The sequence below is a fragment of the Hippoglossus stenolepis genome, chromosome 1, assembly GCF_022539355.2.
Source record: "Hippoglossus stenolepis isolate QCI-W04-F060 chromosome 1, HSTE1.2, whole genome shotgun sequence".
Lineage (NCBI taxonomy): Eukaryota > Metazoa > Chordata > Actinopteri > Pleuronectiformes > Pleuronectidae > Hippoglossus > Hippoglossus stenolepis.
The window spans coordinates 23,234,160-23,378,338 of record NC_061483.1 but is presented as its reverse complement, the minus strand read 5'-3'; the positions used below and the strand labels follow the sequence as shown (position 1 = coordinate 23,378,338).

The window sequence follows — 144,179 nt, the reverse complement described above, 5'->3', positions numbered from 1 at the left end:
GAATCCTAGTGGCAGCCTGTGTTCCACTAGAGAACAGAGTCATGTTGAGTAGCTTGATGCATTCAAAGCAGCTGGTTTCCTGCATGTCGATGCTGCTACACAACTAAAAATAATTACAATCAAAGTCAGACATATTGAATTCCTATTCAGGTATGCATTTGATGTTCTGTACTATGTCGATTATAATTTGGAAATAAGAATCATATATTGTGGTGGCTCAATCTTTATATTACGACGACAGAGGGAACTACTTACTGTAAGAGGACACGTTACCAAGTCAAAAGCAATTTGCCATTTACTGTTATCGATCAATATTTATTAATTTTAGTCGTCTAACTGCCTTGCTGGAGGTTTGGGTTCAATACAACGCTGGGTCAATACTGGTGCACAGCAGCCACCTATTAACTCCATGAGTGAGCCCATTGTCGAGTGTTAAATAAACTGTGTTGTAAGCAAGTTAATAATTAATGATCAAATGTGCTTCATTTTTTAAATAAGAGGAGTAAAAATGTTAAGGTGGATTTAATGACCCCTGATCATTCAAATGTTGTATTTGCAGCAGCAGGAGGACAGTTTGTTTCCTGTGGGGAGCACAGCTCAATTCATGTCTGCCACAGTGGAACAAAATATTCCTCTCACTGCACCATTCAACACTACAGCTCTATCAGCACATTACCATTCTCTCAAGTCTAACAAAATAGTTAATGTACCTGTCAAACGCATATTAAAGGCAATGTCTGTAGCAGCCTGGAAGAAAGAGTAGAAGTCGATACGTAGAAACACAGGAAACAAAATTGAAGAAAGGAAAATATTAGAGAAGCTTGACAAGGGATGACATTTCTCCAGCTGATGTTAAGATCAGCAACACTAACAACTGGATACCTGCAAATACAAATCCCCTTTTCCAATTGTCAGAAAACCCACTTACCCCCACTAGCTTCTGGCTTTTGTCTGCGATGGGAATGGATACAGTAGACACAGGTTTTAATCGGCTCTGGCTCCAATCGGCGGTGATAGAAACATGACACCCAGGTAAATGTGTTAATTGGGCAAGACAGCGAGGTAAAAACGTGCCTCAGTTGTCGGTCCATTTGTATCATAGAGGCAAACTCCATTAGTGGCGACGGGAAACAATTCAATCGTCCTTCTATGGGGTTTAACCGTGATTAAAAAACATGCGCATACCCGCTAATTTTGACATAAAAGACGTACAACAGAATGTATGGGAGCCAAACAAAAGCAGTGCGTGCAGGCTCCATGACGTAATGTTTTAAATATACGGAGCCATAAAGCTAATTATGTGAGTCAAATTAATTAGTGTAGCTGCTTGTTAAGGCACTCTTTAAATAAGGGGAGGGGGTGGGGCAGGGCCTCTGGCACACAAAGGAGGGGGAATGAACCCAAACACTTTCAGCCACGCTCCGACCTAGTACTCGACCCATCAATAGAAACGACAGATGGCCGGCAGAGAGTGCAGTAGATTAATTACTGTACGTGGATTTGTGCGTATAAAGCATTTGTGTTTATCTACATACAGTATGAGTAGACGCTCATGTTTCTGTATGTGTGATTAATTGTGGGGAGAACACAAGCTTCCACCACAGTGTTTGCAGGGGTTCATGCTTCACACCCACATCTAGTCACAGCCTTTTTGCTGCGGGCTTTATCCAGTTTTCTATATTCATTCTCAACGCACGGCATGTACACGTGTTCACTTATTGTTTTCAAAAGACAAACTTTACTTTGCCAAACTGGAAATTAACGGCTGTCTCCCTTCAGAAAGACAGTCCAAATAAAAAGAGACACGGATGTGACAAGTTTGCAAGGTGACATGCTGAAAGTATTGTTATTGTTATTGTTTGAGGTATTATTTTCTGGCAGAGACTTCCATTTCTTCTCGTGGGTGTCAGGTGATTGACAGTAAGTACAGCATAAAATAATGTGCCCACTGAGATGAAAACCCCAAACTCAGCCACAGAGAAAAGACAACAAAACAAGATGCTTAAAAAAAAACAGACGTTTAAAGCAAATTAAGGCATCACATTCACTGTGATAAATTGTCGGTCCTGGGCTGCTTCCCAGCCTGTGGAAGTTTGTTTTCTCAGCAGAAAAAAATAAATGGCATCAAATGAGACATTTTATGCAGTAACACAGCTTAGACTAATGTGAAGACCAACGTTTTTTATATCCCATTTCATTGACTTGTAGTTCTTCTATTTATTGTACCTTTATAACTTTTAAAATCTATTTCATGGAATGTCATTGTCAGCATTTCTTCGTTTTTATTCCCATGCTCGCGCTATGGTCCATAACGTTTTTACCGTCTGCTGCAGTTGGAGCATCAATGCATTCACACGAGAACATATCTTATATTGTACACTTATTGTTCCACTCTGAATCTGTTGCGTGTGAGAGTCACCTTCGTGCACATGCACGTGCACCCCCGTTACCTCCATAGGTTGAATTAATTCTGTGTGAAACGCCGATTGACTGATTGACACTAACTTACAAAAACACTGCATTACCCCTGGGATGTTAGACTATATTTTTTGGACTACAGAGGGACGACCTTTACAGTAATGACTGAGACGTGCACCACGAGATGGACAAGGATTCTTTAGGGATGATCGGAATCAGAAGAAGAAGAAGAGGAGGAGGAGGCAGGAACATTACTTGTCAGTCATGTGACAGAGCCTCATTACACTCACACATCACCAAACCAGAGACTCTCTCAAGTGTTTATTACACTGGGCTTCAGGGAGAGATCGATCAAAAATGACAGCTGTTAGCTCCGTGCCTGCCGAGAGCCGAGTTGACACGAGCACAGTGGACGCTCCTACACGTCTACCTTAACTCATTGTGTTCCTCAGTGTGATTCTATCGTAAGGCTTTGTTATCTGGTGACATTAGGCCTTCTGCCGATTGCATTTTTTTTTTTTTACAAGAGAAGAGAAGATAGAGTCGAGAGGAGGATTTAAAACGATTGAACGTGCAGAGCTGCAGAAAGAAAGAAAGAGATCTCTAGCGCACTGTTTGATTTGCTATATATCGTGCAGTATTTCTCACTTTTACTCTATTTCTCATTTCTTTGTGCAGACATTACAAAAATAATTAAAAAGATACCCATGTAATTCAATGAAGTTATCTGATAAGAATTGGTTGCTGACAGGAAATAAGATACTGGATTTCAGAATACTATAAAGCCTCAGGAAAAAGAACACAGTACAATAAATATGACTATTCTGTAAATAAATATCTTTAAAAATGGTAACATTTTCACTTACTAACAGATATAGCTCATAGCATGACAACTGTTCTCTCCCCTCTTCATTCAGGACCCTGCACTAAACTGCCCGTTGCAAGAAAGTAGAGGATTGAGGTTTAAAACAATGGCACATACAGAGCTGCAAAATAAAGAAGAAAGAAAGAAAGAAAGATCTAAAGCTTATGCATAGTGTTTGTTTTGTTCTAAATTGTGCTGTATTTCTCAGATCTATTCATGTATAAATATAAAAAAGAGACATATACGTAAATGTAAGAGGAAAAGGGAAAGAAACAGTAACACAGACTCTCAGCAGTTATCAGTTACTGACAGGAAAGACAGATACTCAAATTCAGAACACGATAAAGCCACTGAAAACAATTATCAGTCATTATAATCGATATTCTATTCTATAAGCAAATTAAACGGGGTAATAATTGAATTTGCTAACAGATATATAACCCATGACATGACAACTGAAGTCGCCCCTCTTCATTCACAACACTATATATTGCAAGTCTCAGTGTGCCGCACCTCCCAGTTGGTTAAAGAAATGAACAACTGCAACACTTCCTAGTATGTTCTTGTGTTGTCGGTCTGTGGGGAACTCGCAGCATAGCACAGCTGTTAAGTACTTTTAGCAGCGCCATTGTTCAGTGAAACAAAACAGTGCATTCAGCTTGGCTGGTTTCCAGAGCGCTCCTATAGCGGCCAAATGTTTATCATTGTTTTGACACTGCATAGGACAGGTCAGCATGGGGTATGGCTATACATAGAGGTGCCGGGTTTGTGAGCTGGTGAGAGAGAAAGCGGTTGTAAAAAAAAAATTAGTTCTACAATGTAACAGGCTATTTAGCATACTCTCTCTCTCTCTCTGTCTGACAATACAGGCTGGTTTTTTCACTGTAATTCCTCTTGGGGCTGGAGAAGCGCAGCAGCAGCTCAGTGATCGTGCAGTAAAATAAGGTCTTTTAAAACCTCAGGTGTCTTTGTGTTCTAAGTGCTAACAAAAACACCTTTTTATTAGTGTCCGTTTCTATAAAGCAATCATCCCCCCGCTGCCTCGGACTGGCATTTCCCTCTGCCCTTGAAGCTCCAAGAATCCAGTTCCGTCTTTGGCGAAGCAGTATAGGGACAGAAAATGAAAGGTTTCACATTATCTGTTTTGACTGCAGTCCGATAGCTGCTGCTGCACTAATTGTGCCTTCCCCTCTCTCCTTACCCATTTAATCTCTTCATTCTGGCAGTGTGCACAGCCAGGACAGTTCTGCTTTATTCTAATTGCATACTTTCGATTAAAAAAGCTTGTTTTCCTTGATTACTTTGATGTTGAAATGGGAGCAGGGGAGCAATTCGCATTCATTCGGCAGTATGTTTTTCCCCTCCGCTCTTTTGTGCTAACAGCAGAATTCCTATTTATATATTGGCAGTGGAACTAAATTACTGCAAACATCCCTATGGGCCAGCCAGGCATAACAGATTGGGAGGGTCCTGTATTATGTCAGTGCCCCCTACTGGCCGCCTTCGGAAGCACACCATTGTTGATGCAATGCACGTATGGCATCAGGGGCTGTTAGAAACACATGAGGAATGGGCTCCTAGATTCTTTACTGGTATACTGGAATATTTGCTTGACGAATCCCTCATGACTGGGATTCCTCTGCCAGGAATGAATCCAATTTACCTCCACATTTTAGGCAGTTAGCCTTCAAAATCTTTTCTCAGGGACCTCACTGCCAGTCCAGGAGGCTTTATTGTCAACATCAATGATGCATTCATTTGCAAACATGAAGTGCATTTTTTTTTTTTTGCAAGGCCTATAAGTGCTGTAGTATTCTAGTGACTACAGAGATCATACAGATTGGGACAGAGACATCAGACCAGATAGACGTGGAAGATATTGTTGTGATATGAATCAAAGGGGGAGGGAGTGACATCTTTAAAGAGATGACAATTTAAAGAAAGGAGTTCCCAAAGGGATATAATAGTGCAAGATAGGAGCGAGGATTACTTATCTGTGGCTAAATGCTACATGTGACGAGGTTTACTGAGGAGCTCAGGGCTCGACTGTCCGTACAGCAGAAAACCCGATCAGCCGTGTATCATTCATGCCCTTCATAGATGTTAACTCACCAGAACACAGGGGCAGGTTTGCAACTAAAGGCGTGGGTTGACTTCCCTGCTGGGATGAGAGCGTCTCTCCCTTGAGCCCCCACCCCACACTGCCACAGCACTCGCAAAACATCAAGGGGCTTTTGCTCCTTTCATATTTCAGTCTCTCTCCTCTCACAACAGTGGGGATGCAAGTTGCGCAATTGTGCACAAAATGCAACAAACATAGTGCCATTGGGCTATTAGCGCTCAACTACAGGTCAATCAGGAGTGTTTCAACCGCTGCGAGCTCAGCTGGAGCAAATAGCTTGGAGATTAAAACATATCTGTTTCTCCCCAAAGACAAATAGATACTGACAGACGGAAAAAAAAATCAAGAAGGTGAAAGCTCTGCAAGCACCGAGCTGTAATTACTGGAGGAGTAGATAAGATCAGCAGGATGGTGGAGCAAACAGGTTATGCTATGCACTATAAAAATGTTCCTCGCATCAATTTAGAATTAGCATGATTTTTTGGAAGCATTCTCATTTCTAAGACCTAAAAAAATTGCACTGTTATCAGCACAAGTGAGACAATTTAAGGCTTTTCTCTAGAAAGCAAATGCCAACCACTGAAATGTCAAAAGAAGTTCATAATAGCCTGAAAACTGAATAACTGCTCTTCACTTCACACTCTAATTACTGAGTATATGACAGGATTTTAAATACTTTTAGAAGCATTTGTAATTATTATTTTTTATTATTATAGCTTTTTTTCTTCTCAACAAAAACAAGGCAGCTCAGTTGATTTGAATGGGTCTGTAGACGAGCACCTTCCCATCATGTCAGAGCCTATGCCAGCTGCAACTTGGGACGAGGTTGTTTGTCTTCATTAGCATCCAGCGTTTCTTCACTGGTTTTCATTTGCAAGGTCCCCTCCTGTATTTGTCAACCGCGGCGAAAGGGCAGAGACAACAGAATCTGGGTCACGCTATAATCGTTTTCATGCTATCTCTACCACTCTGCGAGGTGTTTGTCGTCTATTAGCTGAGGAGGAGACTTTCCCACACAGGTTTTTTTTTTCCCTCAAGCAGCTGGTACGGCCCCGGCCCTGCCAGTCTGGAGAATGGAGGGAATCTGCAGGTTTTGTTCCCAAGCATTCCTTGATTCCCACCTGCGTATGACCACAGCATAATGGCTTTCCTTGAAAACAGGCTGCAATGAGATCCAGATGAGGTGAGTTTTGCTCAGTTCTGCAGAGTCAGGTGTCTTGCACAAACACACACACACTTAAAAACACACACACACTGTACACATGGAACTTTCACAAAAGCAGCTCTCAATAATAATAATAAAAGTGTCATATATTTTAAGGGGCAGTTCTAGGAATAATATTAAATCTCTCAGATCTAAAATGTTTCATGTGATTTCATTGTAACTGTATATTTTGTTTCATTGTAAACATGTCACATATAATATTCTTTTTGTTTTTATAGCATTACAGTGGAGCCGGGTACGTGCTGCTAGTTAACTTTTTTCCCCAAGTCTGGTGGCAACACTCTCTACGGTTCTGGCAGCATGTAACGTTAGCTACCTCAAACTCGAGTTGACACGACAACAAAATACCAGAAAGCTAAATGGTCTGAAGTGTGGCTGTATTTCACGTGAAAGGGCCCCAACACCGGGACGTGCAGCAAATGTTTGAAAACTATTCCGTGTAAGGAACGGGAACACGACAAACTTAATGAAGCACCTGGTGACGCATGGACACGTTGGAAAGCAGAGGGATGCAACGTGTTTGACTGCTTGTGAGACATCCTGATAAACATGAGCCGGCGGTGTGGGCGTGCCTGACTCCGGCTGTGGGGAGATTAATGACGAGTTTGGAACTGGAGTGTATTTCTGTATTAAACACTGAAACTGTTATTGAGTGTTAGATTTTAATTGAGTTTTATTTATGATGTGAAAATTTAGCACTTATTTATATAAGCCCTATGAGACAAATTGTGATTTGTGAATATGTGCTATACCAATTATATTTGATTGATTGATTATTAATATTTGGTTATTTAAGAATACTGTTAAAAGTAAATGTGTTAAATTTTAACTTCCAATTTGCCTTAGCAATAAAAAAAAGCCTTTTGTTTCAATTTGTGGACCATCACTTTGTGTTTTTCTAAAGGCAGCGTTTAGGCATCCGAACGCCCCAAAAGTATCAATTTAGCACTGGTATCGGAAAAAAACGAAATAATACCCAACCCATCCTCATGCACATGAACCATTTGGCCATCAGGTCGCCCCAACAGGCTGAGTTTAGGAACGGTAGTAAGATTATTGCATTTGTATGAACCTCTATAATGGTTAAATCCATTACACACGTAGGAGATCTGCCTAATCGTGCACATACACTGTCGTCAATCTGCTCAGCACAACAGCACCGGTGCATAATCATCACATATTGTGACCTCTAATTAAACTATGAAGAGTAACTTTGTGGAGGAACCGTCTCCCTCATTTCATTTGCGTGTATGTTTGCCAGCTACAGAGAGAGAGAGACGGCACCGTCAGCAGTTTAATGAGCCTCTCACCTATTGTTTCCAGAGCTGTTTCTGTGCAACCGCATCTCCATTCCTCGCTCACAACGGAAAAATGACTGCAGATACTGCTCTCGGTGTGTAAATTGCCGTGATTAGCAGCTGTGATTTAAGCTCTTTCTTAATTAACCTTGTTCTTTAATTCCCTCCCCCACTAATTTCCAGGAGAGACAATGGAGACGCAGCGCCGACTGCTCGTGGGACTGAACCTGTTCTGACGACAGGGTGATAGAGATATGGTGTATCTGACTTTTGAGCACATTAACCAAGTCGATGAGAGAGAGGGAGGAGATCATCTTAAATCCTTAATTTGGTTCCATCTATTGGTTCTCTACAGTTTAATGGGTAGGTGGGTTTTCTGTATATGGTGGTTTCATTCCTATAGGGCAGCTATCAGCGACATGAGCTGTGTTTACATGTGCACACGACTGCAATTACAGTGTATAGCAGAGACTGTTAATCAGTATGAAGCCATAGAATCTAAGGGATATCTCTATGTGGGTCTGTGTGTTTAAATCCTTTTTTTCCCTTAGTCAATCATTGATTTTTACTTTAGTATTATAGTAATCTCTGCTTAATATACACTAATTTACAGTCTCGCTGCAGAAAGAATCTGCTTGGCAGTAGGTTGAGAAGAAGGAAAATAGAGGGGGAGTGTCAAGATAAATACCAGGAGCATGTAGTAGCTGTCGGTTCATGAGAGGAGCTGTGTGCTCAACAATTCTGGGTTGAATAGCTGGAGGCAGGGCATCAGAATCAGGTCAGTCTGTTTACTGATCAGCCCTGAGCCTCCAGAGAGCCACTGGGCTAACAGTGCTGTGCAGCAGAGTGGGGAGAAGGTACCCAGCGCCCTGGGCCAAACTCAGCAGCAGCATAATTTCTAAATGCAATGACCATAAGTCAGGAAACTTGATATTTGTGGCTTAAAGTGGCAATGCTGTAAGTATTCATGATGTGCATTACAGGAGTGGTGCTCAGGTTTAATGTATCAGAGCTTCAGGGTAGTTCACATCCATCATAACATACAGGCTCAGGCCGACTGTAAACTGTGCATAATAAAATAACATCTAAACAACGTTAACGCCTTGTTTCCACAAAGCTCTGGGTCCATATGTGAGTCAACTCTGATATTCTTCTGTCCAGAACTTGCCTCCATGTACGTAAAAAAAAAGCACTTTACGACAAACCGTATGTGACAGGAAGTTAGCCTAAAGAACGAATTGGCTACACGGCCTTCTCATTCAATTGTTTCACGTTGTTGATAGTAAACGGTGTAATTGTTAAATTAAATATAAACACGTCCAGTTAAAGTTAAAGATATAATATTTAACAATTCTTCATTTAACGATTTTCATTTGCAATGGTGGTGAAGACAACAACTCCCATGAATCCACGTTGCTTCCCAACATCATCAAACTAAGTTTTTTGTTGATGTCTTGATTGAGACTCGTAGCTGCTAAAGTTACATATTGTGTTCAAATAATTGTGGGAGAGTTCATCGTTATATACATGAATTTCTTTGTATATATCAATACATATATTGATAATAATATAATCAATATAAACAATGTGCTTTTACCACCAATCTTAAAGCAATCTTAAATATTGATCCGGCTTTTGACTTGATATTATCCATGTATTATTTTTCCATTCCTTTAAACTAGGCAACTAAAAACCACATATTGGGTGAAGTATTCAAGTCACAGAGAAATGAAACACATTTTTCTAATTTTCAAGTTCTAATCCTATGTCTGTGTTAATTATTCACTCATCTCTTGTTACATGCCATATATGTATAAAGAGTTGTTTTCATATCAATGCGCCTCTGTCTCTTCCTTCTTTAAAACAGAAAAATATTTGTGATGACACATCTTGCTCTCAGGGTTGGTTTTATACATGTATCCAGACTAATGTGATGTTTGTGTTTTCAGGTGACCAGCTAACTTCACCATTCTTATTCCAAAAAACAAACAAGGCAACCAACTGCATTCACCAAAACACCATTATTATATAATTCATTACCAGCAAGAGTTCTCCTTGAATGGGCTTCAGAGAAAATGATTTGACTTTGTACAGGGAGAGAGTGATGGCACAAAGCCGACCAGGAAAGACATGTAAGTGTTCAAACCACCGCATTCCTTCACCACAACAGTCAAAGGAAGGAATTCTGCACACCTGACCGAGAACGTTCAATAAAATTCACTCAATGATCAAAACATCTCTCTACACGCACGCGCGCACACGCACACACACACACACACACACACACACACACACACACACACACACACACAGATCACAGAGTCAAATGTTCTAGCAAAAAAGAGTCTAGCTCCACATCACAAGTTAAGGTAGGTTCCAGACATTAGCAGAGAAAGGTGGAAGAATCAGAATCACAGCGTCTGCAATTTTTACAAGATGTTCATTTTCCACCCTTCTTGTTCACACCACCAACCAGACATGTGCGTGGAAAGATGGGGGTTTGCTGTTTCCTGGGATGTAGCCCCAACTAGTGGCCAGTGGGTGGGTCACGTCTTATGCCAGGTTCACATTATATAATTTCTAACCCAATTTGCCACTTGCCGTCAAATTTTAGAACTCACTGACGAGCCCCAGATCTTTGCCAAATCTGCGTTCAAACAGAAGTCTGCAATCGCTGTGTGTGAACTCAACAACGATGCGATTTGAGAGGCTCCCTGAAACGTTGGGTCCTCTGACTACATTAATAGCTGGCTACATTTGCAGACAATTGGTGACAACTAATGCCAACAGTTTAAAGACCAGACATACACAGTTTCTCTTGAAAGGTCATTTAGTGTGTGACCCCCCTGCTGCCAGTCTATTGTGTAAAATGAGCTCATAATGACTAACAACCACAGGACATAAAGTCATGGAGTGTGAACTGCACAGAGAGCCAAACATTAAAAAAGTTGTATAGTCTGAACTTGGATGCAACAGTTAACCGCTGTTGTACATCTATAGAACATTAATAACTGGTTTAAAGGACAATAATTTCAGGTGCTGCCTGGCAAAGATGGACATTTTTAACAGTTTAGTTGATTTATAGTTCACATCTCATGAAATAACATGACGTCGTGCTAGTAGAGATATTTTCAGTCTCTGTGGTCAGGAGGAACGAACAGAAACCAATAACTGCTTCAGTGTACAGGTGGATATGTAACTATTGTGTTAACCACTCCCTTAACATGTTAATGGTGTAATGTAATATTTCAGTGCTTATGGGTTTACTATGGAATTGCTCTCACACCTGCTGCGTCATATCAATAATCTAGGCAACAAGAGTCTCCACAGTCCTAATTCACTCGTTTAGGTTCGAGGAGCAGTGACTCATTTTCCAGATAAAGATTTAAAATGATACATTTTGCTTCAGCTCCACTTAGGGATTAATTCATTCTATGGCCATGAAACAGTTCGTATCTACTGATCGCCCGAAAGTATGGATGTGTGTCTGTGCAAGAAGGTGCTGATTATTCCTATTAGAATGGTGTTGTGTTTCAGGCACAGTAACAGCAGTGTCATCTGCCAATGTTATTTCATGCTCAGTTGGGTGTGAATCAATTTCATTCCGGGGAACAATTACTGAAGATTGCAGATTTTTTTTCCCCCCCTTTCCTTCCAATCATAACATTTGAATCAAATCATTGTGCGCTGCTCAACATACAGTGCCAGAATCAAAACACATCAGCCGCTCGCTGCTGTGATCATGTGACGTCTGAGGCGGCTTGGCTGTTTGCAAACTGCCACGTTTGTTTCTGTCCTCCTCAATTTAAAACCATAGGAAAATATTCCCCAAAGTTTTTTATCCTCTCTTTTTCTCTGGGTCAGTAAATACCACACGTGACCCCGGTGAACTCTGACTCAGAGCGTTTACATTGTTGGGGCAGGGTTGTCAAACAATACGCGGGATGGATGGGAGATAAAGCCTCACACGTTCTCCCATTACTCACATAAAGAATGTCCACCCTTCAGCGATGGACAGGGAGTCTGGATCTCCGAAGCCTAGTTGGGCCAACTCTGACAGTTATTTCTGGCCCCGGACTTGGAATGAGGCAGGCCGGAGGATGGGGAGGGATGGCGGGGAAGAGGAGCCATGCTTCAACAGTTAAAGAGGCTGATCAGTTTGAGGTTGTGCAGCTTTCACGAACGTGGAAGTGTCATTCAAGCCCGGCTACCTCTAACTGGAGTAAAGGGTCCATCCATGGATCACTAAACAACACAGACAGGCCCTCTCCAATTAGACCTGGCTGCAATGTATCCACTCCGTCTTCCACTGGTTTTTAGTTAGACATGGGCGGGAGTACGTCAGGGTTAAGATCATGGCCAATATACTTACACTGGAAACACTTAAAGGACACCACCAAAGTGTTTAAAGTCGGTGGTTGAATTTAGTTGTAAATGATATTAAATAAAATGTCCACCTACCTGCTAACAGGGAGAAATTAAAGTAACGTGGTGCACTAGATAAATGCTTTGTTGGTAAAACTTTGATCAAATGGATTATTTACATTTCAGGTATTTTTATTGTGCTACAATACGACGGAGCTGAAATATTACGAGAAATAAGTCCCTAATTAATGAGAACCAACTTGTGATGTGACAAGAATAAAGTAGAAATCAGAAAAAAGTCATACATCTATGAATATAAAGCTGTATAATTATGAGGAGTCAAAATATAGATAGAAAGTTGTAAATTTTCTAGAATAAAGTTATAAGGAATAAGGAATGTGGAGCAATTCGTTACGTTAAACTTTAGGTTTCACAAATAACAACATATTTAACCTCTCGCTAATCAGACTTTTATTTAGAAGAGTAAATGTTTGGCAGTGGTCGACTGTGTCGTTGGTTGTATCTGCATGGTATTCAAATGGACTTTGTTGTTTTCCAAGAAACAATTAGATTGGAACTGAAGAACTGAAGAACGACAGTGTTGACAGACAAACATCTGTGTGTGGGCGGGGCCTCACATACACCATCACACGTCATCTGCCTTAAAGGCGTGAATAGAGATCTCTTCACGAGAGGGCGTGATATCTCATACATTATGTGTTGTAGTCATAACGTTTCGTTCTTCTTTCTGCTTATTTGAAGAAGAATGTTTGATTTATTTATTCTCGTAATATTGTGACATTCCACTATTACGACATTATTCTCGAAATCTCATCATTTTTAACCTTATATTCCCATAATACTCTGTAGTACTGAATAATAGAGTTCAGTGAGATAGTGTTCAATTTTATAGCTGAGAGATTAAATGTCTGCAATGAAATATTTTCTGAAACTGAGTGACGAATCCAATAATTGTCATAGTACCTGGCAGAAAGATTATCTGATTTAGCATCGTGTCTTTCCTTTGTCACAAAGAAACACCTGGGAGAGAGTGTGTGCACACAGCATACACAGATTTCCTTCTTTCATGCCTTGTGAACTACTCATCCCTTTCCTGTCCATATCACACAGATACCCGACCACTTTCAACAGGGCTGCAATCATCAAACCCTGATTTTCCACTCAGGTCTCCAAAATATCCAATTGAAAAAAGAAGAAGCTATTTCTGAAAGAGGCACAAGAGCATAAAAAGCACACAAATAACACAACAACAAGGATCGATAGAGATTCTGTTTTTGCAACATTGGGGTTGTGCGATGTGTATTGTACGGTACATCAACCTTCCACCCACACTTTGCAGATCTGAACAGACACTAGGCTTGTTGTTCATCGTGTTGCCACAGCAATATTTCTATTTATCCTGTGAGACAGCTATACAAATAGATGAAGTGCAACAGCATGACATTTTCTGTACTTCAATTACTTTGCGGGGCTGGGCCACGTGGGTTAAAAGCCAACAAACCATAACTTTCCCTGACATTTCCTCCCCCCACAGTGATGGTTGATGGATTCTCCCTGACAAAGCATTCATTATCGCGGAGAACAGAGAGTGCACTAAAAATCTCTTCTCTTTTCTTCTCCCCTCCATCCTCTGCCTCCCTGTCCAAATCGAGATGAACTCAGCTGCAGGAGCAGAATGGACTCCGCGCACACCATCAGAAAGGGGGAGAAGAAAAATTTTAAACCGCTGCAGGATATTCACTGGGAATCAGAAAGTATATCCTTATTGACGGGCAGCCATGATGGTGCAGTGGGCAGAGGGGCATATCAAATGGAAACAACTGTTCATTGCCAGCTCGGATTTGATCCTGCTACAATGAGAGAGGGGCTGCTATGGAAATGAGCTATGATGGGATGCCATTGAAGATTAGCTTTTATCATTTATCTCAGAGTTGAATGCAGAGAGGCTCAGTAGCACAAGATGCATCGAGACTCCGTACGTGGCAGTGCCCCAACCCAACCCATCCCATAAAAGCCCCCTGGAAGAAAATAACTATAAAATCTAACGTTAATCATGATCATTGAAAAAGATGGGTAAAGGTGGAAAATTTGCAGTTTTTTCAGTTATGGGACTATTTTACAATCAAGAATGCATAATGCAATATCTTTACATGCCAGAATTGAGTCTTAATCATATGTTATATGGATCCAAATACACAATAAACATAATTTGTGAGGCCATCGTTGACCCACTAAAATTGAACCAGTTAATCCTTTACTCCAAGTGAACGTTTATGCCAAATATGAAAGTATTCCCTCAGGGTGTTCTTAAGATATCGTGTTCAGAAGGCAAAAAATATGCTTTGTGAGGCCACTGTGACCTTGACCTTTGACCACCAAAATCGAATCAGTTAATTAATGAGCCCATGTGAATATTTGTACCCTGCTTGAAGACATTCCCTCAAGGTGTTCGAGAGATATTGCGTTCACAAGAATAGGACGGACAGACAGACAACCCGAATACATAATGCCTCCAGACACTGGCTGTCGTTGGCGCGGCGTTATAAAAACACACACATGCAAACACACAAACATCTTCTCCACACACAGGCAAGGGGGCGACTGATTGTCTTATAGAGTTAACATTCCTGTCCAACGCTGATAGAAGCAACACAGGAATCAGGCTCACTTCAAGAGGTTCACATCACAGACAGAAACTCATCCATTCACCCCGGACAGGCTAATAAATAAAAGAGAAACCCTGTGGCAGTAACAAGCCTATAAAGTATAGCTATGTTTTACAAGTGAACGAGATGGACGGCCAAGAAAGATGGTTACCTTGCGAGGGCTGAACACTTTACAAGGCTGAGAGAGGAGCGTGTGCAGCTCTATCCAATACTACACACCCTGCTGTAGACTGACTCTGCTTCATCATGATATGAAAAGAGTGTCACGGCATGAATTATCATGTTTACACCACAGAGAGGATATATATTGTACATCTCTTCAGCTGATGTGCATTTCTGTGAGATATGAATTGGAGTAAAAATACACTGCGGTTTGAAAAACGCATTCAGATGTTTTCATCCATCAGTTGCCCCCCTCACAATTGCATGAAGGATGTACCTGAGTGTATGATACAAGTTTCCCTTTCATACAGAGATCCTGATATGCTGTTTGTTGAGAAGACTCCTCTCAAACCACCTTTGTTTTGTTTACACTGAACCAAACAAGCCAGCATATTGCTGCCTCAGTGTGTGATTTTTAGATAGCATGCCGGAGGTCAGGAATCAGAGGCGTGACATGTAGCACAACAGCGGCCTGTCCCGCCATGCCTGTTCTCCGTTCTATACACAGACGTGGATTTGGCTCTGTGACTATCTCCGCTGTCGGCACAAGGGCAGGACAACAAAGCCCTCAATTCTGTTTTTATTTCTTTTGTATGGAACTGCGAGGTGAAATAAAGGCGCAACATTCCAGGCTGTGTAACAAAGGGGCCATTGGTTTTGTAGTAAAATATATTTATATTGTATGATTCATCAACAAAAATGTCAACAAATGTCCATCATAATTTCCCAAACCTCAACCTGACATATGTAAGTTGCTTGTTTTATTGAACCAAAACACTCAAACCCACAGATGTTTAGTTTACTATCGCAGCAGTGTAAAGCTGCACAGACACTGTGCATACCCAGCCCAGTTTTAGCCCCAGACCAATTTTAACAATGGGGACAAATTTCTGCATGATCAGTTGTCCTTTGACACACATTGTTAGGGGAGTCATAACGTCTGATTAATTGCCTGAATGATCAGCAATTTAGCTTTGGGATGATGAGGAGCAATCCTGGCAGAAATGTTTGCTGGCTGAAGTCCCACAGTCCGATTTCCCACATGGCTGCTGTAAAACATCCATCATAAACATAGTGAGCTTGTTTTAATAAAGTTCAGCTTTACGTGCGTATAAAACTGTAGTCTTTTTTATATGCAGGCTAAAGTCTTGAGACAGCTGTGACAGAAAACTGAACTGCACAATGTAGCCCACACCTGCAAAACATCTGTAACCCCACTTTTTTCAGCTATCTTATTTTCATAAATCTTTAATGGAATTTTCACTGTGAATACAAAAAAGCTTCAGTGTTTATGTTGAGTCAATTTCATCCGTACAGTGAAATACCTGAAAGCTGATCAGGTTCTGGTTGTGCAGGAAGATTTAAACATGTAGTGAGTTTACACAATGGACAAAATCAGTAAAAAGACACTGTATTTTGCACTTCTGTATAAATAATGACTAATCAGTTGTTAAAACTGCTTTCATTAAATTGTCTGGCATTTGACTAATTGATTTACCATCTAATCATTTCAGCTCTACCGATAACAATAGACCATGTGTCCAGCACTTCACTTTCCTCATACTGTCCTTTGCTGCAAGTTTTCTTTTCAGCTTCTGTCTAGAACGCTCAGATTTCCTGTCTCTTTAAGGCCCCCCTCCTGATACAGCCCAGTGAGATCTGATTGGCCAGCTGACCCACTCTGCTGTGATTGGCCAACCTTTTTAACTTTGCAGACATTTTACATACACAAAAAACTATGTGACACAAAGAAAAACAGAAGGTCTCCTTTAACAACTACTTCCTATAAAAGGTTTCAACCAAACTGAAATTTTGTTGTGATAAAGTATTAGTTGATTTTTTCATGAATAATATACTCAATATAATGCAACCCAGATCCAAACTGTTTGTTGCCTCACTAAGCACAACTATACCCAGAAAATAACTAAACCAGAAGTGGATAAGAAATTGCTCTGAGGCTCCTGTCTGGCTGTCATACCACATCCAAGCCTGGTGGACACATCAGCACTGAATGAAATGACTCCATGTCGGCTCCAACATATGCACGTCAAATACTAGATCGGAAAGGCATCTGGTGGACACAGGCCCTTATATTTACACACCGTCTGTTTTTACAAGAAGAACCAAAAGCCAACCAATTAGAGCAAGCTAACTCAGCGGCCTCCATTACAGGGAGTGTCTGAGCAGCCAAAACAGTGGCCTCATCATGTCAGCGTTAGCCCTACGCCCGTCCACTGAGACTGCAATCAGCAAGCAACATCACAAATGTAAACACATTAGCTTTAATCAGATTGTGGCCAGCACTTTGACTCCATCAAATCTAATACATAATATGCTGGATGTAATCCAGCTGGTTGCTATGGTATTTTTGCCTCCACAGAGGAGCTGGGCCAGGAGAATTTGTGCTGCTGGAGAAACGGTGATTGGGAATTGGGAGCATGCGAGTCTCTGCTCTGTGTGAGTGTGTGTGCATGTGTAGGTTGGTAGTAGTAGTTTTAATGTTGGTGTGCGCATATGCAAGTGTGTGTCTTAGTGGTTATTTTCAGGTGGTTTAGTGTGTGCGTATGACTGTATGTGTGTGTGTGTGGTTGAGGAGATAGGGGGTTGCTGTTTGTATGCATGGTTACGCACATGTGTGTCAGTGCAACCATGTGTCACATCCAACATATGCTCCCCTGCAGCTCTCCCTTTGGAGGGAGGCTGAACTTTGGCACACAGCATGACACTCCCTGAGATGATCAAGGGGGACAACATGGAGCATGGTCCCTGGGGCCACAGGGCTCTGCCTTGAGAGAGCTGGAGGTCTGTTTGTGTCCTTATTGTCACTGTGTTGTCTGCTCAGTGCTTGTGTGAGCAGGGAGATGGTCAAGGCCGCTCAGTGGTCCAGATGTGCCCCACATATAGGGACACATGCAATCACAATAACAACATAATGTGATTTTTCATATGGGTAAAAATGTGAATCTGTTGACCCTCCTCATGTTTATCATGGCTCCAGCTCCATTTGGCAGTGCAAACTGTAAACACACCCGTCCTCTGCCCACCATGGGGATTTCAAACCAGACACCCTGCTACACATTGTATGTCTGTGGAGAACAGACAGGACAGCAAGGCAGTGCCTAGGAGGCTATGCATGCTAACCAGCTACTATCCACAATGCATGGCTACAGAGTGTGCTGCTCTCAGGGCTGAGTGAGTGCAACCTCAAAGTTCTAAAACAGATGTTTAGCAAACAAAACATCTCACACAGAAGCTCAGACACTGACAGGAAAACCAACCTGGGGATGACCAATGCATTTCACCAGTCTGCATTTCTTTGCTTAGCTCCAACTTTACTCAGCTGTTCTTCTAGCAACAATGAAATCAAATGTATGAATAACAATGAAAACAAAAAATCTTAGAAATTTGAAAAATATTCACTGATAGTTTAAAAGAGACCAAAATTACACTCTCAAATGTTTTGTCCAATCCACAGCTAAAAACCTGAAGACACTATGTTTACAATATATATATATACACCGGTGGTTGGTGCAGATCCAAATAAATATTTGTAGTGAAAACGTAGGGCCTTGGCAGAGGTATGCACTCTGGGTTCCATATTAGTTTTCTGTTGATTAATTAAGCAGATTGTATATATTGAATTGCATATTGATCGTCTTCTTTCAATTTCAACACATTACTTATCTCAGCATAGCAGCAGTGAGCTATTAAACAGTGACACCTCCATCAGTGATGACTCAGCTCATTGATGATAAACACCTATAAACATGTCCTACATTTACCTCTGTTAACTTTACACAACAGGGAGTTGCGGAGCTGCTCCTGCTGATACAGACCAGCTCTCCAGCCCCTCTAAGAGAAGAAGAGCCCTACAGACATCTCAGGTCTCTCTGTCTACAATTTATGAAGACACCTCAGGATGGCCAGTCCTATAGCTCCGCTCATCCTTCTTATCCATTAGGACTTGAGGGGAAAACTTGTGTCAGGTTTAAAGCTCCCAGTCTGTCTGTATTAAAATTCCCTCAGAGTTACCACAGTTCTGATGTTGCTTATGATTTAATGCAATGAACCATCACTTATTCTCCCACATAGACATGTTGTGTATGTTCAGTCTCTATTATACAGAGAGTTGTGCTGCCCACTTGTATTATAAATTCTGAATGTGACATTTTGTTGTTTGTTAAAATTCTTACATTTACCACATCAGCTGCTATTATCTGAACAGGGAGAAGAGGTGAAGACAGTCATGAATAAAATTGAATATTTTAAAAAGGAAAAACTTTCATTTGATGGGTTTAATTATTTATCTTTGACAGAAACAGAGTGCGCTGGTGGCGTGGTCAGCAGACTGGTTGAGCCAGGAGGTATAGGGATGATGTGGGATGGGGACCTTTGAGCCTTAAGCTGTATGAGAGAATGGTTGACATGTTGTCTGTGGGCAGGCCTTCACTTTTCCTTTCTGTCACCATTTTGTGCCTAGAGCCCAAGTAACAGGGTGAGAGAAGGAAAACAATGGACGGTATTACAGGAACAGGAAGAAAGTGAAACTCGTTGTTTGAGGAACTGGATTTAATGGGTCAATCAAGAGAGATGTTGGGGCCAGATGAAGTTAAGATGTAAATATGTTTATAAACATATGTTCCCATACATGCACATCAGCAACAACTATTCATTATCATCTCATTACCAGGATCCAGATGATTCTCAGTTTCTTATTAGAATTTAACTTAAAATTACTAAATAAAACAATCCAGCTGCACTGAAAGCAGTTTCAACAAAGATAAAAAAAACTTTTTGGGCAGGGAGGGGAAAGACTTTCAATCTTAGGATAATCAGTTTTTAGCTTAATGAATCCTAAAGGAGAGAACCCTCAAATGTCACAGCCTCAGCCTCAGAAGATCTCTGGCCAATGAACACAATGGGTGACGTAGAGTAAGGCTGGGCTGAAAAACTAACTTGAAACAGGATGACAGTCAATGTTATGCTTTGAGCATTTTTACTTGACATGTGTACATATAACAGCCTAAGCCACAGAAGAAACAACCTGACTACAACCTGTCCGTCCGCAGGTTGTAGTCACGCAGGTTGTAGTCACGTATAAGTACATGCACATTTCATACCACAAAGCACTGTTTGAACTAATGGTGAAGACATTTCTGGAAATGAGATTTAAAACAAGAGTGGAATTGGTGAGGGGCACGAAAGCAACTGTGAAAATGAGCTTGTGTTATCTTCCAAAGCTGAGAAAGTTGTGGACAAAAAAGGTAACAATTATATCAAAGTGGTTTGGATCTGTTAAAAGCAACAAAGCGCAGATTAACTACGTTCCAATTGTAAGTGAAATTGGAGCCTAAGCAAAAACCATCAGGCCTGTATCCACATGGTCAATAAGGACAATATCAAAGCTCTGTCATTTAAGTTCAGACTCATTTGCAGTGTTTTGGTTTCTGGCTTCAGCTAACCACTGGCCAGTTAATCAACAGATCTGAGACAATGTTATTGTGTCAGCTCTAAATATATTACACAGTGAGGATTTACTATTCCGGCCCCACCAGACCAATTTGCAATGGGTCTGAAACCTAGACTATACATGAACATGGACAATATGCCTGCTCCCCAATAGTGAAGGGCCAATGGATGAAATAGGATTGGGCCTTAGAATCAGACAGTGGACGGACTAATCTTTCTTTCTAACCAGTTACAGATGATGAGCATTACTTGAAAGACGTAGCATAATGATTTGATAACAGGGTTTACATATCACCCGTTTAACTGTAAAATCTATTGAGACCTGAAAGGCTTTGCCGGGTTCAGTTTTTATCTCTGTGATCCACTGGATAGTCATTACAGCTTTTAATTTGATATAGTAGATATATGTATTGTTTGATTAAACACAGAGTATGCAACTTCGACCGCTATGAGTCTCTCAACTGAAACAATAACAAAAGACCTATTGATGGTGTTCAAGAAGATTTGACACAATGAAAAGGCGACCAAAATGAAATGTCCCATTGAGTAATTTGGGGATTTCTCCGGGTTTGAAAATTGTAACATTTTGAATAGTGCAAGTACACTATTGAATCATTATCAACTATACTGGCAGCATCATCAAATTATATCATGGATTATTTTACTCATCAAACAATACTGAAAGTATCATAATCATATTTTTGCCATATCACCAAAGGGCTTTTGCTGCTGTAATGTGTAAATATCACTGTTTGAGCTTGCATGGCTTTAACCTACTCGAGTCTCTGTGTCTCTCCAAACTTGGAGCAGCAACCAAAGCTGTGTGCAGTTACACGTCTCTAATCCTGTAATTACTGGCCCATCAGCGCCTAGTAAAACCATAATTGGAACCAGCTGTCTATTTGTTTTGTCTTTTTTCCTCTCCAAATCTGCACCATGACCAATTTGACATTTCAAAATGCATCTCTGGACCTCCAATAGAGCCTGTTTTTTTAACAAGTGGCGACGAGTTTGGTCCAAATTACATTTGTCCAGAACCATGAGCCAAAGAAAGGGGAGGGGCAACCTCGTCTCAGAAAGCCCATGATTCCGTGGGGCATTGCTTTCTGGCTAGGTGTGAGTCAGACATGGGGTCCAGCTCTACAGCAAACTAAACCTGGCAACCTGGCTAAGAAATCAAAATAGAACAGCAAATCAATGATCAGACAAACTTACAAGACACATGAACGTGCTTAAAGGCAGATATAAAGATTACTACAAACCAAACTGACAGAAAAGAATAAGACAGGAAAGTGAATTAGTGGTCTGGCAGAGAGAGAGTTTGGAGTTTCTTTATACACAGAAGATTCCCAGAGCCAGCTGCTGTCTGAGCCAAAAGAGGCAAATTGTTCACTCGCTGATTTTATCTACTCTGTATTTAATTTATATAATACATGCCTGCATACTGTCAACTATTAGAACCACCAATACATCTTTGTAGATTCATTCAGTTTTACTTTAGCCATGTAATCAGTCATTTTTCACAAACTGAGATCATTCACTGGGTCGTAAATGGCTGTGTCCCTCTTCAAATGTCTTGAAATTAGTTTTTGTCCAGTACATTTTATGCATGGCTTTGTTTGTATTATTATACTTTTGTCCTTTAAATATGCAAATATATTATTGCATTTTTTTTTTTATTATTATGTTTTGTTTCTTTTATTACGTCAATATACACAATTGTGTCACTTGGGGGCAGCAAAAACAAGCTGTCAACACAGAACATAACTTGTTAGCTAATGGCTGCCTATTTATTCAACAGATAAAGGGCAGAATGAGGATTTATTTGGAGTCATGTGTCGAACCCACCTGACAAATGTGAGGAAAGTCCAGAATTCACCTCTGTTCACCAGGTAGTTTCTACCTTTTGTTACTTCCAGAAACAAGTGAGGACCCAATGCAGATGCCAAGGAACGATCCAATGTCTTTATTTTGACTGAAAGTTGGTTGAACAGGTAGAATCACAAACTCAAAAGGCTGAAGATAAGGTCAAAACAGTTGGTCAAACACTTGAAAACAGTCAAGAGGAAGTGACCCTGCCGCACAGACCACTACACACAGTTAACCAGACACAGGTGAAGCTGGTGAAGGTGATCACCAAAGGGAAACCAGACAAAGAAAGGAAGTAAAGTGAGAGGTTTCAAAACAAAACAGGAAACAATGAACTCAAACTGCAAAGACATAAATGCAGAAACCAAACAGTCCATAATCAATTGGAATCCAAAAAGAGATCCAAAAAGAAATCTCACCAGAAAAAGTTCCCAACACAACAGAAGTCCAAACACAGATCAAAAGTGTGTTACTGTGCAGGCAGCACAGAGAGAGAAGTTTTTATCGAGAACATCCACCTGCTGCTGAGAACAGTGACGAGCAGAGCAATGAGAGTTAACCAGCACAATGAGCTGAAAGACCCTAAAACACTGGGCTGATGGTTAGTACAGGATTGGATATTTCTATGGGTTCATGTGAACCCTTGGACATTATGCTGTGATCCATTATTAAAATTACGGATGATAGCTGCTTTAAATAAGAACTGTACATGTCAGTTCTTCACATTGTGAAGCTTGTATTCAAATGTTTTCAGAGAAGTGTTGACTCAAGTTCAGTTTTGATGGAGTAGTCCGTGGTAGTGTGGTTTTGGTTTGACTTTATACTGAGACTTTCCCTTATTATTCTCACCCACTCAAACAGTGTAAACTTGGCAATGGAATAAATGTGGACACGCTAATAGAAACACCCACAGCTCTAAATATTAGACAGTGGTGATTAGGGAAAGATGAGTGACCGGTTCAGAAACCTCGGCTAAAACAGTTTTACCAGTTGTTTTGATAGAGTTTTACCAGCTTTATTTACACAGAAGTTTAACATTTCATTAAGCTAATAACAGTCTCTTCAATCATGAATCTTATTTCAAGATAAATTGAAGAATTCTTTTGGCTCACAAATAGTTTGACTCATATTGTGTGATATTTTGGTTTTCATTCCCCAGGCATAGATAAGTGTTGATGTTCCACACAGTCACGCCAACCTTCATTCTGATTCTGTTCTCCTAGTGAAGGTCATTGTTTGCTTTCCTCTCTCTGTGTACATTACATTTCACAGTCTATTGCTTCTTTCTCTTCTAATGACTCACAGGCTCCTCTGTCTGATTTGCTAGAAATGAGAGCAGACATGGCAGACTAAATTACTTCAGTTCTACTCTGGGAGCAGACAAACACACAAACACACACACGATAAATAAGAAACAGAGAAGCAGGCAAAAGTATAAAAAAAAAATCATGATGCAATAAAGCTGCACAACAACAGAAAAGTCATGATTCAAGTTTATGGTATCAAAAGAAAAGCAGCCATTATTTAACATCTGCAAGAGGCAAAAACATTTTTGGGATCATGAAATGAAAACAAAAGTGAAACAGACTGTTAGTGTAACTGATGCTTTGTCCACCTTAATGAGGATATTTTGCAAAAAACGTTTTCCTCTGTGTTTGAGCCTCTCGTCCACATGCTTTTACAAATGTCTTCTGAAGTGCAGATTTTCAACAACTCTGGTTTCTGTTTCCATGCTTGTTGTTGAAGTTGTTTCTTTGTTCTCAATATGGGGAAATATATGTGATTTCTGTGGGTAATATGAGGGGAAAGTATCCTTTTGAAAAAATATCTGCAGTAGTGTAGACATATCATTAATTTCTTTAACAACTGAAAATGTTTAAAAATTTAAATGATTAGGAAATATATCATTTATTTGCATTTTAGAAACAACCTTATATACCTCTAACACAACAGATTCACAAATCCCAAGAACAAAAACTGCTTCTTCATTTCCTTCTCTTATCAAATTGTTATTTTAATTCTTATTTATGATTTTAAGGAGAATGAATTTGGCCATGAAGCATTTTCTCTGTAATAAAATATTGAAAAATTGTTTCAAGTTTGTACAAAATGCTGTTTTAACACACTATATAAACGTCCATGTGGGATAACAGTGTTACTTTATCTCATATTTAATAATAACATGTGATAGAGTTTTCAGACTTTCCTCAGTGTTTGATACCGTACCTTCAGCCATGCAGCGTTGCCTTGGGGCTCATATTTGAAATGCTACAAATACTGTAGCAACACAGGATAATTTAATAGGTTTCTGCCTGCCAATCCCCAGGAGCTAACATGAGACAGGGAGAGAGGCAGCTATTCCGATGTGCACTTGGCTCTCTTCCTTGACTCGGCTGCAACTAGCACTGATAGGAATGATGGTTTTTATATGTATCTCTTTCTGAGTGGCGGCAGATGTTCCGCATTCTCCAGCAGTGCTCTGTTCCAGGGGGAAATCAGGGAAAACTACGCACTATAAAATTAAACCACTGACACTTCACCGGCCCTGAAACCAAATAGCGCCCGCAGCATCAGCAAGCTGGAGCGAATCCATCATTTCTCATTTTTAGAGGGTTCCATCTGTGCTAACTTCCATTAACACTGGCTGTATCTGCAGTGAACTGCTTTGTAATAGATAAACACCACACTACTTATTCACCAGGGCCCATTGTGTTTGATATCACATTAAAAAACATCCAGAGTGTCCAGTAAGAGGAAAAATCCATATGGCTCAAATGCTAATGTAGTTTCATTATTTACAAAACAATAATTATGTACATCAGTATGTGCCACAGTTAAGATCTTTCTCAGTTCTTTCACCAAAGACACAAGTTTGTTTAAACTGTGAGCTTCACTTCATCAGATACCTCGGACTCTGACACAGAAAGACCAAATTAGCCAGATAACTCAGTAATACTCAGCCAACATACCTGATATTATTTGTTGCTCTTTTGGTATTATTAAAAAAATATATATTATATTATAATAATACTTTGTATTTTAGCTTCTATTTGGTTGAAGGAAATGTGTTAAAGTAAAGTAGAATTTGGTTGGAATGTTGTTACAGCCCCATTGTACAGACTTGGCTACAGAGCAAAATAAGTACGGCTGCATCTAAAATTAGTCTGGGACACACATCTAAAAGTGATGAAATGCTGATTATTACCCAGTTTATATTCATCTACATCAAAATACATCCAACTTAACAATGTTCATGATAAAAGCAAATGTATGTCTTTGTGAAATATTAAGCATTTGCAGTTTGTTGCACCACCAGGTTTGCCAATTAAAGGCAATAATATAGTATTGTTTGTTTCAGAGGTTGATATGTTTGGTTAGTCTAATATCCTTGATGAAGTCGTCTATATTTGGAAACTCCACAGCTGTGGAGGCTGTGCTGCCAGTGTTCCACTTCAGCCTCCTCAACCGTTTTCAAATATCTCTGGAACAATATTGGGACAATTAGCAAACACTTGTAGCCTGAAGTCGTCCATCTGCAGGAGGAGGCACCCAAACACAGCTGTGATGCTGTGACAATTTCTGTTGCCATTTCACTCAGTGCATTGTAGCAGGTTTTTCCACTCACCACTTACGATTGGATGATGACACATTTACTATTCAGGGATCAGCTCAGGGTGCAGAGTATTAAAATGAGGGAGCAATTCATGCTTTTTCACCCCCATGGACCTGGACCTGATACTGTATGAATAAAGAGGGTTTTTTCATTAAATGGATTAAATGGAAAACATAAGGAACTAAATAAAAAAGGAACCTAACCCCATAATAGAAATAGAAATGAAGTAGAACATATTCTGCTGTATTTGACCAGCTATTCACTGGGAATTGAATAAATGATTAATTGCATGATTTAGATTATGAAGAAATAACCCTGTAAAATCAATTTTACTGTATTTATTGTCCAGATGTACTAATTCTTTCTCGTTCTATAAAAATGCAAAACTGGAACTGTTTCAATTGAATTTTATGCCATTGGTCAATGCCTTTTCTTTATCTGAGTACATTAGATAATTTTGGTATCATGAATACTTTACTCTGTAAAGTGTTGGCTTTCAAAGATGCCCGACCAGTAGCTGCTGACACCCAGTTGAACCTGGATAAGGGGATTAGACCTCAGGCATTATGGAAATGGAAAAAGAACAGAAGAGGAGCAGGAACGGTCAGACCGCTCACACAGGTAGACTGGTGGAACAAAGCCTTTTTAATTACCCTTTTAATTGCCCCTTTAACAGTGTGAATTAGCATTTTAATGATGGGTATGTAATTAGGGTGGAAAAGACTGGGAGAGCTGCAGGCTGCTAATAATGCCTCTCAGCTCAGAGATCACAGCAACAGGAGACCAGAGCAGCTGCACCTGAGAGCCAGCACACAGTGCACCACTCAACCAACAAAGAACAGATGTTACATATACACACAGACACACAGAGAGCAGCCCACTGACCACACACACACACGCACAGGTACACCTATGGGTGCACACACACAAAGATTTTGCAGTCACTGGGTTGACCATTCGGTGGACATATAAGCAGAGAAAACACTGTGACAATAATCTGGAACATTTTCATACAAACACGATCACACAGAGGATCCATGATAAATCTTTCCAAAAGGCTGATTCAATTATTAAACTAATAATTAAAAGCATTAAGAGGTACAGTTATTATACAACCACTTACTGCTGTGTATTGGAATGACTTAATGTGGCCGAATGAGGACTGAAACAAAAAGCATGTTATCAAATGTGTAAGCACACACAGCTTCCGTAACCGCCCCCCCGTGTAAATAGATTTAGGTCTACACAACATGGCTAATACCTGGACCACACACACTCACAGGTTTGCACAAATGGAGCAACGCCTGCTGGTTGAGGCAGCCAACTCGAGCTCCGTACATCATGTGACATACCTCACTCTCCACAATCATCTATAATACCCACCCACCTTATTAGGTGGTCTATTTAAGCAGGGGAAATTTACCATCGTCCCCTTTGTTAGCCCCACTGCTGCCAGTTGCTTCAGCCCCTCCACCACCCCAGCATCCACCTGTCGGCTTCGAGGGGGGGGGATACATATTTTTGTAATCATATCTGTGGGAGTGATTAAGTCGGAGCCTAAACGCCAAACACTAACCTGTTCTACTGTTGCAATAAACGTTTGAACGTGAGTTGTCTGACTGATATCTCTAATCTTAACCATGACCAATTCATACCTAATCCAAACCTCAACATAACCATGGTTAACATCTTACTACTAACCTTAATACTTAACCTCATTAAGACTGAGCTTTGGTCCCCATGAAGTCCTGACAAGGTCAGTGTTGATACTGGAAAAGGTCCTAAAGATGCAACAAAACCAAAGTGTTTACACACACACACAGTAACACATTGGCACATGTTCACCCGGGCTCACATGCAAACAGACAGCTTATGCAAACACATGTACTCTCACTCTGCTCCAAACATACAGTCTCGCAGAGGAGAGCTTTGGGGACCTTGGCAATTACTGCATTTACACCAGGCTCCCCCAACAGCTCAGTGCAGAGACTGAAGGATGGTAAAGGGATGAGAGTAGTTTGGCGAAAGGCTTTCCAGCTAATTAAAAGACTAACGTAGCCTCCAAATGACCGTTAGGATTCATTTGGCTCGTATATGCAAGAAAAAAAAGGCAGAGATTTACAGTATATCTCATCGTGAAATGGGCGCATGATGAAAGCGAGCAACATCAAATATGCCATTTCTGTGTGCGTATCATTTTTCATAACAAACTGTATCTGTGTTTAGATGCAAAGCAAATTGTTCAATTGCACAGTCAATATCAAAAGGTGTTCTACTAGTAGTCATATCACAAGAAATGTGCAGTCTTTATGTCTCATCCCTTAAATAGGCCTATAGGAGACATTATATATGGAGTAATTATATGGTATAATCGCACTATATAATAACCCATCACTGGCACATATCCATTATAATCCAGTATTTCTATCAGCTGTATAATAAAAAGAAATCTCATGAAGCCATCTAGGAGCCCATCTATTGTGAATTCAAACCATTGCATTGTTTTGTACATGATCAAATGTACATTTTCTTTCTCTCTTTGATACTAGTTGTGTGCTTTATGGCAGCCATCCAGCAACTTTACATATTTATGATTGGATGCTCCTGCTTGCGTCGCTGCAACTCCAGAACATCTTTTAATGGTGTCTAGTTGAAGCCACGTTTCTTTTATCCAAGTTGTGGATGAGGTTGGTTGAAAGTGGAGGACAATGATCAACGACTTAAAATAACTGTGGGCCAGGGGTAAAGAGGGGGAGCCTATCCTACTTGCTATAGCCCTACCTCCAGCACCCTTGCTTAAACCACACACTCTTGAAAACGTAATTTTGATTCCAACATCACACCTGTAATATTTTGTGACTGTATCTTGGGCTGGTATCGTTGTGGAAAAAATAAATAAATGGCCTATTCGTAACATTCATCCTAACCTCAACCAAGAACGAACCTTACCCTAATCCCAAAACATGTCTTTACTTTAGAAATCAAATGACTTACGTTATGTCTTCCTTGTGTCCCCATATGGAAGACAAGTGTAGGTAAGGTCCACACAACATAAAGAAGTACAGTGAACCAGCCAAAAATGAGACAGTGATGATTTCATAGGTCAACATCATTCAATTAATTGGGGATTTGTGACAGGGTTGTTTTACAAAAATTCAAGCACATGAGCAAATGTTTTTTACGAGTGAATAGAAGCAGCCTGAGCAGGAAGAAACAGACTTGACCCATAGACTTTAATAAAGATGGATAATATGACAGCTCCCCAAAAGGGAAGCCAAACCTTCCTGTTTGCCCCCTAATGGTTGGTTGCGGTATAGGTTCTAAACCCTGCCCCCCTCCACCAAACTAAAAAGACAAAAAATATTAAATTCCATAGATGGTCATTGTGATTTTAGGTAGGTCTTCTCCCACTGTTATATGTTCAAGTGTTCATTTATCCTGTAAGTTTGGTTTTCATCAGCAGCACCTGTATCTATGAAAGAAGTAGGAATGTGTCGTCCATCTTTGTTTACAGTCCATGACATTTGAAAAGCAACACTATGTGTGACTGCAGCCGGTTTCAAGCAGGATTTCAAAACACAAATGTGCACATGAGCTGGGCCTGTTAGAGAAAGGAGGGGGAGCATGGTTTGGAGGTCAAACATCATCAAATTTCTACATGAAATGAGGAAATAGTGACTTAAACCATGATCCTGAATAATGATAGGAGGGAAACTCCACACACACACACATACGAGACACACGTTTACGAGCTGCAAAGAGATGGAACCTGACACGTAGCCTTTATTTCTGTGAAACCTGTAATCAGGTTTAACATTAAATCTGAATGCCGCCCATCTCCTGGCTAATCTAACTCTTAATTGCAGCTGCTCTTTTCCAGGCCACAAAACTTGGTTGCATTTAGCAGCCGCATTAAGAATATTAGCCTGAGCCCATACAGAAATATGACGGTGGAGAACAGAGGGCTGTCTTTGTGCTGCGATGCCTCCGGGAGAGACGGAGGGGGTTCTCAGTGTGCTCTGGGCTGCTGTCCTAATTATTTTTTCCCAGAGATGAGGTCACATTCCTCATGGCCCAATCATGGAGAGAGGAGAGTTTGTTATTACAAATCTGCAGACAAACAAACATGCTGGCCTAAAGGAATCCATTCAACATAAGCCCTTGAAGGTTGTTTTTTTTGCTCTTGTCGTAATGACCATTTAAAAAAATGTAGACACAGAGGACGGTAAACAAATAAAAAAAATCATATTTCAGCCATGAGATTTTCAACTTGGAACAATAGAACAGATTTTTCTCTTTTTCCCTTGAGCCCTGCAGGACTGTGGCATGATGACACAGCGGGCAATAACGCCATTAACAGACTATTACTGTTATTTGATGCGCGTTAAGCAACCTCTCTGCAGATGGTTTAGTAATGTTCGGGGGTATTAGGCCTGTTGTCATGGTGAACACTGCAGCAAACTGTCGGGGAAAATGATTGTGATAATAAGCCTTTCTTATCCTAATGGATTTGTTCCGTGCGATGTTAAATGTTGAATACACACCAACACACAAAGCAGAAAAACATGTGGTACACCAAACAAGCTCATCGGCTTTCTTTTCCCTGTCATAACTGTCACATATAAAATACATATGATTCCTTGTGTATCCTCACAAGGAAATGATCTTTTCTTCTTCTTCGTCTCTATCCAAAAAGGTTAGAAATCAGGGTTCAACTGTAAAACAAACAGTCCTTGAGCTGGTAAGAACTCGTGTATTGGATAAACAATTCCCAGTAGATGATGAAAAACATTAGAGCTTAAGCACACTATGTTTGAAGGATGATCTCAGGCCTCAAAAACAATCAACTGACCCTGTGTCAGACTCTTGCTAAACCCTGCTCCCCTCGGTTATGTTGCTACATCTGTCAGGCTTGATAACGGTGGCGTGTAATTCTTCACTGGGTCCTTGAATGCAGACAGAGGTGGACAAAAGCAATGCGTCTCGTTTCCAGCTGACAGCTGTGGATTCTGTTGCCTGAAATGACTGCCGCTAGCAGATTTTATAAGCTGCTGCTAGTTAGCTAATTAACAGCACTTTGATGAGTTGGCTGAAAATACTGTCTCCAGCGAACTTTATAATGTTTCCAGCAGACGCGTTTTTTAAATGAGAACCCGGTAAACGGTCCGTAAATACGCACTTGATGGCCAAATACATGTTATAACGCATCCAAGGCTGAGGTTAAAGCTACAAGTCCCAAGCAAAGAGTTGGCATCTTTAAAGCAACACTATGCAACTATTTTTACCTTAAAATAGCAGCTTCGCAATTATTTTAATGGTACACTGACTGGGAACGGGGAGAATGATGCCTCCTCCGCCTTTACTACGTGTTTGCGTATGTAGAACTACATACATTTATCTCACTGCACAACTTTAAGCAGCGAGCTAAACACACAGGAGCAAAGACAAATCTGTGTACAAATTAAATATGTGCATGCATAATGTACTATAAGCGTAACAAAATGAAACCAGGAGGTAAAATAAGTCTCAACAAGCCTCAGAAAACAGGCAATACGTTTTAATAATAGTGGCATCTGAAAAGTAAACAGAATATAAACAAATTACCTGACAGATTATGTTTCTCGATGAGCAAACCAAAGCAGATGGAGAAGGATTGTCACATAGCTTGTTTCCCCAGGTGGGATTAAAACAAGATGGCCTATTCGAAAAAAAATAACTTTATTAAGTTCCTGACCTGGAAGAACAAAGCCACTAGAGGGCGCTAAACTGCATTAATTGCACATGGTTCAATGCTGTATGAATAAGTCTATGTGTGTAGACTGTATGTAAAGATGGAAAACATGACTGCTCCCCAAAAGTGAAGCCAAAGCATTCCCCTGGTGGCTTGCTGCAGTTAGATTATAAATCCAGCATCCTCCATGTTAGTGGATGGGATATGAGCCAAACTGAAAAGTTAAAGTAAGCGCAAAATCAGTTATTTGATGATATAAAAATGACGTGAAACATCATGACTGACAGCTGAAAGGTGCAATCTGCAAGAAGCTGAAATGCAAGAATCAGGCCCAGCAAGTTCAAGAATAGAGCCTGACTGTAGATCAGTTAAAAGGTCATACAAACAAAAAAAAAATCTGCATTTACCTTTGATATTCAGCGAGGAGACTTTAAAATAAGAAGAATTCTGAACAGAGTTTGGTGTATTTGTGACAGCTGCAGCTCTTCTGGTTCAGGAAGCTGGGGATCATGGGTAATATGCACCGTTCAGTTGCGTTTCAGTTCAGTGAATAGGAATACACAGTCAGAGCTCCACTCAACAGATTGACAGGCTTTGTTTTTCTCTACATGAAAAACAATTAATTGCTAAACACGAAGCACAACAGAATTAATCACCACACATGGCTGCAGAGGGCGCTGTTGAAACAGTAAGCATAGTTAACCATAGTAAAAGTAAGCTGTTGAATCTTCAGAAGTTGTGCAAGTGTACATAGGTAACTAAATACCAAACCCTGATATCATGACCTGGATGACTGAGAACCTACACAGACTAAACTGTTGCAGAAAAGGAGCAGCACTGTTTTTGTATTGCATGAATTTGTTTGTCTTAGTATTATTAGAGAAAATATGATAAAAAATTGTATATTTTTCTAGCATAACCATATTAAAACATAGTTGAAAATGCAACACCTCAGTCAGATTTATTTACTTTGACAAGAGAAATGAATTTGAGGATGAGGACTGACGGCTTTAGGTAAACTAACTCTATCTCAGGGTGAGGCTCGGCTGGAGTGTTAACTTACCCAAACTAAATATAGACCAGAACAGAGTCACTTTAAACTATTACATAGTGATGTCTGTGTTTGTTTTAGATCAAAAGAGAACTTTCTCTCATAAACTGTGACCCATCAAACAACTGGGGGGCAGCAACACCTACATGTAAAACAGTATCCTCCCATAGAGATCACAGAGTCACGTCTGAAGCCAGTCTGGCCGTTCACTGGCCACGATCACATGTTTGCCTTCGACTTTTCTTCTTATCAAACTTGATATTTTACAGCGCCCACTCGTCCACGCTCACAATAGGAAGAGCTGATTCTGCTGAAGGTCACCCTGACACCTCAGCTGAATGAATGACATTTAGAGCACCATTTCCTATTTTTCACCAGTTTCTTTGAAAGGACTTACTGTCCATGAACTCACCATGCGCACATGCTCACGATAATGCACACAGCCATACAGAACTGCCCCTGAACATGTGTATGAGTTAAACATACTCTCATGATCTCTCACTGTGGAGCAAATCAGATGTAGACGCACTAAACTGGACTGACTCCTCAAACATGTATCTATAATTTAAAGATGGATACTGGTTACACATACAGTCTACACATGTGCTCACCCTTGAGGCACACGGTTGTAATTTAAACCTATGAATATAATAGCTAGAGCTATAATAGCTATAATAGCAAGAGCATGCATTAATGAACCGAAAAGCTGAAGCCTCTGTCTGTCGCCTCATCACTTTGTCACATGCGATGCAAAACGTAGTATCAACAGGAGGTGGCGTCAGGGGATTTCCCTTATCTGCCTGCAGGCGATTGTTGTTTGTATGAACGGTTTAAATCAATCTAAAGTAAGCTTCACTCTTTTTGCAGCAGAAAGTTTTTACCACATCACATTGTACGCTCGTGGTGACATTGACATCATTATGTTTCGTTACGTGTGGTGAAATCGGAGTTGATAATGCACGGTGGTGCCAGAGAGTGGTGAGGAGGAGCAGAGCAAAATGGGTGTATCTCAAAAATTGAAATTGTACATCGTTCAATCATCTTATGTTAAATGTACAATATGTAACTTTGGCCACTTGGGTTCTCTCAATAAAACAAAAACAAAAGACCTCGTTTGATGACGTCATGAAGCAGCGTGGGATCATGGGAGTTGATGTCTTCACCACCATTGCCGATGAGAATCTACCTGAAGTGACCATAGATGAGGTAATGTCTGAAAGAATGAAAGTGGCCAATACAAAGAGTAGAAGGGTACAGCTGACTGGCTAACTGGCAGTTTGTTTTATCTTCATCATACAATGTTTGCCCCAGAAGTTACAGCAGAGACGGACAAAACCACAGATAAAGTGGTTAAACGTCCCATTACCTTGAAATGGCATAATTCTGGGTTTGGGTATGAACATCGTAAGAAACATTTGACATCATGTAATTACACAACAAAATATATGAAATAAAAGTCCAGTCGTTTTTTAAATTATAATTACTTACATTACTTTTAAAGTTGTAAAGATTTTAGATATAAGTTTTTAAAGATACTCCAAGAAATGACAACACAGTAAAAAAAAAATACAAACATAGACACTGGTGGATTATTTCAATTGTGGAAAGGGCTGAAGGATTTTGTTATAAGTCTTTGGTCATCGCTCTGTCACACTTATATAATATGTAGGATTTCAAAAGATAAATATTCACTCCCGCAGTATAACATCTGGTGTACACCATCAGAATTCTTCAAGAATTAATTTACTGATATGAGATGAACATTTATAGTCTGCACTTTTGCTCCTGTTATTAAAGGATGGTATTTCTTGTAATCCTGTTGCAAAAGGACATGTCTCTTTGTGCTCCCATCCAGGATAATCAAGTCATCCTCGTCCACATGCCTCCCCGTATCTCTCCTCCAGCGCCCTGACCTTTATCTTCAGCTAAATCTTATTTGCCTTCAGGACTTTATAGGGTTTTCCACTCATTCATAATCTATTTGCAGTGTCCTACAGACTTTTCATTGCTATGACATTTGACAAAAAACTTAATGGTAAGATATTTCAGTCCCTGTATTCATTTGCGGTCGACTTGGAGTGAATCTTTTTGGAGGCAGTGGGGAGATAGATTGTGAGCAGCTTTGCTCCAGGGACATTTCCCCATAGTTCAAGGAGATTACCTTTTTGGATGTGTGCTCCATTAGGCAGCTCCTCACATCATACAAATACTCTCCAGCAGAGGATAACAAACTTTTTTGCATTTGCTATTGTTTAACTGTAACTATGGACAATATAACAAACGGATGAAGCACCTTCAGTGTTTCCAGTTGGACTTTTTCTCTTTAAGTGAGAAACCCAAAACACGAAATACAGAATCCAAATCATTTAGGATAAAATCAGGATGTTGATTGTATATTCACTAGCATGGACCAAACCACAATGATGCATCGTTTAAATCTTTTGATGCTCGGCTGAGACGTTTGGCTTTTGCCTGACTGAGGGATGGCTGGAAGATAATTGGCTTTGAACAGGTCATCTTCCGATGAGGTAAGCTGATCTGAAATCCGGGATCCATCATCATTTTTGGACTTTTAAGTGTGAAGCTCGGTCTGCCTGTCTTCGAGAGATCTGAGGCTAACGGGGCAGGATGGGTTGACCAGGTATAAGAAGGGTTGATTGGTAATTAGAGGAGTGGTTGAGGCGTGGTCCTGCTCCCGAAGCTAAATTTAATGAGTAACTTCATTCAAATTAAACTTGCTGCCCAGCTGATGTTTTGCATATGAGTTTTGCCACTGGCCCTTGGAGAGACTATCGTTTTAACATAATGCAGCGTTCCCCTTTTTGGTTTGATCATGTGGCCTCCACAGACTCCTGGTTTTAGCATCATGGAGTCAGTCAGGGATAACATGAGACATAAGACATTGACAGCAATATTCCGACTTTTTAATTTATTCTGAAAAAAACATTATTTTGTGAGAATATTCCATTCATAATCTTGTTTACATGTTATAGAGCACAGTCTGATTATGACTCATAACAACATTAAGTCCCACAAACCCAGGGCATGTGTCATTAAACTCTGGGTAACTGCTTTATGTTGATTTCTTATTGAAAACTCTAATAGGACATCAACATACAGCAGTAAAATGTGATCAAGACGTATACCAGTCAACATAATGCGACTTAGGTCAGAAAACTCCACATGTCTTCAATCATTGCTTATTCTGAATATTCTTATTTTGGTTAGTTAATCACAAAATGATGTTTACATGAAAGTGTCGTATTCAGACTGGTGTTAATATCTGATTATTGGTGTCAACATGTCTACTGAGACGGACTGAATCTACAGAATAACTGTTTCCAAGATGCTTGGAACAACCTACCTGCCTGTACTTGTTTGGTGCACTTTGTATGCAGTTAATTGATCAGTAAAATCTATGACACTTGGAGTATCTTAAATGTTTGCACAGTGCTGTATGTACACATTCTGATCAGTCAACAGATCTTTTATCACTGTAACGTGATCATTTTATCCCAATGCAGTGTGGGAGAACTGATCTAGATATATAAGTGCTTCATAAACAGCAGTCGATGTTTGTCAGAAAGTCTCTCATTGTCTTCTCACACCTTGTGCATGCTCAGACATGCAGTAATATACAGGTGCAAAGTGACCAGCAGCATGTAAACCAACACGCGACACATTCCCATTGTAGAATACAGCGAGAGCAGAGTCTGAGCATTTGCTTGCTGCTGAAGGTCAAAACGTTAACCCGCGATATTAGTGTAGTGATTATTACCATTTCATTTGATGTACCTGTGGCACTGACTTCACTAATGATTCTACAGGATCACAAGGTTGAGGCAAGTTCTTGTGAATACCTGCAGATTTTTGTTGCTCTACACAAAATAAAGAAACCCATACCCTTCAAAAAACAAAAAAAACAAAAACAAGCAGAGATGTGTTGCTGTACCGCAATGTGAATAATAGGACGGTCTGTGTAGCCTGCAGTTGTGGTGGAAAGAGGAGGGGGGGGTATGGTGGTTGGAATCAGTGACATTCTTCAAGGCCAGTGTAAGATTAAAGAGCGGGGCTGTCGTGCCTCTGATCATATATTCACAAAAGATACCCTGTGAAGAACACATCTTTAAAGGGAGGCTGGCAGAAAACAAGACCACTACTTGTGAATATTTGTGGCAGCCCCATTATACATGTCATATAAATGGTCCATTACTGAGTAAGGAGATTACACCCCCGGAGAGATTTTTTAGTTGCCCTTCTCATTTTCTGTTTGCCCTCTTTTTCTCTTTTTTGGTGGCACAGTCCCGAGAGCGGCTGCAGCCTCCAGTGTCACAAGTTTGTCCTCTGTGATGTTTTATGTTTGGAAAAGTCATGGAACCATCTTTTTTTTTGATCATACCGAATCTGTCCAATATTATTACACTGTGGTGTTGGGTTGGAAGAAAAAAAAAAGATTCAGCCTTGGGCTTAACTTCCAACAAGCAGCGTTTATGCACAAATGAAAAATGTCAATAGTTCTTCCTTCCATAATATTACCTATTTCACTGGCACACAATACTGGCCTGTGCCTCATGAACATAAATCCAGCACGCGGGCGCGCACACGCACACGCACACACACGCACACACACGGTACAGTAAACTGAATTATGATTAATATAACTTTCATCCTGGGTTTGCTTCACTTGCTGTGGCCTTGGGTCCTTTAATAGTCATGGCACAGTGGAAAAATTTAATAGCTTGCTGTTCTGCATGTCCTTCAAATAAAATGTTTCCATAACGAATTCTCATTGGTATATATATATGTGTGTGTGTGTGTGTACATACGCCGCACCATAAGCCTTGCCCTTTTTGTGTCCTGCACTAGAGAGTTGATAAAAAAAGAAATCTGCTACATCACATGATTACAGTCCCTGCAAATGGCCGAGCTGCTGACAAGTATTAATACAATAATCAAGTGTTTCATGTTGCTTTAATTCAATTGTCTCTCTTAACATTTTGCGGCTGTGTCAATCAATGTGGCTGCCTTGTCTTTAAAGCAACAGAGGAGTTATCCATTTGGCTACCATTAAAACATCAATGTCTCATTTCTGCTAAATGGCAGAGGAAAGATAATCGGCATGTGTGCATGCATATTAATTAAATGATAATGAGATGATAAGCCCCCTCCTCTTTCTCTCTCTCTCTCTGCAGGTGTGGAGCCACTGATCAATTGGCAGTGGAATGGGCTAAAAATGTGCTTCTTTTATCCCACTACTGAAATTAAAAACCTATTTAGTGCCACGTTTTCCAACAAAGTGCTTTTCATTTATCTTCTCTAGCACATTATTCAATCACACTTTCCATTTGTATAATGGTAATATTTTCATGTAATTTCCCGCTGCCTCTGAGATGGGTATTTTTGATATACTTTGTGAAATGGCTATTTCATTCCAGCTCCATTCATTGGCTGGTAATAAACTTACAACCTATATTTCAGATTAAATGTCTTCGGCAAATGGAGCCAGAGTCCTCAGATGTATCCTAGCAATGTGCTATAGATCACTTCTGCTCCCTGGTGGCAGCAGAGGGGACTGCATGCAGTTTGCCAATGCCTCCTGGTGGCGAAGACTGGAAAGTGTTGGAACAGTTTTTTTTAAATCCCTGGCAGCATGTCATGATTTTTCTGTATAAAGCACTCACTTGTCTCTGACTGTCCAAATGAACATCAGTAACAGTCTTGTGATATGCAGAGCAATGCGATCCAGCCGGGGAGCTGAAAGGTACCCGCAGCTGAAAACATAAGCTGACTATCTTCAAGGCTCGCTGCTGTAGCCTGCAGCAGAATTGGAAGCGTTTGAAAGAGTGTGTTGTAACTATCAGCCCTGACCAGAGGTGTGAGCGCTTCAGAGGAGGAGGAGGAGGAGAATGATCAGGGAGAAACAAACAAAAGGTGATTCAGAAGTGATGCTGCAGGGGGCTGGCTGAGGATCTAAATGAAGGCGACACAGGTTCACACAGGAGCACGACACAGTTTAAAATAGTATATTTATCATAAAATATGTTCTACAGTATAAACACTAGAGTTACATTTTTTGTTTTTGTGTGTGTAGCTGGCCCAGATGACACAGAGGTGGACGGACAGTGGTGCAGCTTCTTCATCGCCTCCTCCTCCTCCTCCTCCTGCTGACAGGCCCTCCTTCACCCCAGACAGGCCAATCTGTACACACTGCAACACAGACACACACAGCCCATTTCAGTCACCACGCAGCCCATTTGTCATGTCAGATAGCCTCAGAGAGACGGAGCGGTCAACTTATAGAGGTGATTGTATCAAAGTGACCCCAATGCGATGGCCATAAATTGCACACTTTATAGGGGAGGTGCTGTATCCTCGTTTCATAGATGGAACTGAAAACAGAATGAGGGGAGCATAGTCAACAGACTGGAGTTTGAAAACTATCAAAGTTATTTTTCATATAGAAAAATCACCTTTGCACAGTCAGCGTGTTCTCATCGAGCAGCACATACCTGGAACACCACAGCTATAAACTCCTCCAATTCTATAAAACACTTATCAGTGACTTAAACATGTCGTCATCCCATCGTTGTATTTTATTCCATTTTTGTTTCGGTTAGTTTGCAAAATTCTATCTTCTTTATTTGTATTATTTTTCTCCTTCAAGGATTTTCCCAAAAAATTAAACAGAGACCTTTTAGCTTTTTTTTGGGATTGAAATTGCTTTTGGGATTTTAATAGATTCCTTTTGGCTTTGTCTTTTCTTAATGTTCCTGTACAGCACCTTCAGTCTACCTATATATGAAATATAACTGCCTTGCCTAATTGTGATTTTATTTAATCTCATTTATTTGGCCTGATAGGCCTGTCTTTATATTCCTATCTTTATATTATGCCTTTGTTTGTGTCTGTGCATGTACATCTGTATTCTTATACATATGTCTATTTGGCATTTGTATGATATTTTACCATCAGCTCACCAGGGGCCGCACATAAAAACTAGCCTGTGTGGCTAAATCTGAAACTTTTACATGTTGGACTCAAGAACACATGTTGATTAATGTGCATTGTCCCTTTCAGATAAATATACATTAACATTTCTTACTTTGAGTTTAGGATGAGATGTTGGTCACCTTCAGCTGGAACTCTGTTTTTTCATCTTTCTCTTTGTCTGCTGTTCCATTGGTTTCCTCCACGGACGCCTCCTTGGTGGACGTAGCTGTGTTCGGCCTCTCCTCTGGCTTTTCAGCAGGATCCACCACCACCTCCCCACGGCTTGTGTTGCAACCCATGATCAGGTAATTCCTCGGCTATATGAGCTGTGCAGCTGATGGGAGTCGGGAGGCGTTTAAAGCGTTAAAACACTGGTCCAAACCTTACAAACCCTGTTCGAGTGTTGTGGGCTCAGGTGCCTTTGTGCTCTATGGCAACCTTGAGACGTCCTTTTGAGGTTGGGCACCTGGCTGCCTGTTGGTTTTACTTTACGAGCCTTTGTCTCCCGGCCACATCACCTTGTGTAATTACCTCCTAAGCAACACGGGTTGAGAATTAACTCAGTAGAATGCCACAACATGGTTACTGATAAACACACCAGGGGATTGTGTGTCAATCACAGGGCAGCCATGGTTACCAAGTTTCTCACATTGGACGAGCAGGGAGTTCCTGCTCCTAGGAATTTATGAATTTGTATTTATTATTCAGGCAGCTCGAGTCAGAGCAGGTTCTGATTTACAGGCCTATATGTCACAACTGTTCAAGAGCATAGAAATGATATTGATATTAAAATTTACAGTCAAAACTATATCTCATGATGTTGTGTCCTTTGCTGATTGGTCCGTAGGTATTGCTGATCTACCAAGTAATAAACAAAGAAGTTCATATGAAGCTCATTAGCTTTTTAAAAAGAGAAGCCAGCAGAGTGAGGCTGAGTTTAAACCAGTTCCCCCAGAGAACTGTATGTAATATTAGGTTTCATAAAAAGTGGAATACAAGAAAATCCAAACCCTTTGTTGGAAACGTTTGTACGATCATTTTAATTTTATTAATTTTAAAAATTTGATAAAAACACTTCACAATTCTTACAGAATAAGACAAGACATATTCTCAAATAAATGTGTTTATATAATCCCTTTTCAATAACTTAACTTAAGTTTCACTATCGAGGACCACGCCCCAACAATATGTGATTAAAATGTTTGAATGGAAATTTGATATGTTGGATGTTGAGGAGAAATTTGGGGATGTTGAGTGAAGGGATGGAGGTGAAGATTTGTCTGATTGGCTGGTGTGGGAGGATGCACTGGTGACTGGGGTGAGGGAGAGAGGAAGAAGGGATGAGGGGAGGAAGATAGAGGTTTGAGGGTATGGATGAAGGGATGTGGGTAATGAAGAGATTAGGAAAGGGATGAGGGAAGGAGGATGAAGGAATGAATGAAGGAGGATGAAAGGATGAGGGAAGGAGGATGATGAGAGGAGGGTAGGGATGAGGGAAGAGGGAAGAGGGAGGAAGGGAAGAGCGATGATGGAAAGGAGGATGAGGGGAAAGGGTGGGTCAAAGAATCTGAGACAGAGTGTGATGGGTTGACTGGTATATGTAGACTTAACTAGGTAACTACACCTTAAACACACCTAGCTAACTAGCTAAGTTAACTAGTTGACCTAAGGTGACAGTTGGAGGAATGATATATATATTTAAAACTATATTTTCAGGAAACATCATTAGAAAATAAGAAAAAATGATTTTAAACGTTATTTGAGAGTTAACTACACTGAACACGGAGTCTTCATTTAATATTCAAGCAGGACACAGACACTGCTGAAACGTCATAAGTGAGGCAGACAAGCTTGTCCCACACTAACTGTGGCTTGAACTGCAAGTTCACACAACATGATGAGAGCAGATCAGTACCACCATCTTCCTCCACTGGCCAATGACAGCATGTTAAGTGCATTGGTCAAGGACACTTAAGTCGTTTTCAGACATGAACTCCGGAGAATGTCCGCTGCTCAATGGGGTCGGAACAGAGGCAGGAGATCATGTGTTTTTGTTTACAGCAAATCCACATCAGTGTTGGCTCCTATCACCAAAAGTACCTTGACACCTTCATCTGTGTCTTCTACGTGTTTGGCAACACTTGATCCTGAGATATTTGCATTATCCTTGTTTTTTGGCAGATTTTGGATCCAGCATGTTTTAGAAATATCATCAACGCTGCCACTCACTCGCGATGAATCCAACAGAGGATCTCCTGCTGTTTTTATTCCCACATGGGCTCATTTGGACATTCTCCTGAGTTTTTACTAGTGGCCTAGCAGGAGAAACTGCAGAGAAAGTCTGTCTCACTCGGACATTTGCGTTCTCACATACAACCCCTCCGGATAATTTCAGGAGATTATCTGGAGTTGAGTGCATGTCTGAAAGCAACAATAGGCAGCAATATTGGTGTCAAAAATATTGCAGAGAAACCAAATCTATGAGCTAACAAACTTTGCACAATGGTTTTCTTAACAGATCGGAAGACAATATTTGCTCTGTGCTTTCCCTCGGACACCTGATATTGTAGTTACAGTTTCAGAGATCGTGGCGCTGTGCTCCTCTTCCCTCTAGTGCAGGTTTGGCTTTGTAACCAGAGAAGGTCGGCCCAGTGTCCCTCTCGCGACACGAGCGTTCACCACGCTCCTCAGTCTCCTCTGCCAGGCTGACTGACCATCCAAACGGAGCCTTTTTGCCAAAGGGCTGTGGTCTCCTTCCTCCTCCTCCTCCAGCTTCACCGGATAGCGCCGCCTGGTGGGTGACCTGCCCATCTTGATCATGTTGTTGATCTCACGCAGACACTGTAAACAGGAAGGACATCCAAAGTCTAGATTGCACACATGCAGTTCAACTGATAACAACGACAAACAGCACATTGAACAGACCTCGGGGGGACTAGCGTTGAAGTAGTAGCACAGGCCGGTTGTACGAGGGGATGGGGTTTCAGGGTTGTATGGTGAAATGTAGACGGAGGGGCTGCTGAGCACCTGGTGTCTGCGAGGGGACGCTTTCCACGGTTGAGGATATGGAGACAGAGGAGGAGTGTCACCCTGCATAAAAGTTCCACAGCATGTGTTAAATCCAGTCTTGTAAGAGATGAGGTATTACAGTATATTAATACATTTGACATCTCCATGAATTTGCTTTTTGTGGCCTCGCTCTTTTACCTCCTCCAAAAGTGCAGACACTCGAAATGGTCCACTTACCCCAGAGGTCGGAGCAAACTGCTCGGCAAAGTGCTGCATGTTGGTCATGTAGACCTGGTTGTAAAAGTCGATAAGATTGCCCCTCCGCTCCTGAGAGGCTCCTGGATAATGTGTCGATGGCGTGTTAGGAGTCACCATTGTGTCATAATCCTCTTGTTTTCCTGTGGCTGGGAAAGAGGAAGTGCTTCATATGGACAAACAGATCATATTTATATCACTGCAACAGCTCCTCTGCAGTCTCTGTGCTCGGTTTATATTAAATGATCGTAATTTGATTATAATAATATATTGAAATCAATTAAAAATCCTTCAGTGACTAAAATGCTAAACAAACCACAATTCTATGTATAGTTTGTATATTATGTACGATAATCTAAATACTGCATGTTGACGTGTATTTGTGAGTCTGACAGCACTGTACCATACTGTGTGATTTATCACACATGACCACCTTGCAGATTTATATGTCTAATGAAGGGCACGCTGTTACTTCCTCATACAGATGAGTGGCATTTATATTTACTCAATGGTTTCTTACTGCTGGGAGGGTTGTCCATGTTACGTCCTGAAATCAGCACATTGCTACAGACCTGAGGACAGAAACCACCTGTTCAAGAATATTGAACCAATGTTGCCAGAACACACAATGCAGATATAAAACCTCAAATACACCTGACAGATTAATGACCTTCTGTAAAACCCACTGCAAAGTGCAGCCCAGCTTCTTTGGGTTTTGTCTTGTGTTGCTTTAACAAGATGTCATGATACCTTTCATATCTCATGTAAAGCACTTTGATTTGCTTTGCAGTCGAAATGTGCGATACAAATAAAGTTGCCTTGCCTTGCTCCCTATAACATGGGAGCTGGTTGTTTAAACGGCTAATGCACTTGTGTCCATCTGAGGGCGTATTTCTCTGACTATCAATATAGTAACATGCACCTACGATGGGTGTACGACACGTGTATACTCTGCTTGTTACAGACAGAGGTGTGCAAAGTGAAGGTGTTTCCTGCATTGTCTCTGACTACCAGGAAAATCTGCCACTATAAAAGCAATCGACCGATGTGCAAGCACACCTGACTATGTACAAAATACACCCATAATTAATTATGCGACTAAGTACAATCCCTCTAAACCATTTGCCTTTTTCCATGAAACTAGAAAAAGTGGATCTGGACATGCTATAAGCCAGAACTTGCACCATGTGCTCAGACCGTTAATGTAGTTAAAGTTGTGACATGAGACTCAATTTTAAACTTATTTACAATTCAATTTTATATGTTAATCATTCAAAGCTGATCCAGAAAAAAGACGTACACCCCTCCTGGCGTGTGGCTGCGACTTGTAGCACTTCATTATGTGTTTGAAGGGTATCTCCACCTTGGTGATCTGTAAAAACAATGCAAATTAAAAAGTTAATTACTGATCATGTCTGTTATTTATGTATGTCATATTGAATACATTATATTGTTAACAGACCAGTGAGTCTGTGAGTGATTTCTTAAAGATGCCTTTTAACACCCACTGATAAAATGTTAACGTTTAATGATATAAAGTCTTTTTCCCCCTGTGCTGCTTGTTCTGACAACTTAGCTGCACTGTCAATTAAAAAATGTAGAATAAAATGTATTACATTAACATGTCTGTGTTTTTTTCAACCCAATTTCCCAAAATCATTTGCAACAATAGAGAGACATTTAAATAAATAATATTCAGAGGTAGAATGTGATTTATTTAAACTTATACAGACTATTTAATTTTGTATTTAGTCGGACATCGGATGGAAATATTTTTAAACACGAAGATGCATCGCTCCATGTAATGGTCTCTTCTCATCATCCTGCCGCTCTGCACTGTGCTTTCATTATTACTTGCCTGCTGAGCAAAGCACAGACGACATATATTAGCTATAATCAATCGTGTATTTTATGACCATTCTCTCATTTTCTCACACCGGGTAAGTGAGAGGCGTGAGTTTACTCTGAGGGCTGGTTTCACAGAGAGGTGTAGAGTAATTGACTACAGAGGAGGGAGAGAGAGAGAGAGAGAGAGAGAGAGAGAGAGAGAGAGAGAGAGAGAGAGAGACATCTTCTGAGCCATGTATGAAACTTGTTTTCGTTTTGTCATCATATCGGTGATGAAGAATATTTACTTAATGTTATGATCATTTATTTCTGTATAACATCATTAGTACAACAGTGCTGTGTGGTGCTTTGAGAACAACAACCTTTAAAAACCTGTGTGTAATAATACTGGTGGGACTGGAATGAGATACACCAAACTGTAGCATTTATTAGACGTTCAAGATGCTGTGAGAGTATAAGAGTAGAAAAGAGTAGAAAAGCAATCATCAAATGAATTTAACCAGGTTAAATTATTGAGGTCATATCGTGATGCGATCTATGTCAATTTATTGTTGAACCTTGAAGAAAGCCTCATTGCCTGTAACTTTCTATTTTATGCTACGTATATCTTAAAGCCTATGCGCTGGCGACATCTAGTGGCATCTAATCAGTTCATCCTTAAAGGCATAGTGAACCAAAAAATGAAAATTCACTCATTATCTACTCACCACTATGCTGGTGGGGTGGGTGTCCACTACCGGAAGTAGCGGTAACCAAGGGCCATCAGTTTACCAGACCAATTAAAGGTCATTATAAATTCTCTCAGATATGTCCCAGCTCACCCTAGCTATGATGTAGACAGCACACATGAGCGATTGGTCCAGGTGACAGTCGACCATGAGGTGGGAGCAGTGGACCAGAGAGTGCTCGAAGCACGTCCAGATCTTCAGCCGCAGCTCGTCAGAAACGTCCAGTGTGGAACACAGCTCCCTCAGACGCCTGCTCATCAAACTGTACACCTGAGACAGAACAGGACTGCACTAAATACACAGCAAGCTGCTATTTGAATCACTGAATAGGATTGTGCACACTAGGAGACGGCTGCAGTGTGGTGGGTCAGCTGACCTTACGAGCAAACAGATGGAGGGGGCTGCTCCTCTGAGGCCTGGTCACAGCTGATGGGAGAAACGTTAGCTCGCAACTGACCAACTGACGTCCAAAAACACAACTGACCAGTCAATCCATAACGAGAATACTGTGAGCGCTTTGCAAGTGAGGTGTTTTTCAAGACATGTGTTGATGTGTGTTAAAGCTGGGGTTGGTAATCCTGGTTATCCATTCCGACCAAATGAAATGATTGGTCGGGTTTATTACAATCCTGCGTGGGCCACAGACACCGACTTTTTTTCTTTTTTTTCAGACAACTTTATTTATTGATGGCTATCGGGATGTGAAGAGAATTTTAACAAATAACAACTTACCTTAGAATATAAGTAAATATAGAATTATAATAAGTGTTTATACCTGCTGGTTTTGTGTCAGGCTGTAGCTCTGTTCTCTTTGGATCTTCAAGCTGTGCAGGATGCATCACCTGCATATGACAAAAAGCCGTTATTTAGGTCATGTATGTGCTTCTCATGTTTTCATTAACGATTCATCACACACTCATTCCATCATATTTCTAATTTAATCTTGCTCAGAAATCGACGCCCCCTTGAGAGAACTTTGAGTACGAAATGTGACACAGCCCCATGCTGCCTTATGAAGAGGTTTTGTGTTTTTATTGCCGACCTGTTGGCAGGTAAGAAGCTGGCCCCTGTTGGCTCGGATTTCTTCCCACAGCGATGAGTTCCTGGTCCAGGCCAAGCTCTCCAGAACATTCTCCTCCACCTGGGAGAGGTGTCTGACGACAGCATGAGGCAGCCCTGCTTCAGCCCGCAGCACCAGCTCAATCACCTGTCGGGCAGGGACACAGTGGTCAAAGTAGAAGGTGGCAGAGCTGTCACTTGTTTTTGTCACTGACTCAAATCCCACAGTTTCAGTCCGGGAGGCAGACATCCGCTCTATGTTTAAATGTTGGCTTCTTTTTTGATAAGGTTTATAGTTAGAGCTGGTTCAGGTCTTGGACCAGCTCTTAGTCATGCTGCTATAGGTCTAGATCACCAGGGGACACATGGAGCTTCTCTGTCCTCCTCTTCTTCTTAAGATTACTTATTTATACAATATGCCTCCACACATATTCTACCATTATTATATATACCTCTAACTGTCATTGCTGCTCCCTTCATCTCTGTCAGATATTTGCTTTTGTATAAATACTTTAATCATTGGCCACTTTATAATGCATTCACGTGTATTGCATCTGATACATATATGTACATACACACAAATGTTCTGCATCATCTCACAAAAGATCCATTCTCTAATATAGATGAAGGGAATATTTGTTACTTTAATTTACTCAATCAAGTTCCCCCCCTAAAAAAACAAAATGTCTCTTATTATTATTAGATCTGCTTTACATCATAAATGTTATCATTCTACATGTCTTTATATTTTTCTTAAAGATTTCAGATTTATTCATTGAGAAATTCACAAAAAAAATTTGAAATCTCAAAATATTAAAGACAGTGATAAAAAGAAATCCAGATCGCCACTAGATTAAATGGCCTCTTCCCTGACACATGACACTTCCTTCAAGTTTCATGGTGATCCATCCAGTAGATCTTATGGAATCGCTCTAACTGACAAACAAACACACACCTCCTTGGCGAGGTAAAGGGACATGTACTCTCTAAACATGTGCTCGACGACAGGTAAACCCACCCTCCAGAAGTGGTACGACTTCATCGTTAGGATCTGAAGGAGCTGGGGCAGATCACATGGTAGATGGTTTGAGCAAATGGAAATCTGCAGACAACAGGCCACCAGGCAGCGCTGCACAAGATCTGCCTCCAAGATGCCCTGCGACACATGCACAGTGTTTGCCTTTAAAACAAAAACAGAATAATAATGATGCAGATCAAAACTTTTATTTTAAGATGAGAATATGTTATGTGACCAGAGGTGGGAAAGTATATTGTTGTTGTTCTGTAGATTTTTCAGGTATCTGTACTTTACTTGAGGATTTCTTTTTACTTTTACCGCTACATTTTAACACATTTTCAAAACAAGCTCTTTACTTCCATTTAATGCATTTGAGGGGAATTCGTTTTTTGAATTGTGCATCATCGAGCTCCGCTTTAACAACATTGATACAGTTTTCAACATAAATGAACGCAGCAATAACACAGAAGAGACTTAGTTGGATATCTATCAGTGCATATCATGCATGACATAGGTAACACAGTGTTAAAGACGTTTATCAAGACGAAACAGACAAGAGAGGGAGAATAAACTGTGAAGAAGAGGTGCGGCACACACGTCCGTGACAAGATGGAAGAAAGTGAAGAATCAGTCAACGTCATTGACAACGTCGACAACGAAGCAGAGAAACAAACATTCTCCATCCGACATGAGTCTCAGTTTGCTTTGCACAGATGCACATGACAGGAACGACCTTCAGAGGGGAACATTTTACTTTAATCCTTATAAGATAAGATAAACTTCAATGATCCCAAATCCTACAGGATAAAATAAAATAAAATAAAATAGCCAATGAGATAAAATAATAAAGTTAATTAAATAATAATTACAAAGAATATGCACATAAAATGCAATTTTCCCATTAGATGGAAATATTAGCTGAGAAATGTACTCGAGTAAAGTGCAATGATACAGTATGATTGTATGAGGATGTAAACTGTATTTGTTCCTTAGGTATAAGGGTATATTGAAATAGATGTATGTGCATATATAGACTGGATATAGGAAAAACATGTATTTTACATTTTAAATAGTGTTGTAGAGTGTAAGAGCAGTTGGAAGCGTTCCTTCTTACTCTCACGTACTTGAGTAAAGAGGTTGAATCAGTCCCTATTAAATCATTTTTAACACGAGTATCTGCACTTCTCTGTATGTGACACACACACGGTTCATAAAGGGGCAACAACACCCCTAAAAAAGACAGCAGTTCCACATGTGGCCACAGGAGGGGGGTAAACTCACAGACACGTCGCTGACGCCCAGTCTTCTCCTCTCCTGCCTGACCAGGTTCTCCAGGATCCTGTAATACCAGAACTCTGCCTGGTGGCAGCACCTCGCTGCCAGCTCTGCCAACAGTATCACAGGGATTAGATGTGACAGCAACAAGATCTTTATTCCACAGATTAACACCTATCATTAAAAAACCCTCTCATCATGGAGGGATTAACTGGTAGAGGTTGCTCGCAGACATGCTTTTGCTTCTGAGAGAACAAATGAATATTCTGAAGAATAATAATTATAAATTATTTTTAAAAATCATAAAAATCTTTTTGTCCTCAAGTAATATTGAACACAATCCGTCATCGTGCATTTATCCCCAACATTTAATTACTATCCCCTGGTCCCATTGTTAAATCACTGAATATGTACTGTAAGTATACCTTTGGTCCTCTCATTACCTGAACGGTCCCCCTGCTGGAGCAGAAACGTCTGCAGCATGCGCCTCAGTCTCGCTTTGACTGCCTCGGCTGGATCTCTGGAGCAGGTCCTGAATCAGAGGAATCATAGCAGGGACGGGAGAAGTAAATAAAGGAAGGAGAAGTAGATAAAAAGCCACACGACTGCACAGAAACCTCCTCAAATAACACAGACATGTACTGAACCAGGCCCGGAGCTAGGCTGCTCAGATTTTCGGGGCAATTAGAAATTTGGGGTGGGCAGCTTTTCACACAGTGGACTTAGTGTTGAAAGTGTGTGTGTGTGTGTGTGTTTGAGTTTTAAAGAACGCGTCACAATAGGAAATTCAACAAACCCGTGCTATAAAAATAATAATAACAATAATAATATTAATAATAAGTCTTTTTTAAACGTGCCACGCACAGACTAGGGCCACCTTCAATTGTTTATGCCTGCGTGGAAGCACACATGCAGGTGATAAGTTCCAGTAAGGAAGCTGTGAACGGATGACACTGCAATTAAACACAACAAAAGGATTATTTTTTATGATACATACATGATTCATTTGAAATATGTTAAAAAACCAGTTCAACAACCTGGTTTGTTTTAGTAAATGAACAAACTGTAAACACCAGGAGACTTTGGCTTGGTTGTCCTCTGTGTAGTGTTTTGTTTTTTTGAGAGCACCTGAAGGCAGCACCAAAAACAACATATATTTAGCCCCGAAGACCTGAGTGTGATCGATCCGTCCTTTTTATTAACATCTATATCAAAGCAAATATCCAAGTCAGTTTCTCCGGACATTTCCCGGAACTCTTTCTGCCTTGTGAAATGTCCGGATAAGGTCAGAGTGAGCCCATGTGAGAATACAGCAGGATATTGTCTGGAGTGAGTGGAAGCATTGATCGTGTGTCCAATACACTACAGATATAATACATCAATATAATAATAAGATATCAGGTGTAAAAGAGGAGCCACACACGGAGAAGACGCCAACAAAGATGTCAACTTGGAAAGACAACGAGATTAGAGAGCTTTTGTTGGAATTCATAGTTTACTTCCTGCCTCCTGCATGCTGCTCCTGTTGTAGTAAAAAATCTGGCCCAGAGAATATCCCACTGCATTCTTCATTGTGAAAGACAAACTCCGACTGGACCCATTTGTCCGGACATTTTCCAGAGTTCATGTCTGAAAACGACTGTAGGGAAACGGACTTCTGTCTTTGTACCCGTTACCAGTAAACCACCAGTAACACTCAGTAGCTGTTGTTATTTATTATGTGTCAAAACCTAACATGCATGTAGGAGTTAGGTGGAGTAATATCACACTAACACAAAAGAGACAGTGTCTTCAAGACAAAGTGACTGGTGCCCAGTACTCTAACTATGTGTTATAAAATGTGTGAGTCACTAAGACAACACAAACACAAAGTGTCCACAGAGTGAGTAATACAGTGAGATGCAGCACTAACCTAAACATAGACATCAGGTGATCACTGGGGCCAAACCATTGTAGGTTGCCCCGAGGCTCGGTTGCCATGGTGACCCTCACACTCTCACAGGGCGAGAGCCAGAGCCGGATGGAGCGGCTGCACAAAAGAAAACACAGAGAGACAATTAGGTTACAAGAAAAAAATATATGTTTTTCCAAACTTTTTGAAAAAGAGAAATAAACAGATAAGAGGTAAAAAAAAAAAAGTGCTATATTTTCTTTTCTTTTTTCAGTCTTAATCAACTTAATAAAAATAAACTAGGCCGAATGAAAACAGTCACATATGCATTTATATAAAGCACGAGTGTCTTTGTAGAAACTGTGACAAACCCTCAGACTGTAAAAAGTCATGAACGTGGTGATTGTGTAACTTTACTCCTGGTTTCCTAAAGAACCTCAGAGAAAGAATCATTTGATTTTATTATTACTTCAGGTAATACACTCATTGATACGACTCTCATTTTTAAGAACATGTGCAACAGTATTCTAGATGCCAGACAACATGCACGTCTGTAAAGCAACTAGAATAACTGTGTGTAGTCTCCTGTGTGCACAGTGCACGTTCCAGTAAAGACAAACCAACGGCATTAAAAGGCAAACCAGATCATTTCAGGTTGAACTGACTCAACTATGCTCTTCTTCCTTTTAAGGGAATGAGTTTTTATCTCAGAGCCTCAGAGGTCATGTGTCATCTCCAACACTTTTTACGTCGTCATAGGCCTGAAGCCCATTTTCTAACCCTCGATCTACACTATATCAGTGTGTGTGCGTGCGTGCGTGCGAGCGTGCGTGCGTGCGTGCGGCCTACACAGAAAGGAGACTCTGTTCCTCTAATCATTCTCACATGTGGCGTTTATTATCCAGTATAACTGTCCTCACTGAGTCAGACAGACCTCAGTCCAGTGTCTGCATGACACAGGAGGGCGAGGAGGACTGAACACTGATTGTGTGTTTACATTCATTTTCATATTAGGCCACTGATCCTGATCATGTGGGGTTTGTACGTCTGTAAAATCAAATCATTGCAGAGATACAGAGCGACATCGTGTCAATCTGATATTTTCTCTTCATGGACACAGTCTGACTCCATCACTTGCTCAGACTTAAAAACTTAATTTTGTGGAGGGGCCCGACGTGACCCCAGGAGGAACCCCGGATCAAATCCAGGAATGTTTTTTAATCATTTTCCAAAACATTGTGCGATATTCAACATTTTCCTGGGTTTCTCCGAGAATAATTCAATACACATGTAGACATGTTTCAGGGACTGATATTTATGAGTGTGTGCAATTCGTTGCCGATCCAAATAAAATCTGGAAGTCGTGAATTTAAATGTGGTTTCAGGAGAGGACTTGTGGGCCTTGGTGGAGGTATGTGGGTGCCACTCCACTTCCAAATAAAGTCATCTGCCTGCCAGTCACATTCTCCCTTTCTCTCACACAGTCTGTACTACAAAACACTTTGGGAACCATTTTTTTTGTTTCCATGGAAATCTTGCATGTCATCAGAGCTGCAACAGTCACTGATGACACACGTGTTGCATTCGAAACTCTCAGTATAAATAAAGGCTTATTACTGATTCTGATTATTTCATTTATTAACGGATGAATCATTTGATTTATTTGAAGTCAGTAATTAGTCAATATAAATTTAAAATTGGTCTGAAACCCAAGGGTGACGTCTTCAAATGTCTCGTTTTCTCTGACCTATAACCTGAAAACTAAATAGCAAGAAGGTTGCTGGTTCAAATCACAGTTTCCCAGGGTCTCTGTGTTTGCAGCTTGCATGTTTGCATGACATGCAGATTAGTTGGAGACTAATTTGACTATAGTGAATGTGAATCGTTGTTTGCTTAAGTTAAAATCCTCATAGACAAACAGGTACCAGGAACTGTTTGGTATTTTTTCTGTCTCAAACGATTCAACAGTCATCAAAGCAGTTAACAATTACTTTTGGTTCATCAACTGATTGATTAGTTGAATCATTTCTGGCGTTTCAGTTCTGACATTTGTTTTATTTGCTCAGGCAAAATGGAGGTTTAATCCGACATGTATCCTGAAGCCTCAAGATAAGGTTCTTTTTTTAATCTAGTATTGATTTAGATGACGATATCTATTGATAATTACTGCAGCTCATTTATTTACTTCCCCTCATCTCTCCATTACATCTCATCATTATGGGCTGAAATGAGCTTTTTCAGACAGATTTATTAACAAGCTTCTAAAATAAGAAGACAAACTGGCACATTTAGAAACTTGAATAATACAGTTTATATATTTTAGACTTAATCCACTATTGTAAATTCTGTTACTGTAATTTTTGAGCAAACTGGCACAAGAATTTCCTTCGGGATTAATAAAGTCTAATTTATATTATCTTAAAGCCCATTTTCTGACTTACTTCCAGCTGCAGGTGTGAGACTAGAGAGTTCACTGTGTGGCCACCTACAGCTGTAGACCAGGAAGTGCATGTGGAAGTATCAGGTTACACACCGCTCCTCATACACATGAATCATCCCTGTGGCCTGTTGTTTTGAGCGTGAAGTGCCAGGCCCTGCTCATGCACTAAAAAAATACCCAGAATTTGTATCCTCCTTTCACATTAGATCAAGGATGTTGCTGCTACAAAGAAGAACCAGATAATAGAGAACACAGGGAAGGAAATAAACCAGACTATTTCCTAACTTACTCACCCAAATCTGTGGCGCTTCATTGTGTTATTGTCTTTAATGTCATAGGTAACACAAACAAACAATGCATTATATGGAAGGACACAGCTCTGTTTAAACAGCGCCGACCATCTAACAATAAAATCCATAATCCAAGAGAAACTGCTGCACATGTTGTATATTACAAATTGCACAATTACACAACTTTTCTCTTTATATTGCACAATTAGAAAAACAGACTTTGTATTTCTCTTGCGCTGCTACTTCCTTCTGCTGCTGGGTGAACTTTGAACTTCCTCTACGGTGGTACAATAATGGTGTATCTTATTTTATCATCCAACTTTACATATTTGTTTGGTGTTTTTGTTCAGCTGCAAACTTGGTAAACAATGACAGATCATGAGACGTAATGAATAATGTAAAATCTGTGGCCTGTTTATTTGGGTCACAACCAGTTCCTGTTTCCTCCTGTTGCCTTCACTGACACATGGTACATTTAACTCTGGCTTTGCTTTCACTTTTCCCACACGTGGTAAACATCCATGAGGCTCATTTTGTTTCTGATCATCAATAGAAGTGTATCAGAGCCCGGTTACAGCAGAGATTCAGTTATTGAAAGAGTGTCCTGCAGCTTTTAAAGTTAGACCTCATACAGAGTGATGTCAGTGTTTGGTTTCAAACTGTCAGCTGACGTTTCAGATCATCTGTCTGGCATTTATCATTTGATCAACAGCTGACTTACCAGGTTACGGTGAGGGTCCAGGAGTCAGAATGAGGGTCTTCTCTGTGTGTGTGTCTGGCTGGGAGCAGTCAGTGGAGAGTGAAGCATGGTTCAGAGCTGACAGCCTGCTGCTGCTCTGCAGGCTGAGGAAGTTCAGCCCACTGGCCTCTGTCAGCAGACAAGTCCAAACTTGTCATCTGTGTGTGGTTGCTATGATCAGCACTAGGCAGCTCTGCTGGTCCCCCAGCGACACCAAGAGGAGGTGTGGAGGAAACCTTTTTAACCCTTTGTTTGAACTTTCCCCACTCAATCTAGTTCTTATAGTAGACATATAAAAGGAAAACAAGTGGTTTGATAACCATGTATGGGATTTATAATAGAACATAGTCCTAAACAGTAGAAAATCAAGATTTGTGTATTATTCCCTGAAAAGTTAACAAAAATGTTGCAATGTAAGAGAAAGTAAAAAAAAATTCTTGGAACTGCACTTTAATCCTAATCTGAACTAAAATGTGAGGAGCTCCTCCCGGGCCCGGACCACATCCCTCCATCAAGTTTGGAGGAAATTGGTTCCGTGTTTTTTGTGTAACAACATGTAAACCAACAAACAACTTCTGCCAAGGCCCAACAGACCCCAAAATAAACCATATTAAAATTAATTTGGATCTGCACCAAATTACACAGACTCACATATATCAGTCCCCTACATGTCTGATTGTTTCATCAAGATCCATGCATTATTCTCTGGGAAATAAATCTAATTTATGAAAAACACTCACAATGTTAAAGAAAGTGAAAAAAGATTCCTGAGACAAAATTTCATGCACAATCCTGCTCACAAACAAACACACAGATGAAAACATAACCTTTTTGGCAGAGTTAATTAACCACTGATGTGACTCTACAGTCATTTAAGATTTAGTTTATCTAGAATATAGTTTATTTGTGAAGAAAATTAATGTATTGTCTCATTACCAGGGTTATAATTTGCACTTTTTATACTATCTATTAATATTAATGCTGTTTTCAAAGTGTTAAAGTTACAAAACAAAGGACATTTCCTTCTTTGGTTTGTAACTTTATCACTTTGATAAAAAAGGACAAACTTAACTTAGGAATGTAAGGATGAAGGAGAAGTGAAGGGTTTGATTGGTTAAATAAGGGTTGAAAAGAATGAAGAGCTGTATTGCTCAGAGAATCGGATTCACTGACCTGGACACACTAGTCTACAGATATGAGGAGTTAAAGTTTTCATATGGTATCAGTGATTTCTAGATCAAGGCCCCACAAGACAAAGCAACAGGCAAAGAGCACACTTTATGATAGTCAGAAGAATATGTTTAATAAAAATAATTAAACCTCAATTTCCTCTATAGAACTTCATAGAAAGTAATCCAATAAATTACAAATGACTTTTAAGACGTGTTTTCCTGCACTACATAAAGAATTATTTCGACTACACAGACCACAACTTGCAAATATTACAACTGTCCAATGAAAAAAAATTAAAATAATAACCAAGACAAAAAACTGACCAGGGTGACATTTGGGCTATTATCAAGCTTGAAATAAAAAATACAAATCCCATGATGCTCGTCATCTCAGTGATTACATGTATGAAATCTGAACACAGACGTCCCTGTACAGCAGTAATGTGTTTCATCATTCCTCTTGCATATTGGTCATTGTTTACTTAAACTTGTTTTTGACGTAGGTTTAACACTGCTTCTCTAGCACTAGCAGTGCTTTGGGATACGTAGAAAACAAAAGGAAATGAAACGAGCAACAGAAAAGTGAAGTCCAATCTTACGTCTACTTTTGTTTTTGTGCCATTTGTGTCCTAAAGAGGCTCAGCACAGTCGTCAATCCATCAACCCATCACTGGGGGTAGCAAAACATTAAATGTCACCTACAGCAGAAGAAGCGATGGCTGGGTGTTTGCTTAAGGGCACTACAAGTTTTAAGAGAGCAGAGGTGCAGATATACAAAATGACAGTGGCATGTAGAAGGTCTTTGCTTCCACATTTAGAAAAATACCATACTGTTAGTATTAATATACAACAAAAGATGCAATTACATTGCAAGCAAACCCATGATGAGCTCGCTATTTAAGAGGCGTACAAGAAAAACGCTTTAAATCAACATCAGAACTCAGGCGTGTCTTCAGTCTGTCGGTTCGTTCATGGTTTAACCCACTGATAGAGAACAATGCTACAGCAATACTAACCAGACTGTGTTTAACAGTGGCTTTCTGTAGCACAGGAGGAGCGCTCTGTCGCCCCCTCCTGTCCAATCAAAGACCTCATCCCAGAAATCACATGCAACTTATTAACAGTCACTGAGTAACAGCAGTCCTAGAGAAAATTACAAAAAGGTACTTCGGCTTGAGTGAACTCCAGTGTTACAGCTTAAATGAGCGCGTGCACAGATGATAGGGTGAAACGCACAAGCGTGCAGCACAGCTTGCTTGGACACACAAACGATGGATGAGAGGGAGGGAGAGAGAGAGAGAGGTACAGGATAAGGGCACTTCTAAATCTAGCTGAAACTCCAGTCATCAGCAGAGCGGAGTCAAGGACAGAGTGTACACGACGACAACAATGCTGCGAACTTCCAGTGACACAAGCTATTATTGAGCCCTTCCTGAAATCAGCCCATCTGGCACTGTGTTCAATTTCAAAAGACGATGACAGTTTAGTACAATCTCAGGTAGGGGTTTGAACTATTCAGTGCTTGTGCCGTGTATCTTCCACAAGAATCTGGCAGACAGGTGGTCATGCAACACGAAATGTTTCCTTCTGAATTTGTCGTGAGAAGAGTCGTGTTTTAAAGGTCAAAAACACTGGTAATGTGGTTCCACGAGTCTTACAGCTTACAGGCCGCCCTTCCTTGATGCACAACATTCAGACTGGAAAGTTATGGAAGCAGTAGATACCAGGTGAGAGGTCCAGCCAAACTAAAGGATGCAGTGGAAGCTCTCAATAAAAATAAAGGAAAGGAAAAAGGAAAGAGAAACGGGCTCTGACACACACACACACACACACACACACACACACACACACACACACACACACACACACACACACACACACACACACACACACACACACACACACACACACACACACACACACACACACACACACACACACACACACACACACACGGCGGGAAAACACACACGCATGCACATGTATATTTTGCACAGTGAAGCCAATCCATTGAGCACAGTTGAGGTATAAGATGCAGTCAATACGCCAGGGCTGCAGTAATATCATCCGTGTCATAACGAGTCCAATACACAGAGAGCACAACACTCTGTCAGGACCTCAGGGGGTCAAAGGGCAGTTTTTTTGGCACACAGTATAAAGGTTGTTTTCTTTCCCCACAGCTCCGAGAGTTTCTGACACTGTAAAAATAATAAATCAACAGATGTGCAAGTGAACGTGTACGACGTCTACTGTGGGTGGTAGCTAAGGTGCGGCTTGGACATGTTGGGACATGTTTGTAAGGTAATGGTGACAATGATGTTTCTAAGATCACTAATCCATGTGAATAATGAACCTTCTTGAAGGATTCAAACTCATGTTCTTCACTGAAAAATTAAGAATAATACTTCCCCCTCAAAGAGATATTAAAGAAGGGGCGTCAGCTATGTTTTTTTTTTCCATAATCAATGAGAAGAAATGTAGAAATGGCGTCTTCAGCATGACGCGGAGCCACGTGACAGGTGAGGCTGCGCGACCTTGTGCACTGGGGTGGGAACATGGCAGACAAGATAATCTACAGCTTCAGTGACATTCATTAGCTGCCCAAGTTATTGCTGACATATCCAACGTATGATCTGCAAAGCATAAGTGTCAATGAACCTGTCCAAGTACTGAAATATTATTTACAAGAGAAACCAAAAGTGTTTGTCAAGTGTCGCTTCTCCCCCAAACCCACCCCCCCAACAATCAAAATATATTAATAGCACAGCTCAAACGAGCGTGTTGATGTAGTTTCACTTTTTTAATAAAATTAAATCCTGACATAATTACAATAATGCCTTTTTTGTTGCAATTGTACATAATAATCGTGTGGTACAAGTTCACAGAGTTCAGAAATCTGCTAAAGTCCTGACATGCAAAATGTCTCAAAACAAGAACTGTACCTTGTTAACAAACACTGAAATTTAATTTCAGTTCCTTTTAAGTCAGTTTTTTTTCTCCATTTTTTTAGGTTTTTGTCTTTATTACACAACATTTTTAGTTAGTTCTTGTATTTACACGTAAAGAAATCACAACAAGTGCTGGAAAATCCATATATATGTGAATATACTGTATGTATACATTTCTAGGCGATACATAAATAAATTTATAATTATATACTCATAGATTCAGTCCTCATCACTGGAGTCTGAATCATCCGAGGATGAGGAGGAGCTCCCAGACTCTGATGAAGACGTCTCGCCTTTACCCGAACCTTCAGGACCACTGTTTTCTTTCTGTTCTGCCTCCTCCTCCTCCTCCTCTTCGTCGTCGTCATCCAACTCCTCGTCCTCGTGACCGTCCTTTTCTGCTCCTGCTGGCCGTACTGTCTCCCGCGTCGATGACTTGGAGGGTTTTGGCGGAGGAGGAAAAGGAGCAGGAGGAAGGGTGGGGTCAGTGTTAGAGCTCTGCGACTGTGTGGCAGACACAGGAAGGTTAAGGCCTGGAGTGAGAAGCATCCCTGGGTAAAGCATACTGGAGAGTAACAAGGGGTTAAGAGACAGTGGGTGACTGGAGGCTGCGGAGGCAGCTGAAGCACTTTGTGGGGCAGTGGCCGAGGAAGAGGAGTTGGACGCTGAGCAAGGAGTCGTGCTCAAACTCTCTGTCCTTTCTCCTTTGGTGTCTGAGGTTTGAGAAGGGGCTTTAGAGGCAGACGGCTGTCCTGCTGCACCACTGGTGGTTCCCTTTGTCTTTTCCTCTGAGCCTCCTGCGCCCTCATGAGCAGGTTTCCCAAGCATGCCGCTCATGCCAAGCAGGTTTGGCAGTCCGGCCATACCAGATAGCATCATTGGAAACATGGCGGCTAGGTTGCTCGCGGCCAGGTTGCTTGCGTCGGATGGCAGCCCCATCAGGCCTGCGGTCAGCTGCAGGGATTGTAAACTCTGGAGGTTTTGCTGGAAGGCCTGCAGGCTGGTGAGGTCCATTCCGGAGAGGAGGCCGTTGGCCAGCAGGGGATTCAGGCCGAGGGTGGAGGCTGCTGTGCTGGGTCCTCCTGCCGCCGCCGCTGCCTTCGCAAGAGGATTCTTGGGTCGACGTCCACGTCGACTCACCTCCTCAGGAACAATGGGTCCTGTCAGAATCCTGTCATACATACTCTCTGGGAGGTAACCCTGGATGAAACATTGAATATATGCTTGTTTAGCAGTTTTACACAGCAGAGCCAAAAATGATTCTTCATTAAACACTTCACAGTTCATGTAATAACATAAGGGGTAAACATAGACTGATGAGCCAAATTATTATGAGCAGCATGGACACTGTAGGCGTTGCTGCAACCTAATCTACTATACAGCTACTGCACTCCCACCTGACACTAATTCTTCACCCATTTATTCACCTCTCAGCAACATATTATACAATTACTAATCTACTGCCTTCAAAATTATCATGATGTTAAATCAACACCTCTCTAAAAACAGAATTATGACTCCATTAAGTATGATTTACTGCTGTAGTAAACAACTGAGTGTATTATTGACTCTGTTCAAAATGGCCTTCCTTGCTGACACAGCTTCAGTTTCTATATGGTGGATGTGCTGCTGTTTGACTCACCGACTGTTTGACCACATCTGCCCATTCAGGTGGAACTCCGTACTCCGGGTTCTCCTGAAGGAACCTGCACAGATCCTTCAGAGGAGGAGCAAAGGCTCCACCAACCTACAGGGAAGACGAATTGAGCTGCATGAAGCAAACTGCACAATACACAGATTTATGAAGTACACAGTTGTATCAGATGCATAGAGTACTCTTTTCTCTTATTATTCAGTCTGGTTAACAAATCAAATGTAACTTCCCCTGTGTTCTTGTTTGTAAACTGTCTTTTTCATGAATGATTAGGTTGATTATGGTAAGTACTGCATACATATGTCTGCCAAGTATCTGATTGTTAATATAGAAGGAACTGTCCTTCATTTGTACATTTGTAAGAGAGCATGTAATGTCTGGTCATAAGTCATTAGTCATAAATCAGCTTTTGAAAGGATGATTCTGATTTTTTATTATTTTTACATTCCGGGAAAAGAACAAGGGGTTATTACAGCCTCTCCTCAACATAAAGCATTTTAATTCGCTTTTTTAAAGATAATATTTGAAAACCCAATCAAACCCACACACAAACTCACCTTGCGTGCGTTTCTCCTGTTGATGATTTGGACTCGTTCCTCTCCTGTTAGGCTGTTGACGTCGATCTTGTTTGGATTCCTACAGCGGTGCCTCTTCTGCTTGGGCCGGCCGTCCTGGAAGTGGAACTGCATTTGCATCTTATTTACCCCCTGGATATAGAATAGTTTTAAAATGTAAATGTCCAACCGTAGGTTGTTTCTACATAAAATAAGTATTAGTTTAATAGTCATCCTCTGACATTTTTCTATACCTCCATCTATACGAACCCCCTTAAAGATGAAAACATTTTGTTAACTTTCCTGTGGCACTACAGAAACTATTACTATATTGATTGAGAGGACAGAAGAAAATACTCACAGGAATAAAAGCTCCTGTATCTGCTACAAAGCCTGGGTGCTCTTTCATCCACTGTTCAAGATCTTTCCTCCTGGGGGCGTCGTCCCCAGCAAGGCGGGTGCCGTCTTTGAGGTTGATGACTGGGACCCTGCTCTCTGTGTCTGCAGGGACCTGACTGGAGCTTGGTGCACTAGTCGTCCCCGTGCCCACCTGGCCGATACCACCCCAACCTGGAGGTACCTGGAGATAGATGGACACAGTGTTTTACATTTAGAATGCTTTTACTACAGATCAAACATTATAGACAGAGCAAGCTGAATATTTGTGCTGCTTTCTTGTGACAATATACCAGCGTTACACCACTGTGCTCCTCTTTCTGCAAAAACCCTTTACCTGATCAGGAACAGAAGGGACTTTGCTCCTGTTCATGAAGAGCAGGTCCATTCCCTCTACGTTCTTCCTCCTTCCCCTTCGCTTCTTGACCACGGGTTGGCCGTCCAGTACTCCGTTCAGCCTCATCTGACCAGTAAGAGCTGGAGGTACTGCAAGAGAACCAGCCTGTTAGCTTTGAACTACTGTGTCAAAAAAGTTAACTTTAAATGAAGAAAAAATTGGAGAAGCATCTGTTACATTACGACCAGACTTTTTTCACCTCTAGTTACTGGTCAAAAGGATAAAAAGCTCAACGATATGTCAGACTGAATGCAAACATTTTGTTCTCTGTAAACAAAGCCAGTGGTGCAGTCTTTAAAAGGGATAGTTCACAGAAAAATGGAAATTCACTCATCCACTAAGCAGAGTCAGGGGACGAAATCAGACGTAATAAAACAGAAAAAAACAACAGCATGCCTCTATACTGCTCGTGTTGTGTCATGGCATCATTTACACCGTGTTTTAAGCCTAAATGTCCTTTGATATCCGCCTCAGAGCAGCGTTCACACACACACACACACACACACACACACACACACACACACACACACACACACACACACACACACACACACACACACACACACACACACACACACACACACACACACACACACACACACACACACACACACACACAATCTCTTGCCCAAGGGGCGCCACTTCAGGTTGCAGACTTTTAGGCTTAAAACGTGGTGTAAATGACACCGTTTTTAATTGAATATGAATGTCGGGGCTTCCAGACACTTGGATGACTCTGCACGAGCAGTATGGAGGCATGTTACGCTTTTTTCCAAATTGTATTGGATTTGGCCGTTTACCCCTGAGACTCAAAGTGTTTTGTTGACTATCCCTTTAAGTCACCAAAAAGTACATGTTGCTGTCATCTAGTGGTGGTAAAGTAAAACAGGGGAGATCTCAAAGCAAGGCATATGCATGGGTTTTGGGGTAGTATCTGTATTTCGAATGGACACACCAGTCTGGAAGCTGCACTGAGGCTTGGTGATATCAGCCAGCCCTGTGTCCGAGGCGCTCTGCAGCTCATGAAGGCGGGCCAGGTACTGCTGCTGGGCCTGGGGGCCATCCTCGGACTCCAGGGGCCTCTTCAGAGGTACACCCTGTTTCTGGAAGGTCAACTTCAGACCTCCCTCCTGCTGTGGACAGACAAAAAAAAAAGTGTGAGACTAGTGTAGGAAAAAAAAAATGTTGAAGTAAACAAAAAGGTTTATAAAAAGGTAAAAGGTACCCTTAATTATTTTAATCTTTGTCAGACTGTTTATTACACAATGAAGCTCGCTCTGCCTGTTTGTTTATCCAGTAATTTACTGATCATAAAGTTACTTCAATTCAGACAAAAAATTATCATGTCAATTTGTAAGAAATTTGTATATATTAACAGCAAATATTGTTCATGCATTTTCTTGTTAGTAGTATTGGGACAAATAAACACACAGTGGGTAGTGGCTAGCAGGGCGGTGGGTGAAGTCTGTTCGTAATTTGTACTGGGAAGCCATGCCAGAGAGAAAGCTGCTGTCTGCATATACAGTCCAGATTGTAAAGGAAACAAGCAGCAGGTGTTTGAGGATCTATGGTGGTAGAAAACATACAATTTAAGAAAATATCATTATCGGAAAAACAACATTTAAGCAGAGGAATAAATTAAAGAGAGCATGCCGAGTTAATTGCCACATTGCCGCATATTAGAAGACACCCACAGCCAAGGTCTATGTTTCAGTTACATCATAAGCAAGACCCCTTTAGTCTAGAGAGGCTTCAAACTGCACCTTATTATATTCTCACGATTGAGTGATTTGTCCTGATGTAATCATAGCCTCGGAGCCCAATTCATATTGAGTGTGTGGGAAAAGAGATGGAGGCTGCTATTAAATTAATCTCTCCTCCTGCCAGGCAGCCGAAACCACTAATCATACCCAAAGGAAAGACGGAAGAAGAGAACCAGAGCAACATGCTGAACGCGGCAGCTAACACCAGCCATGGCAGCAGAAGTGGTAGGGTCCTACGATTAGGGCGAAGCGGAGGGAGGAGGGAAGGAATGGGAGAAATCAACATACATCGTTGAGTTTTACTGAGAACTCCTTGTTTTCTGCAACATGCTTGGTCACCTTTGACCCCTGTGGCGAGGCAGAGGGGTCCTCGCACAGGCTGTTGGCATTGTCCAGCAGCTTGGTGGTGTAGAAGGAGGCCACAGCACCTCCAGGCTCATATACCCGGCGTGTTCCCGGCCACTTGCCCTTCAGCACTGCCTGGCAGATGCTGTCTAGGCGGTTGATAATCACACGATCCTAAAAAATTACAAATTAAATTAAATAAAAAAAAGTAATGACAGCACAGATGACCCACAAATTCAAACACTGATTTCCCCATTGCCCACATGCTATATTAATAATAATACTGATAATATAATATATATAGCAAGGTGCTTTACAAGGTAACATTTTAAAACTGAAGGCAAGATAAACAAGATAAAATAACACAATATAAAAAAGACGGTAAGATCAGAACTAGGAGACAGCACACCGACAAAAATGTGTCAAAATATCCGATATGTACTTAGGTGCAAGTCAATATTCAGCTTATTTTCTTAATTTAAATCATGAAAACGAATCATCATAGACAACTACACGTTGTATTTGATGACCAGGTGAATAATGACTATGAATATCCACAGGTGCAGTGCTGTTGACCACACTGATTCTGTTCAGTAATGTTTAAAATGGTCTTTGAGTTTAGATTCTCTGCAAATCAGTCACTGTCTTTATATATCACATGTGCAGTTACTTACCTTTGGCCAGTAGGATGCAGCGAGCATGTATCCTCCTCCCTGGAAAGGATGCGAGGCGTTGTGGTTGATTCCATTCTCAGCCACATGAATGTCTTGTGTTTCATCCTGTGTTGTGCTCAGTGATGCCACGCTGTCCTCATCGAAGCCCTTTACACTTGTTGCGACAGGCACTGACAACGTGACAAGAGAGAGAGACAGACATTAATATCGAATACTGTATGATAATATTATATAATAATTCAATTTGAATAGTTACTTAATAATAATTACAAAATCCAATACAATTGAAGTATATGGTGACCACTTCTTCAAATTGTATTGGATTTGGCTGCAACACTGATCACCCCTGAAACTCCTTAAGTGTTTTGTGGACTCCAACACTTCACCCACCCCTCCATCGGTATAGTGGTGAGTAGATAATGAATTTTCATTTTTGGGTGAACTATCCCTTTGAGTACTCACCTTTCTTCTTTCCTTCCTCTCCTTCACTTTCGCTGTCATCAGAAGATGAGGAGGAGGAGGAGGACGACGATGAAGAGCCAGAGGAGCAAGATGAAGAAGAGGAGGAGCTGGACCCGGAATGTGACGAGGAAGAAGAGGAAGATGATGAAGAGGAGGAGCGGGATGAAGAGCTTGAAGAGGAGCCATCTGAGTTAGACTCTGAGCCACGCCTGGTCTCCCGACGGCCTCTCTTGCTAGCCTTCTTGGGTTTCCTCTCTGAGGAGTTGGGTGTGAGAGGTTTGGTTCGTGCTGCCACCATCTGCGTCTCATTGTCCCTCGTCTCTAGAACAGGCTTCTCTTCGAGACCTGTGGGAGTAGCTGGTGCTTGACGAGGGCTCCAGCTCTCGGCCGGTTTCTCCCTGCTCTCCTCCCCCTCTGAGGTGGGTTCCAATTTGGGCACAAGCCCACAGGACTCTGTGTCTCTCTGGGCCACCAGAGGCAGCGGAGAACCTGTCAACACCGAGCTGGGGGCCTGGTGCTGAGTGTGGAGGAGTGGTGTGGATGTGTGTGATTGCTGCTGTGCAGTTTTAGTTTGGCTGTAGTTGCGTTGGGCAGCCATGAAGCTGAGCTCAGGGTCTCTCAGAATGTGGTAGTCTGTGCGACTCACGCCGTGCTTGGCCGCACCAATTAGCAGATCACGGTCATGGGTACCAGCTTCCCACCAGACGGGTAAGTCAGAGCTCATCTGGCACAGCGAGAGGCGCTCAAAGAGTAATGTATGTCGAAGGACTTGTTCCCTCACCTGGCGAAGCAGCTCTACTCTGTACAGGGTGCGAGACGCTCGCTCCTCTGTGATGGGCTGGATGGTGAGAGATGGGTCAACCGCAGAGTCTGAAACAAGGAGAGAGACGCAGCAGTCAGAGTCGGTGTGTGAGAAGAAGTGAAGACAGCTTTACAGGTACAACCCAGAGACCTGTTTATGACAGGAGTTTAAACATCACACTGTTTGTCTTTCCACTAATGATTAACCTTATCAACCCCTCTACCTCAGCACTGCTGAGCCAGCTTGTTTACCAGGGTGCTACTGACCTCTCTAAACTATCTACAACCAAGAGTACATGTAGTACAAAACTTCCTGAAGCAATGTTAAAGACCACGTCTTGAGTAAAGTGTTTCATTGACTTCAGGCAACGCATAATACACAATGCTCTCACTATAAATACAGTAGGTATAGGAACAGAGACTTGCTATCAAACAAGCCCTTGGGCAAAATAATTAAGTTATCGGTTCTGTTATTGGTACTGGGGATTTTTGTGCTTATTATTGATAATTTATTACTACATTGAAGTTATCTTACAAATGAATGTGTCCTTTTCTTTAATTTCTTGATGTGATAAGAATATTGTTTAATGTTCCAGATGGATAAGCAGTATTGGTAAGAGCAGTAGTATTGTTAAAATCTTAATGATACCATCCCTAATTATAAATTGGCTAACATCAACATTTATTTGTTTGGGAAAAAAGGAGTTGGACAGGCATAATTTTTGTAATCATCAAAATGGCAAAAGTATAATGGTCTTCTGAGAGTCCAGATTATTAATTTGATGTATAGAAATAAAAACTGAGGGTTTCACTTAATGTCTCTGTGTATGTAAGCAAAAGCTCCACTGACCTCCCTCCTTGGGTGGCAGGCGGCACACCCGTCGGCACATGGCGGTGAAAGCACACAGGTATTTCTGCAGGCTCTCGTCAGTCTTCTTGTGCAGCCGAGCCATGGCCCTGAACTTGGTCCAGTCGAAGCAGCCGAGGGTTGGATCGAAAACAACACCGAAAGTGGAGACCACCCGGTAGAAGTCAGCTTCTTCTCGCCTGGTCCACCTGAAAAATAAGGAAAATTTACCTCGTAATAACGTTTTACATAGAAAGTCAAACATACAACAACATTTTTGTTCAAACCGGCAAGAGTTAAATTTTATTGCTCAGCCAATTGTTGATCTGATCTGAAGGTGTTACCTTTGTTGGCGTTCAATCTTAGCAGCCATCTTGGGGTTGAGGGTGTCGTTGAGTGTGGGGGGCAGCGGGCAGAGCGGAGCAGACAGTATCATGGACGGCTGGGATTGAGACTGAGACTGGTGGATGTGGAGGATCTGCCGACTTTTGGTGTATCGCTGGGAGGCTGTGATCAGACGCCTCAGCCTGGCTGTCAACACCGAGGACGAGGGCCAGTAGGCGGTTTCACCTTCTCTCACTGGAACTGGATCTGGATCTGGGTAATATACAATACACATTCGAATACAGATAAATTAACAGAATAGAGTATTGCCAGGTTTCAGTAAATTTATCATGTTGAATTTCTGCTGGTTAATCACCATTAAATTACACATACTTAAAGTTGTACAAAGATTTCTCTAGCGTGTCTAATACTCACCTCCAGGATTGTCAGTGACAACCAAGTCTCCAGGAGAAGAGGCGTCATCCTGCAAGAGAAGACAGTTCATTTTAGAGAAGGACAGTACCAGAACATCATATTTAAAGTATAAGAAATGTGATGGTTAATCACAAACTATCAGATATACAGGGAATAGCTTCCTCAACTCAATAGTTCTTTCTGGTTGAACATGCTCCTTCACTTCTTGTGGTCTTACCTCCATATCGTCCTTCAGTAGAGCAGGAGCAGGCTTGTATTCTGGATCATCCACATCCCTAAACAAGCACAGGTTTTTATCATTTCTGCAGCAGACAATCTTCACTGAAACAATTTAAATAATATATCTTTAAGCTAAACATATTAAAAAAAAAAGAGCCATATAATGTTTTTGTGGGCCCTGGTGTTATGTACCCACCCATCCATGAAATCATTGCCTCTCTGTTCGGCAGCGATGGCCTTCTCATCTGGTCGCCCCACACGGTCTAGGAAGCACAGTGTAGGGTCTGCACGAATAGTGTTGTACTTCTCATAACCTGAGAGCACACAGGAGGAAAAGCAAACAGTGACATAAGAAATAGATAATATACGGAAACTCTTAGATAAAGATAGATAAACACCAGACAACACACAAAAGCTGGTTGATTTCCCACACAATCATTTGGTATCAATAGAAAACACTAAAACACAGTAGTAAGTTGCAACAATTTAAATAATTAGTCCTTAACCATAAATAATGTGACTGTCACACAGGCTTGTTAATGATTAGTGTCAAATACAGACTTTTCCATATCTGTAAAACACTTTGAAAGTAGAGTAGAAACAAGGTGAGTTGTATTCAAGTAACCAAATTGTATAAAACAAGTCAGCAGGAGCTGAAGTTTCTCACCATGCTTATATATACCCAGGAGTAGACACTTGTCGGAGATGGCATCCCACCACAGGGCTGGCAGCTCTGAATGGTCGGGCTCTGGCACCCAAATCTTTATCTCACTGAGGAGGAGAGTTGGACAGATATTATGTGGGATCATTTTTATTGATTTTATTCATTTACTGATATCCAACAACCTGACATAGTTCCTGTCTCTCTGCAATTTAACTGTGGATCACCCCCTATTTGGAGGATTTTTATTTTCATTGTGAAACAACAAAATGAGAACTGTAAAGCAATTTATAAAAACTGATCTAGATAGTGTTTTCCTCTTCATCAGTAGTTTTGACAAATCGACAGTGTTTTACCACAGAAGACAGAAAATAAATTCCATCTTCCACCAGCAGGTGGAGCCCTAGGACCTTCTTATTCATTTAGCTGCTCAGCTGTTTCTTCCTTCAACAGGTTGATACCATATGCTAATGGCCGCAATTTTAACTCCAGAAAAACATAGTTAGACAATTACTTCACCTCGATATGGAAACTCTACTCTTTGCGTTTATTAAATTATTAAAGCTGCTAAATCCATCTGACCTCCCTGACTTTTATGAGTCTGCTTTTCTTGTATCTGAGCTTCTCCATAACCGTACTTTGCAGTGTTAGGTATCGTGTACCATGCTCTGGTAATTCTGTTATATTTGTTCAATTAAATAATTAAGAAATTAAGAGTCTTGAGACTTGAAAGTTGTATAAAAGTATAAAAAGAGGATGCGCATGTAAAGTAAGTAAGTGAATGTGAATAAGGTCAAAGTTGAGCTCACCTGGAGTCCACGCCGTCCAGCACATTCTGGGCCTGGCTTCCTATCACCTCTTGTTTCAGGTAGTAGAGCATTCTGACCCTGAGCAGCACCCTGCACAGACAAAACCCAGCGGTCACAACAAAGCCAACAACAAACGCTGAGTGAGCAGAACCCACACTCACACAAAACACACACAGAGCTCACACACAACCTGTTGAACACAATCCAAATGAGTGAAATGTGGTACAATCCAGCTGCATTCCTAAAATCGTACTGTATAAATCTGTCATTTCACTCCTGTACACTACAGCAATGACACTCTTTTGAATATATATATATATATATATATATATATATATACAGAGAATGATGTAGAGCAGAGAACAGCTATACATCATTAGTTGTGCAGCCCACAAAGCAGGACACACACCTAACTCAGGCTGATAGACAAGTATACAATCAATTAGCTTGGTGACTTATTGTATCGACATTATTGTATGGTGACGTCACAGTGAGTCACGAGCAGCTCCACAGCCAGGCTCTTAGGACGAACACACACACACACTCACACACGCACGCGAGTCTCTCTCCACTCGTCATATGGCTGTGCTCTGGCAGTAGATGAAGGCTGGGAAGTCGAGGCTGACAAGGTAGAGGGAGGGTGACTCACCAGGGAGACATTAGCTCTGTGATGCATGATCACACATCCCAGCCAGTAGGTTTTGAGCACAGACGCAGCAAAGTGGTGGCAACCTCCGTGCGATGATGTTCCAGGCTATAACGTCTGACATGCCTCGAGATTTCGCTTAATGTAGAAAGCGTTCTGTGTAATCATTTTGTATGAACACAAAATGATTTTTAAATTCCATGGTGTAATGTCTGCCATTGGGAAAAAAAAAAACGTGGCGCAGAGCTTTAAGGATTTCTGGCATGCAAACAGTGGATTTTCTGCGGAGTGTTCTTATTGCTATGGGGCTATTAATTGTCCTACAATTACAGTAGCCTTTGTAGAATGGCTGCATCTCAGAGGATGTGTGACATTGTCAGATGAGCAGGGGGATTAAGGAAAGATCCAGACAGGAACATAATAATAAAGCTCTCAGATTAAACATGACATTTTTTAACCAAATCAATGCAAATTAGACATAACAAATTATAATTTGTCAAGTACATTGTCATTCTTATTATTACTGATGTTTCTTTACTAAACCTGCCTGTTTGGAATGGACTGTTTACTTGTCCTGTGTTAAAGCTCCGGAACCACTCCAGAATTATTCCTATTCATTAGTGTGTCCTCCTCAAACAGTTCTACAATATACCATGACCCTTTTTTGCTTGTGTGCTGGACAGTCTATGGTGCAGAGTTAGAAAACTTTGTGTTCATCCTGCCTGTGCGGTTTGTGTACAAGTTTGATTGATTTACTGAGCTGGTGTTTTTTCATACATATTACAGAGCTCAAAATAAAAGCTCTGTAATTCAGCTCGATATAAAGAATTGCAGCAACAAAGTGAATGTCATGGTTTAACTTTGAAGACAAATGACAGGAAGTGATTTTATGAATGTTGCTGCTATGAGGGAGATCAGCACCTGCAACGCCCATGAATATCTGGGTTAGTCCAATATGGCAAAAAAAATTGTTCTAGCTGTGATTTTGACCCGCGGTTTGACCTAGTTGCCAACTGCTGCTGTAGTTTATCAGAGAATGTAGAAGAAGGCATGTTCAACTTGATCCACAGACTGAGGGCGCGCTGCCCCGTCCCCACTGGCTGCAAGGCACTAGTCACCTGTTTATTCAGATTTTATTTATATTGAACGTATCCTGTGTCCAAATCACACTAAATTTGACACTGCTCTTCACTGGACTAATGACATTACACATGGTAAGTGCAAACCCGATAAGATGAACGGTTCGCGATGTATGCGTTCCACAGACAGACATTTGTGGAAAACATTTGTCCGTTACATGCTGCCTGACTACTGATGCCTGAAACTTTTATGTTACATTAATTACAATAAGAACCAGGAGGCTGAATAATCACCTCTCTCTGTAAACTCTGATACTTTGAACCTCTTTGTATTTGCTCTATTTTAAAAGAAATAATTTCTACGGCTACCATATTCATCCATCATTCCACGTGGACCTGTGGACTCTCCTGCCAAGGCTTCTCTACAATGCAGCTCCTCTTTGAAGAGCACTGAAAAAAACTACGTACTGCTACACTTAAATATAGAGAAGCAGGCGCCCCATCTTTCTTCTGCTATAACTCAGCTGAATATTGTTATAAATGAGCTCCACATCCTTCCCTGATTCACTGACAGGACCAGGAAAAAACACTGCAAGGCTCTGAGGTCTGTCTGTCTGTCGAAGTGATGGATGTCTGTGGTGACCAGTCTGGACTAGCAGCACTGGTAAATCAAAATCTCGAACTTCCTCCCTCTCCCTCCTACACCCCTTCATCCTCCTGTGGGCCCGGACCCGCCCAGGAGCAGCTGCCGCTTCCTCCCGCCTGTCAGCACGGCACTTCATCATCACTCTCTCCGTGCCTTTTGTTTGTCAGTGTCTGTGGGAGTGTGATGTGGTTCACTTAAAGAGAGAGAGAGCCTGTGGAGGATCCCAGCACAGTCACACGCCGTCTTTTGGCTGCAAACACGGCAAGTATGCATGACATGAGCGGCATGCAGAAAATCCATCGTGGCCTGTTCACAGAAGACAACCAATGAAGCAGGGAGATACTGAGCCAAATACCTAATTCTGATTTAGAATGCATAAACAATTTGATGTGCTTTCTCAAAGCTGTATCTTGTCTGATAAAATCGTCAGTCTTGTATCTTTGTAGTGTACTAGATGCTGATATTTTTATATAAAAAGCACAGGCAAAGTGCTTGTAAACTATGATGACTCATGAAAATCAGAGTTTTCAACCTTTTGCTTTTTTCTTTCACACATCTGGACACTATCAGGATATTTCCGCAATACTTCCTATAGTTTCCACTCCTGTGTGAGACCCTCATTCCTGCATTGATAGCACGATAAGGAAGATAGTGAACGCCCCATCGCACAACGCCCACCCAACCAGTCACATTCCAGGTCCTCGAAGTGAAAACGCAGAGGTCAGCAAACAGCACTGACTGCGTGTCCCTGTCTGCCCAGCTTGTCACATATTGGACAATCCCTGGATTCAGCACTACTGCACCAGAACACAATGGGGAACTTTCTATGGAAGCTGCAGCACTCTGTGTCCAAAAGCCTTATGGACACAACCCCCACCCTTAAAAAAAAAAAGAAAGAAGCCATCTATTTTGCTGTATTTCTCAGCAGCCCATGTTTTGATAGCAGTTATCTTTTTTCTCCTCTGTCTGTAAATAAGAGAGATCTATGATGGCCATTAGCCGGGCTGAAGTCTCATTAAGATTTGTATCAGTCAGCTGGTCAAGATGTGATGCACGTCCGGTAATGAATCAGTAAACTGTCGCCTCCAATAGACGCTTTAGTGCCTCCTAATTACTGTGGCTTGGAGGTGCCGCAGTTTTAAATTTGAGCCATGTGCAAATTGTATTTTCATACACTTAGGCTTCATTCTATTAAAAACAAACAGATACAATATGTGCCATGAGAGAATAATGACCACCTGCCCATCGCTATAACAGCCTGAATGTTCAAACACAGGCGCAAGAACACACACGGCCTCAACCGCAAGAGATACACCAACCCAACAGCAGACCACCATGTGAACTGTAAGCAAGTTAAAAAATAAAAAAACAACTGCCACTTTAATCTGATAACACTACTGATGACACTACTTTGGATGGTCCAGAGTTGTATAAAGAGTTGTTACTTATAATTCAGTGGTGTAGAAATGTCTATAAAAAGTGCTACACATGGTGTGAATGATGAAATGTGTCACATTGCGTGTGCAGCATGATCTAGAATAGCACTCAGTAGAGCACATACCTCCGCAAAGGCCCAACAGTCCCTTTAAATTCAATCAAGCTGCACCAAATTTCACGTACTAAAGAGAAAACACTGAAGATGTTGGAAGACACCCTATATCATCATGTAAAAGAAAGTGAGAAGAAAATCACACCCCGAATCGGATCCTCACCAACATTTTATGGGTTCTTTCCTGACCCATACCACATCCATCCACCACTTTTGTGGTGGTCTTTTCAGTTGTTGGGAACAGTGCTGAAAACATAACCCCTTAGCGGAGGTAACAAAGAGGCATCAGGAAACACCTACTTGTTGCAGTGGTGTTTGAGGTGTTTCTTGTAGCCATCGTCCTGCAGCATGTGCTCCGGGTTGTGTTTCCTGAGCCACTCCGCTTTGTGGATGTCAAAAGCGCTCGACTGTGTCTTCATCTTCTTACCCTTTCTGCCCCGGGGGACTGGGGCAGATAAACCTAGTGGAAGAAGAAGAGGTAGAAAGTCAAAGGTGCACTATAGAAAATGTGGTAAAATCCTAAACCCTATTTGGTTCAGTCTACCCATGAGTAACTATAAAGACAGTTAACTGACGGTTTAAGTCCCAAGACTCACCGAGGTGATTCTGCAGCTCCTTGGTGTGTCCATCCTCAGTCGGAGCAATCAGGTCCCACATGAAGCTTTTGATTTTGTCATCTCCACGGTAATGGACCAGGCAGTATGCCAGTAGAGCCCTGCAGATCGACTCTACATCCCGGTCTGTTAACTGCTTCTTAAAACGCCCATGGTTGAGAATGTCCTTCCATCGACCCCATCTTGAAAATAAATGCAAAATTTAGACGAAGTAACACTTCTTTGGGTACACAAGGAACTTTCATTCTGAAATTCTATTCAATTCCATGCTCCATCTAGAGCTTGGCACATGAATTAAATAAAAATAAAAATAAAAAGACTTAAAACTTAAAGGTCACTGCGATGTGAACTATTTCATTGTTTTCTTTATTTATTATTACTTTTAATATTTTTTTCCCTTTTAGCTGAGCGCAAATGAACAGCTCTTTTATGGTGTTTTATAGTGTTAGTTAATTGTTATTGTTTTATTGGATGTTTGTCAGTGCAGTGTCTATATCTTGTTTTCTGGTATTCTTTTACTTGCACAAAACCATATTGCCTTGGTTAAATTGGATTTTAGGGACATATAAAGTGGAATATTTCTTTCCTGTATTATTCAACATCCACTTAACTTTGTGATCATCACCACAACTTCTACTTTTTTAAATCTTCTTACCCGTATACAAGCAGGTTCTTCTCTACTCTGAAACACTCTGTGCGCCCGTAGCTGTTGAGTCGGTCATGGTTTCGCCGGAGCTTCGGTTTGGTTTCGTCACTGTCGCTGTCGCCCTCTGAAAGCTCCGCCAGCTCATCCTTGGTGGCACTGAATGGCCTCGTCTGTTTTCTGACCCGAGGAGTATCGATCACCAAACTATTCTGTAGAAAGGGAAATGGGAGGGTAAACAGGATTTCAGCAAAGATGATTTGGATGAGGTATTTCTTTGCAAGATGCAACATCTTTTTGTGCAGCATCCTAATTATCCTTATTCTGTAGACTGTATCATTTGTGTTGATGGTCCTTACTCTGCCATTGACCATATCCATATCGATGTCGGCCTTTTTGGCCCACTTGTCCCAGAAGTTGGGGTCATCCAGAGAAATGTCTGTACGGTTTCCAGATGCCACAAAACTGGCCTGAAAGCAAACATCATAATCAGATCAAAACATCATCAGATTTTCAGATTCTCGTATATTTATTTCATGTCTAAAATATTAAACAGGTTGAGATTTGTAAATTGATAAATGGTATATAAAGTTGTCCGAAATTACACATCAAATTAAGCTCCAATTTACAGCCCTTGTGTTAGCGTAGTATTATTTAACCATTTCATTCACCTTAGCAAAGGTGGAGCCTCGTCCTTCAGACTCTATGGTGATGGTCTTTGTCCTGCGTTGGAGGATCTGGTCGATGTCCTCCTCACAGAATTTGGCCCCTTCATCCTCGTCATCCATGATGGCCCCGTAAGCACCACGTCGCAAGAGATCCTCGATCTCCTTCTTAGACAGCTGCTGCTGCACCGCCTGGGAAACAAAGGAGCGAGGACGAACAGTTAGGATCAAGAAACGATATCCAATAAATAAAAATAAACGATACTGGAGAAAAATATTGATAGAAATAGAAAAGCGTGGATCATAATAATACACACTCCTGTGAGACAAAGCCTGTTTAATGTACACACACACACACACTGGATTATTAAAATTATATCAGCAGCCACGTATCAAAACTAAGCAGCTGTTTAGTATGCATGATGTTCAGTCAGACCAGATGTGGAAACCTGCTAATAGCTCAACCTCCATATAGTTCAGATAATTCTCAGAAGGGATCAAACGCAGCTAAGTATCCCCCTACACACTTTACACACTGTTGACACACACTCAAAAAAAGAGATGAGACTAATAGAATTGGGTGCATTTCAAGTCAAAATTTTAAAAATTGAGCTCCAAGTTTTTGGGGGTTTTATCAGCTATGTGTCTTTGCTTGGCGTCCTGTTTTTATCTGCCATCTGTTACAGTGTCGCTCTGATGTCATCAAGAGAAACAGGTGACTTTTATTTAGTTGAAAAGACAATTGGACGAAACAAAACCTCAATGTTTTGTCCATAAATTTCACAAATTTAATTAAATTCAAATTCATTGAATTTTAGTGTAAAAGATTTACTTCTTTGATTTTACTAGTAACTGTGTGATGACTGTTAAATCCAATCCAGGAGTCCAGGTACACCAAGTGAAAAACATGGATAATAAAATGAGTGTTACGTTTTGTCTCAATAAAAAAATGTGTAAATGATTATCCCAGTGCGGTACCAGTTCGTGGAATAATTTGATAACGAAATATTTCAGTACATGAACACTTTTGCTAATAACCAAATTAGATGAGCTTAATTGAAATGCTCTGTTCTAAATCATTTGTGGAATCCTCAAAAATAACTTACCCCTCCCCCAGCAGCTCCTCCTCCCAGGCTGTTATCTCGACCACTCATGCTCTGCAGCACTGCTTTGTCCAGGCCAAGTTTGAGACTGGCACGATCGAACATTTCCCGCTCGTACGAGTTCCTGGTGATCAGGCGATACACCTTCACCGCCTTGTTCTGACCAATCCGGTGGCAGCGAGCCTGGGCCTGTGGTGGATTGAAAGTTAAATGTACATGCTCTTGAATGAGTAGTATGTCAGACACAGTATCTTTCAATTTCTGTAGTGTCAAGTCTTGCTGCCAGGTAATAAAATAACTATATTTGTACATCAAAAGTTCAAATTGCTTCTACTGTTAAATGAGTGTCATGTGTCTCTCTCGTACCTGCAGGTCGTTCTGTGGGTTCCAGTCAGAGTCAAAAATGATACAGGTGTCTGCTGCTGTGAGGTTGATTCCCAGGCCACCAGCCCGTGTACACAGTAAGAAAACGAAGCGGTCCGATTCGGGCTTACTGAAGCGGTCGATGGCAGCCTGCCGCAGATTCCCACGCACACGTCCATCTATCCGCTCATATAGGTACCTACAAGACAGACATGACCCATGATCCCACCATTACAGCCATGGCACTTATGGACTCCCATCAACACCTGGGAAACGAAATCCTGAAGGATAAACCTGTTCCTATAAGGAGCGGTTATGCCTTTTTATCGTTGTGTCCACTTTCACCCCCTCCCACAATGTGACCCTTCCTGCCCTCCCCAGGGTATTCCACTTCAACTCAGGAGGAACCTTACAGAAACACTCTCCTGTCTACTGCGGTGAAGCCCTGAGGGCTTCTGAAACCTGCTGCTGAACCCTGACTGAGGTCTGCGCTGTGCAGCATCTCACATGTTTACAATAGTTTACGGTTTGCTCCTGATGCTGGTGGGAAGCCAGGAGAGAGAGGGAGAGAGAGTGAGAGTGAGAGAGAGAGAGAGAGAGAAACAGAGGCATGAGAGCAACAAAAGGACCTTCATAGACAAAGATCCAAAAAAAAGAACTCAGGAGACTTGAGACTAAAAATAAAGACAAAGATGATAACCAAAAACCAACACTCGTAGTATTAACAATTCAAAATCATCTGATCAGATTCTAAACCTTGATTTTAGTTATAAAACCTTCTCCGTGAATGTCTGAATGTTCCTGATCACTCCCATTGAAGTTTCTATTGGGTGTTTTATCCAAGATGCTGCTGACACTGTGTGACTTGCAAAGCAAGACACAGACTGAAGCAGGGTGAGAGCTCATAACTTGATTCTCAAGGCTCAGAGCTAGCGATCGCACACAGAAGCTTTATGGCCATTACGTGACCCAAATCACTTTCCATCTGAGAGCACAGAAGCAGTTTATAAGGATATCACCTGCTTCTGTGCTCTCATATTTCCAGATCTGTGCTGTAATTCTTAAGATTGGTCAGCAAATAACAAATTCTTCATCATCTGTTACCTTCTCTGAATGAGGTAGTCTTCCAAGATGTCCAGGCAGCGCACCATCTGGGAGAAAATGAGCACCTTGTGCCCTCCTGCCTTCATCTTTGGCAGCAGTTTGTCAATGAGGACCAGCTTCCCGGCAGACTGCACCATGGCCTGCAGGTGAAAGTCGATGGCAGTGGGGCTGTAAACTTCCCTGAAATCCTCCATGATCTTCTCTTCTGCCCCTGACAAAACAAACACGGATACACAGGGAATAATGTGTTTTAATGCTTCTTGAGTTTTTCTTCACAAGAACAAGATTTTATTTCATTTGCCTTCATTTTAATTCATGATGATCAGAGCTTTACAGTTGTACTCAAGCAGCAAAAATTCACTGTGCAGGTGCACAAAAAAGAACCAAGACAAATGATTATCCTGTCTCTGAGGATACATCAACACAAATGTAGTAGTAATAGTTTTAAAATGCATCACTTTTACTTCATTTACACTTGGCGTCTGCACTACTTTGGAGTTATTGAGGCATGTTTTAGTTTGAAAACTGAGGTTTTGTTTTCATCTGGACGGACAGAAACAGATACTTTTGGAGACAATGATGCAGAGGACTATGTTCACTTCCTGATCGAGCCTATCAATTGTGACAACCTGGATTTCTCTGCAGGATTTCGCAGCAGGTTCCACTTCAGGTTCAACTCAATAAATACCCCATTTTCCTTCCTTTCCCTTGTTTTGAAAAAGTGTGATTTAAAGGGATAGTTCACCCAGAACTGAAAAGTTCCTAAAGTGGCTAAGCTAGCGGACGTTAGCATTTCCAACGGTCCCTGAATGCACCTGGTCAGAAGATATCAGCATACGTGTACACTATAAACATGGTGTAAATGACGCCGTTTCGAGTCGAATATGAATGTCGCGGCTTCCGGACACTTGGATGAAACCACAGGAGCAGTATGGAGGTATGTTATGGTTTTTCTGTTTTATTACATCTGAAGATAGGTCACTAAATCAGCTACAAAAAAAGAAATATAAATCCGAAAGTAAACAACATATCCTTCAATGATTAATCAAGCTCCCATAACATGACCCTTTTCCTAGAAATAAAAAAAACGAAGCCTCGACTACCAAGGGCGAACGCATCAAGGATGACGAACTAGTGTTGCAAACACTTACTGTCAGTTACAGTTCCACCTTTTTCCCAGACAAAGAAAGTTAATCCCTGCTCCTACTGCTGCTCCTTTTATGTGACTAAGCAACCAACTGCAGAGTAGACAATCTACTTTCTGTTTACACAGGAACACACTATTGCAATGTACATTCATGTTGATGTAATACGTGTTTTGAAGTGTGTTATTCGGTACGGAGATTATTTATGAATAAAACGCTCATCTGGACACAGTTTACTTTAAATTTCCCTTTTATAACACTGTTTCAAAGTGTTAGTGAGGATGTAGCCGGAGTTTTAACTTCATAGATGTGTGTGTAACATATATAGTTTGGCATATAATTCCCCTGTCAAAAGCAAACCTGCGTTTGGTTCTGGTGACACTGCTGTTTAATTAAAAGGGGAACAAAATATCTAAGAATGTTATCAGTATGCCAAGTCTGTTGTAACAATCTCTTGAGGTATCAAATTATAGTGTGCACCTGATTCTGATAAACTGAGCCCACATCACCTCAACAAGACTAAACAGGAAACTGGGTAAATTGCAGACTTTCTGCTGTCTACCCAGATGACAACTATACATTTCAGCTATATTTAACTACATGAACCTGTATTTAACCTTTAAAAGGTACCATCATACCTTTGATGAGGTAGGGGTGGTTGCAGCACTTTCTCAGCTCCATCATAGTGTTGACCAGATTGGGCACGTTTGACTGGCCAGCACCTTTAGCCAGGAAAGAGAAGTTTTTCTCCAGGATGGCGCGGTAGTATTTCTTCTGAATATTGGTGAGCTCAACCTCGATGATGGTTTCCTCTTTCGGAGCCAACTTCTTCTCCACATCCTCCTTCAACCGCCGCAGCATCATGGGCTTCAGGATTCCCTGAAGCTTCTGCACCTGTGGACGAGGAAGAGGAGGAGAAATACAGTCATGACTCTGAGTAAATGCTGTTGGAAACACTGCACAGCGGTGGAGTTACACATGTTGCGCTCTGACTGAAACTAAAACAGCAGTCTTATAGGTGTCATTACATGTTTTTTTATTTCTATCCCCAAGTGGAGAATAATTTATTGTATTCATTGACAGTATTCACTTAATTTTCCTTTGCATTTCCAGTCCAATTCTGGCAGACCCTATAGACATCCCTTGTTTAGTAGGTTTAAGCTTTTTCCATCAGTCCTCAGATTCACTTCACCTATATGCAGGACAAGACATTACAGAAATTAATTATTTAATAAATTATTTATTTTGATTTTATTTTATTGAGACCCTGAAGTTCTTTGTATTTTCATGTTTTTCTACGTCTTATATATTGTAGTTGTCCATCTCTTAAGTTGAGATAGAGGTCTGTGTGGATACTGCTGTCTGTATTGCAAATTGCCCAACGCGGACAATAAAGATTTCCTTAATCCTTGATCATGTTTCATCATATATGGAAATATGTAAGAATGCACACACCATACATAATGAAAATAATGTGCGAATGTTAGCTAGTGCCAAGTTTAACTAAACGGTAGTTGCCTGCAAAACATTTTAATTTGTATTTAAAATATTAAGAAATGCTTTAATGAAACACAATCATTTACACTTACTATAAATAACAGGGTGTTGACAAAAATATTGTTAACACCTTGTTATATATATTATCGATGGCTGGCTGTAGAGTTAATATCTAAAATATTTATGTTGTCGGTATTCACCTTATTTTGTTTCTGGTGCAGAAACACATTTCCCAGTTCATGAGTTCAATACAATTAAAAGCTAGGGTTGGTAATCCTGGAACAGCTAACAGAGCAGGCTACACTTAAAAAAATGCAACCTATCCCACACCCCCTCCAACAAGCCCTCTTGTCAAAGCTACGCCCTCAAAAAGCAAATGCATGCACAACTTTCTGTGACTCGCTCGCTTACGAGCACGGGCAGGCAGGTTGGTTAGTGACAGACAGGTACACAAGCTTATCATTTAATTCAGTCCAAATGAAATGATCGGGCGTGTTTAGTACAGTCCTGCTTTTTTTCTTTTCAGATAATCGTACCATATTGATGCTGTTGGAACGTGAGGAGGATTTCAACAAATAAGATACCAACCCTTCCTTTAAAGTCTTGGTTACAGCTGAGTTATTATTAGACCAACAGCAACTGTCCCCAACCAGCGGTTTTTACTACACTTACGAGCCCTCGTCATGTAATGATGAAGTACCTCTTAAACAGAACCAACAACTATAACTAATAAAAGGATTTAACATTCACAGTTGCACTTGAACCAAGAGTTTCTACTTGAGAACCCAGTTTTTAATATTTAAAAAAATAAAATAACTTCAAATCAAAGCTTTCAAGATTTTTCCCTGACCATCTCTCAGGTGCTGCGGGCTAAATATGAAATGTCAAACTACAACATGTAGCAGGAATGTTAAAAGCTTTTTTTCTTGTGTTCAGTTCTACAGTACATTGTCCAACAATGACAAGCATTATCCACCATATGTTAGGCAAGCGTGTGTGTTGTATAAAATGTCACTGTGGCCTAGTTAGATAAAGCCTCACTTCAAGGGCTCCATCTGTACCAATAAGACCTCAAAATCTGAACAACAACGTCTGCTGTTGTCTCTAAGCAACAATAATTTCACTGTCCTGTCAAATGATTCACAAATGCTAAATATGATGTGTGCTTTTCACAATTGTAACACCTTTAGTGTTTGAACATGTGTACCTCAAAGTGCAGTGTAGGTTCACTCTGAAATCTTATTTTTACCAATAACTCTACTGTAACTGTACCAATATTTCCACAAGATAGAAATGTTATATTTTCTATATCAGCAAGGTCACCTGCGATTCCGTTTTGAGGTCTCCAAACTCTTGCATGAAGGTGGTCTCAGAGGGGAAACGTGAAGGTTCCAGGAAGTGGAGCAGACTGAAGAGTTCCTCCACCGTGTTCTGGAGAGGAGTCCCTGTCAGCAGGGCCTTGTGCTCCTGAAAGAGGACAAGATGCATGAGAGGACGATGGTACAGTATTCACAATCAGTCTGATTTGACTAAACCATGAACAGTAGAGAAGTGATTTCAAGTCAAAATAGGTTGAATTATTTTCTAAACTTGTTCATCCCCCTAAGTTGATGGTTTATGTACCAGATTCATGAGCTTGAAGCCCTCCAGCAGCTTGCAGTTCTTGTTCTTGAGGCGGTGGGCCTCGTCGATGATAACACAGCGCCACTCTATGGCGTTGAGCTCGGGACAGCCTCCCAGGATCATCTCAAATGTGGTGATCAGAGCCTGGAACTTGTAGGCGCCCCTTATAACACGACCCTTAAGACAAAAAAGAGGAAAGAGATATAGGCATTAGGAAATTAGTTTCTAAAAGATTCCTGAAACAACTGTTCACATTTTTCAGTAATATGCTATGCTCACGAAATGTATCTGTAGAGGTGCACAATCAGTGTGTTCACACACAAAAGGAATTTGGTATGTAGCATATAACAGATTGTGTAGTTGTTACATAGGGAAATGCAGAGAAAAAAAGCTGTGAATACATGCAGTATTCATACAGTTCTCCTGCACACCCTTAGGCTACATCCAAACTCAAACGCATCAGTTCTGCTACATTTACCCCTGGAGTCCACATTAATCCAGAGGATCCAAACCCCTTTAAATGGAGACGCTGGGTTGTGTCAGTTTTAGTGTGGACAGGCAAAAAATTTGACTTTTGGAAACTATGTCAGTCATGAATCATACCAGTGGATAACAAATAGCGGATAACAAATAACAAGCATTGCTACCCGCGCTGTCTGGCAGTAACTGTTTGTTCTTCGTTTTCTTTCCAAGCAAATAAATCCCCCCTTTTACTTTTCACCGATGCTATTCCTCGTAAATTTTCAGGAAATAAGCAACCACTTAGAGTAGATAAACCTGCTTCCTGTTAAAACCGGCATGTGCATGCCCAGTGTTTGTGATCACTCATGTAATATACGTTTTAAGGCTCCTTAGTATGGATGAAGTTTATTACTGACACGATGCTAAAATGTTTCTCTGGTCAGAGATAATTTTTCATTATAAAACGCCATTTCAAATTGAAAACGTAGAGTGTGGACGTAGATTGGAGTCGATCTTCTGACCTGTGGACATTAGAAACTATATGACATATGAATTATATGTTGACATGAGAAGTATATGACTTTACAGCCTAATGCTTTCAAACACACGGCCTGCTTTATTTTTTTTAGATTGGACAGCCAATCTACAACACACCTCTGGGCTGAGAAGCAATCTGCTGCACAACCAGGACGTGCACCGCCGCTAGTGATTTTTTGTGCTGTTTGTTTATTTGTTAGTTTTTTTCTGTCTGGGGAGGCTTTTTCTCCACCACGCCTCTCCATTTGTATCTATTGCCTTGACAACATTCCTCAAGGGATACTCAGTTATCCAGTAACACCCTCCCACTGCCAGCCTGCCAGCAGACTGCTGTAGAGATGCCTGCCTCTCTCGATATGCCTGAGCAACATTGACAGAGAGCTCCCCTTGGGGGCTGCTGTGACATCACAGGCTGCCTGGGAGACAGCCTGGTGGCAGGTCGGCTCTGTTCTGCTCCCACTCGTCTTAATTCTTCCTACGGTTCGTTTGGATGCTAAGAGCTTTTAAGTGCCTGTTGTGACACATCACGTGGCCTGCCAAGCACTGAAAGTCTCCTCTCATGGCTCACTAGCTACCTACTGGTCTACTTATTGTTTGGCATGTGTGCTGCTCTGCATCTTGCTATATGCTACAGTATATTAATCCTACTAACTACACCGGAGATCTTTTGTATGGAGAAAAAAAATAGCCTGGGTCATCTCACTGCTCTCACTATCCTTCAGCTGCTGATCGCTTACCTCTTCCTACATGTGAGTTACTCTGTTAAACAGGTTACAACGTCTCAGTGGACTTTGTGTTGCACATCATAATTACGTTTCTGCATAGGTTTCGATATTGAAAAGTCATTCTTGTGCGCGTGCATTCTGTTTTGAAACATATCATTAGATTACTCACAGGACTTCGTTTTACTGACACAGTGCAGCTGCTTTCTAAAAAAGCACTGCGATTATTTATAATCAAAGTGAATCACTGAGTTTCAATCTGTTAAAACAGGGCTGTTGCTCTCTGCTTCGCTGTAAAAAGGCAACGATCAGGTATGTCAGGATGACCTAAAAGGCCTCCCTACGCTCTTGATTCAATGTGCATTAGATATGTGACGTGCACTGTACACTCAGCTGCGTATCCACAACAGCTGCTTGCTTCTTTCTTCTTCAAGCTTCTCTCAGACCAAAACAACTACTGGAGGAGATGAAACACATAGAATACGTACAGCAGTGCTTTCTATTGAAACGTGCAGCAATAATAGCTGCACTGCCATCACTACATCTCTGAGTCTACAGTGAATAAAATGTAGAAGTAAACAATATTATGAGATTGTGCCGATGTGCAGCGTCACTGCAGTAAACTGTATGAACAAGCAAACATTTCTTGTGTGCAGATGATGTTAGAAAAGCACTTTCTAGAGCCTACTGTTCTCCACTTTACACAGCACACTTGTGGTGCAGCTATAGTCATGCAAAACCAGAAAAGCTTCAAGTGGCAGATTATGATGCATATAGAATCCAAGATTGTTTTTTCTATTTCATTTTGATACTGATATGGACGAATAAATAAAATAGAATACATTATATAAGTCAAGAAATTAAGGTGTACAACAGGGGAAACATGTGAACAGTGAATTAAACATGTGAATTATACTGAAATTGGTTTAAAAAAGTGATTCTGTAACTTGATGCCGGAAAATGATTTTTTGTGTGACTAAGAAAGTTGCAAACAAAATGTCAAATGTGCTTGGTGCCCATTTACCTGTGTGTCCCTGAAATACATCTCGTACTGCTGCAGCATCTGTCTGCTGACCATGCTTCCATGGTAGACGATCACATTGAGGTTGGTCCAAGTGCGGAATTCACGCTCCCAGTTGGCGATGGTGGAGAGCGGGGCAATAATGAGGAAAGGCGTCTTGATGCCCACACGATAGATCTCCTCTAGGAACGTGATGGACTGGATAGTCTTTCCCAGGCCCATCTCATCTGCCAGGATGCAGTTCCGTCTGATGGGAGGAGAAAACAGAGGTTTAGAAGCAAAAATGTGTTGAATACAGCATAAAATAGCTGAGGTAAGAAATTTAGGAAAAGGTGATCAGCCATATACAAATCAATGACATCTGAGTGAAAATCAAAAGATTATATCCCTGGTGTAGAGATGCTGTATGAGGCTCTATATCTATTTATTACAAGAAATTCTGTTTCATGCAACAAATGCCCTGGTTCACAGTGCACAGGAAAATGTGTGTCGGGATAAAAGAGAGGTGGTGAAGATGAAGAAATGGAGGGAGAAAAAAGTGAGGGGAAACAAGGAAAATGCACAAAATCCCCATGATACTAAAAGAACAACAGAGGAGAAAACATCATCATCACCGATAATAACAGAGCATAAAGAGATGATATACAACATAATGGCAAATGCAACTGCCTCTGCTGCGTGGTGTGTGCCGGCAAACCATTTATTCAGCTGTCCAGTGGGTGGGGGTATTATGTCTTGATGCTAATTGCAACGTGCAGATATTCCCACTGGCCTCTTAAGCAGCTCTCTACTTTTGATGAATCTTTCTGCGTAGGCATACACAAAACTCCTGCATGCTCACACATAACAAAGCCAATTCCCAGGGTTAATGCAAGCACACTGACACCTTGTACTCCAGATGTACTGTGCAGTGTTTCTTTTGTGGTCGTGGGTGGGGGGGAAAGCAATTGTTGCTGCAGCAGTGTGCACCTTGACAGGAAATTTGACTCTCCTCGCAGGCCCAAGCAAATAATGGGAATACGGCCAAATCGCAGCATGATCCACGCACACATACTGCAGGAAAAGTGATTCATTATTCATCTGCCGTTCCGGTGCGCAAAGAAGATACCTCTTGTAATGCAATGTGCCCATGTAAAATCTCTGAATCAATAAATACACTGTCATATTCTATAAGCATGGGATCACTGAAGCATAAAAAAATATGTACAGAGATACTTAAGATTTTGCATGAGGTGTTAAAGTGTATAAATCCACCAGTTGTCAAATATGATAATTTGTGTTCATCCTACCTGGTTTATCTGCAAGAAAGATTTAATAGTCGACGCTTTTCATAAAATGAAACTGAATTAGCCTTATTTCAGTTCACATGTGTGCCAACCATTTCAGAAGTCTGTTAGGCAATCAACACCATCTTCAGAGCCAAGTTCACAACTTTTCAAAATGAAAGCTCTGTAATTCAAGTCGATATAAAGCATTACAGCAACAAAACATCATGATCTGTGTGATGCAAGTATATTTTGCATGTCTCCCCTTGTTCTCTGCAATTTGTTGATCATGTAAGGCTGTATTGGCAGAAAATTGGTATAAAAACAGCATTGATCAATAGCTAACCACAACACAATCTATATATTGTGTAATATGTCTGGTTCAGTCATAGGTCTTATGACTACAAAGTTACTGCATCATGTCCTGGTCAAGATCCGGGTTGTAGATACTGGTCAGATAACAAGCATACAGATTCTGCCCTGTGGCCCCCAGTGGGTGTGAAGGGCTGTATGTGTGTGAAGGTATGTATATACCGTACTTTTACTAACCTGTTGTACCAATTGAAGAGGAGCCAGTTGACTCCCTCGAGCTGGTAGTCCCTGAGGCTGTTGCCGTTCTTGTATGCCCTCGAGTGCTCCCTCTTCTTCCACAGATTGGCCGGGGGCCGCTCCTAAGTGACAAGTTTTAAGGAAGAGTTTAATGGCAGATTGGATGATTAATATACATTTATATTTTGGATGAGCACATAAGACATCAAAATACTCCACTCCTGACATAATGATAGAGCAGTAACATTCCCAGCGAATCTCACACCTTCTTAATTCAAGGACCTCCTAGGCCCAACTCCGTCAAATTCAAGGATCAACACCAAGGGGGCAGAGTTTAAGACCCAGATCAAAGGCAATTACTGTTACAATACTAAGAAGTTTTATAATGAAAACTAGCAGACTTAAAAGCTCAGAGACAACAATTTAAAAAAGCGTCACAGCGATGACAGACTATGAGCTCTGTTGCCTTCTCTAATGCAGCACAGTGAAAGAAAATTGAGCGAAAGAGACCGAGTGAGTCTACGAGTTGAATCGTGTGAGGCGGCAGGAGACACATAAAGACAGTGGCACAACTTCAAAAGAACCTCAATTTCAACTTTGCACTAAATATATAGGTTCAAGCAATTTCAATATTCAAACACTGTAAAGGCCTTTCCCTCAGATTGTCAATCTTTCAAGAACTTCACAGCCACATGGGAACTGCAAACGAGCTCATCATGCATTTTAAAATGTTCAAATAAGGAAAAACAGAGGAGACAGATGTGGATACATCATGCTCATGAAGTGATTGACAGCTGATGTTTGCATGTTTTCAAAAGCCGTTTTTTCAGACATTTTCAGACAGATGCACAATGGGGTCCAGACAAACAACAAAGTCATCAGGCAAAAGGGAGCACAGCAGGTAGAAGGCAGGACGTAACTTCAAATTTTCCACTGCAGAGATCTTTTTTTTGTTAGTGTGTTTTTTATGATTTTTGTTTTTTTTCACTTTTGCGTTTGTCATGTGTTAGAAACTCTATCAACCAACCAAACGCTTGCTGTGAATCCTCCGGAGAATCTCCTGCTGTATTCTCACATGGCCTCAATAGAACACGACCCAGAGTGGGCTCGCAGGAGAAACTCTGGAGATTCTCTGCAGTAACTGACTTTAACATTTGCGTTCTCATATACAGGCCATCTGGATAATTTCAGGAAAATCTTTGGAATTCAGTTTGTATATTTTAGTGTATCAATGTGTTTTAATGTTTGGCTAATGATGCCTATAATTTCACCGAGCTTATGTGGGTGGATGAGATGCTTACACATTCTAACCTACAGGAAAACTGTATAATTACACAAGAGCAGCTTTTATTTAAAGGGCAGCACACTTACTAGCACATCAAAATGGCAGCAACACTATGTGTATGTGTGTATACAGTAAAATAGCAATCACAGAAAAAGAAATTACAGTGATAGGGGATGTGTGGGCAAGACTTACCATCCTGCGTGAGTCTGGCTTGGCTGCCTGCAGCTGCTCAAACTCTTCAATCTTGCTCTGATCCACGTCGTCCTTTAGCTCCCAGGTGCTGTCCTCATAAGGCAGAGAGCACCACTTCACCAGGTAGTACACCACCTCCTGCAGGAGGCAGAGAAGATTTAACACTGGAAAAGACTAGAGCGAGGCCACGCTCTGCTTTTATAATATTAACAAAGGCTGCAGGGAAGCCCATTAGGATGGCCTTGGGCACTTGTGAGATACAAAGATATCAGTAGTGTCGAGGATATATTGAAAGGAGAAAAAAATGCTGCAAAAAATGTCAAACGTGTTCAGGCATGTAGACACAATAAACACATGCACGCCACTCAGATATGATTAGCAAATGAAAGAGGACTCGCTTTACCTCTCCTGTGTCTTTGTCCTCACAATACGACACCTCCAGCACTCTGTCTACCTCTACATAGTCGGGGTTATAGGGCTCCTCCTCCATCTGAGAGACAGAAAGAAAGACAAGGGGAAGAGAGACGGAGAGAATAAACCTAAGTGCCCACTCACCATCTGGGACGAGCATCAGCGCTGTATCAACTGAGTGAGTAAAGAGATTCAAATATATGCACACAGATGTGCCTGCCCACACAAACCTACTTAAAAAAAATATATTAAACATCCACATACACAATATTTATATCCATGTACACTAAACACACACATCCTAGAAGACATCGCATTGTGGAAACACACACCTGCTTCATACCTTTTGCCCAATATGTGTATACAATTTATGTCCACACACAAACACACAGCCTTACATTTGCGAAGAAGAGTGCCCTCTGTGCTTGTTTCATCTTGAAGCGTTTGATCTTCTGCTGAATCCTCTTGTCCTTCACCAGCTGCTGCTCTGTGGCCCACTCACAGTGTAGGTAGGAGCTACACACACACACACACACACACACACACGCACGCACACGCACACGCACGCACACAAACAATAAGACTACAATGAAAAACCATTAAATTTACCGCTATTTGGGGAAAACACAGATGTGATCACGTTGTCTTTTACAGATTTCAGACACATGACTCTTCGATCACATGTGGTTTATAACATTTTAAATGTGAAATTCATATCTCCATTCTTTTTATCATTAAGCTGAAAATGTATGAACGCAATCTTGCTGATGACAGATTATCTGTCATGTGAAAATAAATTATTTCTCTGCAAGGCTGAGGAAGTAAAACTACGGTTCATAAATCATAATTTCCAAAACTCTCAGACTGATAATTTGCTGTGGGGAGCAGCTAGATTTTTTTTTATAATATCCCTGAGTACATAGTCAAGAAATTAAATCACTGTTGCAAAATATGTTTCAAGGATGCCTGAGACTCTAGTGAGTTTATGTATTCACATAGTATAGTCCTTATTCAGGATCCTCAATATCGTTTCATTCAATCTATCACTAGTCATAGATGATCAAACAATGATCACTAAACCAAAAAGATAATATTTTTTGTAGAAGTTTAATCATATCTTTTTATTATGCTTCATAATGTAATTCATAAAAACATTGCTCACTTGAAAATGAACAACAGAGTCTACGACCGAACAATGAACTTACTAGTTTTTATATTTTACAAAAAACTCCTCCACTTCGACGACAACTCCTGGAGAGACCTACAGAGAGATTTAAGATAACAGAAAAACACTGAATTAGAGACAAACTTCAAACATGGTTCTTTTTTGACTTGGCTGATTTACACTATAGAAAGTTATTTCATTTAAAGACAAATCTTTAAACATAAAAAGTAAAAAAAATGCAGACAGTGTTACTTATAATGATAAATAATTCAAATCTCACTATCTTGCAAAGTAATTGTAATGGTAACCTTTATCATAATTGTGCAGCAATTTACTGCATCTCTTACAATCACTTAAAACCACAGAAAAGTAGAAGCAACAAATCGTTTTTACCTCCTTCTTAAGGACACGAGAAGACATTATTTTGTCGACAACAGCAGCATCTTCTTCACTGGGATTCTCCTACAGATCCAATAAACATGACACCTTTAATGTAATGTATGTCTCTCAAAGCAAACATAAGAAGGACACTTAATGCAAATACTATATACTAAAGTGCAAGGTATAAAAATATTGTGTGGTAATATAAATACATAATAAAAACTGAACAGTGTGCACATGATTGTGATTTACCTGTGGATTATACAGTTTTTCCATCGTAATCAATATGTAATGTTTGGTAAATTTGTGATTTTGGACAACACAAATATAACAGATGATGTAAAACCTATGATTGATTTACAAAACAGAAACCAGGGTGAAACTGTATTATTCTAGAAAAAGGTTTTGGCCATAGCTTTTCTTAATAATAGTCTCCTGCTAATTCCAATGCTGTTGCATGTAAATAATAAAAAATGGGCACTGAATATGTATCTTCTCTCTTTAATACTGCAGCAGTCCTGGTTTATATGTGACAATTCGGTAGTAAAAAGAACAGGCTGTGCTGCACTTCACTGTAGTCCTGCTCTTCATCTACAAAACCTGATCTTTTTCATGTTTATGCACATCATTGCCACCAACAAAATAATTTAAAATTTAGACTTATTCATCAGTGAAATTAATTTGGCTGCACTCTGCACTCTGGTGCAGTATTTGTCATGTAAAACTCAACTTAGAGCTATGTGCAAGTTGTAGGCAGGAATTCTTACGACAAAGAGTTGAAGAGCAGGCTCCTTGTTGCTTTTCTTGGCCTTGACTATAACCTTGACTTCCTCATCGGACAACCTGGCCTCCAGCTCCTCAGCGTACTTCTTCCTCTTCACCTGGCGATTAGATCTCCTCTTCTAGAAAAGAATTACAAGGAGGGAAAAGTTTCACTGTTTTATAAGTGAAATATAACAATTGTGATTTAATTGCTTACCAAACCTTGTTGGTCATGGAAAAAAATATTTTTTTTATTTCCAAACCCGACAATGGCCCTGATGAGGTTGCAACAGATAGCCTGGGAGAGATGTGGAGACTGCAGCGACTAATGAATGACCAATGATTATTTTCTACAGTAAACATTAGTGACTACTATTTATGTAGCACTATATACAGTACTGCACACACTTAACATGTTTAGATTTGTATCGATCACTCAATACCATCAGCGATGTGTCTGATCATTCTGCAGCAGGACAAAAACCTCAAACATAAACTCAGAGTCGTGAACAACCAACTGGAAACCTGACTAGAGTCCAGATGGTCTCAATCCCAGTGTCTTGATCTCAACATAACGGGGTCAGTCAGGGATCACATTAAGAAACTGAAACTAAATCAACACAAAAAATTGGGGCAGGTTCTCCAAGATGCTTGTAAAAAAACTACCTGACAGGTAAATTGCAAATCAGGGCACACTATACTGTGGAAACTCGAAACAAGGCCGGGTTTGAACAAAGATTTTGAAATGATATTCAGGTGTGGGTCAGGTGCAGTCACATTGACCGGGCGAGCCTATCTACACTGCAAATGTCTACATGTTTGCAGGGTAACACTAACTCAGTGCAGTTTACATTAACTTTGTTTAACTTACCTTAACTCTGGCTTTGGTTGGGTTCTGACACAAAAAACTGCTAAAACACCTAGTTGTAGGTCAGACTCGGTTGGTCTTCTCTCAGGCTCAGAGAGGTTCAGGCGGAAAAGGCGGCCCGAGCTGCACTCTTGCCCCAACGTGTACTTGAATGAATGGTGCTGTTTTAAAGGCAGATTTAAGCTTTTACTGTTTACTGCACTTTTTGAAGTTAATTGATGCAAAAAATATTCATGGGATTATTTTTTGCAGCATCTGCTTTTTAATTTTAGTGCAGAGAACTGTACTGATTAACAGTCTCCCTCAGTGTGCTTATTAACCAGTACTGTCTTCATCAAAGTCACAACTTTCTCTGTATAAACCACACACTAGACACTCTAGTTTCACTCTTCACATACTCATGCTATATTTTTTGGTAAAGGATGAAAAACCTAAACGACAAAAACATTTAGGAGTCACACTATCCCATATTGAAAATGGATAATATGTCATGAATAACCCATGAATGACCTGGTTAAATTTCAAAGTACCAAGTAAGAAATACAGCAAAACGCTTAGAAAAAGCAAAGTCAGAAAATCGTGTGTTTTAAAATCCTGCTTCTTCCTGTTCCTTCCTGTCAAGCCTTTGTAATTATCATATGCGTAGGCCGCTGTATCCTGCATCAATACATGAGCCCCTCCTAATGATAATATGTAGTTAATTAGGAATAAATGCCACTGAGCCAAAGTTAATTAGGTGTGGAGTATAATATCCCCATGGAGATACACCCTCTCCTCCCTAAACCTAAGCTGACCAGCAGCTGGAAAGTCGAACCTGCCATGCGCCATGACAATAGGCCTGAACCCCCCGAGGAGGCCATGCTTCTCTTCTAGCTGTCGGCCATACTACTTTGACTTCTTCCACGGTATCATCCTAAATGAGTCATCAACAGCCTGTTTTAATTAAGGCCAGGGGCGCCATTTACAGAGGGTAATTATATCATAGGCAGCGGTCCGGATAGGACGCAGAAAGGAGAGAGACGTGTTGGGACAAAGTCAAATCATTGCTCTGGATTTGATAAAACCACGTGATCATTTAATCTTATGTTATCAAAAATAAAATTAAAAAACAAAAAACCCAGCGGGAATGACGTTCCCTATCAAATGGATTTGTTAATGCTGAACATCTAATTTAGGCAGTTGTGGATGAAGTAATCAAACATTTTACTCAAGTAAAAGTAAAAATACCACATCAATTTTTTATATATATATATATATATATATATATATATATAGTTATATTTAGGTGTGTGCAGATGCAGATGAATGCTGCTCTGCTTTCAATTGGCTGCATCAGCACAGATACAAATTTGTACTTGAGATAGCCACTCACTGCGTGACCTCTGTATGAACCGCAGATGAACCACAGTCTATCCTCCCAGGCTCAAACTAAAGCTGTGCAGCCTTCCTCCAGGCGGGAACAGTCAGGCCGAGGACACCACTTCACTCACTGCCTTGTACCAGTGTTGTAACAGAGACAGTACCAACCTTTTCTTTTCAGCAGATATTTGGCACCATAAATGATAACAAGGATGTGGGAAGTTAAAGGATCAAAATTCCCAAATAAAATTGCCTCACGATCTAGGTTTCAAATATTGTTTGTTAAAATAAGATGATATGCCCTTCTAAGAATTACAGTCCCATTTACAATAATAGTCACTTGTACTGTGTGGTTATATGTTTGACAGTGAGTGTGTGCAGAGTGTATACTGGATCTTACAGAATCATCTTTAGAGGTGTGTCGAGTTGGAGGGTCATCGTCAGACTCCCCCTCTGAAGACTCTGGTTTTCGCTTTTTCTTCTTTCCAATCTTGATGACAATTTTCCTGAAGGAGAGAATAAGACAAGTGTCTTAACGACAAAACTCAGAAATACCCATTGAACACCTGCAAAGACAGTCTTTAGGAACGTTATGGAATTAATTCACTTTTTCTTTCAAAATGAAGGTATATTGAAGGGTTTATGAATTCCACATATCTTAAAATTCTTAAAGCATTATAAAAAATACAGCATTTTCAAACCAATATACTCTTATAAGGCCCACGAAATATTGGACAGCGTGTGTGTTGACTGTCAGTATTATGAGCAAGACAAAGCAATTCTGGCTGAACAGATCCCGGTGAAGTACAGAGGCTGAGAAAATGAATCATATTCTAAACTTTAAGTAACTTGAATAATCTTTCATTTCTGCTTTTCCTGGTTGGACTAAGAACTGCTTGGGTAGAATACTGTCTTAAATAGATTGTCCTATATCAAAGGATCGTAGCAGATGACTGATAATCACTATGTCATCACGGACGTCTTGCAGAAAAAATAAACTTCCAACACCATTTGGTCATTTGACTGTTGATTGCACTTATAAACTGTAGGTTGCGCCAGTTTGCAAAAGCAGAACAAGTTGAGTAGGTTTACTTCTGTGTTTTCTAACCCCAACACATGTACAACAGCAGGATTGTGGGTTATCCGCACAAGTAGGAGCTTGCTTACAATAGGAGCTGCTTGCATTTACTTTATAATTCAGTGCCTTGCTGAAGCTCCCAGCTACTCTGAAGATTCAGATCAACATTGATTTAGTGATAATTAGGTAAATAGTTTTTTTCCTCTTTAAACTACCATTGCGAGTTCGAGTGTTGAAATTCTCCCTATAACCTAATATAGAATTGCAGTATCAAGACAGACTGCAGGGATAATGTTATTAGGAGCTCAGATAGTAGCAAACTGCACAATGAACAGATGAAAGCTTCTTTTCGCCAGCGCTTCATACTCTTCCTCTCTATTCTCTCTTTCACACACAGTCACATGTTATTTCTGTGACCTTTCCCCATATGTTCTCTCACAACATATGCACACACTTCCTATCTTGCGCCTCTCCACATGTATTATCTCTTGGAAGCCACAGGCGCCAGATCTCTGGCTTGATCAGATGTTAATGGGAAAAAATAAAAACACTAGTCGTGCTAACATACGGACTCAAAACAACATCTTCCCCCTCTCTCTCTTTCCAACGTGCTTCTATAATGCAGCTACACTCACACATACACACGCACTCAGACACACAGGTGCATGAGCAGGTACATGTCTGTTGAGGAGGAGGATGTCCCTGTGGGCTTGTTCATACGAGATTACAATGACTCATACCAAACATGTGAACAAAGATTCCCATACTAGCAACACATTCTCATGTAAGTCAACCAATCATTTGCTAGACAGAGGTCAGATCTTCAGAAACAGAGTGGGTCAACCAGACAAGACGTCAACCAGCTGAAGTATCTGCTAGACGCAGACAGCAATATTCTGACTGATATTATTCTGACAGACAATATTTCCATGAAGATGTTAACATGACTTGCTGATAAAATATTCCATTAATTTTAACATATCACAAAGTGTAATTTGATTATGATTCTCATCAACATTACTTTCTTATAACCCTGTGGGTATGAATAAGGTTACTGTCGTCAAGAAGTCTGCAACTGACGTTTGTTGATGTTGCAGTTTACATTTTTTAGAAAGAAAAAAAAGCATTAACAAAGACAATAAATGATTAAATAATTACTGAGACATGAGTGAAAAGAACGGAGCTGTCAATAATAGTATCAGGAACACCTGACTTTTCCTGTCACAAGTTAAAATGTCTGAGATGTTGTTCCCTTTTTATCCTGTCTCTATCTTAATAATCGTCAGACAATGTGGAGATAAGAGAAAAAAACCACAACACAACATTCACTGTGTTTTGGGTGATACAGCACTATGTTATCAACACAACAAACTGTGAAAATATTCTTAACTTCAGCTTTGGTCGAACTTTAAGACCTCTCTTCTATTCTTGTCAGCTCAGTTCATTTTGGTGTTGAAAAGCTCTTCAATTAACTAGAGAGTTTCTCTGTGTCCAAACCAACACAAAAAAAATGACTTCCTTGGCTGAGGTAATTAACAGAATATGACTGATGCACAGGACCAGCAATATAAATACAAAACTAAAGGTTTTTGTAGTTTAAACACAAAGACAGATTTATGTTTGCTGAATGTTTAGACCTTTGGGTTTGACATTCTTTAAACAAGATAAGCTTGTCTAACTAACCTGACCAGTTGTCACAATAGCAACATCACCTTGAAAACAGAGATTTCAATGTAACAACAATGTAGTTTCCCTTAACAAAAAGGCCAAAGGAAAAAGCCCATACAGACTAATCTGTATTTGAGACATTCAGGACTCAAACACACACACACACGCCAATTGTATTATCCGACTGTAGAAAGTAGGAAACAGCAGGTTCCTCCAGCAGCCCTGTGCTGAGGGCTGTCCCTGCCCCCTCTGGATGATATTACATTTCACAAATCCTCTTAACAATGACACTTTACGGTTGCCACGCAACCTGCCCTGGGGAAGGCATTTGACAATGTGGGCGGTGATGTTCATGGTGACATCACTTCCTGTGAAAAACTACCCTGGTGCGTGTCCGTGGCACGATGAATGGCTGAGAAATATGCCAAGTCAGGGTGACATAGTGAAGGTGAAAAAAAAATAACAAGCTATGACACCCTGAAGATTAGACAGAGAGAAAAAAAGAGATAAAGCAGCTGAATGGGATAGAACACAACGTTCTTCCTGGACTAAATAAAAAGCTGGCTGAGATTCGGGCCTTGCTGAACAACAGTGTCACATCACCAGGCAGCAGCTCGGCAGCTAACACAAAGTAACAGGGATAAAGCATCTCTCTGATCCCCATATGGGAAAACCTGAACTGTGAAACAAGATACTTGTGGGCTCTGAAATCATCAGTTGAGCCAGAACAGACAGAGAATATTGATGGTGAGATGGCTCCTTGGCACTGCACGTAAGTAGGCATTTACTACAATGTGGTCTAGTTAAAGCTTAATATGAAGATAAGTATATCTTCCACCAGCACGCACACACACTCACAGCGAAATACACAAAGCCTGAGCCACATTTTAGTGACGGTTACAGCCTGTTCCACCCTGCTGTAGCCGGTACACGCAGGACCACCCAGGGGTTTGCAAACACCAACGCCAACACACACTTCCTGTGAATGGATAGCCTCCCCACAAGCTCAAATATATGAAGTTAAATGACAGGGAGCAAATGCAGACTTTCAAATCAAGCTCTCACTGAGAAGGAGAGGTATGAAAGCAGTCGGCTTTCAGGTTTCAGGGTCAAAGTCAAGACTCCCCGATGTACGTAAAGAGCTCAGAGGAGAGATTTTGCACAGGCAGTGTAAATGCCATAGAAATCATATCACTGGCCACTGGCCTTTATAAGTGACAAACAGTCTGGTCAAGCTGATAAGTTGATTTTCCCTAAATCTAATACAGAAAAACTGGCAAAGAAGACAAAAGCATTTGCTTCACAAGAAGACAGCTGTATACTGTATGATGAATTGAAAATGAAATTAAGTTTGATTTCAAGAAGTCTGTTTCATTTATTTCAACACAGTTCACTTCAATCATAACATCACACCTGCACCGTGTATTTAGAACTGCTGGTCAAAGTAACATATGAAACATGACTCAAGAAGAGTCAATATAAAAACAGTTAAGTTGCAACATTTTCAGGGCTCAAAGGTTCCGTGATAAATTTTGACAAAGAAATGCAGGTTTTATGTTTTGTTACCTCACTGAACATGTCTCATTCTGTTCCATTTAGATCCTTCACAACAGGCCAGTTATTTTAAGAGAAATAGCATACTTTATTTGTAGGTTTAATATATATAATTTTCTGTTTATGTATTACATACCACATTTAAAGTATTTACTCAATGATGTTGATACAGACAAAATGATTGTATCAATATAATTTCCATTCTATATCACAGTAAATATTATCTTTCAGCTCTGACTCCCCCAGATACCTTTATCCTACGAGAAACTGATCATCTCTAATTTCATAACTGCGTAATCTTATAATGCACAGTTTCATATTTGTACATCATCTTGACCATATGTGCTGCTCTTAACGTTTGCTACTGATGGAGGGCAAAGTGATTATTTTTCTTGCCACCATGATTTAAAGTGGCTATCCTTTCAGCATAATCTTGCATCTCTAATTAGACTACAGCTGCCCCTGATCTGACACAACAGATTGATCCCTGATGATAGGATACCACAAGCTCTTTCCTCAGAGTGACAGGCTACTTGCTGTTGGAGGCTGACTTAGCTTCCATTCTCCGATTGTGCCAAATAACCTCCATGCCTTGTCCCCCAAGTGTTGTCCTGCCCTACTTGGCATGCCACCACTGGGAGACAATGTGTGAGGGTTTGATTTTAATAGCATAAAGATATGAAGGTGCAATGCAGGCCAAGAAGGCAATGTAATGCTTCGGCATCTCAGAGGGGCCTTCATCAAATTTAAGTTGGTCTACCTCAGGAATAATGATGGTGTGAGACTGAGTCATACTCAAAACCGGTGCATTTCTCATCCTGAGGGGATTATTCAAACAGCAGCGCTGGTCCTCGTCAGGAAATACCCATTCTTATGAATGGAAGGCTATAATCTCTGCCACACAGCACACGACTGGAAACTGGAGTAACAGCACCATCAAGGCCCCTCTCAAAGACATGTGCAGCAGTGTACACATGGGCACACAGGGGATTTCTGCTTTATTCAGCAAACATTTTAAAAATGAGTTACACATACAGGATGACTTGCATGACTTTCAACACAAAGGCATACAACACAACATGTTTATACACTGCATCACACAGTCACACATCAGAACATGCACACGTACACACCCTGCAAGGGATTAACTAGCAAAACATTCACTTAAAAACAGCTTTAGCTTTTCCTAATGAAAAAGTGGGGGAAAAGAGATTAGACTGCTAGCAGGCAAGCAGTGAAATATGAACAGCTATATGCTGCAGCATATACGCGAGACCAAAACCTCCATTTTCTATCATGTAATTGATCTCACGAGCACCATTTTGTTTGATATTTTGCAGCTACCCTGCTGCTTTGTACTATCAGCATATTTAGAACATGCCTCATCGCAGGAAACATCAGATGCACAGCTATGAGCAAGCTGCAGGACCCAAATTCATATTAGGAGAAAAAAAATAAAAAAGGAGGAGGGGGGATGGAGAAACAAAAAAAACGGAATGAGCGGCTGGGTGCTTTCATCTGGTGATTATATGAGGTTATTTTTCATCAGGTAGGGTGTCTAAAAAAAGCAAATTCCAGCCTGGAGAGAGGTGCGATAGAGCAAGCCTGGCCTAAATAACCCTGGTCTCAGCAAGGGACAGATTGTGTTGCTAAATATTTTTATTCACAATAACTTATATCTTTGTTTCCTAATATGATCCATTCAAAGGCCTGGGATATAGCAAAAAACACACAGATCTCATTCAAAAGGGCAATATAATAATATGCTAAATGATGAGTTTTGTATATGACACATATGTGAGTAATTTTTCACCAGATGATTCCCCGGGCTATTTGCCCTTCAAGCAGCAATGAGCAGGAGCTTCCACGTGTTATTTGTCTAAAGTCTATTAGATTAGTTCATTATGTTCAAGCTTTGGTAACTTTTAGCAGAAATTTACTTTTTATTAACAATTTAATAATGTAATGATAGCGGATGTTATTAACACTAATTCAAAGAGTTTTCTATAATTCTACAATGGTAACATTTTATAAAAAAGTACCATGCTTTTCTTTGTTGAATTTCCCTAAAAAGCACCCAGATTGCTTGATATCAAAGCACTTTTATTGCCAAGAAAATATATTTTTTGATATTTATCATGTTAGTGCACCTGTCACAGCGCCTGGTGTATCCATATTTGAATCAGCTGTCTTCATTTATGTTCCTCATCAGTTCAACAGATTTCTCATATGATGATATGATCCCTAACTTACTCGGTGAGCAGCTGGTAGAGTAACCTAGCAAAGCAATCCAGAAGGCACTTATTAGCAATTACATTGGGTTAGAAGAAAGCCAGTAGTAGTCACAGAGAAACTGAGCCTTAAGTACACAGGCAATCCAAAAACTTGTTTTTATCTCAGGCCCCATTTTCTGCTTAAAAGCAGTCAGATGCAATGGGAGTGTGAACATATACACTGAATCCACACACAACCTCAGGCTTTCTGAACACAAACCCCAAACACCCCCTTTACAGAGCGGAGGCTGGAGTAATGACTTTAGCGGAAGATTAGTACCTCTGCAGCTGAGATGCATTAATATTTTATGGGGAGATCCTGGGTGGTGCAGGCATATGAACAGGACTCTCCTCACGTATGCATCCCTCACTAGAGCGTCTTGTCATTATGTACGCAGGCCATCTCCATTACCCCACATTAGCAACAGAACAGCTATCCCTCATGGTAGCTCAGTGTGTGCAGACACACATTTCTGCTCCATAAAAGCAGGTGAGCAAATAACAGGACTCACTGCGTTTGGTGGATCAAGCCAAATACAGTAGAGGAAAGCAGACCCCAATTGATTCCCAGCACTCACTGATGCTACAACCACACTACTACGTTTTCATTTGAAAACACATCAACTCTGCTATGGATTCGCCTGGTGTCCACACTACCCCGGAGTTTTAGAGCCGCAAAAAAAAAAGTTTAGAAATGCTGCTGGTTTTATTTTTAAAACTCTACGGCAGCGTTTAAGTCTGGACAGACAGAAACAAAAATGTTTGGAGATGATGACGTGGACTCGCACAACTCTTTGCTGATTGGGTCTTTTCGGTCATAACGTAGCATTCATTGATTCATCAGGCTGTAATCACTTTGACCCCTTCTGGGAGAAAACAAGCTATATTAGAGTAATCTGCATAATTCCAGCAAATGCCCAGTGTACTTGAGTTGTCTTGTGATACGTGTTTTCAGGCATGTTTTTTTAGACACTTGTGTGGATAGAGCTCATTTTAGTTTGAAACACCCGTTTTCTAAATAAAACGTAGTAGTATGGATGTAGCCTGATTGTCTCCACTCCCAGACGTCACCCAATACTGAGTGCCCTGAGCCTGTGACTGATCATGTTCTGACTCCTCATGATTCACAGGCAACACCTGTCTGACTGCCCAGGAGAAAATGTGTCACTGTCCTTCAAGGAACACAATAGTTAAGTGGTTGTATTACTGTAATTTATTATCACTTGTGATTTACAGCACAACTTCATAAAAAGGGAATAGTCATTCCAGTCCTGGAACAATATTTTTTCCACTTCATCACAATCATCAAGAATAAAATGTATGTTGCTTATTCAGAACTAAAGCTTCATCACCAAGTAAAGCTCTTCAGAAAAATCCTCGTCTCCTCTTTTTTTGTGCAGAAAGGCAAAAGCTCGATTAACGTGAGCAGCTACGAAACTTCACACCTCGGTGAAATATTCACACACTCCCACAAGCCTCTTGTCATATAGAGACAGAACTATACCTCAATGCCGAATTTGTGCAGAGGGCCTGTGTATCTGAACTTCTTTTCTCAATTAAAACAAAGGATGAACATTGAGAATGCGCTACAACAAGGATGACTATGACCACATCTTCAAAGACGAAATTAAAGATTCTGCATGGCACAGATGTAACCAGCATTGCACCATTCAGGCAAGGCGTGCGTGACAATCTTATTTGCCCTGATAACTTTTTACAAAATCGTGCATATGTGTTGTGACTGACACAATTTGGACTGCGTCTGAGGCTCGTTCAAGATGTGCAAAAACCATCTATGGGGGCATTCCCTGTTTTGTGCAAGGCAGTGCACTAAAGCATTGCTCATTATTGAAAATTTAAGTTAGTAATGAAGGTCTTAACCGAAAAATGAAAATTCACCCATTATCTACTCACCACTGTGCCAATGGAAGGGTGGGTGAAGTGTTTTGAAAACAAGGTAAAATGAACAAAGACAACAGCTTGGGAAAAAAGCCTGAATAGAATTTTCTGTAAAGTAGTGACATTTTGTCAAATGACCAGACTTAAATAGTTCGATGTTCTACAATGGCTGGAATGCATAATGTAATGAGAGCTATAAAACAGTGTATCAGGCAACGTAAGCTGGCTAGTTTGCATACATTCTGATCCGATGCTTTTTCTGGATGTAGGCCAAGCATGGTTACACTGAAAAAAATGGGTTACAGAACTCATTACCTCATAACAACAAGGACTGTTATCAGTGACACTTTTGAATGAAAGACTGCGGACAACTTGGCTACTGCCCCTCCTGTCTAACAAGTCTTAGACTGCATTTAATTTAAGGCTAATGGTTTTATCAACTCTGTCATCACAGATGTAAGGTGGTTAGGAGGAAAAAGGTGTGCATTGATATACCACCCCACATGAATACAGCTTTGATCTCAAGACTACCTAAACCCAACAAAGACCCACCCTCTGTCCTAGATATCGCCCCATATCACTCATTAACACAGACATGAAAATCCACTCATTAACATGGATATGAAAACCATCAGCAAAGCACTAACTGCAAGGATCAAACAGGCTTCATTAAAAGCATGCCATAATCGACTAACACAGGACACTTGTTCAACCTGATGCATATTGCCCAACAAAAAAAAAAAACATCAATGCAAGAGTCACCTCTCTAGATGCAGAAAAACATTCGACAAAAGAAAATGGACATTTTATTCACCATAATGACAAAAAGTGGGCTTGGGAGAATCATTCATTCGCTGGATAAAAACACTTAACTAATCACCTATGGCTACAGTTATAACAGTATCACTGCTCAACGCTTCACACTACAACAGGGGGCCAGAGAAGCATGCCCACTCTCTCCCTCTGGCTTTGCAATCCTCATAGAGCTAGTAGCTACTGCTATCCAACAGAATGACAGCATCAGTGGAATTTCAACCTTGAACTCAAGCCATAAAATCTGTCTCTATGCAGATGATATGTTACTATGTACAAAAAAACAATCAAAGTCATTCCAACAAGCATTCAAACTCATCAATTCATTTGACATTTCAGACTACACAATTACCTGGACAAAATCAATTATTCTTCCCTTCCATTAAGCTATGTGGAATAACGTTGTCCAGAGCCAAATCCCACAACTCCTCACCACTGGCAACATCCGGTGCTTTGGAATTAATATCTCCCCCTTAAGCTGGCAGAGCTGTTTCAGCTCAATTTCATTTCAATATTAAAAACAATATAAGAAAACTCCGAAGGAACCTCCCTCTTTACCTTAAGGCAAGCATCTCCACAGTAAAAATTTAAATATTCTCCCCAAAATTAATGATCTTTTTGCGATTATTCCCACCCATTACTTTTCAGCAAACCAACCCCAATACATTATAAAACATATCTGCAAAAACCAATATCAAAACCCATGTTTTGATACAGAACAACCTGAATGTAGAGACATCAGCATTAAAGACGTACCCTCCGTAAGTGAAACTATAAACATCCCTGTTATAAAACCCCAGTCATTTCAACAACTCTGGTAGGAAGATGAAGATAAATACATGACAAACTTCCATACGAGAACTTGCTAACACAACCCAATCTGGTCAAATCTAGACTTTCTGGTCAGGAACAGATCCAAAGGGATGATGGCATTGGTGGAGATCGGTGGGAACATTTCTGGGTTTTATTAAAACACCAACATTTGGAACAGTAAAGAGAAGAACACTCAATAACACGTTGGACTTGATTTCACTTAAAACAGCGTAAACAAACAAACAAAAAAGAATAGGAAAGAGGTGAGGGTGTGTGCGTGTGTTTCCCACAGTCTCAGGATCCAGAGTTCAATCCGTATATTTACAAAGTCTGTTTCAGTCTCCCCCACAAACCCAACATAGTTCAGTTCAAACAACGAAAAACAGATACAACAGAAATAAGCTGTTCCGGGTTTTTCCGCGGATCTTCATAAGCCCACCACTCAGGAAAGTAAACAGTAAGAGAAAGCGTCTGTGTCGCTTCAATAACAACAGCGTTCCTATATACAATTTATACAGGGTTTTGGTTCGAGAATCGTTACAGCCTCATAATACCACAGACACCTTTATGTCAGATGGTATTGTCCCCTCGTTTGTCACTTCTGGGAGACCATTACTCACATCATAATTTCTGGTCTGGATTGTGCAATTCTACCATCACCAAAGATCTGCTTACTGGGAGATCTAGCAATTTGTACCCACAAAACCATTACTCAAATTTTGTTTCAGTCACTCTTGCTATCATATTAAAAGCATTCTTATTAATTGGAAAACTAGACACAAATTTAGTACTCAGACTCAATTAATTACAGAACACATATTTTATATATTTAAATCTGGGAACCCATTATTTCCTTTCTAACCCCGCCTGTGAGCTATCCCCAGTCCTAGATATTCACATATTCATGCACATAGATACACACAAATATTATAACATCTTATTTGACCTCCATTTCCATATTGAGGCACAAATATAGCCCCCCACTATTCTCCATTGACTCTGAATCAAAGTCTGTGTAACCATCAATGTTTGTCCAATTAACTATCAAATCCGTAAAGAGGAAATGTATATGCTTCTGTTGATTATTCCATCTAGTCAGTATATTTGCCTATTTTATTTTCTTGTCATGTCATTCCATTTGTCCTTTCATCCGTCCATCTGCTTGGTCTTGTCATGTCACTCTAAATCCATTTATGCTTTATCCTGATGTTATGGAAGGTGGGTGGGCATGTGCAGAGCACTATACAATTATTATTATTTTAAATTTCTTTGGTTTGTGCCCCTGTCACTGTTCAATGCCACTTACTGTACTGTGGGTATCTATGTATGTACTGTATATATTTACGATGTGTATAAACTATATTTAAAAAGATTATCAATTGGAAATGTAATTTCGTGATCGAAACTGAGCTTAACCACTGATACCACCACATAAACAATCCTTTCGCTCACCAAACAGTGAGAGGCCCGACCTGCAATGAGTATCACGTGGCAAGTACATCTAACTTGAGCTGAAAAGCTACTGAGACCATATCACCATGACTGATATCTCCAGCATCTCACTATTCTCCAGAACATCAGCACTGCCACAACTTTCTCATTATCACTCAATCACACAGACGCACAACAAGCAAAATCCATTATCTACAACAGCTTTTCTCCCTCGGTCTATCTCATCTAATTATTAATCAACGCAGCTGCCAGCCAGTTATTATTGTTGACCATTGTCAGTCTCTCGTGCTAGGTCTAAATAATACAGGCCTTCTCAGTGATGTTTTGTTGTTTGTTTTTTCCAGTAGCACAATCTATCATTCCCCTTTTCCTCCATGCCTTGGTCCTCACATTAACACCAGCTGATATTTCAATAGCTTGTGCTGGGTGTGGCTTAAAGCACACAGTGCGTATAGCAGTTAAACAGGGGGATGGGAGGCGGATTACAGTATCTATACATCAGCACTACTTGCCTGAATATACTAGGCAGTACTGTCTCACACGTAAATGCAGCCTTTGTTTGCTCCTCCTATGTCTATGCTGATGACTGAGCCTGGTTTATTGTTATCGCATGCAGTAAATTCTATTGAACTTTGAGCTTCCATCTCAGCAACCAGAGGCAGAAAATGCACACGTAAAACTGCAACAGCAAAATCAACCAGTAAAATACACCATTGCTTCTATATTACTTAGAGAATATGTAACATTGTATGTTACTAGAAAAACGCCCATGTACTATTTGAAGGGAAGTCCAAGGCAGGCATAGAGATCAGGTATTGGTAATATACACAAACAAAAATGTATTCACTGTTTAATATAAGCATCTGCCAAACAATATTATCTTAACTACCAAGTTATTGAGCTAAGTCTAACCTCCAACCCAACTTACTAATTTTGAACTCTTACAGTGACTGATTTATGCGATTAATTTTAATTATAGTGCGATCATTAGGTCATGTGAAGAGAGATACGCTAACCATTTGGCAGCTTGACAGACATAAATTAACAACAACAAATGTGACCTCTTGAAATAAACATTTAAACACAAACTTCAAAACATCTAATGTTAAAAAAAGTAAATCTCAATTTGCCTTTAAAATCCCTCAGGCTTGATGGGATATTCTTTCCTTTTATTTGTAAATTTTTTTTCCCCTAGATCGCAGCAAGTAAAACATATGATATCCACATCAAGTAGAAAAAAGGACATGGGGGAAGTGAAGAGGCTTTAAAGACGCAAAGGACGAAACAATTATTATTTCTCCCAGTGCTGACAAATAGTAATAACGGTTGTGATTACATACCCAATCTTGGCCTTCTGCTTGGGCTTGGAGGAGGGGACAATGCAGGCCTTCCTACATGCCTTCACTTTCTGCCGTGCCTTGCCGTTTCCTTTGTGCTTGCGGTCACGGTGGGACTTGTACTGTGAGGAAGAGCTGGGGAAGCTCTCGGGGCTCATGACCCGGGGGATGTTCTTCTCCCCGCGCTGCCGGGCCTTTGCGATAGCCTCTGATATTATCCTATTGGCCTTCTCCTGCTTGTCCAGTGGAGATGTCTCCATCTGCTGATGCGTCATCCGCGATGTCCTTTTCTCTGACGAGGAGCTTGATGAGGATGAAGACGAGGAGGACGACGAGGAAGACGACGAGCTGCTCTTCACTGGGGGGCTGAGGACCCGTACCTGGCTGCCAGGACCATTAGCATTCTTTCGTGGCTAAGGAGAGAGTGAGAAAAGTACAGAGAATAATAATTAATATTCTGAATTTACACTTTCTTTTTAGGGCAAATATCTCATAAATATTTCAGACATGATGTCATCGATTGCCAATGACACAAACGCATACTCAGATGGTGTGCTTAAGAAGGATATAGCACATAGCCTATAAAAAGTTGACCTTTCAAGGAGAGCTGGTGTACAAAGACAAGCTTTAAAAGATCCTCTCACAGAAAAATGACAAACAAAACAAAAAGATCAGATGGAACTAGTCTATTTAAGCACATCATTCATTTCACTATCTATTAGGTGCTATATGCACAGCCAGTCTTCGGCCACCTCACCAATATGCATTTCTCCACATGCAGAGGTAGCAGCCTCGAAGATTAAGATTTCCTTTGTCATGTTTTGCAACATATAACGAGTAGAGATAATACACTAAAGGCTATAAATAACGTGATTGTTATTTATAGCACATTGAGATACTATAAGCAAGGTTCAATATAACAATATAATATGAAGCATGGGTTTAAAAGAAGAAAAATACTGCAACTCCCCCCCAGCAAAAATAAAATACACTATGATACTGCGATGTGACCACTGCAACTACCACTGACTCATTCATAAAAAAACACAACCTTGTGGAGGCTGTGTGAACCACTACAACAGCAGAGCTAGTTGAAGTCAGATGCCACAGTGTGGGGAGTGGACCTGTACTCGGCGTGATGCTCTCTTTAACTTTCTGCGTCCTATGTAAGACCATCAGCTTTAGAGGGGTCAGTACTTCCTCCAAGAATTCCTTTAGATCAGGTGGAGTGGAGTCGAAAAACTCTGAGACCATGTGACATGAAAACTCTGACCTGAGCCTGACACAAAAGGAATTATTTTAGGTGGAGCAGGCGATTCAAAGACAGGGGTAAACACTGGCTCTCTGTCGCAGGTTTCAGTCAGCCTCGCAGACATAAATAATCCAGTCTGCCCGATACATGATAATATGTGAATAATAGATGGCGTGACTGCAGTTATGCCAACACAAGCGCTTGTGGTGGGCCCGGAGCCCAGCAGAGAGGGAACCCATAAATGGATGACCTAATCTAAAATTGTGTTGCGTATGCCTACATGGCCCAGGCACGGACGGTTGCTTCTTTTTTTTTTTTTTTTTCCACACTGCTAGCTAAATAAAGAGAATTAGCTTGAACCTCACCAACAAAGTGGGGGCAGGGACTTGAATAATTAGCGGAAGGAAGGGGAGAAAACACACACACACACACACACACACCACACACACACAAGAGCTGCATTATGATTTTCACGTGTGCAACGCCGCTGAGGCTATTAGGGAAGAAATTTACTGGATCACGCTGGAATGTTCTCATTCATTTTAATGGTAAAAAAAAAACAAGAGGGGGAGGGGTTGAAAGTAATGCTAAAGAGCAGAAGAACATGAGGCACATGGAAGAGATAGCAAGAGAGGAAGAACAAAAATATCAAAACAGGCATCTATCAGATAGCAGGAGGGAAAGAGGGAGAGAGAGGAAAAATAAAATGCAGCAAAAGTGAGAGCACTGCAGCTGTGTAATACGTCTATAAATAACTGAAATTACAGCCTGCCAGCACTGCAGTGATTTCAATCTCTCGAGCAGCACGTAGTCCCATGAAAAAACGTAGGGGACCATTATGGCCCATGAAAAGGTAGAGTAAGCTCCATTTGGGCCGGACAGCTTTCCCTCGCTCTCTCACTCCCCTCGTTTCCACATGTAGTGAGCGCTCTGGTGAGTGACAGGCTCAACTCGTGGAGCGCGCACACACACACACACACACACACACACACACACACACACACACACACACACACACACACACACACACACACACACACACACACACACACACACACACACACACACACACACACACACACACACACACACACACACACACACACAAAACTACAGCGCAGGGGCAGCTTGGAGAGAGGTGCACAGGAGGATGGGGAAAGACGTGATGTATTGAATGAACACACCGTGGGGGGTGGGGTAAAAGAAAACACTGTAAATCAAGTGCGGCTTGATAAGGTCGAGCACAGAAAAAGCAAATGAGTACGAAGAGGAGGGAAGAAGAAGAAGAAGAAGAAAAAAAAAAAGCAGCAATGAGTTCAAGATGGCGGCAGTGCAGCATGAGCCAGTAGCAAGAGAGGTTGCTCAGTTCCTGCCGGCCCCTCCTCCTCCTCCTCCTCTTCCTCCCCCCTCGGACCTCCTCCCTCCCAGCCAGCACTCGGAGCAGCTCACTTACCCTTCCTCTTGGCCTCTTCACTGTAGACATGGTGTTTTTTTCTTTTTTCTTCTTCTTCCTCTTTCCTCCCCCTCTCCAACCGGCTAACAAAAGCCTTGCCCTTTCCCGGGGTTTTTCTCTCTCTCTCTCTCTCCGGTTGCTTGCTCACGCTTCTTCTCTCGAAAACACACTCACTCTTTTGCCTTTTTCCAACTGTCGTTTTCTCTCACTCTTCCTTGAGCCGTGTGTCCCCCCCTCCCCTCCCTCTCTCCTCCTCCCCGGTCAACTCTTCTCCTCGGGCAAGTGCGAGAGCGCCGGAGCGGTTCCACCGTCTCCTCCTCCCCCAGCGGGCAGGGCTCAAGAGGAGCGCATGGGAGCTCTCTCTCTCGCTCTCTCTCTCACCCTCGTTTGTCTCTTCACAGGGTGATGAGGGAGCAGCGCTGTGGGCGGTAGAGGAGGTGCGTGGCAGTCCAGGAAGCTCTCATTCTGCCACTGCGTGCTGCTTTCGCCGTAGTCCGGCTTCACCAAAGTCTCCCTCACTCTGTGTGTGTGTGTCAGAGTTGCCTTCCCCTACCTCCTCCCCTCTCATTGATTCCTCTTTCCGCCTGCCTTTCGTGTGCGCTCTCTATGACTTTCTGAGCACCCTTTTCCCTCTTATTTCTGGTTCTTTCCTTCTCTCTCCGCTCTTGCCGCTTCCCTATTTTTTGCGCCTCTCCTCGTCTTCTTCATCAGCCAGGATAAGGTAGGTTACTCCTTTAATTACACACAAAAAAAGGCTTTTGTGTAACCTTGCTTGCTTGTTTGGTCGGTTGCTTTTTCCTCCTTTTTTCACTTGTCTTTTTCCTCCTTCTCCCTCGCTGCCCTCCCCTCTGCCTGGCTGGGGCGTGTGTGGCGAGCTCGAGGTTCTGGCAGGCAGAGCGGTGGAAAATGAAAGCACAAAGCAGCAAAATGCATCAGCATGAATATTAGAGATGTCGTTAAAACCCAGACTCTTTTTTTCTCTCTCGCTCTCCCTCGCTCACTCACTCGCGCTCTTGCACTCTCTCTCTCTTTGTAAGGAAGTAGGCCAGCAGATGGTGCTAGCAGTTATTAAATTAACTTTCACAACTTAACCCCCAAAGCACTGGATTTCTCCCACACCAAAAACTGTCAACAGCATAGCTTTTTTTTGTCCTTGTGTAAGTGACATGCTGAATTATTTCTGGAACGTCCAACCATCGTCCATGAGAGATGAACAAACCGCAAAATGCCAAATGCTAAAAATATATTACAGCGCACAAAGTTTAGGACATCAACACAAAAAAAATCAGGTGAATATAACTGATTGTCTACTTCCCTAACCGTACCAGACACATGCAGCCTTCACTGCACTGAGTCTACTGTGAAGTCAAGCCCCAGTGAGGTCAAGTCCTGGTCACCCAGCTTTGACTTTTGCATAACAAATTCCAAGGAGGGGAAACAGGGACTTGTCCAGTACATGCACGTCTTCCTCTGCACCAGAAGAGACCTCGGGAGGAACGAGCCGGCCTTTCAGGGGACTCCTGTCAGCATGATACAGAGGCCATGTGCACTGGCTGGCACATGGTATTGGGAATTATGCGGAGACACGCAGCTGGCCTGGAGCCAGGTACAGTGCACAGCACTACTGGGCCAGGGCCTGAGTTACTGACAGATACCCCATCAGCTTTATATATACTGTGAAAATCAGCTAAACAGGCTTCATTCACTGCCAACACAATGTTCACTTTTCATGCACGCACACACACACACACACACACACACACACACACACACACTTTTTAGGTGTGCCGCTCCTGTTCAACCTGCCACCTACATACCCTTTTCTACACCATGTTGATAAACTGACACTGATGGCCGGAGCAAACACAAATAACAAATCAAATGCTGGAAAAAGCATTAAACATTGATTTCACCACATCTGCTGTGTTAATTTGTGCATTATTTGTGTAGTGTTGGGTGATAACCACAACTGATTCAAAAGATTAACACCAATATGTCTCCTCTGACAGGTAAAGCTAAATATGGCTGTTTAGTTAAAGAGTATATACACAACACAACACACACAGCATCACCTAGGATCTAACACAATATAAACAAAAAAAAAAATCATAAAGAACAAAGATCTCCAAATAATCCTGTTATTGTAATGATCTCTACATCTTTTTTATGAAAAACATCCAGACAGGACATTAAAGGCCATTCAATTATTGCCCAAACAATACTACACTTACTGTGAGCTTATACAAGTGTGGTGTGAAACGTGGGTAAAATCTACAACACAATATGGTTTTACATTGCAAGTTGTACAGATGACCTAAATAAACTGACCAACTGTAATGGTGTGGAAAGCCTTATTCTGAGTGTGCATGTGTGAGAGTATGTGTGAGATAGGAGTTGGGTTATAAAATCAGAGAGATGCTGCTTGAACACATGTACAACAGTGGCACTGAATACCCTCTCCACTATATCTCTGTGGTCGGTGTAGTTTTACTTTCTACAGCTTTACATCTACAAAAACAGAGATGACTGCCATAAACAATGGCTTTCCTTTCTAAGTGTGTGCAGCAGCTGGCATCAGATCCACCTGCCAGTAAAGGCCTTGGAGTTTGGACTTTGAAGCAGACCACATGCTTACTGGGAGCTGAGCAACAGCGTCCTCTCCAAGCTCAACAAATGCACTGTCAGATAATGCCTGCCAGGGCACAGCAGCCTGGGGGTGGAGACTTGACAACACACACAGCAACAATGCAATGGGTGAGTATATTTATATATGTGTGTAAATTAACAAAAAAAGAGTCTCCACATAGTCACAACTGGTCACACAGTCAAAATGGTGGCCTTACCTGCAGCGTGTGCTGTTAGTATATAATGATTAACACTAACAGCACAAAAATAACATTTGACTGTTAAGGTGGAAATATGTACAATGCTTAATGAAGTATCAGGAAAAAGTTACCAACTATAATTCAAATAAGTCAAACAGTTTTTTTTGTAAAACATGCAGGAGGTGACAAGTCTGAAAAATATTTTACAGTAGATTTTATAACCAAACATGGCTGATAAAACTAAGAAATTATCTTTCTCCAACAGAGAGGTGTGTTTGTGTCAAGATTTGAGCAAGAAAGAGAATTGAAAAAAGAAAAGAGAATATCAGTCGATACACATGCTTTAACAGTCACATGGCATGAAGCCACAGCTCCTTGGCAACTCAATGGTTAATATGCAAACCAGCCAGGCAGCTCTGTGTGAGGAGGAGTGGCTTCCTATGAGGACAGAGGAGGGAGGGGATTGGAAGAGGCGGGGAGGGGAGTAGAGGGAAGTAGCAGAGCTGCTGAAAGGAAGTGTGTGTGTGTGTGTGTGTGTGTGTGCGCGCGCGCGCACGTACGTGTGCAGAGAGGTAGGGTGGCTGCAGAGGCACAGGTGTCTGTCTCTGAACACTCCATTACTTCCTCATCAAAGAGCCTGTATTAGTGCGCCACCGCTCTCATTTCTTGCCTGCACCACCGTGAGAGTCTCCACTAACTCACCATTAGGGAAATGAGAGCTGAGAGCTCGCAGTGCACTGACTGAAAATGACAAGATGGCTATAGCACCCACCGGTGCTTCTGAGTCTACAGCAAGCGGTTTCTCTCACACAGAGATGGAACCCATAGCTAACTGGAATTGAATGTCACCCGGTGTTAATGGTAACATTACCCACGGTGCACCGGCTGACAAAAATGAAGTTTTCTAACTAGTATTTGTGAACACTGCTGTGGACAATGCACAGGTCGGGTTATTGGTTATTTGCACTTTAATACTTTAAGGGGGTGAAAAAAGGGGTTGACCACAGTTGTTAAGGGGTCATCAGCCAGGACCCAAGTTCAAGTCCAGTTTTTGCAACAGATCCAAAAATTTAAAAACAAAAAGAATACAAATATCTCCAGATGAAAAAACGCTACCAGAAGACAGACTAAGATGTCAAGGCAGCTTTTGGTGAAAAGGGCCAACGCCAGTGTCTATGTGCTGCAGCGGATTTAATACACTACATCCTACCTTTGCCTGTGGTGAGATCCCTGTGTTGTTGTGAACTCGTCTGAGCAGGGAATCTTCTTCTGTGTGGTGCATGTGTGATAGCCATGTCTGAAACTCTAGTATCATCAGATAGTTATTTTCTTTGATCAGTGGCCAGTAATCCAAAATGTTTCTGTATACATACAAATACTCAATATATTATTAAATAAAAGCAAAATAATGACAGTCCTTGCAACACAATAATGCAGCATCAATGGATTCTCTCACTTGAAATGAGTGAACGTCCAACACAGGACGGACAGATTTTCCCTCAGGTTCAGGATTGATTTGCTGCGATTTGACTTCCAACACGGGGTGGGCTTGGACACAGTGGCTCCTTTTATACAGCGATACTGCTATGTTGCCGGTAAGACAACTTGTCATTATGCCGCCCTTTGCTGTTTACACTGAACTAAACAAACCTGCATATTGATGCGACCGTATGTGATCTTATTAGCAGGATGGTGTTCTGAAATCAGAGGCATGATGAGTTATCTCTATAAACTGTGTGCATGAGAATATGCAGAATCTGGAAGAGAGGGACAACATTTTGGGGGCAGAAGCTTTCTGGTTTCCGTCTCTATTTTGGTCAATCACGTTTGACCAGGCTTTGGTTGCCTGCAGGTCCATGTGGAGAGCAACATATTGACTGAAATGCATCTCCCTTTTACTTTTTTTCTATTCTACACGGGAAGGTCCAAAATATTGGCGGTTGCTCCTAGAGGCTAATTCGTTGTCAGGCTATTGCCAATGGGCTCCAAGATTACGTGATGAGGGACAACTGTGTCGGACCAACAATGCCGGCATCGATCTGGCTCAGTGACTACCCCTCCTGCAGGCCCAATGTTTTGTACTTTATATATAGAACAGCAGGGCAGATGATGGCGCGACATTCACACCTTGAACAAGATGTGTGAAAGGTGGATGATTATTCACAAATTAACAGTTGATTAGCGAAGAATGTAGAAGACAAACGGGGTTGCATGCGGACTGAAAGGTGGAAATACTAAATACAAGTCATTTTCACCTCCAATATCAGCTGAACCTTTGCCTGGCTTTTCACACTTCCTTGTTGTTATCACTGAAAATATGTTTGGCCGACAATGTTTCTCACTGAAATAAAAACAGCACAGATGCCCCAATCAAAGAACTCCTACCTATGGCTTCATTAGTTCATTATTAGGTTTAGATGCAAAAAAAAAAAAGGGATTAGGCTTTTACTAATTAGCCCTCCGGCTACAGGCCAGTTTGCAGCCACACTGGAGTGAGGCTGATGAATGAAAGGAGACATGATACACAGCGATGCTTCCTCAACCAATTAAGTACAGCACCATGCATTAATGATCCTTTATCGGGGCCAAGAGTAACAGTAGCTGGGCTGAGCATGGTGCCCTCTAGAGGAGCTGCTGACAGTCTAACAAAGCATTATTACCAGAGTCTGACCCACTCCACTATGACCACACGGCCTCACTTAGCGAGATGAAGAACCAGGGGAGAAACGGGAGAGCACAAGCTCACGGAACAAAAAACTGTTCATTTCAGTTACAATTATTTTTGTATTGTAATATATTCATTCATCATGGTCAGAGTGTGGTTTCTTTGAGCAATGACTGGACAAATAGTCAACAATCCTTCACAACTGGGTGGCGCCCACCATCCAATTGCAGGCAAATGGGGGATTTAGCAGCCATGCTCAAAGGAACATATTTAACAGTTCTGCATTAAGGAACACAAACCAAAACCAACCAAGTGCTGTTATATAGTCTCTTAACTTTGAGTAATTTTTCCTTACTCTTGCTCAGGGTTAAGGGCAGAGGATGTCACACCTTGTTAAGCCCTATGGGACAAACTGTGATTTGTGAATATGGGCTATACAAATATAATTTGATTGATTGATTAAAGTAAATTCCAAAGTATGCATTCATAATTTAAACTTCACGATATGATTTGAACAACAAGATAGTTTTAGCCATTTAGTGTGTAAAAGTGACAGTTTCCAGTTATGCCAATAGCTGATTTCCGAAATTCTCTGAACTGATATTCTCACGTGAGTCACGTTTTGTGTGTGAGGTGCGCTTGTTTATGTGTGCGAGCCACTTAACAGAAACATTATCTGAGAAGAGGGAACTGACGATGCATCCATATATTCACCAACGCTGGGCAAAAACCGTCGGTTTCTGACCAGCTCCGTAGGAGCGGCTGACACACACACACACACACACACACACACACACACACACACACACACACACACACACACACACACACACACACACACACACACACACACACACACACACACACACACACACACACACACACACACAACTATCTGGATACAGTTGATGATAATTTTCTCTTGTTCATTTGCTATATTATAAGCTATATATTGCTTGTTGTGTGTCTTTTTCCTACTATAGTACCGATAATCGTGAAACCGTGATATTTCCTCTGACAATAATCATGGCACCAACATTTCATATCGTGACATCCCTAATCTCAGGATGAAAAAGAGGAGCCATAAACTTAGACGATGCAGACGAAGATATTTAAATGGAAAATAACGATATTCGAGAGCACTTGGTGATAAAGGCCGACACTGGTATTGATGTGCTGTAAAGAAAAACACATGATCTCTGCAGCAGAATTTATACGTAATGTCCTGCCTCCTGCATGTTCTGCCCAGGTGCCACCCCTTGCCTGAGCGTTCGAGATTTTCCTGTTGTGAACGTGTCAGCCTATTTTTATTTACTATCAGATCAAAAAATATGATACACACATATATTGCTGTATCCTCAGGATTTAATCCAATAAACCCAAGTTTTAAAAAAATCTGTTCAGTGTAGTGGCACTACCAATTCTTTGTGTGTGTCACACACACACACACACACACACACACACACACACACACACACACACACACACACACACACACACACACACACACACACACACACACACACACACACACACACACACACACACGTTAATTCTGTGCCAACACAGCGATTAGTGCACTTGATACAATTAACTCACTGGTCCAGCTATAGTCTCACTGCCGTACCCCTGCTGCTCTCTCAAGCAACTCCTCCAACAGGCTTTAACAAAGACGGCCTATTAGCTTGGTATTATGCAGGCAGCTAATTGACTCCCATATTTAATCAAGTTCAGCACAAACAGCCAGTCCTGTTGCTGATAAGAGTTGAGTGCAGACAGATTCATGAGAACCACTACACTAACAGAATGTTGGACTTAGTTCCAATCTGGTTTGGATAGAAATGAACACTAGGGGGTGACTGTGAGGACAGAGAGCAGGAGCGCATGGTAAAGGATAAAATGGTCTTCCATCATCTGAAGAGGCTCCTTAATAACAATATCAGGACTTTCCCCCCCGTAATTTTTACTAACAAGACACTGGCTAAACACAAAAAGGAAGTAAGAGCAAACCATGATGATGTGACAAGCAGTGGTATTAATACTAACCAGCATTGGGGGCTGCCTCATGCTTATTTTGCATACTTCCAATTACAGTGCAAAGCCTGTAGGGGTAACAAAGTTACTCAACCTGAGAAGCAGTGTGTAATAAGTTACTATTTGACATATGATTTCCTCTCCTCAGTGAACAAAAAGAAGCAGTGTTTCTGCTGATCATCATCGACTATTTCAAATGCTAAAATCTGTTATGTACTGCACCTCAGTAAAATCACTGAAATCAGGTGCAGTATTAATGTATTTAACAAATGATCATCTATGTGGATGGTAGCATTAAAAAAAAACAGACATTAACTTGATTAGCGAATCTCATTCAGTCGAAGCATTTACACTGAAGAAAGATCGTTCAAACAGCCGCTTCATGTCTATGTTACTGTGGCTTTCACATGGTGCTTATTTCACACTGACCCCTGCGAAACACAGCTGTGACTGGGGTTTGCGCACAACCTGAGCCTGGCTCTAGATTAATCAGGCCCCAATGACTGGGAATAGCAGGCAGTGATTCTAACTAAGGCATCTTTCTTTCTTGAGGCATCTTCAAGTGTCAGCTCAGAAGACGGTCGCTCAGTGAGATTTAAGATGATCTTATAAGGGCTTGCACTGTGTGAGTCAAAGTGAGCAAGGGCAAGACACCATCCATCCACAGAGAAACACCCTTCACAATTACGAGCCAACTCCCACAGTTTTTATTCCAACTGTGTCATTGTGGATCCCTTCCTATTCAGACACATTTCGACACTCTGAAAGCAGTTCTCCTTGGGATCAGATACAAATATTAGGTTCTAGTCAATTGTGATTAATGCCATTTGTTTACTTTTTGGTTTTATCACAAACCTGTTACCTGGTTCCCAGAGCTCATATACCACACTAAACTATAAATCATGATAAAACTTACTGAAATAAGATCCATGCTGTAAGCCTGTAACTAGAGGCACTCAGCAGAGAACATTCCTCCGCCAAGGCCTAACTGTCCCCTTATAGAACCACATTTAAATTCACTAGATCCAGATTTCATTTTGGATTTCTTCACCTTATACATAACAGTCCCTTAAACATGCCTGATTGTTTTCACAAAGATTCATGAATTATTCTCTGAGAAATCAATGAAAATGTTAAATAAAAACCAGTGTTATAGAAAGTGACAACATTCCTGGATCTGCATCCTGATCCAAATCGACATCTAAATTTAGTGGGTTCTTCCCTTAACCATATGGCATCCTTCAATCCTTGTTTCATGGTAATCCGCCCGTTATTGCATAATCCTGCTAACTAACAGACAGACAAACAAACCCAGACGAAAACATAACCTCCTTTGAGGAAGTATTAAACGGGTAATTATCCTTTAAACTACATATGGGTCTCTTCACCTGCGATCTGCACTAATCAAAAGATAAGTTTATCACCAGTATCTGTTCCTTTAAATGAACCTCCGGTAACTTGGACTTAAGCGCAGCACAGGTGACTTCCAAACAAGTGGTCGTTTTTGCGGGTGCTGCATGATTCATCTGCCGCAGTAGAATGAAATCTGTTTTACATACTGAACTGGACAAGGTTTTCCATGTTTTTTTACACAGCTCAAACTAAACTGTACAGCATCTTCTTTAAAGGCTTGTTTTTAACAGTAGTTGTTCTGAGTAATGGCATGATGCTCTCTGAATCAGAGATGGCACAGTAGGTCAGACACCAGGCTGTGAAGTGAGAGTGAATTGTGCAAAACAAGCAAGCCGGATGATGCCATTCATTAAATGGAACATCGGTGCAAACCGAAGAGTGAAGCTGAGAGGAGGTCCCTAAGGATGTGAAAGACAGAGAGGGAGAGAGTGAGGAAGGGATGAGGTGGAGGGGAATTCAGCGAGGGGCTTGCTGCCAGACCTTTACAACTCCTTCATTATTGAAGCAGTGCAAAGAGAGAGCAGGGCCACTGCCTGTGCAAAGAGGAACACACACAAAGGCAGCTACGAACATCTGCGCACAAGCAAGGGTGTGTAGTCGACCTGCAGCCTTCAGGAATTGATGAAGTGAGGATTTTCTTTTCCCTTCTACCTCCTGCTCAGTTCGAGGCAGGTGTAGGTGGAGTCAATCTCCAGTGGAATGGTAGAGGCCTGGCACATGCTCTTCCACCATCAACAAAGAGAAGGTAACTATCAGGATCACCTGTACCCCAATTATATGAAGAAAATGCTAGAAATATCATGTTTCCTGTAGAAATTTAGCTTGAAAAAAGTATAGGAACAAATTCCACTAAGGTTGAGATGTGTAACTCTGATGTTTTTTTCACTGGCAAAAAAGCCCAATTTGATCTTTGATCACCACCCCCTGTAGCATAAGGTCTTAACAAACCAGGACCGTATTTTTTTAACTGAAACTCTAACCTCATGTTGTGTCAGCAATATTTACACACCAATTCCGAAACTTGTCCATCATTAAGGTTTCAAGCACAGGATAGATTTGCCATCTTTGCTATCTGACAAAGGTGTTTTGGAGTTGTTTGAGCTCTTCGAGATCAATTGGATCACAGAAATGAAGTGACGCCTGCGAGTTAGTTCAGGCAGCCAACTTGAGCTGCGCTGCTCCAATCATGTGGCATACATCATGTGACATACCTCACTCTCCACAATCATCTATAATACACACCAACACTCTATTTAAGCAGAGGACATTTCCCATCACTCCCTTTGCTTGCCCCGCTGCTGAGTCAGTATTGCTGCCAGTTGCTTCAGCCTCTCCACCACCCCAGCATCCACCTGTAGGCTCCGATGGGGGGGGGTTTACAAGTATTTGCTCATCACTCCCATCACATCTATGTAATCATATCGGGGGAATGATTAAGTCGGAGCCTTGATGCCAAACACTAACGTGTTGCAATAAACATTTGAACATGAGTGGTCTGACTCTTCTTTTTAATTCACAGAAATCCTGAAATAGACTTCGAACCGATCGGAATAATTTGGCAGTTTCTGATCAAAAGATGAAATTCTTCTTGTCCCTCACAGCTTCTCAAAAAAATCCTCCTCATGGCTCAACGCCATTGTATGTCCTACTAAGAATTTTCGGAACAAATAATAAAACGCATTGGACTCTGTGTGCAAGGTTTCTGTGTGTGATGAATATTATTGGATGACGGATTAAAAAGAAAACATGATAAATATGACCTCAGTGTGCAAAGGCCTTAAATCAGATTATCAAGAAATCTGTCTGAGTTTTTTTTTTGTTGATACAAGCATATATAGCCACTGTAGTCTACAATATTTGAGAACAAGTCAGATGAAGGCTGGACTTTTTCAGTAACCTCAGTCACTGCAATTTATCCAATGGTGGCTGCAAATACTCATAAGTAAGTAGGGAGCCAATCATGGTGACAATCGGAGTGACTGCTGAGCTGTGAAACAGAGAAGACAGAGTAGCAAGTGATGACAAAGCAGCATCTTAATTAAAAATGAAGTAAAGTTAATGTTCAAGAGTACGTAGAAACATGACCAGAAAAAAAAAAACGTCAGTGGATGAAAATAAAAGGATGAAAGGCTGTGTGTTGGGGGCGAATTGAAGAAAACAGCCTTATGTGATGTCGAGAATAGGGTTATAATATAAAACAAGAGTAAAGTCGTAATTTAATGAGGAAAAAATAAATAGTATTTCAAGAAAAAGAATAAACAATGCAGGAAACAAACAGCATGGAGAACCTGTGCTCGCCAGAGTTCTGGAACCTAAATGTTGAAGTCAATCTCATTGTTTCTTGAGAAAATTAACAAGACGTTCCTCATTTTAACACAGCAACAGACTGATCTTCTGATATAACCCCTGTAAGATTACAACTTTATTATGATGATATTTTGACTTTATTCTGGTAATATTAGGACTTTATGTTCTTAATATTAGAACTATATTTTCATAATATTGCAACTTTATTTTAGAAATCTCCAATTTTTTTCCCCTTCATGTGGCCGAATTACACCATCTGACCCAAAACATACTGTACAAGGCACTGTAGTTGCTTGTCTAACTTTTTGTTTTAAGATGAAATCTTATCTCATCTTTGCATGAAAAAAAAAAAAAATAGTAGCAACTGCCAAAGCTATAATTAAATTCTGTGAAAAACACTGTACCAATTATTTTACATTATTCATAACATCATCCATGTTTGTTTAAAGTTAAATACACACGACACCTCAATAAACACAGTATTGCCTTGCAACACTGGAGTCCATGGCAACAAGCTAATGACTTCCTAATGACACAAACCTGTTTGCTGAACTTGCAATCAGTAACCAGTTAGCCAACCGTCGTCTCTGTGGAGAGCGTGACCGACACTACGTTTTGTCAAAGTCAAACTGTGGTACAGACAACCATGTATCGACTGGAACAGAAGGACAGACTCAATGGAGTCCTAATAACTTCAACTAACCTTAATCTAGCCTGTTTTATTCAAGCTTTATTTGATCTTAAGATGTTTCATTCCAACATTTTCACACTCTCTTCCTCCTGCCACGAGACAACAGCCCATGTGTCAGTTGTAAACACAAGGGCAAAGAGGTCATTACCCCTTCACACCTTTTCAAATTTCGTCTTTGTCACTGAGGTCAATTCAAATTGTTTGGGGTCTTCCTCAAAATCATGTCTTTCCATGCCCAGAGACACTGCAGCAGTCTAACCTCCCAGCTTTCCATTCTCCACCAGTCAAAGGTTAACATGAGTTCAAGGAAGCTGCCTCACTTCTCAACCAAGAAGCCTCACATTCCTGTCACAACACACACACGCTACGAAAACTCTTCATATTTGACCACTGAGAAAAACACACACAACCATCACCCCTAAAAAAAATATTCAAAGTCATTTAATCCCTATGGGATTAGGCAGAAGAGAGAAGGAAGCAGAGAAAAGCAGAATAAAAGAACACACTTTAAATTCAGACCTACTGTGCAGTTTGGGCTGGCAGCGTTCCCACATGCTCCTGACACAGTCAATCCGAGTACAACTCCCTCCTCCCTCTCCTCTCCTAGGTCCTCCCCCGCCTCCTTTTACTGAACCCTCCCATTCAGCCCACAGCAAAGACCGCCTGACTTCCTGTTTACCTCTGACCCTTAGTTATCCTCCGCCCCCGCCCTTATCTGGCAGGCCTCCAAAACAGACAAGCCGGTGAGGCCGGATGCATGCACACAGAACACTTGACAGAGAGTGAGCACGAAGGGGTGGGTAAGGAGAGAGGAGTGGGGTGGTGGGTGAGGGGTGGGAGGGTAATCAGAGAAAGTGTACGAGTAAGACAGCCTATCACCATGTGACTACAGAAGCAGCAGGTTTCACAGGGGTTTGTGCGCGAGTGTGCTACATGTGCATTGCATGTGGGTGGTAGGGTGAGGGCTGGGGTGATGCATGGTGTCATGTTTCAGGGCTGATTATGGCATTGCCTGCCCAGTCTGGTCAGCTGGTTGGCTTGGAGTTATATAAACCTCAGCAGAGGTCAGGAAGCAACAAAGCCACCATATCTTTTAGACACACGCGCACGCGCACACACACACACACACACACACACACACAATGCTTGCAAGGGAACACATAACCTGAGTTGCTTACTGGCGACACAAGCTCTGGAGCCATGGCAGGGCAGAGAGGGTTGATACCTAGATACCCACACAGATAACAAATCAGCCACACAGGTAGCCGGGGAGGAGGCACCTGGTCAATGTCACTGCCTGAGGGCCTGAAGTGGCTGGAGCAGCCCAGGCCATCAGGATCCATCAGTCTCCACTTCAATCTCTGTTTCCAGCCTGTTCAGCAGGCTGTGTAGCAATAGGACAAAAAACTGCAAAGCCCAGCATTAAGTTTAAAAGTGAAAATAAGGATCTTCCAGTATATATCAAAATACACTTAGGCTGATATGATATCACATAGGAAAGAAAGGCCACCTGCAACTTCATCACAATTTAATGAGAATATTTATTTTATTTATGAGAAATGAGAATAGAAAGTAATTTAACAATGAAAAACTTAGAATATTTCAAGTAGCATGGTGAACCTGTTCCACTCCTTCTAGATCCAAAATCTTGATTACCAATCTCATTGTTTCATCAAAAAACTCCAAAACTCCAATGACTATCACACAGATCTATCAACCAACAAAAGCCTCACAGTTGACCACTATCAAACATTTACTTCTCGACAAAACAGGCAATTTCCTCCAAGTCCATGTGTTTCTTTCTCCAGAATAGATTTGCACAATAATTTCAAAGTCCTGATACCTATGATAAATATGAGCCAACAGATGAAGCTTTTCGTTATTTGTGAAAGCTATACTAAAGTATAACTTAACATGATGCTCCACAGTCCTTATTTTACCACAGATGAGAGGCTAATCTTCTGATAAACCACCTCTAATATAACATAGCCTTAAGTTAATCCACGTAATATTACAATAACATTTTCATTTATTTGCAACTTTATTCTCATAATATTGCAAGAAAGAGGTTGGGATAGGGATTATTTTCCCTTTAAGTGGCTCAATTACTCCCTTTACATGTATGAATTTGCAAAATCATACAAAATACACTTAAGATAGGCCAATTACGATTAAAGACATTGAACAGCAGCTACATAGATTTTAGAGTAACCACCCTTTGCAATTAATTTAAACATGGTTTCTTATTTCTTAATTTCTCCCAGTAACTCGGTATGGTGTATGCTCTGAAAGGTGATGAACCATGTCAGTGTTGAATGGATGATGGTTTCTTAGGTACTAAAAGGGTGGGACTGAAATCTGTGTGGCAAACATCCTCTTTCAGTTTCAGTACAGAGAGAAGGGGTATATTGAATGAGCTGTCGTTGCTCCATAAATCTCCACAACCAGTTTCGTTTTTGCCTTTGGGCCATAGTTTAATTTGCACCCATATATAGGTCTATGAAATCCAAATACAGACATGTTAAGATCAAGAAGGCAAAAAGTACCACTTCACTTCCATTGAAACTAAACTTGAAATGTCAAACAAACAACAAAATCAGCCTCAACACTTTTTAATACCAACATGTTGTCCAACTTTTACCAGCATCTCCCGAAACATAATGTTACGTCATGGACAATATTTATGTAATACTATATAATGATATAGTACATTTTTTGGGAGATCCAATTTAGAAATTACTTAGAAACTATACAAATAAAATCACAACGAGGAAAAATCAGTTATCCATATCTCACAATCCCTTCACTTAAACATGCTCAGACATCTCATTCTTCACTTCCTGACTAGTCACAGTATAACGAGTGGCTGCTGACTCACTTCAGTACATGTAAGCAATACATAGTGGCATGCAGCTTAGAAGGGTCTCACTAGATTGAACTACTGCCTCACATAAAGCCACTTACATCTCATACATATTGTTGAAATGATTCACCGGACAGCCCAGAGTTCTACCCACATCTGTTGATTTAAATTTAGATCCATTGCAACGGAGCCCAGCGCATTATTTTTACTCAATTTAAGCTCTGAACACAGTAACCTGGGACAACTATTCTATCTTGAACCCTGGGTGCTCATCACAGCAGCAGCTGACCATTACAACCATTGGCAATCCTAATTAGCCACATTCACTGCGGGGGAGTGAAGAGTGGGCAGCTATCTCCTGATGCCTTGCCTGTTCAGCAAACACACTATCAGCAGGCTCTTCACACATCAGTGCACATGAATAGCACAGTCAGCCTGTAAGCATCAACACGGGGCTGGATGTTGACACAGACAGGGAGAGGCTCGTTCGTATGGCTGTGGTTCACAGCCCAATTCAATCAAGGACCTTTACAGATGGGCAAATAGGCTGTGTGGATGAACTCTGGTTTAGGCAGGCCGCCAGTTTTGTTGTCGCCTACAGCCGGTTAGGTGATAGTTGGAGCAGTGCTCAACACACAGGTTGTGTTTTGGCTCTTAGACATAGGTTTGTGTTCAGAAGTAGAGGGACATAATGGGTCTGTTGCCACTCAGAGAGCACAGTTTAGAGAGATCTAAATTAGTGACTCACACGGTTATTATGAGTGTCTCTCCTGTTTGCCACTCTTGGGTAGGTGCTGATACAGAAAAGGTGATATTGGTAAAATAATGTCAAACAACACTTCAATTTTGTTGTGAGTATGTTGAGATATAATTTTTTTCTGTAGTGGAGCATACAAAACACACGTGTTCTTCTGATATAAATAAGTGTGCATTTGTCTATTTTAAATTAGAGATAATCTGTTTCCACTGCCTTCAAGACAACATGTTCAATTGTAGTTAAACGTGTTAATCTTGCATTAACATTGCTTGAATCGGATCAAAAGGAACCCATGGATGTGCTGAAATTCATGTCCTTTTTATTTTAAATGTGCACACCATGATAAAACGTCTGCCGCTTTCGCTGCTGGCCATGCGTCACTAGTGGGCCAGGAGGCTGTGTGGATGCTGCTAAGTTACCAGCCAACTGAGGTCCAGGAACTGCCTGAAGCCTGTTACAGCCAGCTAATGCATTCGCTCAACCTCCCCCTTCTTTTCTCCCTCTCACTGCTCTTCCTCGCTGTCTCTTTCCCTCCCTTTCTTGCCTAAGCGCTCCTTTTTTCCATGAACTACTGCTCTCTCCATCCCCCAGACCCCCTCCCCCCTCCCTCAAGTGCTAACCACTCTCCTTCACCATGCTATTTTCCTGCTCTCTCACACGTGCACGCATACACACAGAGACTGTGTCAGCTACCACAACAGCGTGCAACCTCCCCCACACTCCAGCGAGGCAGTGTGCAAGTGCCTCTGGCTTGCCCTGACCCACATCTTGATATAGCCCTAAGTATGCTTACAGCTAAGTCCTGAAGACACTCCTGCCACTCTTAGCCTAATCAGGCCTGACCTGCTGTCGGCGAGCTGAGCAGGACAGGCTGGACAGACCATTATCATTTTCAGAGGGCTTTCAGATGGCCCATGGTACTGCCTCTCCACCTCCCCCCACTCCACCACTGATTGCAGGTTTCCTACTAGACAGGCACATGTTCTATCTGGGATAGTTGGTTAAACATTACATGAGTGACTGGATTCTCAGGTACAGTATACTGGGAAAAACATATAAATTTCTTTATGTCAGCAAGGACATGTTCACCTTAGTAAAGCAAACATGAAGCCCTTATTACATCAAATTTCGTCAATGAATGTCAAATTATTAACCTTCTCTCCCCTCACTTCTCTATAATCTGACCAGAGAACTAGAAAAGGTTAAGGACAGCGTGCATTGACTGTGTTCATATAAATTAGAGCAGAGAGAATGGTACTTTAGGGGGTTCTCTGCTAAAATATCCAGCCATGTATTGGCAATGCATTGTAGTTTTGAAGGATCAAAAAATATATATAGACTTTTTATTACCTTCTCTTCCTTGTACTCAACAGGTGGTGGTTTCCTGTGCTCATGTCCCCTCTCCAAACTGGAACTGAAACTGGAACTGGCCCAGGAACAGTTGGATTCATCCTGCTGGCTGAGAGCAACCTCCAGCTGGGGCAGTAGGTCAGGCAAGAGGTCAGGAGGCTCCAGTCCCTCCAAGTCTCCATCCTGAGCCTCTGATGTGAGGAGACCATCTCCCAAAGCCTGGTATCCATTAGTGTTGATGGCCCCGCAGCTCTGAGGCTGTTCAGAGGGCAGCTGGATGGCCATGGTTGGGTAGCAACTCATGGATTCACCAAACATCTCAGATGACCCACTGCTTCCTTGGGTTTCGCCAGAACAATGTAGGGCCCGGAAAGGACATTCATCTTCTTGGCTACCTGGGGTCTTAGTGTGCTGCTGATTCAAAACTCCTGTGGATGGAAACTGACATACTGTCCCTGAGAGCTCAGACACTGTGGAAGTGAGAGATACATTGGTGGTGAGTGTGGGACCTGACACTGAGGCTGTGGACAAAGACTGCTGATTGAGACTGGGTACTTCAGGCTCTCCAGGGTAAGCAGGGTACTGAGCCAGTTGGTAAGCAGGGGCAGAACTGACTGAGCATGTGGGCAGGGAGAGAACCATAGATGATGAATGCATGGGGAAGGGCCGGTTTGGGTCTTCCAGTCCTGATCCAGAGAAGGCTCGGCCTCCTGAGGTCAAACGGTAGGAACCATGTTGCTGCTGATGTTGCTGTAAGCAAGTCCCACTCAGAGAAGCATTCTGACTATCCAAATAAGACTTGTTTGGCAGAGCCCTTGATTGGAATCTCTGTCCTCCTACAGATAGTTGGTGCTGAGCCCGCTGCTGACTATGGTGAACTTGCTCACTTCCCTGGTGAAATGAGAAATTGTGATGCTGCTGTTGCTGCAGGGACATAGTCTGTGTGTTAATTTGTTGGGACTGGCACTGGTTTAACAGCTGTTGCTGATGACTTTGCTGTTGTTGCAGCTGCTGCCTCATTCTGTGCTGCTGCTCCTGTTGTGGATCATGGCAGGGTTGGTGTTGTTGCTCTCGTATATGTTGTCTGACATTAAGTTGCTGGTTGTGCAGTTGCTGCTGCTGATGACAACGCTGTTGTTGCGGATGTTGCTGTTGTTGAGATACAGGGTGGAACATATTCCCATTCTGGTCTTGGTTGCCCCACATTGGACTGCTACTGTTACAAAAGAGCCCATTGGACTGAGGCACTTGGCTCATGGCGGCATTGTGGTACTGGCCATGTTGCGCTGGCATTATGCTGCCACCTCCAGCACCTGTGCCTCTATGACCAGAAAATGTTTGCCCTGTAATATTCTGTCCCTTAATGCCAATATAGGGATCCATCGGTTGAACATAAGCGGGCATCACTTGGGTAGAAATTGGGGGCATTATGTCTGGCGGCTTTCCTGGGCCCAGAGGCTCTACTTGGTGGAGGGGCTCAAAATCAGCACTGAGGTTCAGCTCATCCACAAGTGAGGGTGCTGAGGGAAACTCATCCTCGTCCAGCCCTTCCAAACCTCCAACAAAGAGGCCGGGATCGTCAAAGAATTCCATGATAGGGTGACTGGAACCTTTGGAACTCCACTGGATCCAAGCTGGTCCCAATGAGCCTCACTTTCTACAGCATGTTCATTATATTGTGTCCCTGTCCAAAAACAAAAATATCAAAATAAAAAAATTAACATCAGAAGATGAACACTACATCATGTATAGTCTAGAAAAGGATCACATTAGGTTTGTAAACAAAATAATCTAGTAAACACAGGAGTTACAGTCTGTGATGACAATTTCTCAAATACTTTTTCCCACCATCTATTTTAATCATCCTTTTAATCAGTGATACATACTCAGTAGGTCAGTAGAATGGCATGAATTCCCATCGGATGTTAACAAAGCTCACAAAAGGCAGGTAATGACTAGGTCAGAAGGAAATTTGGTGCTGTCAATTATCTGTCAGCACTGTCTTTCATGTGTGTAGCAAAGCAGCTGGTGCAAAGCAACCGCCAGCCACAAGCAGGTGCCTCTTCCTGTACCCCTCCCCTTTAACACACACATTCACACAAATGTACCTCAACCCCTCCACCCCCACAACCAATGAAGTGGCCTACACTGCTGCTGCAGAATTTGTGAGAAGTGCAGACAGCTGATAGAATTTCAACAGCTAGGGACAGAGGCAGATGAGGCCCTTTAAGTGTGTGTTCCAGTGTGTTTGTGTACGTGTCTATGTGTGTGTGGGTGTGTGTGTGTGTGTTCTGCAACCACTGACCGGCGGTGGGTGACAGAAGCTTACCCAGGTCAGTCATTATATGCTGACTTGCTATGCACACAGACACAGAAGCAAAAATAAGCAGAGAATTTGTTTCAGTTTCTTAGTCTAACTATAGACTATCGATGGATGATTTTAATTGTTTTTATTGGTTAATATACATTTCAATTTACCTATTGGTAACATACAGTTAAGTGTTTTTTTTCCTTCACGTACCATTCTCCAAAATACAATACGTGTTGCTCGTAGTGATTCACTCTAAAACTATGGCAGCCTACATTACCTTGTGTCATTTCAAATTATAGGCCAAATAAACCTGAAACTATGACTAGGGTTGTCAAAAAACCCGATACTCATACTATGCAATACTAAAAATTTGTATCGGATTAGATACTCATTTGCAACAGTATCGATACCAACAGTGCAGTCTTCGCCTCCTCCAGACCACACAAAACTTGCAGACAGGCAGGCACACAGCCCCTCCCCTCACTAGCAGTTGAATACATGAACACACAACACTGAGCTGGTGTCGCCAACATAAAACTAACTTAACATGGCAAGTGCTGCTGCTGAAGGGTCTTCGCAACCAGTTTTATTCGAAAAATTTAAATAGCTAAAGTGCCGTTTGGACGCATTTTGCATACGAGGCAAACAACCAGGGACAGACTAAGGATGTTGATAAGCAATCAATCCGACAAAGTGGTGGCGACGAAGTTGGGTAGGACAATAACCCTGGTGAATTTTGAGAGGTCTGTAAAGCTCCCGTTTCAACAACATTGAAGTATTTAACAGTTATCATAAATGTTAACCTGGCCAGCGGCACACTTTAACGTTAGCAATTTAACTATTAGCAATTAGCTGATAGCCACATTAGCCGTCTGTTAAGTTATCATTAAGCTAGTGGATAGCGGCTATGGTTAATAATAAAACAACTAACGTTAATGTGGGAGCTGGGCAGCAAACGTTATCAGTCCAGCCCATCTGTAATGTTAATAGACAGTGTATATATTTAACAGGATAACACAAAAGTGTTATGTTTCTCTTAAAGTAAAAGATTGAAGGTGCGAAAGGTCGACCAGCAACTGGACATAAACAGTGATGTTGGTGTTATTGTCTGTATTGTTCTAATCTTTATTAAAACATTTTTTATGCCTTTTAATTCCCCCCCCCCCGTGAATTTTAGGTGTTGTCTTCTTTAGCAGGGATTTATTTTCTGCATGTTCTGCAGACCATGAACATCTTAAATCAAGTTTCCTTGAGCCCTCCCATAACGCCAAAATATAACCAACACCACTGAAAAAGTTCAAAGATGACTGTACTTAAACATAACAGTTTCGACACCAGCTTGTATCCTCCAACAGTTTTTGCCATAGTTTCCTGCAGAATACCTCCTCTTTAGCAACAGTCTCTGTAATCACCCTCCAGGAGCTATCTGAGAATCTCTAAGCTCCTTCAATGATGACATTAATGATATGTATGGACTAGCCAACTTACAAAAGTAAAGAGGTGCGTGACCAGCCGAAACGACATTGGCACTTAAAAGGTTTTAGTCTTCTTGGAAGGCTGAAAAAATCATTGATCATTTTAACAGTTGCAACACAAACACACAATTAATGCCGCCCCATCATGCCTTCTTCTAAGAGACTTTATTAACTTCAATACTGCTGGACAGTATTAATAGTCATTTTTTCCAAAGCATGGCATTCTAACAAAGTTTTCTTATAAAATTTGAAAGAGTGTTATCAACGGTTGGGAACTTTACCATGCTTCACTGTGAAACCTGTAAAACCTACTATCTTGGTGAGGTGGTGGGGGGCTGAAATTTATCCCAGCTCACATGTACTGAGGAGCGGTGGAACACCCCCTGGACAGGTTGCCAATCAATCACATGTCTGACATAACAGACAACCATTCACGCTCTCGACTACAGGCAAGTCTACTTGGCAGTTAACCTAACATGTATTGGGACTGTCAGAGGAAACCAAAGCACCTGCACCACAAAGCTAAAGGGAGAACATTGCAACTCCACAGTGAGAAGCCTGAACCTAACGGTAAGCGAGCTGTCCTACTTTCTAGAGCCGGACCGCTTTATCGGTTGGCAAATACACATCGGTCAATATGAGCCTTTTACAGATATATCAATATCTGCGTTTAAGTTAGCCGATATGAGAACTTTTATTTTAAAGAAAAAAAAATTGAGAAAATGTGTGCATTTGTGTTTACTTTTTACATAAAAGATGTTTATATACTTTATTCTATAGTTCAATATATTTTGTTGTTTTGTTTTTTATTTATAGTTACTAAAGTAAGTTTATAGTTAAACTGTAAAATATCAAGCCTAAACAACATTTCTTTGTCATATGGGTTTGATAACGAGACCTAAGCAATCATTGCAATTTTTTTTGAATCAGCCAATATAGAGGTATCAGAATTTTTTACTCAACAATATCAGTATCACCCCCAGGAAATTCATATTGGTCAGGCTCTTCTACTTTCACACCAGTTGTACTGCAGCTAATTCACAGCTTGAGAGTAGTTTCATTCAGTCTATATTTTTTGTCTCATACATTTCAGTTTGTTGTTATAACACAAATAGGTCAATGAGCACGTGTTTAGAACATAGGCTAAGCTGCTGAGAATAAACTTTTTCCTTACATTAGTATTTTCTTTGCTTTCAGTATGTGTGCTTTCAGCTTCAAGTCCACTCCAGTGCTTTGTTAATTGTCCTGTTTATTAAGGAAACGTGTGACTGTCCCACTCATCTGTTAAGGCAACATAATGACAATTTATCTAACCTACTATCAACAAGTGAAATGGGAGGCATGTGAAATCAAGTGTCTCAAAAGAATGTGTGCGTAATGGCCACATCTGAACAATTTAAGAACAAAAGAAAATTACAACTTTCCAAGTCACACTCAAGAGATAATTACACCATCTCAAAATGTGTTAATGTGGTTGTGTAATACACTGTTCTCCCTGTGTTCTCAGGATAATTATACTGATGTGCACTTATTATTTGGGCTAATCATTTTTGGGATTTGTGCCAAACATTGACAACATATTTGATGCTTGAATCATTTTCATCTAATGAACACAATGTATTCAACTCATTCATTTAATTTGTCTTATTTGAAACTAGGATGGCACTCAGCAGAGCGCATACGTCCGCCAAGGTCCAACAGTCGCCTTATGAAACCATATTTAAATACACTACATCTGGATTTGTATTTGGATCACAACCAAATTTCACACACCCAAAATGTGTCCACAAAACTGTCTATTTTTTTTTACCAAGATCCATGAATTATACTCTGGAAAATCAATGACAAAAATAAAAAGTGGTGGGAAAAAAATCCTGGATCCACCCCTGATCTGGATCAGCGCCAAGATTTAATGAGTTCTTTCCAAACCCGAACCACATCCTTCCACCAAGTTTCATAGAAATTCTGTAGGTTTTGCGTTACAAACAAACGCTGATGAAAACATTACCTCCTTGGCAGATGTAATGGTTTCCAACAACTGTTTTGCAGCTTGCGTCTTGTTGGTCACATTCAAAATTAAGTCTGAAGCCCGGATGTTGAACGCTGAAAGTCCACTCCAGTTGGAATGACAATAGTAAATTGAAGGTATAACAAATTAAACCTGATCAACTCTGTTTGATCAATAATACATGATCATATCACCATATCTGCCATGTGCCCTGATTCACTGCAGCCTATTACAGAGCCTGCTAGCCAAAGCCGAGTCCCTGCTAACCTATAACCACCCCCAGGTCGTCCAAAGGAACACACCATGTCCTCGCAGCCTCTGTGGGCTCCCAGCTGTTTCCTTCATTATTGTGGATCCGGTGAAGCATCATCCAAACACGTGCAGCTCAGGGACTATAACATCAACAGGAGCTGTGTACACAACTGTCCCGAGGTAGCCATTGAAACCTGGACCTGGTGTCATATAGGACCTAACAAGAGGCAGCACGTCAGTCAACAGCATCAAACCAACCCGGGTGAAGAAGAGGGGTTCATACATGGTGAGGAAGATGCAAAGGGATGAAAAGTGAAGTTGCTTTGAAACAAAGCGTTATTAGTGCCCTAAACTCAGCAAGATGTCCGTCGTGTTTCCAGATTCATTTCTCCCAGTGCTCCCCACTGAAGTCAGCATCCCTCCGTGGCTTCAACCCCGGCTCGCCCGGCGCCTGGCGATCCAGCGATGTGTTGAGCCCCTTCAAGCACAAACTGCTCGACAAGTGGAAGCAGAATTAAGTGCACGCGGGACATTGGGTGTTAAATTAAAGACAGATATGAGCCCTCGAGATGAGTCACACGTGCTCCTGTAAATCAAACACCCACCACTTCAGAAGCCACAGGATTCAGAGGGGTCGTGACGCTTCCTCAGCGAAGAGGAGGAGGCCGGAGATGGATGGAGAGGTCGACCGCGATGGTGTCCGTGGTGATTATGGACTAGTTGGTCGGCCGACTTTTTGTTTTCAGTCCTCGCTGAAGCTGCTGAAGTGTTGGCGAACAGGTCCACGCGTCCACATTAAAGTTCCTACCGTGCCGTGCCGGGCCGTGCCGAGCGGACTGGCTGGTCGCTGTCAGTTCAGGACCACCATGACCGAGGAGGACTACTTTCAGAGCCGAGCGCGTCTTCTCTTTCACCGGCGAAACTGCGAGAAAGTGAGGAAGCACCCTCCGCCGCCAGCGCTACATTTCAACGCGGACAAGTTAGTGAGGTTACGTGGTTTCTACCGGGAAGATAACACACTCTCTCTCACGCACACTCACACACACACACTCACTCACTCACTCACTCACACGGAGCAGGACGGTGTCATCACACAGCTGAGCCCCACTCCGGACTGTCAGAAATGTGACAGCTCTCCGCCTGAATGAAACTCTCCGCTCTTCAGTTCTCTATCAGCCGAAGTGTAATTTCTCACCTGAATCGAAGCAGAAAGCGAAGCTCCGGGCGCAGACGCGGTGTTACCGGTGAAGTTGTGCGTGTGTTGTGACTTGTTCTCCCGCTGGTGACCGCTGCGCAGCGGCTGCTGCTGACGTGACCGCGATAACAGCGCATTTGCATATTAGTGAGCTCCCCTGTGATTGGACCGGAGGCCGTTTGCAACAATGGCGCCTGTGGGTGTGAGATGAACTCCCGGGGAGCGCGGCGGTGGAGCTGCTGCTGCTGCCGGTGCGGTGCCGCCCCGGGTCAGCGCCGGAGAGCGGCGGCTCGAGTCGTGTGCTCGTTTGTAAAGTGCCCGTGTTGACAGGCGAGCATAAGATGGCCGCGTCCGGGCCACAGCCAATCAGGAGAGGTTTTACTTTCGCACATGGAGCGGACTCGCTGCTCAGCGCAAACAGGACGAGCGCGCGAGGGCCGCTCTCCTCCGCGGGTACACAGCGACCTCTGGTGGTTGACAGCGATATGGCGCTCATTCCTATGTGCAATTCAATGGCTTGTAGAATCCTGTTTCACTGTATATATTCAGTTTCACTGTATGGGTTCTGTTTCACTGTATACATTCTGTTTCACTGTATACATTCTGTTTCACTGTATGTGTTCTGTTTCACTGTATACATTCTGTTTACACTATACATTCTGTTTACACTATATATTCTGTTTACACTCTATATGATCTTTTTACACTGTATGTATTATGTTTACATTGTATACAGTATATATATATTGTGTTTACACCGTATATATTATTCTATTTATATCTTTACATTTCATAGCGTTTATATTGCATGTGTACTGATGTCAATTTGTATATTGTGTATATATTTTGTATACATTTTGATGTGTATATTCTGTACATGTACTCCTTTTTTGTTTAACTTTATTTTCTTATTTGGTATTTCATTGCCTGTTTTATTCTGCCTCTATTCTAATTTACTGGCTGTCATTTTGACTATCTGCTGCTGTAACAAGTGCACTTTCCTGGCGTGGGATCAATAAAGTGGCTCTTCTCTCAGCTTATATCACACTTTAATTATATATTGCCTTTCGTACAAAGTTTTAATACAAGGCGCTTAACAAGTCTAAATACAACAATAGAATAAACAATACAGTAATGAAATGAACATCTAAATCAAATAAAGCAGGTAAGTTAAAATAGAATTGATGAAGAGAACGCTAAACTTAAGAGGTAGGTTTTAAGATTGTGATTATTGGTTGTGGTGTCCTCAACCAATAAACACAATCTTAATCAGTGTCTGTTCCTAGATTCATCCTTCACTTTCAATTGAAACTGCTTTAATAGAAAAATAAACCAGTGCTTGAGATGTTGTATCCTTTGGACATCTGTGTAGGATAATATGGAATCCAGGTGAACATAACTAGACACTTCAAACTGATTTTTCCATAATGATATTTTATTATAACCTACATCTACTTATTAGATTACGTAACAGTAATCAATACGTATTTAACTAAATTGCCCAGACTCTTTAAGTATGCAACAGTTGACTTGGGACTTTTGGTGACAGAGCAATCATGAAACAGGTTTTCAAAAACAAGGTTTAAAAACTAAATTCATTCTATTTCTGAAATGGCTTTCTATAATCTGTGATTTTCTTCAGGTTTTGCTAGTGTTTTAAATAACTAAAACCCCTTTATGGCAAAGACAAATTTACTTTTTTTGATCATTTTTATTGACTTCAGAAAAAAGCATTTCAATCTAATGTCATCTATGCAGCAATATCTTTCACAAACCGGTGGAGGAACCGTCCCATACAGACCACATTAGAACTCGTCTGAAGATTCCTACAGCCCGAGTGGCCATGTGTGAAGCACACTGAGATTCTGTTACATATGTTCCTTTCACAGCAGCTAAAAATAAATCCAACAGGTTTCAGCATTCCATGTCTGCTATTCTAATAGAGTATTTCATAAGAGGGGGTTCCCCAAGAATCTTAAAATGCCTCCCCAATATCCTAAGTGTAACAATATTGAAAGTGGCTGAAGCCACTACAGGAGGAGACATGACACAAAGTGACTTTGGTCTGGCAAAGGGGTGTATCCTTGAAGGATTTATCTTCAGCTGTGCTGCTAATAACAACATATTATCAAAATATATATGAATCCTTTACACCTAGTGTGTTGGTTTCCTGCAGTAACCATATTGACTTTTGAAGTAGAGATCTGAAAGGGTGCTCAATTAACATTTGGAAAAAATGTAACCAAAATATTTACTAATAAAACCAAAGCCTTGATGCAGACATGCCTCTTAAAGTCAAACCTTAGCACAGCATCCATTATTTACACACCAAACCTTTAATAACCAAGAGCCAAAGGTACATAAAACATTCAAAATGATTTGAATCAGACAAAATAAAATACAAACTTAGTCATTTAGTATCTCATTTTAAAACCATATTTGCCTGTTCTGCTTCTTATATATATATATATATATATATATATTAGGAACTATGTAAGACAATAGAAGACAGACAGTAGAATTTAAAAGAAATCATCATCCAATAAGAAACGAATATAAAACATAACCTAATTGGGAGAGGTGGTAATCAGGAAGTTTCTCTCACCACCTGTGACTACAAACATTCCAAGTCTGACATAATAAAACAGTCCTGAGCCAGTTTCAACAAGATCGTATAGTCCACCATTACTCACTGTATGAAGGCAAATTGCTTTGCTCATACTTTTCAGCTCCTTTTGGGACAGCATGATATCACCAAGCCCAACGTGTGCATGGATCCGAAAATCGAAATGAGAAAAGCTCTTTGATTGCATCACAGCCTAAATGATGTTGCCGAGACATCCATTTGTCTTTGTCGATTTACATATGATACAAACTTTGTTTCCTTATTCTAAAGCTGTTTGAGGAGATGCCTACAAAGCTTAAAGCTGAGCAATAACATGGAGATTTAATATAAAGTTCTCCCAACGGTTCCGAGGATCCAGTTCACATAAGACAGCTGAGGAAAGCCAGTGGCACGGCATTTGATGCGTATGCTTCCCTCTAGTGGCCACTGAAGCGACAGTGCAGGTTCAGCTCTGGGGGGGACTGTCGTCTTTGCTGAATGGCTGCGTCGATCCAGGCTTCACCCAAGACAGCCCTGACACCTGCATTCCCTTGTGGTGATCCTCAGGCCGTCTCTAGGGCAACAAGGCAAATTCGCAGTTACATAACAGGAACAGCTCATCCAAATGAGGTGCGCGAGGTTGCACACTAGAGCAAACCCTTAAAGGAGGCTACGCTCTCCTGCTCATATGCACTTTGAGATTGTAAACATGTGTTTTTCATAAACCTTACTTTGCATGTGAACATGCGCTCTTTTGCTTCCTCATGAACTGCTGGGTTCCATGGAGAAAAACTGTAACCAATAGAGAAGAGTTTGTCAGAGACTTAACCTTTCAGCATCTCATGGCACCTATTCACATACACACAGAACTACGTGTGTTTTTTGTGGTATGGAAAGAATGTGGACAGTTTACCAACCTTATTGCGTAGGGATCATCTATCTTGGGGTGGTCAAAAAGGTGACTGTTGCATAGTTTCACACTATCCACCACTTTGCTTTTGAACAACTGCACATCCTTTTCATATCTGACAGGACAAAAATATTTATGTTTTATTTAATAATTCTTTTCACAAAGCTTTTCGAACCTTTAACCCTGTCCAACCACATACAGAGTTATATACTGATATACTTTTGACACTGACTTGTAACAAAAAAGCAAACAAAAAGTGTTCAGAATAAAAATGAGAAATGTCAAACTTATTCTTTGGCAACAATTACAGCCCATTAGGAAGTAAATTACTTATTCATAATTTGAAACTATTACATCAGATAAAAACAGGTTAAGGAACATGAAGACACTTACAGCACAGCAGCCTCTGGGTTGAGTGGTTCCGTGGTATTGATCTTGTAGAAAATTGTACGTGCGTACATCAGGACTTGCCAGATGTGGTTGTGATTTCGTCTACAAGAACACAACATAGGAGGTTGGCAATATTATTAAACCTTTTTGGGAATAGGGTGTGTTCCTTGCCCACCTTCACAGCTTAAAATATTCTCTGACTCTGAATTATGCTGAATATGTTTTCTCTCCATTTCATTTTGAAAACATTCTCTCAGACTATTTCTGTTTACTCCAAAATTAACATTGCACTGAAGGACCAGCTGAGTAAGAAGTCCAAAGGAAAGCACAGCCAAGCAGGACTTGCTTGGGCTGAAAAAAATTATAAGTGTAGTTTTCAATTAAGCTGGGATTCTTTTGCTACTAAAAACCACATTTAAAAAGAAAGTGAAAGTAACTTGCACAAGCAGAAAACGTACCTCCATTTGGTGAAAGCTCTTCTGACATCAAGCTCTCCCGACACGGGGTCAACAAGAGGGTGGAAGACTGGGATGTCAAATACTAATTTCTGAAATGAAGCAAAAGGAAGAAAATGGTCAAGAGTTTTCCCCCCAACTTTTTTTCATTGACAATATTTTATGTCTGTTCTATAACACATAGCTTACTTTCCATAATCACTGTTCAAATTACACATCTAGATGGTTATCAACAGGACACTGATTTTGAGAAAGTTTCAAATATGACACACACACACACACACACACACACACACACACACACACACACACACACACACACACACACACACACACACACACACACACACACACACACACACACACACACACACACACACACACACACACACACACACGAGGAGAGACCAAGCGAGCATGAGCTCTACAAGGAATCAACCGAGCAAAAATACAAATTTAGAGATCTCTTATATATGTATGAGGAGTAATTTTTTTGGTTCATTATGAAACTGTGGTGTGACAGATTAGAATATTGGCAGCCGGCTGTCTGCTTTTGCAGACCTGGAACATAATGCGTTAAAATGATTTATGTCTTTTAAGTTTATGTTTTGTGTTAACAGTCCAAAAATCATTTAGTCAAAATTACACTACTCACGGGACACTCTCCATCTGGATAGTTATCTGGAATATACACAGTGAATTTGAAGACTCCATCCTGGTACAAGCCATGTCTGATGAATATGACCCCAAACCACACTAGAGAGAGACACACAAAGTATTTCAGAATCTTTTACTTTTAAGAACACCAATAAGACTCATGATAACTTCAAGCAGTATGTTACCAGTTTCAGCAGAGTTTATAATAAAAAATAATATTTTCTGTAGAATATAGTGTATTGGTACATTTTGACATCGTTTACATATGTTTCATATTGCAATTTAGAAAATGTGGGCATTTGATTAATATGATAAATATGAAACAATACCAACTACAGGAGCATCAAAGAGAGGGTCCTTACTTAGAGCTGACTTGTAGGATGGTTGAACATAAATTCCAGGGAGTTTCTGCTTGATCACAAGTGTGCTGCAGGTCACATGGGAAGAAGTTAGATCAAATCAAGAGGGAAGATAACATATGCATGTAACACATTTTACTCTTGGGTTAATGAAACTAGAAGGCGTGCTGTGATACCAACACATTTTTTTCAAATAACACCATGTACAAACATAGAACACAACATGACAAATGCCAAAGGAATAATACAAAATAAAAAAACTGAATTTGTATCCTCTTATTGGACCAATACTTACAACTCAGCCAGGAGAGAGTACTCCAGATAAAAAGGGCCATAGGAGGCATGTGTTCCATTGGCTGACTGTGCTGGAGTGCCCGATGAAGCAGGCTTGGTAATTGGGGTGGCATTCTTTGGAATGGGTGGAAGCTGCTTTTTGCCCAAGGACAGCCGGGCTGGGCTGGCTCTCTGCTCCCCGTGCCCGCTTTGTTCCTCGTTGTCGGGTCTCTGCTGTTTTCATTGAGAAACATAAAAGGAATCTCAACACATCATGTGTATAAATCTCTAGCTGTCTGACAAGTAGGGAGGTCTTGGCAGCCATATTACAGAAGGAAACTGTTTATGAGCCATTATGTGAACTCAAGAGTAGCACAATGGGCCAGGGTAGTGACCATGTGACCAAACTCTCAGGTTACACGTCCCGTCTGGTTTACAGCCATCGGGAAACACTGTCTAGACAAGACCATGCACTCTGAAGTACACAATCATTGTAGCTTACTGATGCTTCTAAGGATGATAAGAGTGATTGTAGTGTCACTTTATACAGTGAGCACAATGCCAGAAATGTATCAGGAAGCCACAGTGAATGCTTCTGATGATGACTGCAAGTATGCCAGAAATGCCTGACGTGAATAGTGCGTTATCCAACCAACCTAGTATGAACATTTATTGAGGACGGACTTGACTAGAGAATGTTTCTGTACTGTTCCTCTGACTAGGCAGGACAAAATGAAACTCACACCCACATGCAAGGTACATTGTTTGCCTCCTTCCTACCTCATAAGGGTTGCAACAGTGTGCTAAAATGTACCTAACCCCTCCCTTTTGTTGTCAAAAAGTTTATCTATTACAAGTTAACTGTACTAAACCACTGACACAAGTTATACTTACAGGGATTCTTACCATCAACTTTCACAGTTTTCAGCCATATGTATATACCTGATTTGAAATCAACACCCTCAACTTGAGTATAATGTTGCAGTTATACTGTAAACAGTTTCAGTTTGGCAAGATGCCTAAGAAAATGATTGAATACAAACTTGAGTGACGAGTACAGGCACATAAACTTTAATTTTAACAGATTGATACGATTCTTTGGTGATAGTTACAACTCTGTGGCATAGATCAAGTTTCATTGCCACTGTGTTTTTTTTTTTTTTAACATTACATATGATTCCATTAGAATTTTGAAGAATCCATCCTTCTACCAGTAAAGTCAGCACACAATACATTTCCCAACCCTACCCCTACAACTTGTTTTAAAGTTCAAGGGGACAATTAAAATAAAGAGTTTTCAGGAAATTAAATATCACCTTGCAAACCCAAAGTATCATAAGGCCCCATCCGACCAACTGATTAAGATGATTGTGAGGTTACTTGAAACAATTTTAAATGATTTTCAAGTTCTGATCGGGAAACACAATGGTTACAGACAGAAACATGTATGGACTGATGTATTCCCCTAGATTATATGCCAAGAGATAATGATGGGCCCTGTCATGTTTTCAAAAGCTGGAACAGAATGTCTTGAGCAAATTATGAATAGATTAAGCGCCGTCATTGAACAGTAAAGACTTAGAAAATGGTCTCTTGGTCAGTGCTACAAAGCACAGGTATCTGCCATGTGTGCTAGATTTCAGAGAAAGGCTTGCAAAGACTTATATGAATTTGAACAAGATCATCTGATGAATGCTTTGTATATGATCATTCATATGCTTTCCAAACTGACAAATTATTCAGATGTGTTGTTGCAGACCCTTTATTCAACACGTGTAGCTTTACCTTGCGACTTGTATTGGCAGACATGCTCCAGAAGGGGTTTAAATTCATTACTCATTCAGAGGTTCAGATTGGTGTTCCTCTCTTTATGTAGGTCCCACCACACGTACTGCCGAGGCCATCCGCTGCTATGGTGGAAAATAACACACATGACACAACTGACTGTTCACACACAGTGACAACTTCCAAACATCCACACAATCAAGCACATGATGCAGATCTACTGTTCTCCAGATAACACTGCAGCCTGGTGGTTTTCATTAGAATATGTAAGCGCTGACAGTGTGCAAGGAGGAAAACCAGAAGCAAGATCGCTGCGGAATTATATAACATGAAGGATTGTTTGGGACAGCGCAGCTTCATGCTAACTTAGCTGTTTGATGAAGTATGCTAGCGTTAGCTGCTATGTTGTTATTGACATTCAATAGTCGAAGTCTGTTGCGTAGCTAATGTTGAATGTTTGAAGATTGTAGCTAAGACCTGTGTTATAGTTTGAGTAAAATAAGCAGCTGCTGTCGTGGCATTTCTGACAGGACACCGAGTTGTCGTGTTATTCGCCCCAGCCTGGTGCTACTGCTAATGCTAAGTTAGCAAACAGGACTGACTTACGCTAGGTGCTTGCAAATGACCTGACTTTAGCTGACAGTTGTAAATATGACATATACTCTCTCCGTGAATAATATCAATGTTCACTCCCCGGCGCTGTCTCGCCTGTTTCCTTGACTCACGTCATGACATCTACAGCGTTAGCCAAAGAAGCTACCTCTGGTGTTGCTACCAACTTAACTACCCCTTTAATTTTAGCCTCTACACGGAAGCAAGCGGAGTGGTGTGACTCACCGTATTTGCTTTGTTCTCTACTTGTTTCTTTAACGGAGGTGTTAACGTGTGTCCACATATAATTGTCTAACTAACTCCTTTCAGCTGCTCGACATTCCTGTGAGTGTCATCCCGGCTAACTAGCTAACGTTAGCTAGCCAAATAATTTGACAGGCACAGAAACCGGAGTTCAATCTAACGTAACGAGGGGGGCGTTTCGGTGTGTGAGTACGGATTGTCATTGGTCTACGGGATGAGCGTCCTCGCAGTTGATTTGCTGGCGGATCCGTCACGTAAAAATGAAAAGTGTACTTTACCACAATGTGAGAAAAAGTGGCTGATGGAACCGTGGCTGTTTTCAGTGAGAGATAAGTACAACGTTTACATCTCTGTTTGGGAAAATAATAACATTGTAATTTACAGAGTTGTATCTTGTTATATGACAAGACACGACTCAGTTACATGAAGTCATTTAAGGACACACTAAAGAAGTGAGCCAACCTGTGTTTAGTTAGCAATTTAGTTTCCCTGTAAGGTTTTCTGTCAGAAATAATCATTTTTCATGGTTATTATTGTGGAATAGTCCATTTTAACACAAACCATTATGTTTTCCTAAACCCCACCTAAGTAGTTCTGTTACCTAAACCTAACCGAACAGTGGCTGAAGGCTGAAGCAAGAAAGCCTACCAGTCAGGATTTCTTGAAAATAATCCCCACGGTCAAACTTCTCCCAACAGTGATAATTTAAATTGAATGTGGTTATTTTTACTGTTACAATAATTCTACCTGTGTGTTTTCTACTAGGACATGTTGAGATGTCTGCTGTCTGTCATCAAGGGTTTCTGATTATTACTGTGTGGCCCGTAGACTATACACATGACAGCTCCTCTAAAGTGAAGCCAAAGCGCCTTGATCACCCCCTTCTGGCTGGCTGCAGTATAGGTCAAATTCCCGCTTCATTCATGACGGGGGACGGGGACCAAACTAAAAACTAGACGTTAAATATATGTTTCTCAAAGAAGGTTTCTGTCATTTTACGTAGTTCACACTGATCCGTCACACTGACCTATCACACTGATTTGTGTTGAAGTGTTCATTTTCCCCAGTAATTTATTTAATGTTGTAAAAATGGGGTGAAACATCATGACTGACAGTTGAAACTGGCTCGTGATTGGTCGAGTTCATGTGTATAGACAGGACGACTCTACTGCGGCTCCATCTCCCGATTGCTATTGTACTGATTTTGGCTCCAGCAGCTTCACAAAGTCTGGTTATGAATCAGCATGGAACTATGTGTTTATATCATAGACTGTATAAAAACATGGACAATGTGTGTCCACTTCCTCCCACTATCCAGACATGAGGTCAAAGTACCCCAGATACGCATGCGACCATCTTGTGCTTTTGAAGCCTGCCCAGTTGTGATTGGGTGATGGTGCCACGGTTGCAAGGTCTTACACACGTGCTTGACCAATCGTGAGTCAGTCTCAGCTGTCAATCATGACATTTCACCGTGTTTTCATAGCATCAAATAACTAATTAAAACCAAAAATACCATAAAAAATAATCACTTGGACATACATCTGTGTGATAAGAGCTACTTAAAATTACAGAAACTATCTTTGAGAAATTTCTACCGTTAAAATAGCAGATGTGGATTTAGAAATTCACATTTTCTAAGGGTTAAAAAAAGCTTTCCTATAGTTGGAGACCAAACAAGTTATAGGTTGGCCGATAAAATTAACCAATATGAGCCTTTCACAGACATATTGTTGTCACTGTTTATGTTTGTTTGTATCAAGCCTTAGTGACATTTCTTTGTAATAAGGGTTCAATAAGAACATCTTAGGAATCATTGCGAAATATTTTTTTAATAGATCCATTGGAGGATCTAGTGGTATCCAAAATGTTTTACTCCCCAATATTGGTTGGCCCCCATGATCTACATCAGTCAGGCTCTACTTGTAGTTAGGACTCCAAAGTTATATTATCTGCTCTTCTATGTTGTCCTCTGTTTAAAATACCAAATATATTGTATGTTCTCTTCAGATTTTTACTGAAATTGACTAAGATGCCCCCTAAAAGTGTTTAGAGGCACTTTGACAGACATAAACAAACACGCACTTCTCTGTCGCCTTCATTTTAATATAACGGTGTACTGCTCAGTTGAACTCCCTTGAGGGTAAGGCGTATCCAAGCCATCTGTGTCACACATTTCTTTAGTTTTGACCACGCTTCATTGGCAGTTCATTCTGTTGATTGATTGATTTCCTAACAATTACACCTAATTATTTTTCAGGGTAAGAAAAAAAACTAATTTAATGCATGGGTGATTGCATTAATTGGGAGAAATGACTTTGTCCAAGTTTCAGAGTAAATACAAATTATTGACTCCATTATTGTTATCTGATTGTATATGGTCCCAAGTACACTTCACTGACAAAGATAATTTGTGACCTGCCTCTTTGTCGGCACGGCCGACGACGCAAGGTCACCATCATTCTTTTGGCACGTGCAAATCAAAATCCACCTCAAAACAAATAAGTTGATGCCGGCTTTACCTTCATCGACATTGAGATAAAGTGTGACACAAACAAAGGTACAAATATCCACACCATTGCTTTTGTAATTAGTTTTTTGTCTTTGCCATTGATTCTTTATTTAATCAGCTATTGTGACCTTGTTTGGTCAGACAAATATATTAATGGATGCAATTAAAGTGGGGAGATTGGATTAACTAATTGAATATGTGACCCGTTGGAGCTGGATTTTTTTTTTATACTTGTAAAATTGTAAAAGGGAGCCTTTGTTTTCAAATTTTCAAATTTATATCAACAGAATTGCAACATAGATTTTGATGTTTTGGGAGGATCAAAAATGAAATAGGATATTTCATCATCTGACTGTTTGTCTACGAAAGATTTATAGCCTGTGTTTTGTTTTCAGCAGCATTTTACAGTTCAGCTAGTGCCAGAATTCAAATTTAATATGAAATATGTTCCTTCTGTCAGTCCATTCCTTCAGAGAATTTTAGGCGCGCACATTCAGATCTACAATTTGGTTTAAATGACAGTTAAAAATTACAATTGGAAGTCCCAGGTGAAACCTGTCTTCACAGCGCGGTCATAAAAAAGTGAAAATGGATGACTCTGTGTCCAAATAATCTGTAATAACAATGTTAGTTTGAATAAAGAGAGCCAAATCTAGATTCAAATGTAATATTCATTTAAAGAAATATGAACAACTGGGGAGTAAAGGTTAAAAAAACATCAGCCAAATCCTTCATATAGCAATAGTCTTTCCTTATCCCCGAGGCTATGGCCTGGCCAAAACCTCAATGCAGCAATTATTTGCTGTAATGACTGCAGTTCAAATAAGCCTGGAGATTTTATTAAACCAAATGAGAGAATCATCTGTGTATTATCACCTTGTGATTGACAGTGACAAGTGTTGGGCCGGCTCAGAAGTGAGCATGATGAAGAAGCTCTCTGCAAAGCTCCCGATAATGTTACCCCTGATAAAGTTGCCTGGAAAACCTCAGCCAGCAAATGGAGGGAAGGGAAAACTCTGCGCATATTAATTCCAATTGTCAGATCCCTCCAGTGGGGGAGTTGGGAGGGTAATCTGTCAAGCAGCCCCGTCCGCCCCTCTATTCAC

At 41.0% G+C, this 144,179-nt stretch overlaps 3 protein-coding genes across 17 annotated transcripts; all 3 read right to left on the bottom strand.

The window, feature by feature from the left end:
* Window positions 1-40,877: 40,877 nt before the first annotated feature.
* Window positions 40,878-54,834, bottom strand: LOC118106310 (retinoblastoma-like protein 2). 5 transcript variants are annotated; one of them, XM_035154744.1, is made up of 14 exons: window positions 54,400-54,834; window positions 50,970-51,086; window positions 49,483-49,589; window positions 49,064-49,167; window positions 47,783-47,944; window positions 46,748-46,912; window positions 46,481-46,547; window positions 46,082-46,131; window positions 45,799-45,975; window positions 44,430-44,501; window positions 43,635-43,701; window positions 43,112-43,278; window positions 42,791-42,955; window positions 40,878-42,706 (listed from the first exon to the last, which is right to left on the bottom strand). In XM_035154744.1, exons 2-14 carry the CDS (start codon window positions 51,035-51,037, stop codon window positions 42,476-42,478), a joined length of 1,602 nt encoding a protein of 533 aa, XP_035010635.1. In that variant the 5' UTR covers window positions 51,038-51,086; window positions 54,400-54,834; the 3' UTR covers window positions 40,878-42,475. The 5 variants fall into 5 exon arrangements, with proteins under 5 accessions (XP_035010635.1, XP_035010658.1, XP_035010643.1 ...); XM_035154767.1 differs by having other exon boundaries at window positions 47,783-47,920; window positions 54,400-54,832; XM_035154752.1 differs by having other exon boundaries at window positions 43,650-43,701; window positions 54,400-54,831.
* Window positions 54,835-58,374: 3,540 nt separating this feature from the next.
* Window positions 58,375-132,558, bottom strand: chd9 (chromodomain helicase DNA binding protein 9). Of its 8 annotated transcripts, none has more exons than XM_035154682.2 (39): window positions 132,273-132,558; window positions 125,032-126,715; window positions 105,425-105,834; window positions 92,935-93,040; window positions 90,313-90,447; window positions 89,558-89,626; window positions 89,205-89,260; window positions 88,398-88,515; window positions 87,992-88,078; window positions 87,589-87,726; window positions 86,112-86,233; window positions 84,301-84,544; window positions 81,556-81,732; window positions 81,256-81,399; window positions 79,074-79,329; window positions 77,291-77,501; window positions 76,190-76,385; window positions 75,827-76,012; window positions 74,727-74,912; window positions 74,415-74,525; window positions 74,068-74,267; window positions 73,395-73,594; window positions 73,099-73,258; window positions 68,879-68,968; window positions 68,076-68,179; window positions 67,605-67,722; window positions 67,407-67,464; window positions 67,190-67,238; window positions 66,775-67,027; window positions 66,434-66,639; window positions 64,783-65,652; window positions 64,321-64,490; window positions 63,590-63,820; window positions 62,494-62,671; window positions 61,479-61,627; window positions 61,107-61,325; window positions 60,749-60,874; window positions 60,180-60,284; window positions 58,375-59,737 (listed from the first exon to the last, which is right to left on the bottom strand). In XM_035154682.2, exons 2-39 carry the CDS (start codon window positions 126,622-126,624, stop codon window positions 58,757-58,759), a joined length of 9,012 nt encoding a protein of 3,003 aa, XP_035010573.2. In that variant the 5' UTR covers window positions 126,625-126,715; window positions 132,273-132,558; the 3' UTR covers window positions 58,375-58,756. The 8 variants fall into 8 exon arrangements, with proteins under 8 accessions (XP_035010573.2, XP_035010565.2, XP_035010589.2 ...); XM_035154674.2 differs by having other exon boundaries at window positions 60,749-60,898; window positions 132,273-132,557; XM_035154698.2 differs by having other exon boundaries at window positions 60,749-60,898; window positions 62,494-62,668; window positions 63,641-63,820; window positions 132,273-132,557.
* Window positions 132,559-133,689: 1,131 nt separating this feature from the next.
* On the bottom strand, window positions 133,690-140,705 carry LOC118110258 (akt interacting protein). Of its 4 annotated transcripts, none has more exons than XM_035158002.2 (10): window positions 140,544-140,705; window positions 139,707-139,828; window positions 137,944-138,152; window positions 137,652-137,716; window positions 137,288-137,388; window positions 136,636-136,724; window positions 136,181-136,279; window positions 135,795-135,902; window positions 135,609-135,669; window positions 133,690-135,451 (listed from the first exon to the last, which is right to left on the bottom strand). In XM_035158002.2, exons 2-10 carry the CDS (start codon window positions 139,752-139,754, stop codon window positions 135,344-135,346), a joined length of 888 nt encoding a protein of 295 aa, XP_035013893.1. In that variant the 5' UTR covers window positions 139,755-139,828; window positions 140,544-140,705; the 3' UTR covers window positions 133,690-135,343. The 4 variants fall into 4 exon arrangements, with proteins under 4 accessions (XP_035013893.1, XP_035013885.1, XP_035013868.1 ...); XM_035157994.2 differs by having other exon boundaries at window positions 139,707-139,831; window positions 140,544-140,704; XM_035157977.2 differs by having other exon boundaries at window positions 137,944-138,155; window positions 139,707-139,831; window positions 140,544-140,703.
* Between the last annotated feature and the right edge of the window lie 3,474 nt (window positions 140,706-144,179).

Bases quoted from the DNA above. Each gene is read 5' to 3' on its own strand.
- LOC118110258 (XM_035157977.2), bottom strand. From the start codon at position 139,754: ATGAATTTAAACCCCTTCTGGAGCATGTCTGCCAATACAAGTCGCAAG. The intron at 136,725-137,287 runs GTGAGTAGTGTA...GCTTCATTTCAG, and splicing joins ATCCAGATGGAGAGTGTCCC to AAATTAGTATTTGACATCCC. The intron at 135,670-135,794 runs GTTGGTAAACTG...TATTGGTTACAG, and splicing joins GATGATCCCTACGCAATAAG to TTTTTCTCCATGGAACCCAG.
- LOC118106310 (XM_035154744.1), bottom strand. From the start codon at position 51,037: ATGGCAACCGAGCCTCGGGGCAACCTACAATGGTTTGGCCCCAGTGAT. The intron at 49,590-50,969 runs GTTAGTGCTGCA...CCTCTGATTCAG, and splicing joins CACCTGATGTCTATGTTTAG to GACCTGCTCCAGAGATCCAG. The intron at 47,945-49,063 runs GTGAGTTTACCC...TTTGTTTTAAAG, and splicing joins TGGGCGTCAGCGACGTGTCT to GCAAACACTGTGCATGTGTC.
- chd9 (XM_035154674.2), bottom strand. From the start codon at position 126,624: ATGGAATTCTTTGACGATCCCGGCCTCTTTGTTGGAGGTTTGGAAGGG. The intron at 88,079-88,397 runs GTAAGGCTGTGT...TCTGTCTCTCAG, and splicing joins GGGCACTCTTCTTCGCAAAT to ATGGAGGAGGAGCCCTATAA. The intron at 62,672-63,589 runs GTATGTTGATTT...GTCTGTCCACAG, and splicing joins TCTCAGTAAAACTCAACGAT to CAGGAGGGAGGTCTGAAGTT.